Source organism: Camelus ferus, chromosome 14 (genome assembly GCF_009834535.1).
Source record: "Camelus ferus isolate YT-003-E chromosome 14, BCGSAC_Cfer_1.0, whole genome shotgun sequence".
NCBI classification, from domain to species: domain Eukaryota; kingdom Metazoa; phylum Chordata; class Mammalia; order Artiodactyla; family Camelidae; genus Camelus; species Camelus ferus.
The window spans coordinates 62,683,859-62,828,037 of NC_045709.1; the positions used below are offsets into that span (position 1 = coordinate 62,683,859).

Sequence of the window (144,179 nt, forward strand, 5' to 3'; positions counted from 1 at the left end):
GAGGGTGGGTGGAAACCCACCTTCCTGGCAGGAACATAGCACCTGATGATGGTGCTGGGAGGGGGCATGATCTGCCCACTGCTTCACCTGAGTGCAGTATCTGACTGTGGCATTGGTAGGGAGAGTGGCCCTCCCGTCCACTACTGCCAGAGAGATATGAGCAATATGAAGAAGCAGAGGAACCACTCCCATTTAAAAGATCAAGAGAAATCCCCTGAAAGCACAATCAGGGAAATAGACATTGATGGCCTACTAGATTAAGATTTCAAAAAAGGAGTGATCCAAGTACTGAAGGAACTAAAAGAAATAGTGTTTAGAGATATAAAATATGTCAAAAATGAAATAGAAGCTATAAAGAACCAAGTAGAATTAGCAAACTCATTTGCTGAGCTGAGAGCTGACATAAAGGCTGTACAAAGCAGGCTAGATGATGCAGAGGAACGAATAAGTGATCTAGAAGACAGGACAACAGAAAGTACACAATCAGAACAGCTGAGAGAAAAACAAATAAAAACCAATGAAAACAATATAAGGGACCTATGGGATAATATAAAGCATGCCAATCTACACATAATAGGGGTTCCAGAAGGGGAAGAAAGAACAAAGAGGACTGAAAAGGTATTTGAAGGAGTTATGACTAAAAACTTCCCAAACCTAAAGAAGGAATCAGATATCTAAGTACAGGAGGCTCAAAGGGACCCAAACAGGAAGAAACCAAACAGACCCACACAAAGACATATCATAATCAAGATGGCCAGAGTCAAGGATAAAGAAATGATCCTAAAGTCAGCAAAAGAAAAACAAAGAGTGAGTTACAAGGGAACTCCCATAAACCTTTTAGCTGATTTCTCTACACAAACACTACAGGCCAGAAGGGAGTGGCAAGATACATTAAAAGTCCTGAATGAAAAAGGAAAAAAAAAGATGCAGCTTAGGATACTCTATCCAGCAAGGCCATCCTTTAGCATAGAAGGAGAGATAAAGAACTTCACAGACAAGCAAAAACTACAGGAGTTTAGCAACACTAAACCCATGCTAAAAGAATTATTGACAGGTCTACTCTAAATAGAAAAGAAGCAGGATGCTACAAAAGTGAGAAACTCATAACTGGAAAGGAGATAACTACCATGAATTACAAATACAACAAACACAAAATTGTAAAAGAAGACATCTAAATCATTAAGGAGAGGGAAGCAAGAAAAGCCACTGTGGAAAACAGTATGGAGATCCCTCCCTCAAAAGACTTGGAATAGATTTACCATATGACTCAGGAATCCCACTCCTGGGCATGTATCCAGAAGGAACACTACTTCAAAATGACACCTGCACCCCAATGTTCATAGCAGCACTATTTACAATAGCCAAGACATGGTAAAAGCTTAAAAGTCCATCAACAGAAGAAGTGGTATATTTATATAGTGGAATATTATTCAATCACAGAAACCAACATCATAACGCCATTTGCAGCAACAAGGATGTTCCTGAAAATGTCATTCTAAGTGAAGTAAGCCAGAAAGAGAAAGAAAAATACCATGTGAGATCACTCATATGTGGAATCTAAAAAAAAAAAAAAAGAAAAAAGAAAAAAGAAACAGATTCATAGACATAGAATACAAACTTGTGGTTGCCAAGAGAGTAGGGGTTGGGAAGGGACAGACTGGGATTTTAAAATGTAGAATAGATAAACAAGATTATACTGCATAGCACAGGGAAATATATACAAGATCTTATGGTAGCTCACAGAGAAAAAAATATGACAATGAATATATGTATGTTCATGTATAACTGAAAAATTGTGCTCTACACTGGAATTTGACACAACATTGTAAAATGACAATTTCTCAATGAAAATGTTAAAAAAAGTTTTCTTCTGTACAGCACAGAGGACTCTAGTTGATACCTTGTAGTAACCTATAGTGAAAAAGAATGTGAAGACAAACATAGGTATATACATGTGTGACTGAAACATTATGCTGTACACCAGAAACTGACACATTATAGCTGACTACACTTCAATAAAAAAATAAATAAATAAAACAAGTGTCATAAATGTAAGGCACTACTTTCTGTATTAGTGGAAGGGGTCACACACAAGATAGGTTCAGTTAGCAGTGTAATTAATGTTTATAATTCTGTTTCCTTTATTACATATTTGCATAGACAGATGAATGACACAAAGAAATGTTTAGAGGAGACCATTAGGCAAAATAAGATGCTCTCTGATGAAGAACTGAAGTTTAAGGCAGAAACCTCTTCTTTTCCTAGATTACATTCTGAAAACAGAAATGAAAGTAATGGGTAATTGTTACTGATGCAATATGTTTTGTTGAAGGAGAACTTGAAAACCATTGAGTGGGATAATGAATATTTGAATGACGTCATTCAGATTGCTGGAGCTAAGCTTCAGTCATCAAGGGTTCAGGATGTCAAGAGTCCATGCTCGGTAAGAGTTTTCCTGCTACGTTGACCACAACTGGGCTTCTGAGGCTTTTTGTGCACTTAGTGAGCTGAGTGCTCCAGCTCCTCCTACTTTTGGCCACAGTAGAGTGTAGGACCCTGGGAGAAGAACCTCCCTGTGAACAGTGACCCAGAATTTCACGGACTAAAGCCTCCGTGACTTTTTAACTTCAGAGACTGGAAATATGTCTTATTTTCACAACCTAGGGAGTTTTCTCTCCACTCACACTGCCCTCCAAGATACATAGAAAATGCCAGGAAATACCTGAGAGGTGAAAGAAGTTACTAGCTGAGGTGTACAGCTCCTTGCCCTGTTTATGTTAAACAGAGAATTTTCCATATGAATTTGGGAAAACTTTATATCCCACTAGGAACACTCATTTGTGAGATCTTTGACATGAGCAGTTTCCCACCCTTGGTTTCCCCTTGTCATCCAGTCATGTCGTCCATTGTCCAGCAAGGAAGAAGTTTGTGGAATCTAGGAAATATTTGTGCCTGAAGGTCTCTCTTTGTTCTGCATTTCTTTATGGGCTTGACATTTGTCCTGGGCCCAGCCTGGGTCAGCTGCCACCACAGGAAACTTAGGGGTGGCTGTGGATATTGGCTGAGAAGGGACAGGATTCCAACTGGGTTAAAGAGAAGCAACTGCCCGTCAGAACAAACCAAGACTTGCTGGAAGAGATTGACAGGTTGGCAGTGGAAGAGGACCAGCTGAAGAAGAAAATGCAAGACGTAAAGGGTCAGAACAAGCTGTTAGGATGCCCAGTGCTAGAACCTGAAGGAAGAGACCCTGTCTGCTATAAACTCTCAAATGGAACAGACACTGTCTTTGACCCCAAACTGAAATACATGCAAAGTCCCAGATGCTTTCAAGCATGTGTAAGGGGACATATGACACTTGTTTTCTTTTCTTTTTAAAATTTGTATGTTCAGAATTATTTCACAACCTTAATATCTTCTACAGAGAATGCTCACCAAAGTCTTGGACATGTACTGGAGTTAATATATTTATTTTCTCTGGTTTGTTTTGCACTTAACAAAATAACTTGTTTTTTGAAAAAAATAAGTTACACTTTTTAAGTATATCACCCTGAGTTTTCATTGAAATCTTAGTACATGCTTTGTTTCTGTCCTGTGTGAAGATACTGGAAAAAAAGACATCTCCAGAGAACTTGAAAGATGCTGTTTCAATGAACACTTCAGGAATTTCAGAGGAAATGCCTCCATTAGTGGCAGGATTTCCACTGTACACATTAGCTTTCACAAGGAACAAAAATTTCATGTCTTAGAAGGTTAAATGTTGATATATATTCAAATCATTTTTCTTGGGAATTTAGTCATCAATGGGAATATTTTATTTTAGGATGAAATTTCTCTTAATAAAGCTCGTGTCCACAAAGCCAAAGTGAAATCTGAAGAAATGCATGTGCAGGAGGACGTTCAGTTCAGCAAGAAGAGAGTAAGAAATGTTACTTACCCCTAGAGATACTTAAATCAGAGAACTGAACATCACTTTGTCAATGTTTAATTGTGCTGTAATGCACATAAATCAGATGACCCAACTAAGCTGACTCCAAGTGGATCCTCTCGTATTAAGTACTTTTACATTGCTGTGGATCAGTACTTCTTGAACGCCTTTTCTTATGTCTGTCTTTCAGCCAGGTATTTTGAAGACGAGATCTGAGTATTTGATGCAGAGAGCCATTATGACTGAGGAATGCAACCTGGAAGATATGTTGCTTGTTGGGAAGAAAACCTCATAAGCAGGCTTCCTGGAAGATGTTGTGGCTTCAGTTCTATGCCCCTAGAATAAAGTAAGTAAATATAATAGAGTCAAATGATTTTTTTTTTTTTTTTGGTTTTCCAGTGCATATAACAGTTACATTTACACTGCACTGTAGTCTATTAAGTGAGGAATACCACTGTCTAAAAACTCCAATATTCATAACTTAATGAAAATATTCTTTATTACTAAAAAATACTAGCCATCATCAGAGCCTTCAGTGAGGTGTAATATTTTCATTAGTGGATGGTCTTCAGTTGATGTCGATGGCTGCTGACTGATCATTGTGGTGGTTGCTGAAAATTGGTGTGGCTTTTGCAATTTCTTAACATAAGACCACAGTGAGGTTTGTCACGAGGTAACTCTTCCTTTCAGGAATAAGTCCTCTGTAGCAGGCAGTGCTATTTGATACATTTTATACACAGTAGAACTTCTTTCCAAATTGGAGTCAATCCTCTGAATTCCTGCGGTAGTTTATCAGCTAAGTTCAAACACTCTTCTAAGTCCTTTGTTATTTCAACATTCTTCACAGCATCTTCACCAGTAGATTCCATCTCAAGAAAACAATTTCTTTGCTTGTCCATAAGAAGTAGCTCCTCATTCATGCACATTTATCATGAGGTTGCCGCCATTCAGTCACATCTTCAGGCTCCACTTCTAACTCTAGTTCTCTTGCTATTTTCAGTACATCTGCAGTTCCTTCCTGCACTGAAGTCTTTAGCCCCTCAAAGTCACACATCAAGATTGGAATCAATTCCTTCAAAACCCTGGTTCATGTTGATAATTTGACTTCTTCCCAAGAATCATGAATGTTCTTAATGGCCTCTAAAATGGTGAATCCTTTCCAGAAAATTTTCCATTCATTTGCCTAGACCCATCAGTGGTGTCACTATCTGTGGCAGCCAAAGCTTTCCAAAATGTATTTCTTACATAACGAGACTTAAAAGTCATAATTACTTCTGATCCATGAGCTGTGGGATGGATGTCATGTTAAGCATGGAAACAGCATTCGTCTCATACATCTCCACCAGATCTCCTGGGTGACCGGTGCATTGTCCAAGAGCAGTAATATTTTGAAAGAAATGGGTTTTTTTATTTTTTATTTATTTATTTATTTATTCTGAGCAGTAGGTCTCAACAGTGGGCTAAAATGTTCATGTTGTAAACAGATGTGTTGTCATCCAGGCTTTGTTCCATTTATAGAGCACAGAGTAGATTTCCCATGATTCTCATGGGACATAGGATTTTCAGAAGTTTAAATGAACATCGACTTCAACTTATAGTCACCAGCTGCGTTAGCCCCTAACAAGAAAATCAGCCTGCTCATTGAAGTTTTGATGCCAGATACTGACTTCTCCTCTCTAGCTGTGAAAGTGCTGGGTTGCCTCCCCTTGCAGTTCTCTGCATTGAATATCTCTTGTAGTCACCTCCATTAGCTGCATTAGCTTCATCTCCTGGAAAACTTGCAGCAGCTTCTGGGTCAGCTCTTCTTGCCTTACCTTGCACATGTATACAGTGGAGATGGAATCTTGCCTTAAACTTCATAGGCCAACCCCTGCTGGCTTCACACTTCTCTTTTGAAGCCTCTTCATCTCTCTCAGCGTTTGTAGAATTGCCGAGAATTAAGGACTTTCGCTGGGCGAGGCTTTGCCTTAAAAGAATGTCATGTCCATCTTAATTAAAATGATAAAGAATGAAATATTTCAAGAATTACCAAAGTGTGACACAGAGGTAAGAAATGAGCAAAGGCTGTCACCAAAAAAAGTCACAAATAGAATTGCTGGACTCAGGGTTGCTACAAATCTTCAATTCGCTTAAAAAAAAAAAAAAAGCATTAACATGAAGGGCAATAAAATGAGACACATCTGTAGTAAGAATGAGTTTGCACTGGGAAGGTAAAAAATGGGTTCCTGCCTTCAGGATTCTCTCCTATCTCCAATCCCCACCACAACCAAGACCTCGAGTGCACATGTGCACACACAAAGACAATTGTTTTATGTTTACAGAATGTAAAAAAAAAAAAAAAGTGCAAGACCACCATGCTGCATCTGGATCTGTGGAAGTGGGAGAGGAAGCCAACTTCCAAAGGCTGAAGCAGAGAATACGCTTCCCTAAAGATATTTCTGGACAGATAAATAAGCGTGTTGAAGAGAAAGATGTTCCCGTGTTAATTATGACAAATAATGTCGTGTGAATGAATGTGTGAAATCAAGTTGATATTTTAATATGTTTCAGAATACTTACCACCATATTTTCTTTACCATATTCAATCAGTCCAGATTTGCATTTATTTTTTGACCTTGATTCCTGTAATCTGCTGCTTCTGTTCATTCTAACTGGTTACCAGAGTTCTTGTTTGTATTTAGTTTGAGATTTTAGCTGGTTCTTGGGCCAGATTTAGTCACTTCATTATCTGGATTCCCCTAGGTCCATTTTTATTGTCCTTAGGTTTCAACCACATCAAAATGTCATGACCTGCCATGTGTCTACCATTTTTATTAAACTGTAGACATTGGGTAGAAAATAGGGAAAATTTGAGGCCTAGTGTTAACTTGCTGCAGAGAAGATGAGCATTACAGCTGGCAGGTGGTCAGGGCACCAGCAGTGCCGCAACCTGTTAACCAAGTTAGCAGCTGAGATCAGTCAGTGCAGCCAGCCCTCCTGAGGCCAATGTGTCTCCTGTCCACCTTTATTCCTGGCATGTAGCTCTTGTGTATCCCAGCTAAGGCCTGTGGGTCTCTCTAAGGATCACCTTTGCTGATGGACTGTGAGCTCCAGCTATCTGACTGTGGTCCCCGTGTGTGGGGGGCACAAGCTGCTAGGCTGCTCTGCATCTCTGTGGTTTCCTCTGCAGTTACTGGGTGACCCCTGGGGATGGTGGATCCAGTCCTGGGCTTTCTTCTTCTCCATCTTGGCCTCATGTTCCTTCCTGGCTTGTTAGCAATTTGGTACATTCAATCATGGATTTCATAATTTGTCCAGAGTTTCCTGTCATTCTCAGGGGGAGGTCATAGACTTCTCACCTATTAACCCACTTTCAAAAACAAACATTTTCTTTTATTTCCTAAAGAACAGGTTTTGCCCCAGGCTTTGACTGAAATCAGGGCTCTCCGTGGGAGAAATCAAATAAGTCTTCATTCTATGTGTTTGGTTGTGATGACTTGGTTAGGCCCTGATTCCCACATTGAAACACAGTGAGCTCACGCTGTCCCAGTCACAGGAGACTGAGCCGGGGGGGCACAGAGCACACCTCACTTGGGCTTTTCCTCTGTGTTTACTTTATGTACAAATGAATAAGGGTGGAGATGCTGAAGAGAAGCCCAGATACCAAACGCTTGCCAGAGACCTGAGTGTAGTTTTTTTCATATGTATTAGTGGGGGGCCTTTAATTCTTTCCTCTGTATTTGTCAGTCTGAGTATTTATGGGTAAGGACAAAAGGAACATTTAATTCTTCCCTTCCAATTTCTGGGAGGGAAACTGGAGAAATTTCACAGAATTTCTTTCCCGTCTCAGGAAGCTGGACATGAACGGATGTGAGCTGGTGGAAAAGAAGCAGCTGTTAGCATCAGAGGAGAAGGTGAAATTGGCTGAAGAAGAGACACGACAGTACAAGTGAGTTCATCTCCTCAACACCCGCAGCTCCAAAAACCCCTGTTGAATTTTTGAAAACTTTTCTAAAATGTTCAGACACAATATCATACACAGAACAAAACAAATATTCAGAAGACATTTGTATACATACTTAACACAGGAGAAAAAATGTTTAGTTTTACACATAAGTTAAATGTTTAAATTTACAAAGTATTAAGTTACTAAGAATTTCCTGGTCCCCAGTTCTGGCCATACTGTGTGGAAAGACGGTTCACAGAGATGTTTCTGAAGGTGCTGTAAGTTGTTCTCAAACTTAGGAAAGCAGTTTGGTGTAGCATCAGTCGGACAAATAAATATGACTGTGCCACTGGAGAGACTGACGTGTTGTAAGGCTGAGGAATAGGATAAGGATGTAAGGAAAATAAGAATCAAGCTTTATGATGAAAGATACTCAACACAGGATATGTGAGGGAAATGTTGAGAACCGGAAAGGAAACTGTCAGTGCAGAACTGGCAAGCGTTAAATAATAGTGATGGAAGGAGTGACTGCAGCAATAGCTTTGAATCTGCTCTGTTTTTACAGTCATGTGAAATGTATCTTGTACGGTTAGATAATGTCTATAAATGTGCAGTTCAGATAATGTGGAGTTGGACAGGTTAATTAACATTATACCTAGCATTGTGTTTTATCTGATGAAACAATTTGTAACTCATAGGAGAAGAGTTGAAGAATGTCACAGGCAAATGCTGGGAGCAGAGATCACCTGGAGACACCAGGCAACCTGCTTTCCTCCTGACACACTGAGTCCTCAGCACATGATGCAGACAGTTACTGTGGCCCTAAGAACCCCTAACCATGGGGTGTTTCTTGATGTGTTGACTTTTTCAGGTCACTCTTGCTGAGAAGAAGGCCCAAGAAAATTCGGTAAGAATTTGTTTCCTCCCTTCCCTTTGTGCACAGTCGGCCACAAATGAACGTTGATGTGATTTTCTCCCACAGCTCAGGGCTCAGGAGCTGGAGAGGGAAAACACCAAGTTGTGAAGGGAGAATGCCTACCTGAAGCAAAGGTACAAAATTTTGACACATTTTTAAGGGTGTTTTGAGATTCTTAAGGGTTGGCTGTTTTGTGTCTAGTAGAGGAATTGATGATGTAATTCTTATTGAAGCCATTCTTTCTCTGTCTTTTAAGATTGGATGTAACCTGCAGAGAGAGGCAGGCAGAGGAATACATGAGGCAGGAGCCCATCCCAGGAGGACCACCCAGGCTGCATCCTTCCCTGAGAGGTAAGAAGCACACTGTGATGTGCAGTAGCTTCATTTCTGCTGCAAAAGCCACCAAATGGGCTTCTTATCCCCTTGGGTAATTGTTGGGTTTCCTGGACACCACACCACACACTCACTGCAAAGAACACATTCTCAGCTGGGTGACAAGATGCTGTTTTCTTCACATGCCACCAGCCAGCAGGGCTCTGCCCCCTGTGAACAGTGGAGCTCATGCCCCTCCAGGGACTGTGGGCCACCCCCCAGGCTCTTGGTTGGCTGGCGTGGTTGGTTTCTGTGCGCTAGAATACATGAGCGTCAGCACCCTCTTCCCACCTGGACACAGTGGTGAGGGCTGAATTTTCTTTGTGTTGAGAAAAATAACATGCACAAGGTTTTAGAATGAAGACAGTATGTCCTGATGAGAAAAAAAATTTTCTTCATTTGTCTTGGTGGATAAATATTCTATTCAAGTTCTGCTTTAAGACAGCAGGCATTTCTTCACTAATTTTGCAGGTCCCTTTGTTCTTATAAAAAATGTGACACAGTGATCTAGAGTAGCCAGTTAGTAAGTGACATTACTACGTAGAGTAGTGTCACTTCTAGAGTTATAAGTGTAACTCTAAGATCTTCCAACGGCTTCTCCATATAATTCACCATTCTTTTGCCGATTATTACAATATTAGTCTTTCTAAGGCCACTTCTTTCATAAATATTTACATGACACCTGGTCACTTACACAAGACATGTTCTGTCAGAAGGATTTTAACAGTTTACCAATGGACTGAGGAGGAAGAGGTGAAGCTGATGGTCAGGTGTTGTTGATACTCTTCCTATGAAGGACTCTTCTTATTTCAATTTTTAGCCTATGTAGAAACTGTGGTTTCTCCTGAAGTGTATGGTGAGTCCTCTGTGTTAGTGTTGATTTCCAGGGATCTGAGCCCTGAGCTACCATCCAGGGTGATTAGTTATGGAAATACCTGAACCAGGGCTCTGGTCTCTTCTTCAAGTATTACAAGACCTGTCTCCCCCTCATTCTGGTGTGGGAAAGAGTGAAGGGGGGATTGGAAGTTTTGTTTTCCTTCAGCAAAGTCTGTGCAGGAAAGCATAATCCGCCATCCTTTCTCTGGTTTTTATCAGATTCAGGCAGGACCTGGTGTGGCTCCAGGGCAGAACAGCAGTGCCTGCCCTCCTGAGGTGGCCACGGAGGCCCAGGTAGATGTGGTTGTCATTCTCTGTTGGAACTCTTTCTGGCAACCTTGATTTTTTTCCCCAGTGGTCTTTCCTGGCCTTGTGTCCAGATTATGTGTTCTGTGACAGGTCTAGTGTGTCTTTCCTTTCCAAATTCAAACTCTTGCCCAGGAGCCAGTGGGCTTCTCCCCTCAACCTGTCACCTTGGGTGGTGCCTACAGAAGTCATCATGGAGTGAGTCCTTAGGGGCTGAGGACCACAGACATTGACTGGGTGTTTCTTGAAATAGTATGAGGAGGGGGACCCCTCACTCCAAACTTCCTTGTCCTGACCTTCATTTGGGATTGCTCCTGGGTCACTGAGACAGATTACTGTCGTCATTATTTTGCTCCTTTCCTGTCTCAGGCCAGGTGATTTACCTGTTTAGAATGTCCATTCAGATCCTTGTAACTGAAAAATGAGCAAAGCCCTCCCTCCAGCTTTATACCGTGTGCTTTGTGCAACTTTGAGTCTTCTTGGGTGTAGTAAATGTCACAAACCATCACTGTCTTTTCTGGGGAGGTAAATGTGTCTTCCACACTCCCTCCAGTTGTACTCTGAGTAGAAAAGCCTGACTGTAAGAGATGTTGCATTTGTAGTAGGAAATAGAGGCTGGAAGTTAAAAAGCCCACAGTGAAAATGTCTATTTCCCTGCAGGGGGATTCTGATTGGCACCAAAGTCCTTACCTTGTGTTCTCCATCCTGAGCTGGGTCTGTCCTGCCCTGGAAGCTGTCAGAGCTGCTCCTCTATCTCATCACACATTGTAGGATTTTACGCATGAGCTAAAATCCCTTTTGTGTCAGTTGTGGAATTGAGACTTCACACTTTATTTTTCCATAGGACAAATGTAGTGTGTGTTTCATAGTGAACTTAAAATCCAGACTTCCGTGAGAATAAGGATAATTGATTACCTTCTGAGGACAGCATTGTCCCCCCAGAAGCACTTTGCCAGCTCCCCCGCAGGACTCCAGGATGCCCACCTCCCCAGATCTCTGCGCCCAGCGGCAGCCGCTGCAGGGACAAGGGCCCTTTGTCAGGAGGGAGCAGAGAGGGGCTGGCAGGGTCCTGCAGGCAGAGCGAACACCCAGGTGCAGCTCTGATTCCACGTGTGGAGAATGAGCTCTTCACGGCCTTTCTTTCTCCATGTTCCTAGTCCACAAAGAGCAAGCTTCTGTGGAGCCAGGGAAGGTGGTGGGGAGGGTTGTCCTGCACAGAGAGGCTGCCTGTTGGGAAGGCATTATTTTGTCAGTTTGCCAGAACCTCTGTTCATCGTATAGGACAGGCCCCTTGGCTTCCCCTACTTACAGACACAAGCGGTGATGTGTGGTGACAGTGTTTTATCCCCGAGGCCTCCTGTGCAGCCCAGGCTGCAGACAGGCCCCAGAGGGGAGGGTGGAGTGTGTGGCTCTGTGCTGCTGTCTGGGCACCCGGTGGAGGCGAGGGTTCCCGGGGCTGACTGCTGCTGCATTGGGTTCCAGCATTTCAGTGTTGGTGCTTTTGTCTGTCATCCAACTCATGTCTTCCTTCTGTTCTGCAGGCTACTTTTGATGCAAGAGGGCCCCATCCTTTCCCAGGGCCAGCCCACATGGTCTGCCCCATGAGTGGCCTGTCATCACCCTATGGGCCACCTCCACCTGGGCCACCCTGTGTCCTGTGCATCCTTGCCCACCACCACCAGCTGCTCCACTTGGTAAGATGAGAGCATATTCCTCTATTTCTTTCTTGAGTCACTGCAGAAGAAGGGGAGATTTCTCTCCAGGGCTTTGCAAAGCATGGGAAAACCTGATTGGGGACATTGTCATGTTCCTTTAGTCTATTTGCACACAATTTGATGGACTGTGTCTTCCCCAACCTGACCTGGGAAGGAGGTGTCTCCTGTAGAGTGAAAAAAAGTCCTCTGGCAGAAGGCAGAAATGTCAGTTTTGCACATGTGCCTTCAACATAAACCGCATTCTGGGTTTTGAGATAATAGCATGCCCTTATTATTTTCTCTGGTGAGTAGAGCCTTGACCTTCCACAGTTGATCATTAGTTATGAAAACACCAGAACCAGTGGCCTGTGGAATTTTTCTCAAGTGTTAGTAGACCTGTCTCCCCCTTGTTCTGATGTGGGAAATAGTGGAAGATGGTGAAAGAAGGCTCAATAGTTTTGTTCTGCTTCACATTTTCAGTAAGATAGTAAACAGGGAAGTAGTTTTTTAATTTTAGTTTTCTCTATGCTTAGAAAGTAGTTTGCATCAAGGAAGGGTGCAGCTCATTGGTAGATAGAATGCATGCTTATCATGCAGGAGTTCCTAGGTTCAATCTCCAGTACCTCCATTTAAAAAAAAAATTCAAATATGAAGAATACAAATTGTGCAGCTCCAAACATGATATTAATTAGTTTTACGTGTTTTTCTTTTGCCACCTATCTTCAAAAATATCCCAACCATAATTAAGCTTTTCTTTTGGAAAATGCTTTAACTCTCAAATTCTTTCCTGCCACTTTTTTTTTAATTGAAATATCCATGAATGGAAATAGATGGACATGGTTGTTTAAAATTTACAGTGGTAATATTCTTATTAATATATTTGTAACTACATTTTACAGATGAAACATCAATCTACCAATTTGGAGAAGAGAAAGATAAAGAATCTTCTGATGAGAAGGTACTGTATCCTTTTGTTAATATTCTTCTTATTTTAACATATAAGCATCAGGGAATGATAAAAGATAAACAGATGGTTGTTTTCACTTTACATTTTCACGTTAGCATTTGATGATGAAATTTTTGACTTATATTTTTAATCTATAATTCAAAATCTATTCTGTGCTTAATGCCATAGGACTGCAAAATAAACATCTGTTCATTTTTCAGACTCACCTAATGAAATGAGTGTCTGTACCTAAATTCTTTTTTTTCAAGTTCTTTTCCATTATAGTTTATTATAGGATATTGAATATAGAGAGTTTACTGTGAAAGTGAGGTTGTTTCATTTTTTTAGCAATCCTCATTTGAAATTAATCAAGTGATGTCTCATGTTGAATCTAGGATACTGGGTCTTTCCTTTTCATTCCCAGGAACAGTGTTCTAGTTTTCCATATACCTTGTGATGTTGTTTCACACCTCATCCTTTTGCTCAGTTTGCCTTTCCTCAAATCCGCTTCACATCCCCCTTTCTGTACTGGGGCTGTCTTTTGAGACACAGCCCAGTCTTCCCAGCATTCCCTGAGCTATGCACATGCAACAGCAACTTCTGTCCTTTGTGCCCTTACATTGTCCATTCACTTCAGTTGTAGAGCTGTTCAGACTTTTCTGTGGTGATTGGTTTTCATGGATCTGTGCTTCTGGCAGAATAGAGAGCCAATTCTGTCTTTTATTTGTATTGCCAGTTTCTCTCAGGATAGGTGTTTATGATCTGATAGATACAGTAAATAACTGTTGTCTTACTGACTGATTGAATGACCAAGTGTATGAATATGATGGTTTCTGAAGTTTGGTTCTTGTTTTATTTTGTTTTCCTAGGAAAGAGCGACTGAGCCTGGAATTGAAAACAAGAGAATGTTCCTGAAAATATTGTAATTGATCCAGAGGAACTAACAGATCATAACACATGACCTCTGTTGATAGAGCTCACAAAACTAACACATTGGGTAAATTAGTGAAAATGTATTGCCTTTTTCCTCTATGCTTAGAAGCTAGTTTCCTCTGTGGGAAGGGTATAGCTCAGTGGTAGGTAGAATGAATACTTAGCATGCAGGAGTTCCTGTGTTCAATCCCCAGTACCTCCATTAAAAAAAATAAGTCATAGAATACTCTAAGTTTTCTAGATTTAAATTTTATATCTGTTACTTTTTAAGTATTTACTCTTGCCACCTGTCTTCATAAATATCCCAACCACACCTTAGCTTTTCTTCCAGAAAATGCTCCAACTTTCTGAAATTCTTTTCTGCTACTTTATTTTATAGAGATATCTGTGAATGGTGCTAGATGTACATGTGTATTTAAAATTTAATTGGTAAATATTCTCATTCATGTCTCTTTAACTTCATTTTACAGATGACATATCAGCTTTCAATTTAGGAGTAGAGGAAGATGCAGAATCCTCTTCTTATTTGGAGGTGCTGTTCTATCATTATTATTATTATTATTATTATTATTATTATTATTATTATTATTATTATTATTATTATTATTATTATTATTATTTTGCAGTATAAACTGTGAGTTATATTAATACATAAATGAAGGGATGCCCTGAGATTAGTTACTCACCTTTGTACTTGCCCATCCAAACTCTCTCTTAAGTTTTTCAGTCTACCATTAAGAACTTCATTGTGTGCTACATGTCATACTAGTGCCTAGTACACTCTGTTAAGTTTCCAGGCTCACCTAATGAAACCAGTGTATATAGCACAAAAAGCAATGTTTAGAAGTCCTATGGAGTTGATTTGGCTTCTTGAATTGTTTTCTTTAAAAAGTAAAGAACTATTATTTTCCAGCCTGTGACCAATTGTGTATTTCTTTTGTATAAATGGATGTGTCATACTCTCAGGCAGGTTCAGAGAAAAATAGGTTGGATTAAAAAGAAGAGTGTTTTTGTGTTGTGTTTTGTTTTATGTTTTTGCCACATTGACCTTGAAAATCAAATGCCTGTGAAATGGAAATATTATAGTTTCCTTGTCATAGATCTGCAGGAATTATTTCACGAGAATCAGAAGCATGGTGAAGAGTGATAAATATGTGGGGTTAGTATACCAACAAGATTGGGTTAGTGATGTTTTAATGAGGAGAACCCCTTTTGTATAGTTAGTGTGGCCTGTGTGTTGTACTTTTGATCATGACCGTATTTGATGTAACATAAGTGACAGTGATGATGTGTTCGAAGCTGACAGCTGTGGGGAGGGGTAAGGAGGCCCTGAGCTCTTGGATCTGGACAGCTGCTTCCTAGTGGCCCAGCACTGTGTTTGAATCAACAGATATGTTGCCATCTTGGTTCTGTCATGCACTAGCTGTGGGGATCTTGGAAAAACTTGTTGGAGCTGTTTGAATGTCAGTGACCTTGTTGGTAAAATGGTACTGACACTTACCTCTGAGGTATGTGCAATGAACAAAAGCGGTAACAAATGTGAAAACACGTTGTCATCTGGAAGTAGTGTTATAGAGTGTAAGACAGAATGATCATTGGCAATGAATGGCTAAGTGTTGAGGACACTTTTTCAACACCTGAAGGACAATAAATGGCAGTGGAGTTAAGAATGGGAAAGTTAGAGTGGGCATGTGGATTTCTTATTTGGGTTATGTCGTGTTTCAGTAGACTGTTAGTAGAGATTTCTGATAGGTATATTGTGTTTTGGTACTTGAGGCCATCTTGAGATTTTAGATGTTTTGACCTTAAAGAAATTCCTGCTGCTGAACACCAACTGCATGCTGGACAGTTAGACACTTAATGTACCGGTTGAGGGGTGAGGCTGTAGTGATAAGAACAGAAGAACCAGTAAACAGGAATCCTCTGTCAGTCACAGTAAGTCCTTCCGGTAAAGAAAATGAAGAACATCAGTTTTTTTTTATGAAAGTGAGTGTTTGTAGCTAGGATGGGGGTGGAATAAGAGTGGGATTTATGTAGTCAGCACACATCAGAGTGTAACCACAGCTGCCAAGGGAAGGACACGAAGGAGCAAGTCACATGACAGCTCAGGGGAGTGATGTTCTGGACAGAGAATGGGGGATCACATCTGTTTATCATTGTACCCCAGCATCTTAGAGTGACCAGGAAGCAGCAAATGGGTAACAGTCCTTATAACCATTTTTATTATTGTTGTTGTGTGTAGAAAAGAAGATGTGCACAGTGAGGGCCTAGCACGTGTGGAGGGTTAAGAAATGAATGTCCTTATCCTTCCCTTATGACAGTCCCTGTGGTTTTTTGAGGAGTTGCATAATTACATTTAAAGATTTTTGCTGTTATTACATCAATGTTTTTCTTAGTACTTTGTTACTTTAATCAACTAGTTTTCCTAACTATAAAAGTTTTAGCAAATAATAGATTGTGCTAAGCCATTGCTTACTGAAATGAAGCAGCTTCTACAGTGTTCTGTCAGTACTCAGTGTGACAGACTCCAAGGTTTGTTTTCATGCCAAGAATCTTAATACTAAATCCATATCTGTACTTAGAAATATTTTGAATTTATAGCAAATATACTTACTAAGATATTTGTTCAAAAATAAATGTATTTTAAATTTTACTTTTTTATTGAAGTATAGTCAATTTACAATGTTAGTTTTGTGTGTACAGCAAAGCAATTCAGCTTTACCTACAAAAATAGATATTTTTTAAAATGTGTTCCTTTTTGTGGGGTAATTCAAAATAGAGTTAGGTGTTCTGAAGTTAATTCTTTGTTGAAATGTGAATATAAGTCAATACTTTCCATGTGAAAATACTTGCTCTGGCTTTCCATGTTCAGTTTACTGTATCAAAAGCTAAACGAAGATAAAAGATAGACTTGATGTAGAGAATACATATGAAGTTTTCTATTTAAATGTTTGATTTCCCAAGATATTCTTCTCTTATTTTAAGTCTAATTGCTTTTAAAATAGGAAAGTTTTTTTTAAAAGTTAGGAAATGTAGGGATTTTCTTAGAAAGGGATTAGGAAATCTTTATGGAACTCATTATTAATATTGATTTTCATAGAGCATCTCTGGGAGTCTACCACAGAAGTATGTGGATATCTCATTTGGAGCTGCAGGTCAAACAGGGAAAAATACATTAAGTGAACAAATAGAAGGTAAGAACTGTATTTTATTAAAAAGTCTATTGACAGAATGTTGATTTCAGACATGAATTCTGATATATTCTAAAAGCCAAATAAAATCACCTGGTGAAGGTATAGTGAGGCAAAAGATGAGAAAGGGAGGCCAGTTACATAACTTAGGCATCCACAGCAGATTAGAGAGTGCCTTTTAAGGAGCTAAGTTGTTAGTTTGACTTCAAGATGCTCTTTGACCTAAGGACAGTCAGGAAATAAGGAGGAGGGAAAGAAGGGATGAAGAATGAGTGAGGGAGAGAGGACAGGCAGTAAATGAAGGAAAAGAAGTTAGAGGCCTGTGGGGAGGGTGGGAAGGTAGAACAGTTCTTTAGAAAGAGGAAGAGTCTCTGAAATGTGAGATGGATCTGAAATGAGCTTCCAGCTCCAAAGCTTGTCTGACAAGCACAAATATTCCTTTTGTCCCCATCCTCCTCATTGTTAGGAAGGCAGTGAGGGCTGAGGTACCTGATCACACAGAGGTAGGTTCTACCTGCTGTGGGTGAACACAGGCAGATGTGGGCAGCTGTAAATGTCTGGACCTTCATGTCATGTAGTGTGTTGCTGCCTTATAGGATGGAGTCACCTAGGCCAAAAGAAGAGAATAAGGAGGAGGAAGAGAGCAGGGTGTGTTATTGGTGGGGGGGGGCAGGGATGCTGTTGCCTGATAAAGAGTCCATTAGAAAGTTTGCAACTTCTAATACAGTTTCAGGTTGGAGAAGTGTTATAGTGGGCACTTGAGGCTAGATTTCAGAAGGATCAATTAAGTCGTGTAGACTCGGTGTAGACGAGAGTTTCTCAAATTGTAATTAGTCACCCTGGGGACCCGGTGAAAAGTGCACATTCTGACCAGCAAGCTTGTGATTTTGCATTTCTAACAAGTTCTAAGGTGACACCATTGTTGGTCTTGAGACCACGCTCAGAGTAGCAAGAGGGTAGATGTATGTTTGGAGAAATCTGGAAAAGCCACTGGAGAGTTCAAGACATAACAACATCAAGGAAAAGCATGGTTTCATTTTTCTTTCTGAGCAGTTTATAGCCAGAGGGAGGCAAAAAGTTGAAGTAGAAATTACCCATGTAAGGCACTGTGATTTAGCAGAAAGGAAAAAGAAGTGGTGGGGATAATCCACCCAAAGAATACAAAATGAGAAGAATTACGACCACAGATCTAGGGATACCTTTGAAGAGGGAAGGGTGCAGTGAAATGAAGGAAGGAGGAGAAAATGTGGTAGGTAGGTGATGTGGGAATTGATGAGGAAACTTGAGAGAACTTTTAGAATAGCATCATATATTTGCACTGAAGCAAGATTAGATCATTGCCACTGCAGAGAATTCCAGAAGCAGGAAGAGGCTAGAACTGGGGTAAATCACAGCCACTCCTCACAACTATCAGGCATCAAGGATATATGTTGTATTGGTATTTGTTATTCAAATGAGATTAGTTTAAATATGAAAGCATTAGCTTTTTTTTTTAAGATAGATAATTTTTTGATAAGTTGGTTGTTTCACAAAAAGCCTTTTAAACATTAGCATGAGATACTAAACCAAACTAATTTTGGGAACAAAAGAAATTAATAGAGTTATTTCCCTAATGCTAAAATTGTTGTTTTCAGTAAATACTACAGTGATTTTGAAATATAAAAGGCTTTTAATATCTAGTAATGTGGCATTAAATTTATTTTTTCCTTTTTGATAATCATATTTCAATATTGAAAACTTAATATACATTATTTCTTAGTTGTGTCTTATATACCTTCTTGCATGAGTGGATCAAGAAACTTTGAGATGACAGCCAAGACCACGTCTACCCCGACAGCATGGGCCCATCGCCACTCCATCTTCAGGGCGAAGCTGCACCACCACCAGTTCGCCATGGGTAAAAATATTGCTGCGCTCATGGTCGACAATGGCTCTGGCATGTGCAAGGCTGGCTTCGCAGGTGACGATGCCCCCCGGGCCATCTTCTCCTCCATTGTGGGATGCCCCTGGTACCAGGGCATCATGGTGGGCATGGGCCAGAAGGACTCCTATGTGGGTGATGAGGCCTAGAGCATAAGAGGCATCCTGACACTCAAGTATCCCATCGAGCATGATATTGTCACCAACTGGAATGAGATGGAGATTTGGCACCACACCGTGGCCCCCAAGGAGCAGCCTATGCTGCTGACTAAGGCCCCCCTGAATCCCAAAGCCAATTGTGAGAAGATGACCCAGATCATGTTCGAGACCTTCAATACCCCAGCCATGTACGTGGCCATCCAGGCCGTGCTGTCCCTGTACACCTCTGGCCTCACCACTGGCATCATGGTGGTCTCTGGTAATGGGGTCACTCAAATTGTGCCCACCTATGAAGGATATGCCCTCCCCCATGCCATCCTGCGTCTGGACCTGGTTGGCCGGGAACAGATGAACTACCTCATGAAGGCCCTCACAGAGCATGGCTACAGATTCACCACAACAGCCAAGTGGGAAATCGTGTGTGACATCAAGGAGAAGCTATGCTACATTGCCCTGGACTTGGAGAAGGAGATGGCCGCTGCCACCTCCAGTTCTTCCCTGGAGAAGAGCTAAGAGCTGCCCGATGGTCAGGTCATCACCATCAGCAGAGAGCACTTCTGCTGCCCCAAGGCTCTCATCCATCCCTCCTTCCTGGGCCTGGAAGCCTGTGGCATCCATGAGACTACCTTCAACTCCATCATAAAGTGTGACTCGACATCTGCAAGGACCTCCATGCCAACACGGTGCTGTCGGTGCTGTCCAGCGGGACCACCATGTACCCCTGCATCACTGGCAGGATGCAGAAGATCACCGCCCTGGCCCCCAGCACGGTGGAGGTGAAGATCATTGTGGCCCTCGAGCACAGGTACTCTGTGTGGATGGGTGGCTCCATCCTGGCCTTGCTGTCCACCTTCCAGCAGATGTGGATCAGTAAGCAGGAGTAAAATGAGTTCAGCCCCTCCATCGTCCACCACAAGTGCTTCTACGTGGACTGAGTTACCTTCCACCCTTTTCTGGACAAAACCTAACTTGGGTGGAAAAGGAGATGAGATTGGCATAGCTTTATTTAGTTTTTATTTTTTCTTTTCTTTTCTTTGTTGATACTTGACTCAGTATTTAAAAACAGTGAAGGTGACAGCAGTCAGTTGGATCAAACATCCCCAAAGTTCTACTTTGTGACTAATGACTGCATATTTTTTAAAATAGTCACCACAAATATCATGAGATGCATTGTTACAGGAAGTCCCCTGCCTTCCCAAAAGCTGCCCCACTTCTCTAAGGAGAAAGGCCAGTCCTCGCCCAAGTCCACACAGGGGAGGGTGATAGCATTGTTTTTGTGTAAGTGATGTTCTCCAAATTAAAAAAAAAAATTTACCCTAATACTTGTTTTTTTATTATTATTATTTTGAATTGTTAGCCCCTGTTTTTTGTCCCCAAACTTAAGATGCATGAAGGATTTTGGTCCCGGTGAGAGTAGGCTGAGGCATGGAGGCAGCCAGGGCTTACCTGTACACAGACCAGTTCAACAAAGTGCACACCTTAAAAAACAAACAAACAAAGAAACAAACAAAAAAACTCTCTAAGGTGGCTAAGCTAGAGGATCCAAGAAATGTAGGCATACCAGTAAGCCACATGGGTATGGAAAAAAATGAATATTTTTATGAACTATTATTCTCCAAGTGTGTATCCAAGCTGATCAACTCATAGCACTTTCCCTGATGTGAAGTGAATTACACATTCAAATAAAGAGTCATCACAACTGTGGTCTTCCTAAATTACAGGGCAAATTGAAGGACATGATACATCCTTGTAGTCAGATGGTGTCAACTGCATTAAAGATGTGCTGTTGTGTGAGTCTTCTTGGAGTCATGATTTGTTCTTCTGATTAAATCTCACTTATCTCATCAGTCAGCATGTTCACACTGGTATATGTGCACTTTTCTATTTTATAAAGTCATTTGAAATATAATCATACTTTTGAAAGCTTAACTGAATGTTCTGTTAAACCTATATTCCTGTTTAAATTTATTATCTGTAATGGATTCATATTTCTGTCTTGTTGCTGTCTTAACTGCCCCTCAAAAACAACACAACAAAACCTAATGTATTCTTTTCCAAAGCAAGCGTGAGGATTACACTCAGTACTAACTCTGCATGACTGTATAGTTGGCTTTCATGTTTACATACCATTGATTATGTGTCCCTTTTGTCTTTTAGATTCTACTGAAGAATATCCTCACTGGAAGGTGAAAACTTTTATAATTTTATCTTGAATTATTTTAGTGGGGGTACTGGGAATTGAACCCAGGACCTCGTGCATGCTAAGCAGGCACTCTACCACTGAGGTGTACCCTCCCCTCTTGAATCATTACTATAGATTATATCAAATGCACATTATTACTTTTTTTGTTTCAAAACTCATTCAGCCTACAGTTGGAGTGAGATTCTGTTCCTAATAAAACAGGAGGAATGAAGGATTTACAAACATCCAGAGCAGGTAAATTTTGCAATACAAATTTAATTCTGAAAAGAAGTACACTAAAATATTTTAAATGTACACAGTCTTCTTATATCTAATTCCTTTTTTTTTTTTTTCAAATTTAATTGAAAGATTTGACATAAATAAGACATGCTGCTGTTACTATCCATTGTTGGGAAAAGATATTCATAAGCATAAGAAAAAGATTTTTAAAATATAAGCTTTAAGTCAGATGTTTCCATTTATGTTGGGATACACTAAAGTTCTCAGTTTGCAGTCCCTATACTTCTTAGGGATTCTGACAGATCATTAGTCGCTAAGATTTTTTTCCAGTGTTTTAAAATGCTTAATTGAATTCTGAGCTTTATGTAGAGTAAAGCTTCACTTGCTAACAGGTCAATTGTATTTCAACTTTAATTATTTCATTTCAGTGTTGTTACATTGATGATATTTGTTTTTTTTATTTAATGGAGGTACTAGGGATTGAGTCCAGGACCTTGTGCATGCTAAGCACGTGCTCTACCACTGAGCTATACCCTCCCCTCTCAAGGAGATTTTTCTGAAATAAAAGTTTTAGTCATATACAGAGAGCAAAATGCATTTGTTTAATTTTTGCCAGTAGAATTTTCACAAGACATTACAACAGAACCACTTTCTTCATTTTATGTATTTAAGATTCTGTGCTAAAAAATATTATTAGCATAGAATAGATCTTAACATTTTAGTTTTATAAAAGTGCAAGAATAGAAAGTTCATTTAAAGGAAAAATCTATTAGAGTAAAATAAGCTGATTAAACTTTTAAAACGGGCAGTTTTTCTAAGAGTTGCAAAGTAATGCATTTAGAGTAAAATATGATTTGAATTGTTTAAACAATAAAATCTGAAATTATGTGTATTCAGTAGGCCAGTGTTTATTGTATTTTTCATCAGATGAATCTAAATAGCATTACATATATATGTTATCTATTATCTAAAATCAAAATAAGTAGGAATTTATTTTATTTTAGCCATGTGATTTTTTTTCTATTTAAGCAATCCCCAAGTTGCTAAAAGTATTATTTAAAGGTCATATTTTATAAGCTAGCTCTCATTCCCATGATAATGTCTCTCATTTAATTTAAACATTATAAATAATATTTGACTTATTTCAGATGAAGCAGGAGTTGGAAAAAACATAACTAGAGAACTAGAAGAATGTATGTTGCCAAAATTTATGAATTACATTTAGACATTGATTTATGAAATAAACTGTAAATAGTAAATAAAATCTCTTTCCATTGTGAATAACAGACACTATGTTACATTTTTTTCTTATCCATATCTAATGAAAAATGTGAAAACACAACCATTCATGATGAAAAATATACTTACTCCTCATTTATTCGTAATGATTCATAGCTTTAAAAAAATCGCAAGAAGACTATGTTCTCTGTTTATTTCTGGCTGTATCCTCCCTTTCCTCCTGCTAGCCCTGTGGGACTGTCACCCTGCACACTGACACTCTTCTCAGAAAACCTGGAGGTCTTCAGCTTCTCGAGTTTCTGGTAGTGACTAAGGCCAAAATCCCAGACTCCAGCAATCACTGTCCATGTAACTGCCACTGGTGTGTGACAATTAAATTCCTTGTCATTAACTTTGTCATTGGTTAATCTTTTGCCCTCAGGAAAAATTCCAAATTCCTTAGCTTGGAATAAAAACACATCGATTTGGTTCTTGCCAAAGTATTCAGCCGTATCTCTTTACTCCCCTTCTCTGCCCCTCTGCTCCAGTGTCTGGCTCAGCTAGACAGCTTCCAGTTCCACATGTGCCCTTCCCTGCCTCTTTTCTTTATGTTTGTGTCTTCCCTCTCCCTTCCACACTTCGTCCTCCTCCTTCAGGTATCTGCTTACATATCACCAGAACCAAAAGTGGGCAATATTGGCACAAAGCTGGATGTCCTTTCTAAGTGTTCCAGTTGTGCCCCCTTTTATACCTGTCATAGTGTTTATGACTCTGTATGGAAATTGCCTATTTTTCCAGTTTATGATACATGATTCTACAGGGTGGACCATGTCATATTCATCTTGTGGTTCCAGTGCTTCTCAAAGTATTTTAGCACATGGTTATTTAGTCAATGAATAAAGAATGAGAAAACCAGAAGCTCTGATAGTTAGCCACATGAGCAGGTAGTTCAACGTGCAGCCATGGGCAGATTCTAGAATCGTCATCTTGTATTTTGTATTGTAGTAGTATATAGATATTTTTATTCTTCTTAACCCTTGGAAAGATCTCAGCTTTTAAAAAAAAACTAACTTATACTTAGTTACCTATAAAGTATTTTAGATAAAGAATCTTAATTCTTATTTTTTCCAGCTGCTGCTGGACTTGAATCTGAATCCTGTCGACCTTCCCCTCTAGGATCCACAGCAGCACATGGAGAAGCCACTCTGGACGACTTTGTGTGAGGCCTGGAGGCTCCTTCTCTCAGCTCTAGGTGCCTCTGTTGCAAACTCTTCCTAGCTCTATGGCCACTGGAAACCCACTCTGCATGTTTTGCCCTGAAGATGGGTTCTGTTTGCAGTTCATTTCTACTTCTTGGAAAACAATTCAATGAAAACTCAATTGGTTTTCCCCAAACTGTGGGCAGGGATGAAGGATAGCATATTTTTTTTTATAAAAGATATAAATAATAAAAGAAGTCATAAAACAGCCCTGGGCACAGCAGAGTCAATAATCCCTCCCGGTTTAAAGCAGAAGTGACAGCTCAGTTTTCCACAGCTGTGGGGCTTGCTGAGCTGGTTACTCCTTTTCTCCATTACACTTTTTTTCCTTTTTTACTGAAAAAGAAATATGTGCATATGGTAAAAAAAAAAAAAAAAATTCAAACAGAGCACGAAAATACACAAAGGAAAGATTTCCCTCATTCTCTGTTGTCTCAGACCTCCCTGGAAGCGTCACTGTTTACAATCCTTTGTGTGTTTTTCCAAATAGGCTTTGCACATTCCAACCTATACATGTAAGTTCTTTTAATATTTTACTTATTTTTAACCTAAAGGAATTTAAATCCTTAAGTGGCTTCTGCCCTGGTAATAGAAAAGAACAAATCTGATTCTGTATTAGATCTGTTTCTTTGACTTTAACCCTGTGCTCTGTGTCCTAGGCTTAGTCTTGCTTGTTCTGCACCTTTTGCAAAACAATGTTGCCAATAGGCTGAAATATACAGGAGAGCCTGTTCTCAAGGCTCTGACCTTTAAAGATGTTATTAGCACTTTTACATTCATGAAGATAACAAGTTGTAAAAGAGAAAATAACTTTTATTTTGTTGGTTTTACAGGGGCAGCATGATGTGACCCTTATGGACAGCTAAAAGAAGGAAGGATTCCAAGAACAGAGAATTCCTGCACCAAGAAGTTTGCAACAAGTGACCACACACCCTCCTCATTTTCAGTATAAAAAAAGCTTGAATTCTGACTTGGGGAAGATGGTTCTCCAGGACATCAGTCTGCCATCTTCTCAGTCTGTTATGGAAATGACAGGCCAGTCAAGAAACAAGCACCACTCGGAGGGTTGGAGTACTCAGATGTATTATGCCGGCAGGCTCAGAGGGGCTTCTGCTCCAAAGCTCTGAGCACCTTCAAGATGTGCACATGAGATTTTGTAGGGTAAAGTACAAGTATGGGGTATTCGGCCAATAGGCATGGAACAACTTTAGCAGCATTATCATCACAAAAGTGGAGGCGGGGAGGCAGCAAACAAAAATTCCAAAGCCAGATATGTATCTTTGAAAATCCAGCTGGCTAGCAAAAACACATAAACAGCAAACCAACACTAATTAACCTAGATTTACAAGTTAGTCTAGCAGAACTCAGATCAGTATTCCAATACTTAGATTTGTGAGTTATCTTGTTAGCCCAGCCCAGCCTCTCCTTCACATTCCTAGACCTGTGAGTTATCTTGTCAGACCAGCCCAGTTTTTCCTTCAAAGTCTGCTGGCTTCTGAATAAAGTATCTATTCCTTTTTGATTAATTCATTGTAGTTTTGTTTGTCTTTCTCCAGTGATCCTTTCCTTTGTAATAAGGAGGAAGATTCTTTTGAAAAGTCAGCATTATTTACATCAATTCCATTAGATTGTCATTGGTTGTGCTTGTGTATTAGAACAGATAATAAAGAATAAAATTATTTCTATTTTACTTTAACAAAGGAAAATTGAAAGGAAAATCCCTTGGGGTGCAAATAAATTTAGTGTCATAATTTTGATTTAATACTGATTCTTTACAGCAAAAATAAAGAAAGGAAAAAAATAGTTGTTTTCCTTATCTTAAGCAAATTTTGCCTAAATGTTGAAAGTGATAATGATTATTGATTCACGTTTTTTCCTCATGTTGAGACAGTGCTAGGCCCTTTATGCTTTGTTCTCTCAATCTGCACAATGTACAAGGAAGTGGATATTATTCATACCATTTTGAATATGAGGAAACTGAGAATCAGGAAGATAAGATAACTTGCTCAGCATCACCAGGCCTGGAAGTGGAGGAGCTGGGGTAAATCAAGGTCTGTTTGATGTCAGAGTTCATACATCATATGCATTTGCTATTTTGTGGGGGCCCATGATTGGGTTAACAAATTGTGATAGACCCCATCATTTATCTCCTTCAAAAAGAGCAAATGTGCTTAGTAACTGCCTCCCTTGCATAGTTGAGGACTTAGCAAACACTCAGGCCCTCCTATAAATGCTGGGCATGTCTGCTGTTAGTCTTCTATCCCCAAAACAGCCTTGGGCTGGAATGGTAAAGAAGCTACAGGCTCAGAGGTGAGAAGGCTGGTTAGCCAATGATGGGTAAGATCCCCTGAGGGGGTCAACCTAAAACAGGCACAGCTGCCTAAGTCCAAGTTGTTAAGAAGCAGTTTCTCATTATGTTCCACCCTGATAAGCTGAAAGGCTCAACACAAACATAATTCACCAGACAGGGTCTTCTGACCTTGAGCCAAACACCAACAATAAACAAAGCCTTTGTAGTCATTGTGATCCCACCCAGTCCTTCCCTAATTTCCTGCATTCCTCCTTTAATTGTACACAATAAATATGGGAGCATTTGAGAGGCTCATGGAGTTGGCTCCTGACTCCCTCTCACTCTCCTGACTTTTTACACAGAGTCTTGAGTAATTCATTCCATCTCGGTGGGACTTCTGCTGGCCAGAACCCACAAATGACGATGAACCCACACTATTTGATACAGATTTTTGTGTGTAGATTCTGTTTTGTATGATCTAAGATAAAATTTTTTGGTGGTTGTGTAGAGTCCTCAGGCTGCCCAGAAGGAGGGTCAAATTAAAGTACTTGAAAATCAGCTTTAACAAACTGAAATAACCAGTGCTACACAAAACTAGCTCTTATTCCACATGCTGAAGGAGAAAGCAGAATTAAATCCTGAGCTAGATGCTCTACTTGGCCATGCTTTACAAGGTAATTTGCATTAAATTTTAGCTAAATAAATCACATGTTAACTTTGCTCTTTGAGTTTGCTATACTGTTCCCTTGTCCCCTATAGCTTGACTGAATAGCCGCTGTATTTACTTATGCTTTTAATAATCATTCCTTCTTTAATTTGCATGTATAAATTTGGGAGGAATGTAATTATTGAAATTGTGAGAAATGAGTAGCAATTTAAAAGGGCTTACTTAACATTATTAAGCAATTAGATTTTATGAATAAAAAGATCAACCATGTTTCTGAATTAGTTATTTAAATTGTTTAAAGTATTAACCAATTTCATTACTTTACTCTGCATATCTAACTGCCTTAAAAATAAATTTATAACCGTTTGCTGTGGAATCTGTTCCACATATCTTACAAATGGTACATAATCTTATCTTATGTGGGGGGTTTTAACATTTCATCTATTTTGGTTGGAGTATTGCTTTTTGTTTCCCTTTTGCTGTTATTTACACAGATCTAGATAGCGTACTGTTAGGTAAAAATATTTAGTTTTCTGTGAACCCTACAGCTGTATGAATTACCAATGGTTCACATACACTAATTGTGGTCCATCTCATTTTAAACATTTTTATTGGCAGCCAGCTGGTTTCTGCATGATCTTTTTTGTAATGTACCTATGGCTACAAACATGTTAAGTCTTTTGTCTTTCTTACACGTTTCCTGATTTTTAAATTCTTAGATATTTAAATAAGTATGTTTAGTTAATGAACTCCAGTTTCAGCTCCAGTTTCATAAGCCCTTCTTTCTTTTCTTATAGGAAAAAAAGGGAACATATACTCCTTTTTAATTTTTAAATATATCTGTAAACTTGTATCTGTTATTTTACCCTCATAAACAATTTTGTTATATTTGGCATATATTTGTCTTTGACAAATATTTGCTAGATTTTTAGCTGTTCTTAAGTTTTATAAAATTAAGCACATATAAATTGAATAAAACTATGCAAAGGAATTTATAGGAATAGATTAAAACAATATTTATAATCATAACATTGTATTTTCAGCTTGGGAAGAGCTTTAGATTTCATTGAATATTGAGATTTTCAGTTTTTCTCTTGTCACTGCAATATTCATGTGAACCGCACCTCCTGGTGATTTATATACACGGTATGCCAAGATTATCAGGGTAATTTTATTACTTGTGATTTTTCTGAATGATTATTTTGGAGCAGTTCTTATTTAATTAAAATTATTTCAAAATCTGATCTTAACTTTTGTTTATTTGTTTTTCCTAATCACACAACTCTCAAAAGTTTTCTAAATATTTATACTTGAAGGAGAGGAATGTAACTGAAAGATTAAATGTAATTACCTTTCTAGGTCATTAAACATAATCTATGAATCTGAATTGATTTAAAATAAATTTATTTTAAGGTGTTACACAAATAAAATATATGAACTATTTGATTTTTTTACATGTTTACACTGTGTTAATCTCAAAATCGTATTTCCTTGAGATCAGCTCTGTAATATAGATAGGGACAGGCTACTCCTTTGAAGCCACTCAAGCTATAACAAGGTCAGGTGGAAAGCAGAACCATGGTTGTATTAAGAAACCATGTTAGACTGCCCACGTTCCTGGATCATAACTGTAATTTTTACCATTCCACATGTTATTAAGCACTTTTCTGCTCCTCTTCCTCCTTGTTCTTGTTCTGCTCCCACCTTCCTCCTCCACCTTCTCTTTATTCTTCTTTGTCTTAGTGGCTCCATTATCTCTTTTAACTTAGAAGAAAAAATGCAATGCCCTCTGTGATGACCTTTTGTGCAGAAAAATATTAAACTGGTATTTGATGACTGTTGTTACTTTTCACAACTTTCAAACATCTGTAGCTTAAAGAAGGGTCAGAAGCAGAGAGTGAAAACACACTTAGCTAATATGACCTGTGACTCATGACAAATTTTCCCTGAGGACTGGGGCCACGATCTAGCCCAGCGGTTCCTGAAAGAGCGAGCTGGAAGGAGAAAAGCGTGGATGTTAAGTCCGTGGAAGCTACATAGTCACATATACATTGCTTTGAAAAAATACTTTAGTTCCAGTTTGTCTCAATTATTGGACTGGTTGCTGAAACTGGAGGATAAATAAGACACAGAATCTTGCGCTCATGGACTTGATGTCTTGCTGAGGGTGACGGACCATGAACAGATTGTGATACATTGCAGTGAGGGCAGAGACTGAAATTTGTACAGGTAGTTATGGGGGTACAAAGTGGGGTTACCCAGCAAGAATGGAGGAGCTGGTGAAGGCTTTCTGGAGGGGGTAAAATTTGAGCTGAAACATAAAGGAAGAAAAAAATTAATGAGACAACAGACAAGGTAGAAGGGGGTGCAGAAAAGAGTCACTCTGTGCAGTGAGTAAGTTAAAGGATGGACATTTAGCTACAGTATTATAGGCACAAGCCTTTCAAGCAGGTTGGTGCCCTGGAGCAACAAGGTTGTGGTATAGGGTGATGGAACATAAGGCTGGAGGGGGAGCCAGGCCCGTCCCTCCTGCCTAGTAGGCTTGTGTTGTAGCCTTAGAAGAACATTCTTACTTTCCCCTTCTTTTTTCCCTACTTATGTTAATGCTCCTAGGATCTTTCCCAGTCTTTGGAGATTTGCTAGAAGACTCATGGGGTTCAGCACATAGTTGTCTTCATGGCAAAGATTCATGAGAGTAATGCAGGAAGGATCTACAACAGAATTATAAAGGAAAAGATGCAGATAGAGTTGGGGGAAATCCATGTCCAGGCTTCCTTATGCTCTCTCCCTCCCATGAGAGGTCACACAGACTGCACACTTCCCCTGGAACAAAATGCATCAATGTGGGTGCATTGTTTATTCCCAGGGAAGTCTGTTAGGCACTCAGCACCTGAGGTTTTTACTGGGGACTGGTCACACAGGTATCCTCTGTTTAGAACATACCAGAATTCTAGAACTTAGGTAGAAAGCTGGAGTTCAGCATAGAACATGCTGTTGCACAAACATTCTAGGGAGAATGAGCAGCCCTCATTAGTTAACTGGTGACTAGGGACACTCAGAGCCAAGTTTCCTGAAGCCAGATGAAGTCTGATCTTACAAGCAGGCCATTCTAAGGATAGTCATCTCTGGACTTTTTTGTTAACTCTTTTCCATATATATATATATACTTTTAATAACTTAAAAAAGTCTTTAAAGAAATAACTGGTTAACATCTAGTGAAGTGAGCTCATGCAGCTTTATATTGTTATGGATGAGCTTTAAGGCATTTGGGAGTTTTAAGTCTCTGCCTTTAGCTTTAATGCTGCAGTGATGAGAAAAGAAACTGGGGTTGGGCTGGAATAATGTTCTTAGAGTTGAGAGTAGAGCAGGGAGGTGATGGCATGTCCTGCTGCCCAGATGACCATAGTGCTACAGACCAAGCTCAGTCCCAAAGAGGGATCTGATGTGAATATCTGGGTGAAAGTTTCCATCCTCTGGCTAGTTGATTATTTCAGACCATAATTATCTCTACATAAGGCATATATGCATATGCAGGAGTTAAGTAGTTTTTACTAAGCACTCACATGATGTTTAACTTACTGACCGGTTTCATCCCTCCCTACAAGAACATTGCTGATCAGTCTTAGCCTGCTTTTATGTGGGAAAATCAAGGCTGTGTTTGTCATCTTGACATTTCCTATGTTATTGACTAATTCAGCCACCTTAGCGCTCAATTTTCCTGTCTGTGGAGCACGTCCAAAACTTCCAAGTGTGGGCTTTGAGGTATATATGGCCTTCAAGACCATTTTCCTCATTTCAAAAAGTAAACTCCCTTTGTGTGGGTCCTAGAAAGGCTCCATTTTAGAGAGCGCTATCAGGTAGTACTGACTTTCCATCCAAGTGTCTGCTGAACAGTGAAGAAAAAAGGAATTAGTTGACTTATGAGCACAATCCAAAAGTAAAAGTTAAAGGGGGAATGAATCCTATATATTTCACATTAACATATATATTATTGATAATATTGTCTAGTTTTGTGGAATGACTTTATAATAAAATGCATAAGTTTTGAAAACTTGTACCTGTGTTGGGGGCTTTTTGACATTTTAAATAGTTTACTTTCAGTGGCTGTTTTATTTACTGACTTCCTACTAGTTTCATATGTTTGCTTTTTCCTCTCTTTTTTATTAGTGTGCTGCTGGTGTTCTGAAATAGCAGTGGTTTGTTTATATTTATTTACAAAACTGTTGCATGCAAACCTATGTTTTTTGTCTTTTATGTACGTGTGAATGAGCCGCATGCTGATGTGTGCTTCTCAATATCTTCATACACACACATACTCTCTCTCTACTTGAAAACAAAAATAAAAATAAAAAATATTTAAGTAAATTGGAATACTGATAAAGAATACATACCAAGTATGTTTACACTTACATAGTTTTAAAGTTGATTCAGTACATTAAAGGGAGTTCATGTAGCATTTTCTTTAATCTTGTGTTTTACTCCGGTTTTTCAAATGTGGGTGAATGGATGACATGGACTAAATACATACTCTGAAAAACATATATAATTATACATGCTCTGATAAATACATGATCTATTACATCTCAAATTCATACTCTAATAAATACATGATCACATTATATCTGATACATGACCCCATGAACTGTTTCCTATGTCTTATCATTCAAACTCATGGCTTTCCTGTTTTGAACTTTCTTTTTTCTCATCATAGGATACATAATCAATGGAGTTTCTTAGAAATTTTTTTTTTACATTTCTATTTTGGTTCCTATATTCTAAACCCAAAGTGCCCATTTTGAGACCTCAGGCTGATGTTCATTACAGTGTAGTGATCACAGTTATCATTCCAATTGTGACACATGGATAATACACACATTCTGGACTTTTTTATAGAAAATGTGGAGAACAGCACTGGTGGGGATGTACCTTTACACAGGTAAATCCCAGGATCAGAAGGAAGGTAAGAGAGTCTTCAGAAACTTAAAAGATTTGACTTATTTCTGTAATATTTTAATACATTTATCTTGTTGCATCAAACAATTACCATAAGATAAATAATTTTGGAGTTTATGACTAAGTGAAGAGCACTAGAAACAGTAATATGGAAACCAAACTGAGTAATGCTTAAACTTCAAAACCTTTAAAAATAATGGGATATTTAAGGAAGGAAAATGAATTATTTTAATTCATTTGTTTTGATTTTGAATATTGTCATTCTGTGTTTTCCACAGGCATAAAAATTTTTTTCCCGTATTTATACTGAGAGAGGACATATAGTTTTCTATAATAACTTCCCTTTTAATCTTGTGGTTAATTATTTGCTCATAGCTCACTGTCTTCAGGCCTTATGAAGCTTTGTGGTGAAGTGAAACCTAAAAACAAGGTAAGGAGAATTGAAAATACCAGGTAAACATTTTTACTACTGTTCTTTATTATTCCTATTGAACATAGAGGGCTCAGGCTTGACTCTTCATAGGCTAGCAAGTAGACATGCTTTCACTAAAGGTTTCATGTGTAGGAAAGTTAGTGCTTTATTGTATTCCCCTTTGAAAAAAATTATATTGAACAGTTTCTCCTTTATGGGACTTGTGATCTCCTCTATTCTTGTACTTTTCCCACCATATAAGGTATGATTATGGACAGCAATTCTTCAAAATAGGTTAGATTGGTAGATTTTTGAAATTTTAGTGTTCTAATATGTTTTTATGTGTTCCTTATTTATTTTGTTTAATTGTATCCGGAGGTGACTTGAATAGGCCAACGCTTAATCATCATTTTGTTTTAAAAACTGAGGTTATAATGGATATTTGTGAAGTTTAAAAAATATGAGTAATATATACTGTTATATACTGTTAAATGTGTAAGACACACGTGATATATCTCAGATTGAGTGTTGGTAGTTACTAGATGGATTATAACCACCGTAAGATGTTTTTTTTTTGGATTTTTGCAGTGCTTAGTAAATATTTGTTGAATGAATGGGTGGAATCAGGACCTGAAAGAACAGTACTCTGCTACTGGGCAGGATGGATTTGAGGCCCACAGTGGTCAGCCAAGTGATGCAAAAGAATATTTTGGTTGGATGTAAGATAATTAGCAAGGGCCAAGATTACCTGAAGAGGACATGCCCCATCTAAAACAAGTGCCATCACTCCACTATTGCTCATTTTACCATGATGGAATATGGGCCTAAGGCTAACAGATTCTCAGTGTTTTCAAGAGAAGATTTAAATATGGATTTCAATGGAGAATTTCTTTATCTTTAAAATAATGGGCTTGCCAATCAAAAAACATCTACAGGCTTCATGTATGGTCCTTGAGTTACTGGCTTGGTAATGTGTGGTTTGCACTTTATTATTCTAAGTGAATAAGCAGAAGTTACCCAGACTCAAAGAAAACATTCTAGTGTAGTTTGGATCCAGTCTTAAGTGGAGGAGAGAGTCTCTTAAGGTGACTTTGTGTCTCAGGCCCTGTGAAGGCCTCGCTATTCATACCCTTGTAGGATGCCAGGGAGAGATGTGAAGGGGTGGCCTAAAGGCCATCTCCTGAAAAAAACACTGGGATTAGGAAGCCCCAGGAAAATGATTCTGTTGACAGCGGAGAGAATTGACAGGATAAAAGGCTGGCCTGCAGGGCTTTTTCTGTTTTCTTTTTCTTTTTTGACAGTGAAGGGTAATTGTCTTTATTTGTAATGGACACACTATTTAAAATGTGAGTGTTGCCAGTTCTGAGAAAAGAGATGTCCCCAAAACCTATATACCCATCCCTCTCATTTCCAAACACAAAAGAGACCACAGCATTTCTTCAGAGGATGCTCAGTTAAAAATCAGCATTGAAGGCAGCCACAGCCAGTGCCAGTGTGACAATAATGAGAACCAGGAGGCCCACAATACCTTCTTCCTGGAGTTCTGGGCTTCGTGAGGTCTTAGTCAAGTGCTGCTTTCTAGTAAGCCTCGATCCTCCAGCCAGTCGCTCAACTGGCCGCTCTCACTGATCCAGAGCTGCCACTCATCCTCGGGCTGAGGCTTGCGCTCAGGGAAGCCCAGCTGTCCTGGGCCTGGCCGGTTGTCAAGGGCGTGTGGCCGCGGGGAGGAGGCAGGACCGCGGGGCCCGGGGGAGCTGCGGCGCTCGCTGCCCGCGGCCATCTCCTTGGCACGGGGCAGGGGACCTTGGAGGCTAAGACGAGTGCGGTGGGGACTCGAGTCAGAAGTGGGAGGGGCCGCGGCTGGGAGCCAGCGGAGGGATGGGCCGAGGGAGGGTGAACGGCCGGAGTATAGGTGTGCCAGCTGTGGGGGCCAGGGGTGGGGGGTGCACGTCTGCAGGGCTTTTACTTTCCAAAAGTTTTCTCATGCTCTTTACCACTCCTTTTGATCTGCAAAGATGCCTAAGAGGACCTCAAATCATTTATTTTTCACTCATTGAATAAAGAAAGTTGACTGTATATTTTAGGTAGGTATGTACTAGCACTATGTTAAATGCAGGGGATGTAAAGTTGAATACAGCAGGGTCTCTGCACTCTAAAGGCTTATAATCTGGTAAACACCTTGATTATCTGCTACTACATTAGCGATAACAACCAACTCTAAGCATTAACAACAATGTAGTCCCTTGGTATTCCAGGAGTATGGAAGGGAATGCTTAGAATGAATTATAGATTCTAGGGAAAATTAACTTTCCCCTGCCTCACCATGCTGCCAAAAGCCAGGATGGGCTGGTGTTGGATATCCAACAAGCAGATTAAACATCCAGTTAAGACATCAGGGGGCAGGGTCATGAAAATGGAGACACAAAAATAAAAATTGATATTAAAATAATATTTATATTAAATAGATCATCTAAGCATGGGAAAAATAAAAATTTTGTTGAAAGCCTCTGCAATTGTCTTTTGGTTTTCTTTCTTTCTTTCCTTCTTTCTTCCTTTCTATCTTTTTCTTTTTCATGAGACATTGAGGGAGCTGGCCACGAGTGTCAGGATAGTGCAGTAATGTTGGAGGCAGATTGCCTGGGTTTGAATCTGACTTTGTCACTTACTAACTGTGTGACTTTGGACTTTTACTTCTGTGTGCCTCCATTTTCTCATTTGTGAACTGAGATAATGATAGTATATGCTAATATAATAAAGTGTTTAGAACAATTTCTGGCATCCAATGAGCATAATACAAATGTTGGCTATTATTATGACTCTTAAAAGTCTTATCTGGCTGTAACTCTGGCTTGTCACTATCTTACATGTTATGTTTGGCACACTTGCTAGGAAAAGCCACGCTAAATGTTTTTATCTTCAGACACTAGTGCAGGAGATGCCTCCTTGCCTGGCCCTCCTACACCTGTTGCAGAAGGGCAAGAGATTGGAATGAATACTGAGACCAGTACTTCTGCTAGGGGAAAAGAGCTCCCTCACATGTCTGACCTCCCTTCTAAGTTAGGTAGCATGTAAGTCTGACCCAGCTACACCAACTTCCTTTCTTTTGACTTTTATTTTTTAATATGAATGTTGCTAATTTCTTACTTCTATTTTTTTTTAAATTATGTAAATAAGATTTTTAGTTTTCAAAGTAATTTCTGCTAGGTGTCATGTCCCTTAATTTTTTGAATATTCAAAATAATTAAATGAGATATTCTTTGCTGAAATTGCTTTGTCCTATTTCTAAGTTTTAGGATCTTTCTTAAAGATTATTATTTTTATAAAGGCTGAGACATGAATTACAGACAAAATTTATTTAGAAACAAATTTAGGTTAAAGTGACATCTATAGAATCATCATGTCAAACAGAACCTTAAAGATTCTTCAGTTTGCTCTAAATTATGATATATCCTAATTCTAAGAGCCTGGTGACGTTAGTAGACTTTTGCTGACACTGTTAAAGAAAAATGCAGATGTCAATTACCAATTTAATACATTTTGAACTTTCCTAACTCTTTGCCTTGAAGACATTGCATGTCTGGGATGAGTGTATACACAAAGTATTGTTACTGTATTATTAAAGATTTGAAGGGGGGAACATTTCCCATCTGTGATAATCTGAACAAGAAACATTCTATTCAAAACAGATTTTATTTAGAAATTGTTCATAATTATCTTGAGAAGAATAATTATCCTACACAGGCCAGTGTGTGTGTGTGTATTTTTTGTTAGTTGTATTAAAACTACATCAGTCATTCACTGGTAAGGATTTTTAATGACTTTTTTCAAACGAACCCTCACATATGATCTAGCAAATGATTTATTGGATAACACATGACTGCATTGAGAAATAGTGCCAAAAATGTGGCACACACTAAATGACTATGCAAATATAAAATATAACAAACTCCCTGCCCCCAACTTGAATATATTTCACATAACTTTCTTCATCTGATGAAGGTATATTCATTGTCTTCCATTTAGTAAGCTTTAGGTCCAAAATTAATCTTAACTATGGAAGAACTTTCTTGCTTGTGCTTGAGGTGGCCTATGTGATTAATTATTGAGTTTGCTGATAAAGGTTGCTAACCAGTATGGCTTATGCCTTCAGTGTTTTTTGATAAGATAACAGTAGAAGAAATGCTTTTGGTGAAGGTAGTGATACAGAACTGAGAACAGATTTTAGAAACTCCCTTGTGTTCAGCATTTCATCGGTCAGATGAATAAAGGCTTTTGGAACTTCAAGACCAAATCTATGACCTGGAATCCAGAATTCAGGTAATGTATTCTTTTTGCCTTTTTCATTTTAAAAATGTTATCATTCATGACAGGTTGTGGAAAACATCTTTTACATACTGTCTATTCACATGACTTATTTTCAAGTTTTCATCAATTAAGATGCTTGTGTAATTCTGTACAAATTTAAGAGATGGTCATGTGCTGGTGGAATGACTCTTATAACCCATTACTTCAGGACTTTTATTGCATAAAATAAAATAATTTACCTAAGTAGGCCTTATGATTTAAATGATGCAGAGCTTCTAAAGTGTGACTTCCCCTTGTTAGAAAAATCAGGCACATGAAGTTTAGTTACATTCAGTTTTCACTTTCAAGTAGGAATCATTGTAAGCCCATTCTGAGGATCCTGCTTCCTAATTCTTTAGTGTTTTTTTCCTTATTAGTATAACTAGCCAAGGATAGCAAAATTTCATTTCTTTCCAATTAAAATTTATTACCACTATACACAAAAATCAGTCTTAAATTGTTAGCTTTACAGCCATCATTCAACATTTAAAATTTATAATAAAACAAGAATATTTTTAACCAAAATTTATATAGCTAACTAATGCTTAAATACTAGTTAAGTAAAATATTTTTGTGCTCACCTGTAGTATTCTTTTGTGACTCTGTAATAATAATTCATTAAATTTCATTGTTTCTCATATTCCAATATTCTAATATTTTTGTTCTTGCAAAATAGTAAAGGCTACTTTTCTTCAACTAAAGCAGTTTTAATCAAACTTAAATACATTTAAAATTTAAAAATTCATTTTAGCCATTTGGCAGTATAGCATTGATGTTTATGTTGAAAGATAATAGGCTTATATATTTTTGACAAGATTTCCAATTTAAAAATTAAATATGCAGTTGTCAAGCTCCCATTAATTAAAAATAACTTGTGTAAGATTTTCCTATCCTAGTTCTATCTTTTATTCCCAAGTAACCTTTTTCAAGTTCTAGTTAGTAATCTATTAAAAATTTAGGTTGAATTGCCAAAGTTATGTGTATATATTTAAAATTAGATGATTACAAAATCTTTTTATCTCTTAGTTCCAGACAGTCATCTCTATCAGAAAAACCACCAGAGCCATCCCTTATAGCAAGGAGAATGGTGTGTGAGAAAGCAGAAAACCCAAAGACCAAGGAACAAAAACAGTAAATTGCTAATGCTTTTTTATCTGATAGATTGTATAAAAATTATCAGCTGCACTTAGATGCTAAAGGACAATAGTGAAATAATTTTCCATATTTAGGCTGGCTGGAATTGCGACTGATTTGACTTAATACAATCAAATCAGCTGTTGGCTTGTGGACTTGCTGTTCTTTCATATTTAAATTGGTATTATTCTTAATTTTTTGTTGTTGACATCTTTGAAAAGCTATGTGTGTGTTTTGTGAGTTAGTTTGTTTTGTGAGGGTTAGTTTGCCTAACAATATATAATATAATCTGATGGTCCACTTACCTGGGCATTTATAAATTGCAACACCACAACACACAGAAAGTTATGGATTGGTAAGAGCTACTGTACCCTTCTACACTGTGGCACACTCAGATTTCCCTCGGGTCACCTGACGAGCTGCATATGGCAGGTAGATCACTGACATGGTCTTGAGTGAGCGTATCAATGGCAATCTCCATTCAAATATTGGCAAAGCCTATTTCTTCAACATAAAATAAATATAAAAAGAAGTTTTTGGGTATTTTCTGTACTGAAGTGAATGATCTTATACCAACCCCCTCCCATCATTCACACTCTCTACTTTGACCACTGATTTAGCTGCCTTGAATGTCATGGAAATTATTCTTATCATCTTTGCTTCCTGTATTTAAAGATGCAATTTACCTGTTTCTACTGAATCAAATATCTCAAGAATAACTAGGATATAGGGGATGGAGCAAATAGTAATTTAAAAATAAATGAATTAATCAGTTGAATAAGAAATCCCTCTTAATCTCTCAGGGTCTGTTTCCTCATCTACAAAGTGAGCTTCTTGGTCTTAACTGTAAAATTGTATAATTTTAAATTTGCCTTGCTTTATTCATACCGAGTTTGGATTTTAGCAGACAGAACTTTTTCTTTAGTGCCATCTTGTGGCCAATATAACACAATCCAGTGGGAAATCATTTTTCTTTACATTTTTTTATTCAGATGTGTCAATTTCCAGTGTAGAGCACAATTTTTCAGTTATACATGAACATACATATATTCATTGTCACATTCTTTTTCACTCTGAGCTACCACAAGATCTTGTATATATTTCCCTGTGCTATACAGTATAATCTTGTTTATCTATTCTACATATGCCTGTCAGTATCTACAAATTTGAAAAAAATTAATTAAATTGTTCAGAGTACATTTTATCTTATGAAAAAGCAAAAGAGGAAGAAAAAAAGGAAGGAAGGAATTCTTTAATGAGAACCTTTTTTCTTTTATTTTTTAAGCATGTTTCTTTTAACATTTCTAACAAACAAAAGCCAATTAAAGCCAGCTATTTAACTGTTTTTTTCCTTGTTGCTCAGATTCTGGAACCTCAGAGGCTACTCTTTCACCTCCTTCTTCCCCACCAAGCCAGCCCCGTAATGAACTGAATGTTTTTAATTGTCTTACTGTTTCTCAGGAAAACACACCACTTCAGCAGGATAAGTAAGTCATTATGTAAAAGAGTCCCAACTATGGATTATAATATTCCTGAACATTTCAATACAATTTAGAAAAATTTAGCTTTCTCTCTGTGTGGGAGATGGAGTCTGACTTGTGAACTCTTGCTGTGTTTTACGTGTTTTTCCAATGGAAATGAACCATATACACAAAATTAGGTGAATTTATTTTCCTGCTGAACATTATTCCCTGCTGTTGATTTGCATTGCTCCACTTCAGCACTTGCCTTGTCTTTTCCTTTTGCAAGTCAGTTAGAATTGAAATATCTTTGCAATCACTTGAAGTTGAAATTTATTGGGATTCTTCACCTTCACTGAGCCCATAAAAGCCTCTAATCCTGATAGACTGCATTGAAAAGAGGCAAACTGTTTTACCTTTGGTGGAAATAACAGCTTACAGAGACCGGGTCACAAATGTGTAACTTGTTGTTACCATTTGGTTGTTCCACAAGTCCATCACAAAACTTGAATCAGTGTGTGCTTGGAAAAAAAGAGTACCATTATGGGCAGAGGGGGTAAAACTCAGGGTGGGCTGTTGGGGAAGAAAAGTTGGAGGGGTATGTAAAATATAATTTTCATCAAATTTGAAGTGAAAAAATATTCCTACATTGAGCCAGAATCTCTTTTGTAAGAATTTCATAGTAACGGTGTTGCCATAAGGTATTTATTAACTCTAACTTGTCTGCTTTGATTTTGAATTATAACATTGTGGAGGTATGTACTTGATATCCAGTCTCCCATACCAATTTGTTTTCTAAGTTATGATCTTCCTATATATATAAACGATTTTGAAATTTACAGGTACTGTTTAAGATCTGTCTGGCATGTTTAGATCATGCTAAATGGCTCTGTAGACTTAGAGAGATATAACATTATTTTGAAATAATCTTTAATCTACTTAATTTATGTATAAAATTCTTGACTAGATTTTAATATAGTTTAATCAGTAGATGATATGTCCTTTAAAATGGTCTAGTTAGGTGATTTTTTTTAATTTAAAAACAAATATTAAAAGACTCTTGAACATTGTTAAATCATACCTCTCATTTAATTGAGAAAAGAGTAGAGCATTAGGAATATCTTTAGGAAGTCCATTTTCACTAGTGATATGAAGAATTACTAAATTTTGTCTACCTTGTATTTACAGTCATAAAATTTTCTGTCAGTGTTTTGATAATCGTGACGGTCTAATCATAGTTCCATTTTTTTTTTTTACTGAAATAGTTTATAAGCTACCAATCATTTTACTGCATTGCCATCTCTATAAATTAAAACTTAGAATAATTGACTACCCCAAACCCTCACCTACCTTTTGAATCACTTTCTTTGGGCTCCTTTTTGAGACTAGCATATCTCACCTGCTAGAAGTTAGGTCTCACACATTGTTTCTGATGATATGACATGCCAGCACTCACTCTGTCCTCATTCTTTCCAAGCCTATTATATGATACTGCACAGTAAATATTTAGTATCATAATAAACAGACTTACTGTCAGTCCTGGAGGATTCAGGGTCAGTCTGACAGGAATGGCTCAACTATTTTTAAAATACCACCAAATCCTCCCAGCTGTTACTGAGGGACTGACTATGCAGAAGACCTCCATGTTTTTGAGATGAGTTAAATCAAAGGTTATTAAATTTTGACTGATTCGCTCCCCATGCAGACATGTATTTGTGTAACTTTCATATGAGACTCTAAAGTAATTATCAAGAGGAATGAAATTCATTAATGGTTATTGAAATGAAAAGTTTTCTAGTACTAGTCAGATTAAAAAGCACCCTGAATTGATGGATTTCATTTACCTGATGGTGTTCCTCTTCAGGTCCTACATGTTAGAAAGCGAGGACAGATGGGTTCCATGTATCAGTAATAGAAAGTTTTTGCCCCCAAATCTTGGTAGAAAATATAAGAACAAAATATTTTACCTAATTTAGGTGTATATTGAATTTGCTGATATCCATCGCAAATGGGAAAGCAGGGCCCATTAAAGGAAGTGTTTGCTGTGTTTCTATTATTCATACTATTGAATCAGTTCAGCCTCAGAGTCTGCCTTTTAACACCTGCATTATTTCTCCTCATAATTCTGACTCTTTCCCTGTAGGTCTGATGAAAGTAACTCTTATCTGGCGGAAGTACACAGGGACTTTCTGTCTTTCCTACTTTCTGGCCTTTCAGTGATGTTCTAAAATGCCTTACTAGAAAATTTAAGCAAGCCTCATTTTTGTTGCATTCATAACTGGTAACTGGTAAATGTCAACGCACTAATATTTTTAACCATAAATTTTTATATAAAATAAATTTTTGTGATCATAACTTTCAGACAAAATAGTGGCAGACTTTTTTGTATAACAAAAAAAGTGTGCTGCTTGTTTTCTGTCTATAATCTAAAAGTTTTCTTTGAAAGAAATTTAGTTCTATGAAAATTAATTTCCTCAATGAATATTGCCTCCTCAAAGTGTGGGAGGTGAATAAGGTATTTTTTCATGTTGGTTTATTGATTTCAAATAAGAAGTTTATGTCAGGGTTTGTGATGAAAAATGGTATGCTAGGGAAAAAAGAATACTATGGTACCTAAAGTATAGAAATAGAAAGAAAAAGAGTTTTTAAAGATATTTTTAACTAGTAAATGCTATTTTAGAAATAACAGTGTTACATTTTTTGCATGTTATGGATTTTTTTGGACCCTTAATTTCTTTTTCTTTCTATCATTTCCTCTTTCTACTAGTCATTTTGTCTCCTTTCTCATTCTACATTTCCCCATGTTTTATGGCCATTTTCCTGATCATCAGTATATCCTCCAGAAGGTAGTCAGGGGAAAGGAGAGGAAATTAATCTCATTCACACATTCACAGCATTGCAAGACTTTACTGGTTTTGCATGGAACAAAAATAAGCATTTTTTTTTTCCCTTCAGATCAGATCTGTTGTGTAAGTTTGCAATATTTAACCATAACTTAAACAATTTTAAAGTTGATTTATGTATTTCAGAATGTGAATAGATTAACTTTAATAGAAAAGAAATACCATGGATGTATGTTTCCCATTTCTATATTTTTCTATTATCTTTGATATAAGGTAATCTCTATAAAACATTAATCCTAATATTCTGAATATATGAGAGTATTTTCCAGTATCTAATGAATAAAATGCTTTATTTAGTGTTGAAATTCTTTTTATTCAAAGGTCTGAGGAAATAAAACATGTAAGAATGAAAAAGGGACATCCTGGTCTCTAGGCTATGCCATAAATTAAGTCACTGTAGGCAAATATTTACTTTTGTAATATTACAACCTTTGAAATGACAGAATTATGTTGGATGTTATGTCATGAAGGGAACACTTAATAGATTCTTAGGATAAAGAATAATCTGAATGAAGGAAATTTTTTGGACTTAATATTATATAACTGAGGGTGCTCTTTAGTTTTTTTTCCCCTTAGGATGATTTGTGTCATTAAATGCAGATCATAAAACTCTTAGGCTGTTAACCTTTTTTTTTCTTTATAATCACCTTCTTAGAATATACATACATACATACATACATACATACATACATACATACATACATATTCTGTTTTTGAAGTAACAGTAGTAGTTGACTGTATATTAGATCATAACTTTTCAACGTGAAAAAAAATAGTTATAATTTGATGGTTTCAGTTCATAGCTTTTAAACCCCACATCAGTTAAGATCTTGAAATGGCAGATTCAGACTTTTGAGGTTTTGCTCACATTTCAGTTCTGGTTAAATTCTTAGATTACCAACAAGTTACTGAGCATTTGTTTCAAAAATCTCAAATTGATGAATGTATGCAAATAATACTTTGGATTTTGTCATTATACATCCGTGTGATAACAGTTCCTGGCATTATTTCTAGAAATGAGGAACTCCCTTCATTTTTTGAAATCATTATAACTAAACCCTAAAAATAAAGGATTTTTTAAAATCCTGAGTCTAAACTTACATCCTTTAAATTTCTATTCATTGGTCTTTCATCAGCCCTCTTGAGCTATAGTAGAATTAATCCAGTCTATCTTTTTGTGGGTATGTGACAGATCTTTTAAATATTCAGCCATTTAACTGTGGTTTTGTAGGCTCTCTCTAATTAAGGTTCTCATCATCTCAATAGTTTTAGATTTATCTATTCCTAATATGAGATAGTCTAGGATCCTTCCTGCTTCCACAGGTTCGGAAAATCTCCCATTTTTCACAGTCCTTCTTAGAATGTGGCATCCAGAGCTCAACCTCATTCCAGATGTGGCCTCAGCAGAATGTAGTAACTCTCTTGCTTTCTTCTGAAATATTTACTTCTATTGCACAAGTCATTGAAAATATTGGTAGAGGAATCAAAAATTGTTAAACCATTGATCTGATATCAATAAACAAATTTCTTTAGCTTGTAAAATTGAGTTAAGCCCCTTTCCTACTTGGAGCATTCTCTTCTATCTTCAACTTACATTTTATGCTTAATTTTTTTCATTGAATATTTTAGTGCTAGGTATGTACTTAAATGAATTTTGTTATAATTTTTTCTAGGCAGTGTATCTCATATGTCAATTTAATAAACATGCCATGTCTGTCTTTGTTTCTGAGGAAAGATTGCTTGAGATTGAAGACCTCTTTCCAGACTGACAGGAACATGGACCCTTTAGGTGTGATTCTTCAGCCACTGATGGAACTACCTTACTTACAATAGTGTTTTACTTACCTTATCTAAAAGGATGTCATTTGAAAAGCTTTTTGTATGGACAATTCTGGAGTCAACATATGTTGTGAATATGACATTCCCCTAATATGCTGCCTATTAATTCTACAAAGAACTTCCCCATGAGGTTAGTGAACTCATGTTATCTCTTATATATGAGCATTTATATAAGCATTTAAGTGTTTGTAATTATTTAATGTTTTCCTCTGTGAGGATCAACAAGAGTTACCCATCTGTAATCTCTGAAATCCACTATTTTTCTCCTTTATAGAAAATTGAGTCTATGTGTTTTATACCCTTTATTGATCCGGTGTACCAAAAATGATTTTGCCTCTACAATGGTACGTACTTTCAAAACCCCGTGACATAATGTTTCAGAAACAGAAGTACTTAAACTCATTGAATAGGTCTTCATTATCAGTTCTAACTTATCTTAGGCTTACATTTCTTCTTAATTATTCCTGTCCCTTGCATCATGAAGGTTGTTCTCATTCATCAAAAAGATGGAAACAGATAGCTTTGTTTTATGCCTGTATCTGCTCTAATATTATGCCATCTGTCTTATATAATGGGCATATTTCAACATTTTTCTTCCTGCTCTGAAGCACAGTTACATTCAACTTACATATTTATTATGTCTTATTTCACACTCATCTTTAGTTTTCCTCATACATTTATTTCAACTCAGATCCCGTCTTAAATTCCTTTAGGACAGGGACAGTGTTTTGATAAACTTTCTATTTCCATAGTTCATAGTCCAATGGTATAAAGCAGAAACTTCAGAAATCTTAAATTTATCAGAAAGTTCCCTAAAAAGACTCACTGTTCTCTTAAAATTTTACTCTTAAATTTTTTTCTCTTTGACACTGTTAAGAGTTTTAGAAAGTTTTTGTTATTTTTGAGCCATTCTCGCTTTAGAATTTCTGTCTATGCAAATATTCTTATATTTCTTCAAATTGGTTTCAAATTTGCTTTCTTAGTATCTTAGGTTATATGTGTTATACTTCCTCCAGAATGTCTTTTTTGACATGGAATTATACTCCAGCCTGACAGAGTCACATCTTCCAGTTAACCATCATTTATACTTTCTTACCTGTCAGAATTCACTATACTTGAATAGCTCCAATATTACTTCATTAAACTTGAAAGAGATGAAATTACTAATAAGAAAATCCAGATGCAGCACTGGCTTCGCTCCTTGCAGAATGCACCTGCTAGCTGACACCTGATTAGTTGGTGCACACCATCACTGCTTTTACTGTTTCACTCTGTGTCCCTTTGCTTAAAAAATGAGACAAGGGAGCAGTATGGATTTCATTACTAATTACTTGGAAAGAATTCTTAAAGTCAGAGAAAAAAATTAAAAGTAGTTTCATGATACATCTACTGAAATTAAGCTCTGTTTAGTTTTCTGCCAGCTCAGGGGCACAATCAACCCATTTCCAGGTTCAAAATGAATCAGAACACCCCCATTTCAGTGTGTGCACAAAGTTGAAGGGCACAAAACAGCTATGCTCTCTGTAGATGCTACTGATGATCTTCTCTTCACTGGATCAAAAAGTGCTAGTTGTTATGTCATGTGGATACATAAGAGATCTTTTAAAAAATGATTACGTTGAACAGGTTTTGAAAAAATGTCAAACTGCTTAAGACTCATAAGAATCTGAGAGATAATCTGGTTCAACCCCTAAATTATATAAAATATAAAAATCACTGGATAGTTTGTAAGAAAGTAAAACCTCTGCTGATGTGATGTGAGTAGAATGGTGAGGGGATAAATCTCTCTTCGGTAGTTGAGCATCTAATGTATGCAAAGCCTTGAGCTCAGTAATGCAGGCTGCTTAAAAATCTATGAAAGGCCATTTCAGTGTACAGTGTGACACAGAGAGTAAGGTGGGTAGTGGCCACCATTTCTTGAGCTGTTCTTGTATGTCAGAGGCTGTGCTGGACAGTATACAAATTACATCTCACTTAATTCTCACAACCACCCCAATAACATATATATTGCATCCTTATTTTACAGATGAAGAAACTGAAGATTCAAGAAATTAAATAATTTCCCCAGATAAACTTAGCTAGATAGTGGAAGAGCCAGGATTAGAAACCTAGGTCTATTCATCTCCAAACCTGCGCTCTTAACCCCTTTGGTAAAATGGCAGGCCACTAAAAAAATCAACTCTTAATGATTTGAAAACTTATAGACTAAGAGTTTGGGGGGTTTCAGAAAAGGGAGAGATTATGACAAGCTGTAAAAATTAAGGAAAGCTTTGATAAGGAGGTATTTAGGATGAACCTTACAGGATTGTTGCTGTTGACAGGTAAGGACTGGCAACCAAGATCAGAGAAGAGCATAAGCAGAGATGTGGAGGCAGAAGTGAATTTGGTGGGTGAGTGGGAGGCAGTGTAGCTCAAGTGGTACAGCACACAGTTAACATACATGAGATCCTAAGTTCAATCCCCAGCACCTCTTCCAATCAGAAATAAATGAATAAACCTAATCCTTAAAAAAAAAAAAAGTGAGCTTGGAAACTAAATCCAATTGAATTGAAAGGTAGAATATACATGACAATGCTCAATGAGACTAGGAAGATGAGAAAAAAGCATGTATAGGAATTTGGGGAGTTAGTTAAAGTATTTTTTAACATTTAGGGATGTTCCAAGACTCAGTTTAATCAGCAAAAATTTTTGCTCATTGTCTATGAGGGACATGTAAGAGTCTAGCTAGAACTTATCATTGTGAATAATGGCAAGCAGTTCCCCCATTAAAACAACTTTGTTCTGTACAAATATAAATTTCTAATGATTCAAGTTAAATTGAATTCTTAAGTATAGTTACACATTCAGCATGTAAGAAAAACAAAATACAATAGTTTTATGATTATATTTTTGAGTTGAAGATAAAATCCATCAATCAGTGACTACTGGGAAAAAAAAAGTGTGTATTTATGAGTATGGAGTGTTGTCAGGAGATAAGAGCAGATTTTGAAGCAGCTGAATAAGGATGGCTGTTTAAAATTCAGGTGAAATTTGGAGCAAGACTCTTTTCATATGTCTGTTTCAAAATTTTGTATATTTTTTTAATACCACATAATGCATCCCTAGCTTTCATCTAATCCATTACACCTACTTTGCCCTTGAACCCACTGCAAAGTGTCAAGGATGGAGTTAGGATGCCTGTTTTACATTAATTGAATGATTACTGTTTCCTTATCTCATTTTATCCCATAGAAGATTGTTAATGTTAAATGAGTCTAATTTAGTTCATATTGACAATATTTCCTCTTTCTTCTTTGTTTTTAGATTGTCCTTTTAAAGTGTGAATGAAAATACTGCAATGTAAAGGAATATAGCAACCACATCAGTAAACAAAGAATGCTAAAACCAAGCCATCAGCAGCTGCTGCCACCCCTCAGTGAGGACAGGCCTGCAGCCCAGCCTCTGCAGCCACTCACAATGGTGCCCTCTGAGCAGACATAGAATAATAAAGGACAGGATACTGGCCCTAGATAGCTAGATGCTTGTCAAAGGAATGAATTCAGTGAGCCTAAATGTTTGCTTCCTCCCATACATAGAAAAACATTAATTCTTTATATTGATATTGACTGAAAAAACTGAGCAGCCTAAAAGTTAAGAGTTGTGTTTTATTTGGTGGAAGGACTTGAGCCAGGATAATGGCCTCTCAGATTACTCAGAGGGAAGAGATAGGGGAGGAGCTAGGGTATATAGGAGCTTTACAACAAAGACCACATAAGTGGAAAAATAAAGCATTACTTATTATCTAAAGAAAGCCAGGCATCTCAAGTTAAAGAATTAAGTGCTTTTCTATGTATGGGAGGAAGCAAACATTTGGACTCACTGAATTCATTCCTTTGACAAGCACCTACCTATCTAGGGCCAGCATCCTATCCTTTCTTATTCTGAGTCTGCTCAAAGGGTACCATTGTGAGTGGCTGCAGAGGCTGGGCTGCAGGCCTGTTCTCACTGGGGGTTGGCAGCAGCTGCTGCTGACTTGGTTTCAGCATTCTTTGTTTACTGACATGGTTGCAGTATTTTCACTCACATTGCAGTATTTTCCTTCACAGTGCTCCCCCTTGGTCCTAAATTCGACCAATATTTTGGAAGACATTTCATGCCCAATTTTGTCCCACGGTGCTAGGAAGTCTCATTCCTACTTAAGGTGAAGAATCTGTTGACATGCCACTCAACGTGTTAGGTTTTTCATCAGGCCCTGTTAATACTAAAAGTTCTCTGGATCACCTGTCTTACTAATCTATTACGATCCAGGAAATGTTTATCTGTTGCTCATTCCCATACCTAGAATCACACTATTACAAATATTTTATGTGGAGTTATAAATTTTATCTACTTCTTTAAGATGTTTAGCCACCATCAATCTTGTTGGGGGCCTAGTTACACACTGGGATGGAAGAGACAACAATCTTATAATATAGACAGGATATCAGTAATACAGCTAGTAACGTCAATAAAGTCATGAGTAAGGATTAAATAGTTGAGAAGTTACATTTTTGGGTTAAAATTTTGCTTGTGTTTCTGATTGAGCTTGAGTGTTCTTATAAGAAAATTCATATTTATGGTCAGGCTCAGAGCAGGTATTATTAATTGGCCATGTTAGGTCTCCCACCTTGTAATATCAATAGTGGCCTAAACAGAACTATTTCTTTTTAGAATAAACTTTTCTGTGGGCTATCTAGTTAGAGCCTTGGAGTAGGGAAACCCACCAAGGTAACACAGAAGTACTAGACATAGGTTATTTACCAGAAACTTAAAAATTGGATTAGTTCATAATCAAAGGTGTGAGCAATTATCAAGGTAATTGGTATACAGGCCTAGTCCAGTGTCTTGGGTCAGCTGTCTGCCTCAGCTGTCGTCTTCTTCTCATCCTGGCCTGGTAGATTCTTCTCCATTTGAGCATTGTTTAAAGGTGAGAAGTACTCTAATGGCCAGTCCACTATCGGAGCTCTTTTGGACTGGAAAAGAAACCAAAAATCAGTTTCCTTCAGCTTTCACTGCACATGGTCTAGATAAGAGTACCTGATAAAGGGTCCTCCCATTCAGGTTTGAGACAGTTTTTTAAGTCATGCCTGTTTCAGTATGTACAATCCCCTGGTTGCAGGTCATGGGGCATCAGATCTTTACCCAAGGATAGATTACTGAGCTTCAGAAAGAAACCTAGAGTGTCCTTTTAACAATTCAATTAAACTTTGCAGCAATGTAACATAACAGCAAGAAATGATTTGGGAAGTGTCTTAGTAAACATAGACCTCAATTAACAAAACTAGAATTTGATGTCCACTAAAATATAAACTTCTTTTCTCTAAAGTTACCTTCATTTTTATCAAATATAGCCAAATCAAGATTAATTTGTTTACAAGTTAAGTCTGATTATCTGATCATATAGGCTCTTAAATTGACTGTGTTGGAACTTTTAATAAGGAGTCTCAGGCTAGAATGTTAATAAGGTTTCCCAAGGCCAGGAAAGCCACCGCAAGGTTTAGTCACAGGTTTTTGCCTTACAGGTTTAAAAAAATTCTTTTCTCTTTAAGGTCCTTAAAATACCTTGAGATTCCTATATCTGTTAGGAGATGATCTTCCTAATTTATCTAGTAGATCCACTGGGGACCTAAGAGTTTCCAGTCTCTGGAGGGATCAGATAGAGAGAAAAGATAACTGTTCCAAGTCTGCTTACATAGGTATAATTCATCAACTTGCTGTGAATCATAGCTAGCCTAAGGAGAAGAATTTCTTTATGTCTGGGAAGCAGATTAAAAGCAAGTAATATTTCAGACAAAATCAAATATTCTAAACATACTCATCAGTTTACTCAGTCCCATGTAACTAGTCCTTTTGTTAACAGTTTTCTTAAATCAGAATTTTCTTTAGACCTTTAAAATTTCTTACCCAGTTTAGTTCAGTCCTATAGTTTGAAATTTGTTAGAAACCAGTAAATTTCCTTGGAGAGAAAGTATTTTGCAAAGTCATCAGAATAAAACAATTAACTGTCTATAAATGACAAAAGATTTAAAAGCATGGATAAACACCATTACAGTGTAATCGATAAAGAAACCTGGTCACAATAACCAGAATTATGACTGGTAACAATTTAGATATACCAGAAATTTAGGGAGTCCATATCATTTCTAAAATATCTATATTAATAATATTTTCTCATACAATATAACCTAGAAAAATTTATTATTCATTTGACAATACTTCCCATTTTATTTAACATATCAAATGAAACTTAATAGTTTAAAATCTCTCTTTGGGATGTTTCAGGGGCCCTCTGTAGCATCCCAAAGTTAACGGGAGATCAAAAGAACTCTAATCAGAAATTGATACTTGGGAAGCTTTGTAAAAGGTTTCAAAACACTTGGGCAGATTAAAGTATAAATCACTGTGAAATAGTACTTATTCATTAACAAGAAAAATATTTCAAAAGTAAAGGCAGAACAGGTTACTTGGGTATAAGTAGCTTTACAGTCTGATACTGAAGGCAGATTAACATTTTGAGAAAACTTTGTCTTCTTAACAGAGAGAAAATGAAATCTAGTCTTGTACCAGCTCACTTCTAAGATTCATTTACTTTGACCAAATTTATTCTAAACTTAGTCAATCACGACCATATACAAAACTCTTTCCTCAGTGTTCCTCTGCCAAAAGCCTTCCACAACCTTCCTTACTCATATTATTTTGTCCCTTTTTTTTTTTTTTTTTTTTTTTCATTTAGAAGTAACCAGGTTCAGGACAAAGCCATTGTTTTCCATTAACAAAATATAATTCCATTCCTTATATCTTCCTTTAGACATTCATCTTACTTTCCTAGGATACTGAGATGTTTCCCTTAATAGTATAGAATATTTCAGGGTGGCATCAACCATTTATTAATATTTCTAAACACCTTTAGTTTCTCTGCAAGAGGAAGTCAAATTTTAAGTAATTAATCTTTCAATCTTATTTTATCAGAACATAGCATAACTATTTTATAAACTCCCATCATTTAACTTAAATTAGCAGAACTCTATAATTTTAAGATACCAAATATTTAGAGATTATTTTAAGCATACATTTTAAAAAATATATTTTAAATAATTTACCCAAAAGCTCTAGTCATTTGCATTTAATTTACTTAGAATTTTATCACACCACATTACTTTTTTTAGCAGTAGAAATATCTAATATCTATAATGTGTACACAGACTTATAAACAGACAAAAGCTAGAGATTTCATAGCTTTACTTTAAAACTTATTTATGAGTTAGGTATTACAATATACATTTACTGCTTATAAATAACAGTTGAAGTAAGCTGAATTTGCTTGCTCAAATCACTAAGGCTTAATATTGTGAACGAAAATAATGCAATGTGAGTGAAAATACTGCAACCATATCAGTAAACGAATAATGCTGAAACCAAGTCATCTCTGGCTGCCACCACCCCCCAGTGGGGAGTGGCCTGCAGCCCAGCCTCTGCAGCCACTCACAATGGTGCCTTCTGAGCAGATTCAGAATAAGAAAGGACAGGATACTGGCCCTAGATAGGTAGGTGCTTGTCAAAGGAATGAATTCAGTGAGCCCAAATGTTTGCTTCCTCCCATACATAGAAAAGCACTAAATTCTTTAACTTGAGATGCCTGGTTTTCTTTAGATAACAAGTAATCTTTTATTGTTCCACCTACCTGGTCTCTATTGTAAAGCTCCCATAAATCCTAGCTCCTACCCTATCTTTTTGGAGCAGTCCCTCCAAGTAATCTTGAGAGGAGTCCTTCTGCCAATTAAATCATAGCTCTTAACTTTTAGGCTGTGCATTTATTTCAGTCAGCAGTGTTGGTGACCACGAAGGGACCCAGAGCAGACTTCTCTCCTGAGCCTGAACTCTATGAGGAACCGGAGCCTTGGTACAAGCAGAGGCCCTTTGTGCCCATCTGCCTCCTCACGGAGTCCAGACAAATGTGGGTGAGTCTTTCCTAGTTCTTGGATCTCCCATATTGTCTGATCCTGAGTTTTATTTGGCGGTGTATCCAGGTACCTGTCCCTCCAGTTGAAAGATACTGCGGGAAATACCCACCCAGTGGAGACATGCTGGGTGGGGCCTGGTTGAAAGATACCGGGAAATACCCACTCAGTGCGGACATCCATGTTGGGGCTGGTTGAAAGATACCAGGGAAATAACGACCCAGTGGAGACATCCCAGGTGGGGCCCAGCTGAAAGATACTGGAGTCTGGACAGAGTGGTTAGGTAGGAGGCTGGTCTAACACTTTCTGCAATTTGGCTGCCTCCTTTGAATTTGTTGCGATAAAAGTAAAAATCTTATGAGGAACCTTACAGCTCAAAAAATGGGACCCTCCACCAGGCTGGCAAGAGCTTTCTCAGGTGACTGAGAAATTTGCAGGAGTGGTAGAGGCAAAGACCTCATGCCGTGCAGTTGTCCCTGTGGGAAATCTTACTAGCGATTTTATTCTGACAACCAGAGCTTCGAATGGGAAATAGAAATTTCAAAACAAAAGAACAAGAAGTGACAGATTGCCAGCCTCCAAGTAATAACCTATCCAGGTTTATGTATGTATAAAACTTACAACTTTAATTGGGAATTTAAAAAAATCTCACTCTGAAAATAATTAGCCAGGCCTGATAAAAACTTTTTTTTTTTTTTTTTTTTTGTAATTCTGACCTTATGAAAACAAAAGCCCTTTTAGGGGCAACTTGGATTTCTCTTCCTATGTCCTTGAAATGTAAACGTTTTATCCTTCTCTGGGTGTTTTATGTGTGTGTATGTATGTATATATGTGTTTACTTTTTTTTTTTAAGGAAAATTTGGACTCTGCCATCCAAAAGCTACAAGTATTATGTACATATGGCAGCCAAGCAAAAAATTGGGATTCTCAACAATTCTTTGATTATACCAATTCTCAGGCATTTTGCCATCTTAACCTTTGTTGCATCAGCCTGGACTACAAAGGCCTTTAACTTTTGGGGAGTACACTTTCAAATTTTATTTATATATATATATTAATTGATGGCTATATGATGGATCCTTTAACTTGGAAAACTTCTAAATTGGTGAAAGTTAAGAGAGCTCTCATTATAAACAGCTGTTTTATTGGTACCTATTAAAATCAATCAAGTTTAAAGGTGGAAAAATATATCTAATGGTCAACCTAAGAACTTAGTTAAAAAAAAAAAACAACAGTTTGGAAAGCTACATTTGTGTTTTCCCTTTCCCTTCAATGGGTTTTAGAGATATTAGTAAAAACATTAGAATAGTTAGTGTTAATTAGGTTGAATAACTGAAAAAAGGAATATAAAAATGTCAAAAGATTTTTTTTCTTAACGAAAGAAAAAATAATAATAAGGGACTCATTCCAAATGGATAAATATTTTTACATGGTTATAGTGAATGGGATAAATAAAATGGACATTTTTGGATTAAGATACAAGGTTTTGACACTACACTGTGTAAAGTAAAAAAAAAAAAAAAAAAGACAAAGGGATCACCTACTTTTCCCCAACATTAAAGTTCAAACAAGTCCTCTTTACTTACCCCAGTTTAAAATGAATATATTTATAGGGCTAGAAAAAAAGTATATATATATATATAGAGAGAGAGAGAGAGAGACTGAGATACTTGATCAATGATTGGTGAACAAATCAATTAAGCAAACTAAAAATTGACAAGGCCCTAAGTCCTTTGACTCAAAGTTGGGGATCCCAGAGACTTTTATATAAAATTAGATAAAGTGGACAATAAATAAGAGGAAAAGGCTTCTGGCTCTCCTAGAATTAAGAATTATTGATTAAACCTAATGAATATTAAAATTAAAGTTTAAGAGTTAATAAAATTGAGATAAAATTTTGTAAAATATGTATATTTAAATGGGCTTTATATAAACCTCTTTTGCTTAATTATATTGTGAGATAGATATGTTTCAATGGAAAAACACTTCCCCTTCTTGGTATTATAAGGCTGGGCACATATCTGTCCCTCAAATAATACTAATTAAACAAACTAAAGGAAACCAAGAGAGTTACCTGAGCCATCCAATATAAAGTACATCTAAAAACTAATATTCAGGGGCTAATAAAACAATAAGAGGTTTACCCTGGGTTTAACTTATAAGTTAAGGAAGAGAAACCTTGCTAAATGCCTTATGTAAGCTTTTGAAGACATGATAAAATAATTCTTAAAGTTTTAAAACATGGAATTATTTGTTTACAGCTCTTCTCATTGACACAGAAAATCAAATTAAGGAGATACAATTAGGCCTAGGTGACAGACCAGTTATTTGGGGGAACTGGAAGCAACTGTCTTTGTCTTGCATATCAAAAATGTAAATACAACAAACAATGACCTAGGACTGAGCCGAATAAACTTAATGAGCTAAAACTTAAGGCCAAAGAAATATTTGACATTTTAAAACTCAGAACTCTGACGGGTCTTTCAGACTTTGTCAAGAAATCTTAAATGTCTTTTTCATAAATAGTAAGCCTCAGTGATTTTAGCAAGCAAATTCAGCTGACTCCAACACTTATTTATAAACAGTAAATTTATATTGTAATACCTAACTCATAAGTAAGTTTTAAAGTAAAGCTATGAGATTTCTTGCTTTTGTCTGTAAAGAAGTCTGTGTACACATTATAGATATGAGATATTTCTACTGCTAAAAAAATAATAATTGTAATATGGTGTGATAAATTTCTAAGTAAATTAAATACAAATAAAATCAGAGTTTTTGGGTAAATTCTTTAAAATATATTTTTTAAAATGTATCCTTCAAATAATCTCTAAATATTTGGTAACTTTATAAAGTTCTACTAAATAAAGTTAAATGATGGTAGTTTATTAAATAGCAATGCCATTTTCAGATAAAATAAGATTAAAATATTAATTACTTAAAATTTGACTTCCTCTTACAGAGAAACTAAAGGTGTTTAAAAATATTAATTAATGGTTTGTGCCACCCTGAAATATTCTCTATTATTAAGGAAAACATCTCAGTATCTTAGGAAAGTAAGATGAATATGTAAAGGAAGATATAAGGAATGAAATTATATTTTGTTAATGGAAAATAGTGACTTTGTCCTGAACCTGGTTACTTCTATATGGAAAAAAAAAAAATAAGTGACAAAATAATATGAGTATAGAAATTTGTGTAAGGCTTGTGGAAGAAGAATCCTGAGAAAAGGGTTTTGTACATGATCAGGACTGGCTAAGTTTAGAATAATTTTGGTCAAAGTAAATGTATCTTAATAGTAAGCCTGTACAAGTCTAGATTTGGTTTTCTCTCTGTTAAATGGACAAAGTTTTCTTGAAATGTTAATCTGCCTTCAGTAACAGATTGTAAACCTACTTAAACTCCTTAAGTGATCTGTTCTGCCTTACATTTGAAATATTTTCTTGTTAATGAATAAGGACTACTTTACAGTAATCTATAATTTTATCTGACCAAGTGTTTTAAAACCTTTTAACAAGCTTCCCAAATATCAATTTCTGATTAGAGTTCTTTTGATCTCCCGTTAACTTTGGGATGCTACAGAGGGCCCCTGAAACATCCCAAAGAGAGATTTTAAACTATTAAGTTTCATTTGATATGTTAACTAACATGGGAAGTATTTTCAACTGAATAATAAATGCTCCTAGGTTATATTGTATGAGAAAATATCATTATAGAAATTCCAGAAATTATATGGACTTCCTAGAATTCTGGTGTATCTGAAATGTTACCAGTCATAATTCTGGTTATTGTGACCAGGTTTCTTTATCGATTACAGTGTAATGGTATTTAACCATGCTTTTAAATCTTTTGTCATTTATAGACAGTTATTGTTTTATTCTGATGATTTTAAAAAATGCTTTCCCTTCAAGGAGATTTACTGGCTTCTAATAAATTCAAACTATAGCACTGAACTAAACTGAGTAAGTCATTTTAAATGTCTAATGAAAACTGATTTAATAAAACTGTTACCAAAAGGATTAGTTACATGGGACTGAGTAAACTGATGAATATGGTTATAATTTTTGATTTTGCCTGAAATATTACTGGCTTTTAACCTGTTTCCCAGACATAAAGAAATTCTTCTCCTTAGGCTAGTTATGATTCACAGCAAGTTGATGAATTATACCTATGTAAGCAGACTTGGAACAGTTATCATTTCTCTCTATCTGATCCCTCCAGAGACTGGAAACTCTTAGGTCCCCAGTGGCTCTTTCATATAAATTAGGAAGATCTTCTCCTAACAAATATAGGAATCTCTAGGTATTTTAAGGACCTTAAAGAGAAAACAACTTTCCTAAATTTGTAAGGCAAAAATTTATGGCAAGCCCTTGACGTGGCTTTCCTGGCTTTGGGAAACCTTATTAAAATTCTAGCCTGAGACTCCTTATTAGAAGTTCCAACACAGTGAATTTAAAATAGCCTATATGATCAAATAACTTATAAACATGTTAATCTTGATTTGAGTATATTTGATAAAATTGAGGGTAACTTTAGAGGGAAAAATTTATATTTTATTGGATATTAAATTCCAGTTTTGTTAATTGAGGTCTATATTTACTAAGACACTTGCCAAATCATTTCTTGCTGTTATGTTACATGGCTGCAATGTTTAATTGAATTGTTAAAAGGACACTCTAGGTTTCTTTCTGAAGCTCAGTAATCTATCCTTGGGTAAAGATCTGATGCCCCATGACCTGCAACCAGGGGATTGTACATATGAAACAGGCATGACTTAAAAAACTGTCTCAAACCTGAATGGAAGGATCCTTTATCAGGTACTCTTATCTAGACCATGCACAGCGAAAGCTAAAGGAAATTGACTTTTGGGTTAATTTCCAGTGCAAAAGAGCCCCTGCAGTTGATTGGACTTTAGAGTACAGCTCACCTTCAAACAATGCCCAGATGAAGTAAAAGCTACCAAGCCAGGATGAGAAGAAGACGACACCTGAGGTAGACAGCCGACCCAAGAAACTTGACCAGGCCTGTATAACAATTATTTTGATATTTGCTCTTACCTTTAATTATGAACTAATCCAATTGTTAGGTTTCTGGTAAATTACCTATGTCTAGTACTTCTGTGTTACCTTGGTGGGTTTCCCTTCTCTAAGGCTTTAACTAGATAGCCCTCAGAAAAATTATTCTAAAAAGAAATGATAGTTCTGTTTAGGCCACTATTGACATTACAAGGTGGGAGCCCTCACCTGGCCAATTAATAATACCTGCCTTGTGCCTGATCATAAATATGACTTTTGTTATAAGATCACTCAAGCTCAATCAGAAACACAAGCAAAATTTTAACCCAAAAATGTAACTTCTCAACTATTAAATCCTTACTCATGACTTTTTTTAACATTACTAGCTGTATTACTTATATCCTGTCCCTTTTATAAGATTGTTGTCTCTTCCATTTCCCAATGTGTAACTTGGCCTCCAACAAGATTGATGATGGCTAAACATCTTAAAATAATAGATAAAATTTATAACCTTGTATAAAATAATTATAATAGTGTGATTCTAGTTATGGAAATGAGCAATAAAGGATAAACTTTTCCTGGATCATAATAGATTAGTAAGACAGGTGATCCAGAGAACTTTTAGTATTAACAGGGCCTGATGAAAAACCTAACACGTTGAGTGGCATGTCAACAGATTCTTCACCTTAAGTAGGAATGAGACTTCCTAGTACCGTGGGACAAAATTGGGCATGAAATGTCTTCCAAAATATTGGTCGAATTTAGGACCAAGGGGGAGCACTGTGAAGGAAAATACTGCAATGTGAGTGAAAATACTGCAACCATGTCAGTAAACAAAGAATGCTGAAACCAAGTCAGCAGCAGCTGCTGCCAACCCCCAGTGAGAACAGGCCTGCAGCCCAGCCTCTGCAGCCACTCACAATGGTACCCTTTGAGCAGACTCAGAATAAGAAAGGACAGGATACTGGCCCTAGATAGGTAGGTGCTTGTCAAAGGAATGAATTCAGTGAGTCCAAATGTTTGCTTCCTCTCATACATAGAAAAGCACTTAATTCTTTAACTTGAGATGCCTGGCTTTCTTTAGATAACAAGTAATCTTTTATTATTCCACCTACGTGGTCTTTGTTGTAAAGCTCCTTTATATCCTAGCTCCTCCTCTACCTCTTTGAAGCGGTCCTCAGAGTGATCTGAGAGGCCGTCATCCTGGCTCGATTCCTCCCACCAAACAAAACATAACTCTTAACTTTTAGGCTGCACATTTATTTCATTTGACAGTTTTGATGACCCTGAAGGAAACCAGAGCAAACTTCTGTCCTTCGCCTGAACTCAATGAGGAAGCGGATCCTTGGTACCAGCAGTGGCCTTTTGTGCCCATCCTCCTGGTGGAGTCCAGACGAATTTGGGTGAGTTTCTTGGTTCTTGGGTTGTGAAGGAAAAGCCAGGCTGGGCTAACACACTAACTCTTAAATCTAAGTGTAACAAGTGTAGGATTACTGATCTGAGTTCTGCTGGGCTAACTAGTTAATCTAAGCTAATAAGTGCCCCTTTGCTGATTCCCTGCTCTCTCTTTTTTTTTTTTTTTTTTTTTTGCTAGCCAACTGGATTTTCAAAGAGACATATCTGGACTTGAAATATTGGTTTTCTTCCTCCCTGCCTCTACTTTTGTGATAATGATGCTGCTAAAGCTCTTACACACCTATTGGCCAAGTATCCCAAGCTTGTAATTAACCCTATAAAACCTCATGCCCACGTCTTGGAGGTGCTCAGAGCTTCGGAGCAGGAGCCCCTCTGAGCCTGCCAACATGATAAATCTGACTACTCCAACCCTCCGAGTGGTGCTTGTTTCTTGCTAGCCTGTCATTTCCGTAACAATATCTCTCATATTGGTTCATAATCCTGAGTTTTATTTGAGGGTGTATCCAGGTACCTGTCCCTCCAGTTGAAAGATACTGGAGGGAAATACCCACCCAGTGGAGACATGCTGGGTAATGCCTGGTTGATACATACAGGGAAATACCCACCCAGTAGAGATGTCCCGGGTGGGTCTGGTTGAAAGATACCAGGGAAATACTCACCCAGTGGAGATGTCCCGGGTGGAGCTGGTTGAAAGATACCAGGGAAATACCGAGTCAGTTGAGACGTCCTAGGTGGGGCACGGTTGAAAGATACTGGGGTCTGGACTGAGTGGTTAGATAAGAGGCTGGTCTAATGTTTCCCTCAGTTTGGCTACCTCCACTGAATTTGTTGGGATAAAAGTAAAAATCTTATGAGGAACCTTACAGCTCCAAAAATGGGACCCTCCTCCTGGCTGGCAACAGCTTTCTCAGGTGACTGAGCAACTTGCAGGAGTGGTAGAGGCAAAGACCTCATGCCGTGCAGTTGTCCCTCCGGGAAAACCTACTAGCAATTTTATTCTGACAACCAGAGCTTCAAATGGGAAATAGAACTTTCAAAACAAAAGAAAAAGAAATGACAGATTGCCAGCCTCCAACTAATACTCCAGCCAGATTTATGTATATATAAAACTTACAACTTTAATTGGGAATTTAAAAAAAAACTAACCCTGAAAATAACTAGTCAGGCCTGATAAGAACACTTTTTGGAATTCTGACCTTATAAAAATAAAAGCCCCTTTAAGGGGAACTTGGATTTCTCTTCCTGTGTCCTTGAAATATAAATGTTTTATCTTTCTCTGGGTGTTTGTGTGCATGTGTTTGTTTGTTTGTGTGTGTGTGTGTGTGTGTGTGTGTGTGTGTGTATGTGTTTCTTTTTTTTTAAAGGAAAACGGACTCTTCTATGCAAAAGGTACAAGTATTGCGTACATATGGTGGCCAAGCAAATAAATTGGGATTCTCAACTATCCTTTGATTGTACCAATCCTCAGGCATTTTGCCATTTTAACCTTTGTTGCATCAGCCTGGATCACAAAGGCCTTTACCTTTTGGGGAGTAAATTTTGAATTTTATTTAGGCAACACCCCCACTCATGTGGAAAAACCTCTTCATCTTATTGGTTTAAAATCACTGTATATATATATATATATATATATATATATATATATATATATATATATATATATATATATACACATTAATTGATGGCCATTTAATGGATCCTTTCATTTGGAGAAATTTCTAAATTGGTGAAAGTTGAAAGAACTCTCATTATAAATAGCTCTTATATCAGTGTTATGGAAAAGACAGGCCAGCAAAGAACAAGCACCACTCAGAGGGTTGGAGTACTGAAATTTATTATGCCGGCGGGCTCAGAGGGGCTCCTGCTCCAAAGCTCTGAGCACCTCCAAGACATGTGCATGAGGTTTTATAGGGTTAATTACAAGATTGGGTTATTCGGCCAATAGGCATGGAACAGCTTTAGTAGCATCATTATCACAAAAGTAGAGGCAGGAAGGCAGCAAACCAATATTTCAAGTCCAGATATGTCTGTTTGAAAATCCAGCTGGCTAGCAAAAACAAAACAAAACAAAACAAAACAAAACAAAACAAAACAAAAAAATACATGAGCAGGGAATCAGCAAACCAACACTTGTTACACTTAGCTTTATGAGTTATCTTGTTAGCCCAGCCTGGCTTTTTCTTCTCATCCCCCTCTCTTGATGCTTTCACAACCCTTGTTGGAGTAAGCATCATCACATATCTGTTGTAAGGGCTCATAATTGGAGGCTAACATCTGAAGTTTTATAGCCTCTATCTGCTCACTGGCAAAGCGGTTCAGGAAGTTTAGGATACAGGGCCCAAACAGCAGAACTGCAAAAATCAGGAGCAAGGATTTTATGAAGGATGCCAGCCAGGAGGTCTAGCCCCAGGGGCCTGTCCACAGGCTTTTGTGTAAAATATGGTTTTTTGTGTGTTTTTTTTGTTTGTTTTTTGTGTTTTCTTTTTTTTTTTCCCACTCAGTCTTGTAACTCTTGAACCATCCCTCTGACAATTTCTGATTGATTGGCATAAAAACAGCACTCTTCATTTAGGAAGAGGCATAGTCCCCTCTCTCTGGCCATGAGCAGGTCCAGACCCCTCCTGTTTTGTAAGATCATCTCGGCCAGTGAGTCAATCTGATTTTGCAGTGCTCCCAGGGTTTTTGTCATTTATTGGAGATCCTGGCTGAACTCACCTGCAATCTGATAATAGTAATAAGAGGATGAGGCTATGCTATCAATTTCTGTGCCCACCCCTGCTGTCATTTTGAACCCCACTAGCAAGGGGAGTGAAGGTATTAGCGTCAGTAACATCAGCCTTATGAATATCTTAGACATGATGCTGCGGTGATGGCACTAGTTATAACAAGGTGTAAAATAGCTATCAGGATCCTATGGCCTATATTCCAGTCAGGTGGGGTGGCACTAGCCAGCCCCACTGCTAATATACAGACTAGTATAGCAAACAAGGAAAGAGGCAAGGGAGCACAAGAGGAGTACATTTAACAGTTTTGTTGAGCTTTTCTCAAGCTTTGGCCATGCTTTGACTAGCCAGCTTCTGGGTGTGGCTAGAGCAGAGCTCGTTGATCTTTTTCTGGTCCTTTTGATCTTGATCTTGAGTGGGTCTCCTGGGACGCTTTCAATTTTTAGGGACCCTTTATCTGAGGTGAAGTCGCTCTCTTAACCCTGGACTGATGGATCCAAGGGATGATTACTGCAACTTTAACAGCTTCCCTGAGCTTTGAGGCCTGTATGCTGTGTGTAGGTTCCAGTGGATGCTCAGTGTCTTTGCCACTTGCTGTACAATTTCTGCCATGAAGGCGGCTCCATTGTTAGACCCAATGGAGATAGGCATTTTAAACCGAGGGATGACATCCCTGAGAAGGGTCTTTATTACTTCTTTTGTTTTCTCTGTCCTGGTGGGGTAGGCTTTATCCACCCTGTGAAGGTGCAGACGAAAACCACCAGGTACTTGTATCCCTTACTGGTCCCAAACTTAGTAAAGTACACTTTTAAATCTTCGAAGGGAGCCAGTTTGTATCGTTGTATTCCCATTGGCCCAGTGGGCCCTTGTTTTGGATTGTCTTGAGCATAGAGCAAGCTGTGTTGGGAGACTGATGCACACAGAGTAGGGAGAGGAGACATCAGGAAATATTACTTTAGGAGGGCCTCCAAAGCCATTTTCCCCATAAGTGTGTCTTCGTGTTGTTGTTGAACTATGCGATAAGCTAGTCGTTCCGGGATGAAAACCCTTCCATCTGTTATGATTCACTGTCTGTCCTTTTTTTCCTTCCCTTGTTCAGCCTGTGCCCACTTGTTTTCATCGTGGCTATATTCTGAGGCAGTGGGTAGCTCTGGTTCTTCCATAATTTTAATTACTGGGTGTTCCCAGGTAGCTGCCTCTCTTGCCTTTTGATCAGCCAGCCTGTTTCCCTGGCTCATAGGGTCTTTTATTTAGTGTCCCTTACAGTGAATAACGGCCACTTTCTTTGGATTCCATACTGTCTCCAGTAACTGTAAAACTTCTTCTTTGTTTTTCATTTTTTTTTTCACCAGTCAAAAGGCCTCTCTCCTTATAGATGGCTCCATGTACATGCAAGGTTGCAAATGCATGTTTGGAATCAGTGTACATATTGACTCATTTTCTTTTTTTCCCTTAGTGCCTGGACCAGTGCCCAAATCTCTGCTCACTGAGCAGACCATCCTGGGGGAAGGGACTCTGCCTTTATTATCACTTGGGTTGTTGTTACAGCATAACCTACTTGCCATTGTCCATCCTGCATGTAAATGCTGCTGTCTGTGAAAAGTTCCAGGTCTGGGTTCTGCAGGGTCTTGTCAGTTAGATCAGGCCTACTCGTATTAAAGTTTTTTTGTTTTTGTTTTTTACAGTCAAGGTCAGACTGCCCTTCCCCCTCAGGCAAATATGTGTCTGGGTTTAAGTTTCGCACAGTCTCTAGACGGACTCTTGGATTTTTACATAGAAGCCCCTGGTAGTGGGTCATCCTTGTGTTAGTTATCCATTTGTAATCTGGGTCGTTTATCAGGGCCAGCACAGAAAGGGGCGCTTTTACATTTAAAGTCTGTCCTAGTGTGAGTTTGTCTGCCTTATTGACCAGGAGGGCTGTGGCAGCGAGGGCCCGTAGACAGGATGGCCATCCTGATGCCACAGGGTCCAGTCTTTTAGACAAATAGGCCACAGGGCGCTGCCATGGCCCCACATTCTGAGTCAGGACTATGAAAGTCCCAATCTGGTTTGGTGTAGGGGCCCGTGTCATGGCCCATCCCTCAATATCCAGTGTGTCCTTGGGGGCTCGGCCTTGCAGCCATTTTCGTACTTCAGTGAGAATGTGTTTCTTCTCCTCTGTATTGAAAAGAGTCAGAAGCAGCTGGCAAACATCTCCTGAGTGGGCCTGTGAAAATGAAAGATAGACTATAAGGTCAATCAGAGCCTGTGGCTTGACAGCCTGATTACAGTAGTCACATAGCACCAAGTAGAAATCATCATGGGTTGAACAGAGACCAAATATTTGCATCTGTTTGTGACAGAGCCCTATGACTGTCCCAGCATCGCTTCAGGACTAGGCAGTGGCCAGCACTCCCCGACAGTTGCCATGGATGCGGTGGCGGCGGCGGCCAATGTGGAGGCTGTGCGGGGGCTGCTGCTGCTGCTGTTGCTGGGTGGCTGTGGCCGCTGCTGCTGTTGCTGGGTGGCTTTGGCCACTGCTCCGCCCACCTCCGCTTGGCGTGGGTCCCCTTGACATCTTCTGCAGCCTGCTCCGACACATTTTGCTCTTTTTCTTTGGAGGGCAGGCCCAAAATTCTGACCGGTTTACCTGTGGCTCTTTATCTGCTATTATTGTGGAAGCTCTTGTTTTTAATTTTACTTAGACCATGGTGTGATAGAAATGCCTGCAGTTTTCCAGAGTAGGAAGGAGTATGATGATGCCAATTGAGAAGGGCTGTAGTGCTAAAGGGTTGGTCGCAGAGAATGGGGTGCCCGGGCCGAACAGTCCCATCTTTCCCAACTTGCTGTGGCCCTTGTGTCTCCTGCAGTGGCATTTGGAGGGCCGGCGGTGCTGGTCTCCTGGCTTGTACAAAGCAGAGTCTCCTTCCTACCGGCTCAGGCTGGGGGCTGGGCTTTGCCTCTGGGTCCTCAGGTTGGGGAGGTGATGACACAAAGGGTGGCAGTGTCTCCAGTGGAACCAGAGGTGTTGGTGCACCGGGGGCATACGGAGGGTGCAGGCACATCTCGTCCTCTGTTTCTCACTGGAAAATAAGCTTTTCTCTCTTTTTGGCCTGGACCAGCTTAGCTGCTAATATCTTACATTGTCCGGGTCCATTTGAGCAGAACCAAATACATGGGGGTAGATTCTGGGGAATATTTAGCCAGGAGTCAATGTAAGGTAGTTGATCTGGGTGGCCTGGGGTTCTGGTGATTATTCGATAGATTGCTCGCACTGTTGCTAGGTCCAAAGTTTCTCCTGAGGGCCACCTGACTCCAAAGGTCAGCCATTTAAGTTTACACAAAGTATGAAGCCTGCCAGGGCTCATTTAAACTCCATAGTTACCTGAGAATTCCGTTTTGGAATTTTTAATCATGCAGTCCAGAACTGTCAGCTTTGATTTAGAGGTTCTCGTTATTAGTTGACAGACTTTATGGCCTATTGCTGTGGGTCTGCTCCTGGCACAGAGGACTGTGATCCCAGTATCTCTGTTTTATTTTTTTAAACCTTGCTGCCTTGCTGGGCCTAATATCTACCTGCTTGGCTGCAAGTGCTCCCAATGAGTTAGGGTTTCATGATAGGTACTTGTCCTTGAGGCTCTCCTGGGCCTGGATGAATTCTAGAGGGTCCGTGCATAAAGCTTTCTCTATTGTCTAAGTTGACAACATATGAGGCTGGGATGGCCGGCCAGTGGCAGAATAAATGGACCAAAAGGGGACCTCAAAAGAGGATTCCAGCCAGTCCTGGGGTAGCTCCCTCTGGCTCAGGTCTTGCCAGCTTTATTTTAGACAGAGGGGCATTACTAAGCCTGGTTTATGAATCGCGACAGGATATTCCGGGGGACTGGTGACAAAGTCACGTCTGAAACTTTTAAAGTAGTCTCGTTTTAGTCCCCAAGTCAAAGGGGTTGTTTACTTATATGCTGTTTTATGTCCTTTTCCCTCCCAGTGTAGCCACCCTGTGTTGGTGTCGCAGACAAGACAAGGGAGTGTTTTCGCTGTGTCCGCCTGGCCATTCCTCTAGTGGGGACGAAGATGCCTCTTAGCTTTGGCGGGTCAGTATAAGCTGCTGGCTCTGATTGGGACCCTACGGGACTGGTACCGCCCTGAGCCATATGAGGTCACCACGGAACCGCAGGTTGGGACTCACTCGAACTCGAACTCCATAGCAGAATGCCGTGGAGCAAAAAAACTCAAGCCTGATCGCATGCTTCACAGGCCACTCATTTACTCACACACACACACACACACAGAGGTTAACAACAGTCCTCCCACCAATTCCCAATATCCTGTTTCCTGTCGTAGGGGATCAGCCTACTCGTCTGTCCACTGGGACAGGACCTGATTCCTGACTGATTTCCCCCATCTGAAATACCGTCAGATGGAGAGCCTGTAGGAGGGGATCAGCCTCCTCTTCTGTCCAATGGGACAGGACCTGATTCCTCCTGGGAGTTCCTACATTGTCCAGACGGACACCTGGTGAGTGTGTCCATCCCTCCATTGAGTCTGGCTCTGGTTGTAGCCCAGCCACTTGGGAAGCCAAGTCGCCATCACGAAAGAGAACCCAGAATACCGTCGGGCGGCGCCACCTCGTTCGCTGCCAGAGTCCGGTCCCCTGGTTGCCCAGAGCCACCAGTCAAGCAGCTCAAGGGGCCAGTGTGGTTGTTTCTCACTGAGGCCTCCAACAATGTTACAGAAATGACAGGCCAGCCAAGGAAGAAGCACCACTCGGAGGGTTGGAGTACTCAGATTTATTATGCCAGCGGGCTCAGAGGGGCTTCTGCTCCAAAGCTCTGAGCACCTCCAAGACGTGCACATGAGGTTTTATAGGGTAAAGTACAAGCTTGGGGTATTCGGCTAATAGGCATGGAACAGCTTTAGCGGCATCATTATCACAAAAGTAGAGGCAGGAAGGCAGCAAACCAATATTTCAAGGCCAGATATGTCTCTTTGAAAATCCAGCTGGCTAGCAAAAAATATGAGCAGGGAATCAGCAAATGGACACTTATTAACTTAGATTTACCAGTTAGCCCAGCAGAACTTAGATCAGTAAACCGACACTTGTTACACTTTGATTTATGAGTTATCTTGTTAGCCCAGCCCGTCTTTTAATTCTCATTGGTACCTATTAAAATCAATCAAGTTTAAACTTGGAAAAATATATCTAATGCTCAACCTAAGAACTTAGTTAAAAAAAAAACAAACCGGTTTGAAAAGCTACATTTGTGTTTTCCATTTCCCCCAAATGGGTTTTAGAGATGCTAATAAAAACATTAGAATAATTAATGATAATTAGGTTGAGTAACTGGAAAAACGAATGTAAAACTGTTGAAAAATTTTTTTCTTAACGAGAAAAAAAAAAGGGGGGGGACTTATCCCAAATGGATAAATATTTTTAGGATATTTTGAATGGGATAAATAAAGTGGACATTTCTGGATTAAGATACAAGGTTTTGATACTACACTACGTAAAGTTTAAAAAAAAAAAAAAAAAAGGCCAAAGAGATGACCTACTGCTCCCGTGTTATGGAAACGACAGGCCAGCCAAGAAACAAGCACCACTCAGAGGGTTGGAGTACTCAGATGTATTATGCCAGCAGGCTCAGAGGGGCTTCTGCTCTGAAGCTCTGAGCACCTCCAAGACGTGCACATTAGGTTTTATAGGGTAAAGTACAGGTTTGGGGTATTCGGCCAATAGGCATGGGACAACTTTAGCAGCATTATCATCACAAAAGTGGAGGCAGGGAGGCAGCAAACATTCCAAAGCTAGCTATGTCTCTTTGAAAATCCAGCTGGCTAGCAAAAAAAAAAAAAAAAAAAAAAAAAAAAAAAGAATAGCAAACCAACACTAATTAACTTAGATTCACAAGTTAGTCCAGCAGAATCAGTATTCTGATACTTAGATTTGTGAGTTATCTTGTTAGACCAGCCTGGCTTTTCCTTCACACCCCAAAATTAAAGTTCAAGCAAGTCCGCTTTATTTACCCCAGTTTAAAATGTATGTATTTATAGGGCTAGAAAAATACATAGAGACTGAGATAATTGATCAATGATTGGGGCAACAGAGCAATTAATCAAATTTAAAAAAGACAAGGGCCTAAGACCTTTGGCTCAAACTTGGGGATCCCAGTGACTTTTATATAAAATTAGATAAAGAGGACAAGAAATAAAAGAAAAAGGCATCTGGCACTCCTTCTAGAAATAAGAATTATTGATTAAACCTAATAAATATTAAAATTAAAGGTAAAAGAGTTAATAAAATTGAGATAAAAGTTGTAAAATTGGTATATTTAAATGGACTTTATATAAACTTCTTGCTTAATTATGTTGTGGGATAGATATGTTTCAATGGAAAAACTCTTCCCTTTCTTGATATTATAAGGCTGGACACATATCTGTCCCTCAGAAAATATTAATTAAACAAACTAAAGGAAACCAGTAGAGTTGCCTCAGCTGTCCAATATAAAGTAAAACTAAAAACTAATATTCAGGGGCTAATAAAAACTAATAAGAGTCTTACCCTGGGTTTAACTTACAATTCAAGGAAAATAGACCTTACTAAATGACTTAGGCAAGCTTCTTAAGACATGGTAAAGTAAATCTTAAAGTTTTAGACATGGAAATTGTTTTTTAGAGCTCTTCTCACTAATACTGAAAAGCAAATTAAGGAGATACAATTGGACCTATGTAACAGAGCAATTATTTGGGGAACTGGAAGCAACTGTCTTTGTCTTGCAGATCAGAAATATATATACAACAAACAGTGACCTAGGACTGAGCCTAATTAGCTCAATGAGATAAAACTTAAGGCCAAAGAAATTTTTGGCATTTTAGAACTCAAAACTCTGACGGGTCCTTCAGATTTTGTCAAGAAATCTTAAACGTCTTTTTCATAAATAGTAATCCTTAGTGATGTGAGCAAGCAAATTCAGCTTACTCCACCTGTTATTTATAAGCAGTAAGTTTATATTGTAATACCTAACTCATAAGTAAGTTTTAAAGTGAAGCTATGAGATCTCTAGCTTTTGTCTGTATATAAGTCTGTGTACACATTATAGATATGAGATACTTCTACTGGTAAAAAAAAAAAAATCAAAATCAAAGACCTCTGCTTAATTGACTAAAAAATAAGAGCTTACAAATTAAATATTTCTAAAATAAAAACTGACTTTCAGGTTCACGTGAACTGGAAAATATTCAATGTTTAATTAATGCTTGGTATTAAGGTTAGTTTAAGTTTGTTCTAATTAATATAGACATATTTAGAGTCATCAATATTAGGTATAATACCCTTACTGTACCTAGGTTTAATGAAAGTCAAATAAGATCCTGTTATATCTGTTGCACATTTGTCACTAATAATAATCTGTTGCACATGTGTCACTAATAATAATTATTATTATAATTATATATAATAATTATTATATATTATATACTAATAATTATTATTAATATTATTATAATGTGGTGTGATAAAATTTTAAGTAAATTAAATCCAAATGAGATGAGACCTTTTGAGTATATTCTTGAAAAATATATTTTTAAAAATGTATGCTTAAAATAATCTCTAAATACTTGGTACCTTTAAATTATAGAGTTATGCTAAATTAAGTTAAATGATGGGAGTTTATTAAATAGCTATGCCATTTTCAGATAAAATAAGATTGAAATACTAATTACTTAACATTTGTATTCCTCTTACAGAGAAATTAAAGGTGTTTAGAAATATTAAATGGTTTGTGCCACCCTGAAATATTCTCTACTATTAAGGAAAACATCTCAGTATCCTAGGAAAGTAAGATAAATGTGTAAAGGAAGGTATAAGGAATGGAATTATATTTTGTTAATGGAAAATAGTGACTTTGTCCTGAAGCTGGTTACTTCTGAATGCAAGAGAAAATAAGGGACAAAGTAATACGCATATAGAAAGTTGTGCAGGACTTGTGGAATAGGAACCCTGAGGAAAGGTTTTTGTAAATGGTCATGATTGGATAAGTTTAGTATAAATTCGGTCAAAGTAAATGAATCTTAGATGTAAGCTGGTACGAGACTAGATTTCATTTTCTCTCTATTAAGAGGACAAAATTATCTTAAAATGTTAATCTGCCTTAAGTAACAGATTATAAATCTACTTATACTCCTTAAGTGATCGGTTCTGCCTTAACCTTTGAAATATTTTCTTATTAATGAGTAAGTACAACTTTACAGTGATCTGTACTTTTATCTGACCAAGTGTTTTGAAACCTTTTAACAAGCTTCCCAAATATCAATTTCTGATTAAAGTTCTGTTGATCTCCCATTAATTTTGAAATGCTACAGAGGGCCCCTGAAACATCCTAAAGAGAGATTTTAAAGTAGTAAGTTTCATGTGGTATGTTAAATAACATGGGAAGTATTGTCAAATGAATAATAAATTTTTCTAGGTTATATTGTATGAGAAAATATTATTAATATAGATATTTTAGAAATGATATGGACTCCCTAGAATTCTGGTGTATCTGAAATGTTACCAGTCATAATTCTGGTTATTGTGACCAGGTTTCTTTATCGATTACAGGGTAATGGCATTTATCCATGCTTTTAAATCTTTTGTCATTTATAGACAGTTAATTGTTTTATTCTGATGATTTTGCAAAATGCTTTCTCTTCAAGGTGATTTACTGGTTTCTAACAAATTTCAAACTATAGCACTGAACTAAACTGGGTAAGACATTTTAAAGTTCTAAAGAAAAGTCTGATTTAATAAAACTGTTAACAAAAGGAATAGTTACATGGGACTGAGTAAACTGATGAATATGGTTATAATTTTTGATTTTGCCTGAAATACTACTGGCTTTTAACCTGTTTCCCAGACATAAAGAAATTCTTCTCCTTAAGCTAGTTATGATTCACAGCAAGTTGATGAATTATACCTATGTAAGCAGACTTGGAACAGTTATCTTTTCTCTCTATCTGATCCCTCCAGAGACTGGAAATTCTTAGGTCCCCAGTGGATCTATCAGATAAATTAGGAAGATCATCTCCTAATAGATATAGAAATCTCAAGGTATTTTAAGGACCTTAAAGAGAAAACAACTTACCTAAATCTGTAAGTCTAATCTATGACAAGCCCTTGACATGGCTTTCCTGGCCTTGGGAAACCTAATTAACATTCTAGCCTGAGACTCCTTATTGAAAGTTCTAACACAGCCAATTTAAAAGAGCCTATATGATCAAATAATCAGACTTGTAAACAAATTAATCTTTATTTGAATATATTTGATAAAAATGAAGGTAACTTTAGAGAAAAGAAGATTATATGTTAGTGGACATCAAATTCTAGTTTTGTTAACTGAGGTCTATATTTACTAAGACACTTTCCAGATCATTCCCTGCTGTTATGATACATTGCTGCAAAGTTTAATTGAATTGTTAAAAGGATACTCCAGGTTTCTTTCTGAAGCTCAGTAATCTATCCTTGGGTAAATATCAGATGTCCCATGACCTGCAACCAGGGGATTATACATACTGAAACAGGCATGACTTAGAAAACTGTCTCAAACCTGAATGGAAGGACCCTTTATCAGGTACTCTTAACTAGACCATGCACAGTGAAAGCTAAAGGAAATTGAGTTTTGGGTTAATTTCCAGTCCAAAAGAGCCCCTGCAGTGGACTGGCCTGTAAAGTACTGGTCACCTTCAAACAATACTCAAGTGGAAAAAAAGCTACTAGTCTAGGATGAGAGGAAGACATCTGAGGTAGACAGCTGACCCAAGACACCGGGCCAGGCCGGTATACCAATTACCTTGATAATTGCTCACATCTTTGATTATGAACTAATCCAATTGTTAGGTTTATGGTAAATTACCTACGTCTAGTACTTCTGTATTACCTTGATGTGTTTCCCTACTCCAAGGCTCTAACTAGATAGCCCTCAGAAAAGTTTATTCTAAAAAGAAATGATAGTTCTGTTTAGGCCACTATTGATATTACAAGCTGGGAGACCTCATGTGGCCAATTAATACCTGCTCTGAGCCTGATGGTAAATATGAATTTTCTTATAAGATCACTCAAGCTCAATCAGAAACACAAGCAAAATTTTAACCCCAAAATATAACTTTTCAACTATTAAATCTTTACTCGTGACTTTATTAACGTTACTAGCTGTATTACTGATATCCTGTCTATTTTATAAGATTGTTGTCTCTTACATTTCCCAATATGTAACTAGGCCTACAACAAGATTGATGATGGCTAAACATATTGAAGAAATGTATAAAATTATAACCCTGCATAAAATAATTGTAATAGTGTGATTCTAGCTATGGGAATGAGCAAAGAGGGGTAAACATTTCCTGGATCATAATAGATTAGTAAGACAGGTGATTCAGAGAAATTTTAGTATTAACGGGGCCTGATGAAAAACCTAACACCTTGAGTGGCATGTCAACAGATTCTTCACCTTAACTAGGAATGAGACTTCCTAGCACCGTGGGACAAAATTGGGCATGAAATGTCTTCCAACATATTGGTCAAATTTAGGACTAAGGGGGAGCACTGTGAGGGAAAATACTGCAATGTAAATTAAAATATTGTAACCATATCAGTAAGCAAAGAATGCTGAAACCAAGTCATGAGCAGCTGCCACCACCCCCCAGCAAGGACAGGCCTACAGCCCAGCCTCTGCAACCACTCACAATGGTGCCCTCTCAGTGGACTTAGAATAAGAAAGGACAGGATACTGGCCCTAGTTAGCTAGATGCTTGTCAAAGAATGAATTCAGTGAGCCCAAATGTTTGCTTCCTCCCATACATAGAAAAGAACTAAATTCTTTAACTTGAGATTCCTGGCTTTATTTAGATAACAAGCAACTTTTTATTGTTCCAACTACCTTGCCTTTGTTGTAAAGCTCCTTTATGTCTTAGCTCCTCCCCTACAGCTTTGGAGCAGTCACTCAGAGTAATCAGAGATGCCGTCATCCTGGCTCAAGTTCTCCCACCAAATAAAATATAACTCTTAACTTTCAGGCTGCGCATTTATTTCAGTTGACTAAAATACAGAATCTGGTGACTGGCAGGAAATAATGTCACTGGTGGGGGTGTTCCCAACAATGTTGTATCTGTAAAACTCTGTAATTATACAAACTTGTTCTTCACATTGTCAACATCTTATATTAAGTTGGAGGATATCAGAGATTCAGCAAAGTGCATTCAGACACTAACGTAAGCAACTTAAAGACAAATAGCATAAGGGGCAAATAGTTCTTGTTTATAAATATGAGAAAAGGTAAGTCTGTGAATGCATTTTTTTTATCTATACCTGTCTACTTGAAGGAACATTAAAGTGTTTACAGTAAGGATGCCAATAAAGTAAGGTGAAAAACTATTGAGAAAATAATATATAAGAGCTCAATATTAAATAGGAAGGGAGAAGTCATATTTGATCTCTGACTAAGTACACATTTCATATTTCCTCCCTCCCAAATAACTAATGAATTAAATTTTCATAATATTTATTACTTATATAGTTAAATGATTTACATTACTTGCTTCAAATGAATACCACTCCTTGGAAAATGGCTGAAATCAGCATTGTAGATGGTGAAGAAGTACTTGCAACATTTAATTAGCATATATTGAATAACTGAGACAGCTTTTTTGTTGTTTCTGTTTTTTAAGGACTTAACGTTATCTTGGTGTTAGCCCATATTTTATAACTTCATGTTGTGTTGGATAATTGGAGGATCAGTTTGTTTTCTGTTTCTCATCATATACGTCTTTAAACTGTAGAGCAGATTATTCTTTTTGCCGTAAGATTGATGAACTGTTTTACATAATTAAAATTAAGGTGAACTCTGTCGGTTTAAATAAGAGTAGGGAGCATAGAAATGGTTAGTTTTTACTAATTTGTAGAGTAGGGGTTACTATCATTGCATTCTATTTTGCATTTTGAGAACTACTAATTATTTACTGTACTGAATACAAGTCTTTTGAGAGAAATTTTGTAGAAAAAGAACACTGTTATCTTATATTAGAAATTTAGTCATCCAGTTGACTCACTATAATCTAATTTGAAAAGATTAGATTAGAAGTTAACTCAGTAAATGTTTCCAAATTTAAAAATACATTTGTCATTGAGAATTTAGCTGAGGAAATAGAAGTAAGTTATGTTTAAGCAATAGTAAATAATCCACATATGATTGGGTTAAAGTAAACAAAAACTAAAAATAATTTAAAAAGTCCTCAGTGTCTTTAACTCAAGAGGGCAAATCTCATGTATGAAAGGAATATTGGTAGGCTTGCCCCTTGGGGGACTTCTGGAAACTGCAGGAAAATGAATTACCTTTGTGGCACTGCATCATTTGTTGAGTTTTTGAATCATTGTCATCTAATCTTTTCTGAATCATATTGAAGTCATCCTTAACTCAGGACCCAGAATTCCTAGTGTTTAAGAGACTTGTGAATTAAGAGTTTAAAGCCGTGTCATCTTGTTTTCTTCATTCATTTATTCATTTATCTGTCAAAATGTTTATTTATAATTTATAGTGGAAAATGTCATTCTAAGTGAAGTAGCCAGAAAGCTAAAGAAGAATACCATATGAGATCTCTTATACATGCAATCTAAGGAAAAAAAAAAAAAAGAAAGAAAAAGGAAAAGACAAATGAACATAAAAACAAAACAGAAACAGACTCATAGACATAGAATGCAAACTTGTGGTTGCCAAGGGTGGGGGTGGAAAGGGATAGACTGGGAGTTCAAAATTTGTAGATACTGACAGGCATATGCATAATAGATAAACAAGATTATACTGTATAGCACAGGGAAATATATACAAGATCTTGTGGTAGCTCACAGCAAAAAAAAAAAAAAAAAACGTGACAATGAATATATATATGTTCATGTATAACTGAAAATTTGTGCTCTACACTGGAATTTGACACAACATTGTAAAATTATTATAACTCAATAAAAAATGTTTAAAAAAAAGTGCCAGTCATGTGTGTGTGAAGTGCTGTGCTAGGTAAGGTGCTTACAGTGACCAAAGAACACAGATCTTGTTGCCTGCAGCACTTCCTAGGAATTTAAGAAATTCTAAGCCTAACTTATCCTGAAATGTGACTTATCTTGCTGTTTCATCTCTGTTAAGGTCTTCAGGTCAAGTTACTCTTGGAGACACTTGTTCTGTAAGTACCAGCTGGATAGTTGCTATTCCTTCTGGGGAATACCAGCTCAATCAGATTGCACTAAACCCAACTGGCACCTTCCTCTATGCAGCTTCTGTAAATGCGGTCAGAATGTGGGATCTTAAAAGGTAGAATTTTAAAGGAAAATGTATTTCTTGTCTACGACAATTGTATTTTTTCATTCATCATTAGTTCATGTGAAATCTAATTTTTGTAACCCCAGATGTTAATATAAACTCTTAGGCTTTTCTGTTGAATACAACACTCCTAAATATCTCTACTGCCCTCATTAGCAAACTCACAATTTTCCTTTCTTTAATCTCCATTGCTGGGGAAAATGTATATGAAGGAAAATAGCCTTTCTTAATATATGTCTAAAAGTTGTATTATTTACTAGGAAGAGACAAAGATTCTCATCCTAACTGCATCAGTACCTTTGAAATAATTATTTTTTGTAACATCAATCATGCATCTTATATCTCAGATTTTTCAGTTTATAAACTTTACAACTTTGCACATAAATCCTCATAGGATTTTGGTCAATATGAAATAATATATGTAAAAGATGAAGTATTAAGAAAATGAAGTGAGTAAAGAGAGAAAAATGATAAATTGAAGTATGAGCTTTTATTCTTCATTTGAGTGTTTGTTTTAGTTCTTTAAATTTTGGCAGCAAGAGAATATTTATTAGTTAACAAATATTTAGTCAAGATCAATTACGGCAGACACTGTACCAAAACTGTGGTAGGTACTGGGGATAAAGACTAAGCCAGACAAACGTGGGGTCCGCCTTCTTAGAACTCATCTCGTAATGGAGGATAAAGGCCACTGAACAAGCAATTACAGGATAGTGAGTTCAGCCTGCAATTCAGGAAATTCAGATAATAATCCAACCTAGAAGGAATTTGTTATTGGTAAATAAAAGGGAAACTTATTTTAGAAATTTTGAGAATAACTAGTTATAACTTGTAATATTTTAATGCATGACTGAGAAAGTATAATAAACCTAATTTATATATAAACAAATGAGAGAGAAAGAGAAAGAAGAAACACAGTCCTGAGTACTGTTTTAAAAATAAAAAGTAGAAAAATAAAAGAGTGCTTGTATAAGAAAATTAGGAAAGAGATGAAGACTTGGTTTATTCTTGAAGATATTAAACTTGTAGTCAGAGCACTGTGGAGGAAGAAACTTAGTTATAACATGAGGCAGAAAAGATCAGCTTTTGAAAATCTTTACACTTTCTTTTCTACTGAAAAGTTAGATCCTTTGAAACCTGCCTGATTTCAGCAACATGATTAAAAGCAGATTCATCTTAACAAAGTAACTAAGAAAAGAGTTGTCAAGAAATGATAATATTCTGAAAGCCAAATAAATCTCTGCATTCCAGCAGCTTGACCTGAGGCAGGACTATGAGACAAAAGTTCACTGTCATCCCCTGATAATTGACATCATGTGTCAATTTCTACCAGTCAGATATGTTTGTGGTCATCTTCATATCTTTAAAATAACTAATGAAATGGACTACCTATTTCCAGGTGTACATGTATACACACGTAGTGCCCATAAGTGTACGTGTATATGTGTATACATGTGTATATAAGATGGGTGTACATATATGTGTATGTGTATGTGTGAAAATATATGTGTGTAATAAAATAATCTTACTTTCTTCATATTGTTATTTTCTAGTTTTATCAGTGACATAGTTGTTTTAATTGAATTTCACATTGGGCCTGATAACATCAGTCATATGTCTATAACATGTGCAGGCATTTAACAGGCTAAAGTGTACCTAGACTTAGGTGGAGCTAAAATTAACATGTAGCAAGCTTTTGGACTTTTGATGCCTTTTTGTTTACTACCTGAATGACATTAGTCACTTTGGAATAACTTGTTTAGGACTTCTGACACTTCCATCATAGTTTGGCCATTTTTTGAATGTTAATTTGAACAGAATTGTATAGAGGTAGAGTTCAATCAGAAGAAAATGAATGAACAGTTTTATCAAAGAATATAGATTATTTTTGTTGAGGCTTAGCCTTAGCATGCTAGGAACTATTTCCAAAGAAAATTATTTTTCTTTTTTTTTTAAAGGTTTCAATCAGGTAAGTTAGTGGGACACCTAGGCCCTTTTATGTGTCTTACTGTAGATCAGATTTCCAATGGATAAGATTGAATCATCATCGGCTCCAAGTATTATTACATCAAAGTGTGTAAAATAGAGTTGTTGAATTATAGCCTTCTATTAAATGATAGGTTTAAAGTATTTGGATACACCTAGGACTCTTTTCTCTTAATCAGTTCTCTTTTTTCTCACTTCTAGCCTTTGCTTTTTTTTCCTGATCTTCCTCACTCATAGTTCCTGATTTTGTTGTCTTATTATTTATACATATATGATCACTTTTCATAGAAGATAGGTTGGGAGGGATTTTAAAGATTTCTTGGCTCAGTCATCCAACTGCTCCTTAAGTCCCATCATCACCATCTTTTATACTGAACATATTATGGTCTTCAGGTTTTATGCAAGTAGCAGGTAAGATGAGGAGAGATGCACAGTTTGATTCTGGAGATGTTAAGTATGAGGATTTCCTTGTGAAGCCCAGTAGGCCATCTGAAAGGCAAGTCCAGGGCTCAAGATAAGTTATAAATGTGTGTTTCAGAGTCAGTGAAATAGAAGCAGGTATTCAAGGAGTTAGAGTAGTTGACATGGCCAAAGGAGCAAGAAGTTGACATGACTCAGCCTTGGGGAATCCTACAAGAACCAACAGAAATAAAAGAGGATACAGTGATAAAGAGAGCTAGGAAGCATGTAAGTGCTCCTTTTTAAGGAACTTTGATTAAGAGATGAGAAATGGGATAGTGACTTGAGAAGAGAATGGTTAAGGGGAGAGGGTCTTGTATTCTATAGACTTGAGCATGCTTAAATGCTTAAGAGGTGGGCTCAGTGGAGAGGGAAAGTGTGAACAGAGAAGGGGTGGCAACTGATGCATCAGACCAAAAAAGAGTCAGATCAAAGGTGTGAGCCTTGGAAAGAAGTAAGTACACTTTAGCAGCTGAAAAGAAGGGATGGGTAAGAGAATGTCTGAGGATAAAAGCAAACTTTTGTAACTGGAAGGAGGGTCCAGAAAGTATTTTTGATCACACTAGCCTTTGCAGGACATCACCAGGTCAACAGCTGAGAGAGATGAGGGCAACTGAGGGGAGTGAAAATTTCTGAATAGCAGCTCTGGGTTATTTGAGATGACCACCAGGATCACAGAGCTACCTAACAGTGTTGAATTAACCATCATATCACTTATTTGAATTGCAACTGGATTGACATACAGTATTTTTATTATTGAACATACCATTTGTGTACTCATACATGAAAAAAGTTGTTGCCTTTAAAAGCCTAATATGTAAGCAAAAGTAATGTGAAAATAAGGCTCAGGTTCATTCTGAGTCATTCATAGCAGGGTTTTTTAGTTAACTTAGTAAAATATCACAACAAAACAAATCATGTCTGGTTTATATACATCTCATATTTTTCTATGAATGAACACATATAGGTACTTATTTGTAATTTAAATAGGATGACTGCTTTCTTTCTGCTTTTATTTAGATGTTTGATGTAACTGAAGGGATTCTTGGAACTGTGAGTCCCATCCACAATTTCGAGCCCCCTCATTATGATAGCATTGAAGTGCTAACCATACAAGGGGATAAACTATTTAGTGGGTCCAGAGACAATAGAATCAAGAAATGGGATCTGGCTCAAAAAGACCTTCTACGGGTAATACATGGGATATATTGGGTTCTTCAAAGCTACCAGTATTCTCTATAAGAACCTGAAGAGCCTCTAAGTAGAATTTCATCATTTAAGGATGATTATCAGCCAGGGCTTCCTCTTCAAGAGTGTTTCATTGTCATGCACCAGAGTTATTAATTATGAAAAGGGTGACATTCAGCATTTAATGATAACCTCTTAGATAAGAGGTGAATAGTCCTTGATAAGAATTGGAAAATCTGGGATTGCCCTATGCATTTGCTTACTATTTAAAATCAGTCTCAGAGTAAAGCAGTTACAGTTTCTCATTTTGTTTTGTTTTTGCTTTATATATGCACATTCCAAAGAATACTAAGCGCAGCTGAAGTCAGAGCAGTGTAAATGATGCCTCCTCTGCAGGAGCATGTTCATAACTCCAAGAGTGGTGCTTCTCTCATTTCCTGTAGAATAATGGTTGGGTTGAAGTGCTTTGTCAGTACAATCAAATATTGGTGGCTTTCCCTAATTCCCAGAGGAAGAAATTAATTGACAGATGAAATTGTTCTTGAGTTCAAGCATTTCCTTCTATCTGTCTGGGTGCATTTGTTCTGCTGTTGCTGTCACTTTCCTGCTGACAACCAGATGAAAAGCAAATAAACAAGTAGCATGAGTGTCAATAGAAAAAACCTGGCAACAGATACATACATTGCATTCTAACACTTTTCTTTTATAGATATACATTCTTGGATGCAACGTTTATATTATGCATAGAAATATATTTATGCATAAAATGTGGTCATAATGTCTGAGCTTATAATTGTCTACTCATTTTGAAATGTACAGGTTAGCTCCAGCCTTCAACAGAAAGCTTTAGGCTTCTATGTTCTTGTTCAAAATTTAAGGCAGTGATTTTGAGATAATCCTTAGAGACTACATACCAGGTTATAGTTTTCAAACTTGCATGAAATACACATTAGGGAAAGGTGAGATATTAACTCCTCTGTAGAGGAAGTGGTATTTGAAAAATCCTGTGTACTTTCCAGGTCTTTTAGATTCTATATATTTTTAATATTCTAGCCCTTTAATACTGATAACACTGATGCTAACTAGTGATGCAAATTGAAGAACAAATTATAGATTTATTTCTTTAAGTCACTAAGAGTGATTGCATACAAAATTATTTTTATAGTTTCCAGGCCAATTCAGTGTTTCAAATATTGAATTTTGTCAGTAAAAATTTTGTAACTTGTTTTCATATGAAACCAGTTCAGAAGGCTCCTCTTATGCTGATAATTTTTCTTTTTTTCTCTCAGCAAGTTCCAAACATACACAAGGATTGGGTCTGTGCCCTGGGAATGGTGCCAGGCCACCCAGTTTTGCTCAGTGGCTGCAGAGGGGGCAGTTTGAAACTCTGGAACATGGATAACTTTGTGCCAGTCAGAGAGATGAAAGGTCATGATAGCCCCATCAAAGCCATAGGTGTTAATTCTACCCACATTTTTACTGCAGCTGAGTAAGTTTTTCCTGTGTGGTCATTCTCTACATTGGTTGCTTGTGTTCAGATTTAATAAATGCTCTAAGTTGTCAGTATCTGGGAATGTAGGACATGTGAAATCCTTCTTTTATTACATTTACTCTAATGGCTGTTCATACTGTCTTATTTCTATTTTCTGAAGTCCACTGTGGGCACAGAGTTCGGGCTCCCCAGTTTACATGATAATAGTGTTAGTCCTGTGTCAGTTCTCTGCCTATACTGGGAAGTCTCCTGCCAGATGCTCCCCTGGTGATTTCAATTTTTTTAATCATTCATAGGTGACTAATTTTTAAGTTTTTTTTTTTTCCCAGAAAGGTAACAAACTTACCATTCTTCATATTTAGAATAAATTATTAAAAAAAAAAAAAAACCTCTTTTTACCTCTCCCACTTTTAAAACACATGGTGTTAAAATTTGCTTCCTCACTCTTAGGATGGCTGGATTGATTAGTTTATTTGCTCATTCCTGATGACTTTCCTGTGTGCCAGGCACTGTCCTAGAATTTTGGGAATAGTGAAGTGAACAAAATATAAACAAACCCCAGTTTTATTCTAAGGAGATGAAAAGAAAATAAGTAAAATGTGTCAGATGGTGATAGGTGCTATGGAGAAAAATAAAGCAAGGAGGAGAGTATTTGGGGGGGCGGGGGGAATTACACAGTAAGAGTGGTCAGTGAAGGCCTCACTGAGAAAGTGACACAAGAATGTGCTTGAAGGAGGTGTAGAGATGTGACCATAAAAATGACATCATATGTACATAAGTACTTTGGAAAGGAAAGCATATGTACTATAATGTGAGGTGTTTATCTCCTTCAAATAAAATGTCATTTCTCCTGAATATCAATCTTGAAAATCTCCCTGTCATTTGTGAACCAATTATGTTACTTAATTAACTTGAGAACCTTCTTGATTCTTTTATCCTAAGTGCATGATAACCCTAATTTTATTTTGAAGCCTCTGTCATATTTTTGTGGTGTCTCTTATTTGTGATGTTTTCAACAAGTCCCTCTTTTCATTTAGATTTGCTTTCTCTCATCTTTAAAGAACATCAGAGCAAATTTATTTTGTGTTTTTCTAAGGTGCTTACTTTTGGTGCTTCATTGATGCAATTTCCAAGATACATTACTTTCTTAAGAGTCACCACTTTTTTTATCTTGTTGTGTCCTTGACAATTTACTGGAAATAACTTAATATCCCTCAAAGTTGTAGGACACTCAAGATAAGACTATAAAAGAATTGTGCATCACTGAAGTCTGTCCAGTGGGGTGTGAGGATGCTGTAGTACCTCTCTTCTATGATCCAGTTTTATTTTTGAAGAACTGAAATTTCCCTCAGTTTACTCCTGGTGCATCAGATGCAGACACACTTACCACATAACTTCAAATCAGGAAAATAGACAACAAAATCAGAAGAGCTATTTTCAAATTAGTTCTACATATTTGTTATTTAACAAACATGTGTTTAGGGCTTAGTATCTGCCAGGCATTATTTTAAGTACTTTCAGGCATTAACTCATTTTGTCTTCATAAGAACTCTAGAAGGTGAGCATTATTATCATCCCTATTTTACAGGAGGGAAAACTGAAGCACTATATAATTCAAAGTCTTTGTGTAAGTAATCCCATCATATCTGATTTCTGGATCTCTTGTCATTGATTTTTCTTATGATTATGGGTCTCATTTTTCCTCCTTTTTTCTGTCAAGTAATATTTTATTGAATGTTGAACATTACAGTGTTGTGTTTGAGTATCTGGATTTTATTATATTTCTTTAAAGAGTGTTGGGCTTTTTTTGTTGTTAAGTTGCTTGCGGCTCAGCTTCATCTTTCTGAGACTTGTATCGAGCTCTTCTTGGATTTCTACTGACTGTCTTGGATGTTTGATGATACTCTCTACTTTACTGCTCAGAACCTGAGCATCTCACAGCCCTCAGTCAACCCCGGGAGTTGTTTGACTTATACTTACTAGTAATTGGTTTTTGGTCTGGCCTTATAGTCTTCACTCATGTGCAGCTTTGCCTTCTGTCAAAGACATTAGAGGCCCTCTGTGTGTATTTACAAAATTTTTTTTCCTGTAGCTCCATAGTTGTTTCTGCATGCTCTCTCCTCTTCTCTATTTGGTCTTACAAATCCCAATGACTTCATACTTCCCAGATGTTTCTCACTATCTCTTCAACTCCCATTCTGTGATTTTTCTGTTTGGTTCCCCCCCCACCTCCACTGTAGTCTGGAAAGGACTTCCAGGACAAGAACCAAGCCCATCGCAGAGCTTACCTTCTCTGTTTCCCTTTTCTCAGGGATCCCAAGCTTGAACTACCCATTGCCCAGTGTCTGAAAATAGTTGTTTCATAGATTTTGTCAAGTTTTCACCTTGTTTACAACAGGAGAGAGAAACTAGCACAAGTTTTTCTGTTACGACTAGTAGTGGTGATCATCTTACATTTCATACGCCAAAAATTGAACTCCCAACCTTCCTGAGGCTCACTCTGTAGCCTTCTCCATCTCAGTCAATGGCTTCTCTGTCTTCTCTGTTGCTCAGATCAGAAACTTTCATTCCTCCTTTTCTTTCACACTCCGTATCCAAACCATCAGCAAATTCTGTTGGTGTTGTACCTGTAAATTACATATAGAATCTGACCAGTTCTCACCATGTCTTTTGCTGCCTCACTGAACCTAGTCACCATCAGCTCCTGGATGACTACAGCAGCCTCCAAAACAAGGTCCCTTGTCCATGTGTGGTCTATTCTCAGCACAGAGGCCAGAGTAATTTTTTTTAAAACACAAGTCAGATCAGGTTTCTTCTCTGCTGAAAAGCTTGCAGTCATTGCCCACTTCCTGTAGAGACAAGCCCATACTGGACCTGACCCTCTGAGCATATGTTCTCTCTCATGTCACCTTCTAGTGCCTTCTGCTGGGATCCTTCTCTGACAACACCAATCTCCTCTCTGTTGGTCTTTGAACAGAGCAGGGTCACTCCAGCCTTAGGGCATTTGCCTTGGCTGATCTCTTTGACTGGAATGCTTTGCTTTCAGATCTTCTTCTAAGTTCTTTCTTCCTCAAAAAGAATAATCTTGCCACTTTATTTAAAATTGTGATCTCTTCTATGACCTGATACTCCTGCTCCCCTTTGCCATGCTCTTTTATTTTTCAATAATATTTATTACTTTCTAATAAACTTTATAATCTAATTATTTATTGTGGTTTATTGTCCATCTCCTTTTGCTAGAATGTATGATCTATAAAGGCAGAAAATTCTTTTTTAAATTTATTTGTTTATTTTATGTTTATCCCAGGCACCTAAAATAGTGCCTAGAGCACAGCAACTTCTCAATGAAAATGTGTTGAGTAGATGGTTGAATGGGATAAATGAAATGGACAAATGGGTGGATGAATGAGCATAGCCCCTTACTGTTTTCAACATACATGTGCTGTGTGGGTTGTTGAGATTATTATTTTCCCGAGTTTTACTGAGATATAATTAACATATAGCACTGTATAAGTTTAAGGTGTACAACATAATGATTTGACTTACATGTATAATGAAATTATTACCATAATAAATTTAGTTAACATCCATCATCTCATGTAGATACAAATAAAGGTAAAAAAAAGTGTGTTTTTTATTCCTGTGATGAGAACTCTTACAGGAGAGAAGATTATTGATTAAGAACTAGAAACCTTAGATTCTAGGCTCGGATCTGTGCTCCACTGTGCTACATTGGACAAGTCACTAAACTTCTTTTATCCTTGAAATGGACCGCATATCATTTGAAATGCTTTTTAACATAAAATTACATGGCAACTCTTTCTTTTTGGCTTTGGATTTATTAGGAAATTAGAGAAAAGCAACACTGCCTTTTTAGAGCCACAAGAGACATGGTAGAAAAATGTGACTGTCTAATGACTGGTCCCCAGTACCCACATGTTGGGTGAACAAAAATAAGTAAGCCTTTGATAATAGGAGCTATTTTAAATTTAATTATTATGGGTAACTGTTTGATATACTTCTAGGACAATGTATATTTTTACTTACATATATTAAAGACCTTTTCAGAAAATGTTTCCATGATAAGTAATTCTGAGAATTTATTTCTTTATCTTTCCATTTTTTTACATGTTCATTTTTAATTTATTATTTTGTAGTGATCAAACTGTGAGAATTTTGAAGGCTTGAAATTTGCAAGATGGTCAAATGTCTGACACAGAAGACCTGGGGGAAGATATTGCCAGTAATTAAACATGAATGAAGATAGTCATAAACTGAATACTGTGATAATACTCTGTGTTCTTTATGGAAAATGTTGTCCAGCATTTACTATGCAAATTTGTGAATGGGATTAACTGGGAAATATATCTGAGTCCAAATGTTGAATATAAATATTATTCTAATAAAATTGTGTACTATCCTGTGTGCTTAATTTTAATATCTATCAAAGTGTGTGTATCTTATAATTGATATAATGCTTGATTTACACTTTTTTTAATCATGGCTGGATTTTTGTGCTTAGCTATTAAAAAATACCTTCAAGTTATTTGAAATACAAGATGTCTGCTTTTGTGACAGTCAGAAAATACACCTGGAATACAATGTAAGTCACTGTTAACTTATTCATATAGTCTGTTCAGCTGATCTGCATATTTAAACATGTCGAGAATGGTAGTCAAACTGTGATCTTCTTGTCTGGTGTTTATATCAGTCTACAGAGGGTTCCCAAATTTGAAAGGTCTTTTAATGAAATGGAATAGATGTGAGAATATTATTGATGATTTTTCATAAAATAGAGTTGACCTTAATCTACTAATAAAGAATGTTAAACAGTTTGTGTTAAATGTTCATGTTTACTTGTATTGACCAAAGTTTTGCAGCTGAGCTCTACTCCATGCTCAGGACTAAAATGCTGTTAAATTGTTTTATTAGTGCTATGCATATACTCTGTGATGGGAAACTTTTTTGATGTCCTAACAGAAATATATTTTGATCTATTTTCCTATGGTGTTGTTCCTATTATCACCTTTTAATTTCACTTTTATTTAGTAGGAGTGTTTCTTTCCCTTTTTATCTAATTTTTATATGCTGCTAAATATATTTTAAGTATACTGTATTTGCAAACCTTGGTAGCCATGATGAGAACTTTATCATCTGTAGTAGGAAAAGCTATTTAAATAGGTAGATTGTAAAGAGAGAATATCATGTTATAACTATGCATTTTTAAATTCTGTAGATTGAATTTTGGAAAAGAATGTATAATTTAACTGCCTGCTCAGAATTAATTTGTAAATTCTGCTAGTTTAATTTTTATGTGGATTGTATGACACTTCAAAATATTGTCTTGTGATTTTTTTTCCCTGAAAATACCTGGATGTAGTTAGTGAAGCGGCAAGAGCGGCAGCACGGGCACCAGAGGCGGGGAAGGGAGGAGAAGGAGGAGAAGGACCCTGAGCGGCAGCAGTGAGAAGAAGGGAGGCGGCGGCGGCCAAGCGGGATGAGGAGAAGACCGGGAGGCAGTCACGCTCCACCGGGCTGAGCCAGACACGTCTTCTTACACACTTTTGCCACTGCCTGGGCTTGAGAGTGAGCGTGGTGTCAGTGGAGAGAGATGACCTGGGAGTGTATTATTTCAGAATCTTTTGTTAGTTGTGTGTATCCAGAGTGGAGATACAAAATTCATAATTTAGTACAGATTGTGGATGAAAATATTTGAAAAAAAACCTGAGCTAAAGGGTCACACTCAGAGAATGTCATCAATATATCACTGTCTACCTGAGGTGGGGTTCCACGGGAGAGTCCACTGTGGTCAGCTCTGGGTGCAGGGGTATTTTAGCATCTTGTCTATGTCCCAGATAATGGAAAGTAGAACACTGATGATATCCAGTAGGGAGATAGTAAAGTACCAGAACCTTCAAATAGAGAACTGAGGTTTCATATTGCCTTTGAACCCTAATAAACTGATCCAAATACAGTGTTTTTTCTCAAGTTTTGGCTACATATTCAGAGAGATATGAGCCGTATACTTTATGATTATCTAAAAATAAGGCAGGATTTCATAGGATTTGCAACTGGGTTAAGACAAATCTTTTAGGGATTTTTAAAATGGTGTCTAGCTTACTTATGCATTCATGAAAAAATGATAAGCAAATGTATACAGACTTTTACATTATATTTTTTCTAGAACATGTACTTGGAATAATAAGCAATTATATTCTTTTCTCAATACCATGTACTATTTATAGGTAGAGCTCTGAGAATTTATAAAATCCCAACAGATAATCGTTTTGTATGACATTTGGAGTTGTAGCATGTGGATGATTTCATAGAAGAAAAAAACCTTCCAGAAACCTTTCCTGAAATTGTGTGAGTGATGGAATAGAGAAAATAAGCATAAGTATAGGGAAAAAAGTTAAAATATAGCTCTTAAAATATATTTAGGAAAAATGAAGTTTAATCATATAAAAGCTTCTGGAAGTGTGTGTGTGTAATATATAATGGTGTTAAGGAAGCACATATGTGAGTGGTAGGATTACATGTACTTTTATAAAATGTGGTTTAGTAGTGGTTAAGAGCATAGATTCTAAAATAAGACTGATCTGGGTCCAAGTGTTGTCCTCTGGAAACCTGGTTAACTTTTGTGACTCTGAGCTAAGTTATACAACTCCTGGAGGTACTGTTTTCACTGTATTTAATATGAGTGGCTCTTGATAGAATAGTGTGATATGACAGTCATGATATAAGTCATGATGTACCTAACACATAAGAATGTTATGACGATTATATAAGAAATGAGTATAAAGTACCAGGCTTGATGCTCAGTAATTACTCATAAATGATTGTATTATTTATTTTTGCCTATTTTTCTTGCAGATCTTATAAAAAATCTCAAACATTATTTTTGTAACAAGAATAAAAACAAAATAGACCTATAAAAATATTGGGCATGGAAGAGTTTACTTTTATAATATATACTGTAGGGTAGGGAGACATTTCTATTAGGAACAGTAAAAATTTTCCCATTTTTCCTACACTGATTTTTCCATTATTTCATCAGAAAATGCAAGTGAGAGTAAGGTTGATTGGGCCTATAAGCACTATCTGTATGAAGTTTATGTTGAAGGTAAAAAGCAGTACATTGCTTATTTGTAATCATATAGTATGGAGTAGATCTATGTAAATTAAAGATTAAATTGTGAAATATTTATTCCAGTCATATCTTCTCTGTTATACTGAGATCATAATTAATTATAGCCATAATTATTGCATCACATTTGAAAAACTTAATTCCAGCCATAACTAACCCTTTGTATTTGAAAAGAAATGACATTTTAGAAGATGGTGAATTAAGGAGAGCTATATATTCTTTGATGCCCCTCCCACTGAGAAGTGAAGGTTTCTTCCCTACCTTGAAACTGGGCTAAATTTTGTGGCTTGCTTGACCAAGAGAATGTAGGAGAAATAAATTTCTGGGACTTCCAAGGCTATGGCATAAAGGGCCCTGCAGTTTCTGCCCAAGCCTGTTAGAATACTCACTTTGGGGAAATTGGCTGCTGCGTAAGAAATCTGACTACCTTGGCACCACTGTACCTTGATGAAACCCGTGGTAACCATATGGAAAGGCTGTTTGTAGAAAGAAGGGAAGATGTCTAGGTAGCCCAGCTATGTCAGCCATCCTTAGGTGTCAGACATAGCAAATAAGCCACCTTAATAGACATATTAGCTCCAGGAGATATGACATGGAGAGGAATTGAATAATCTACAGACAGAACGAAATCTAGGTGTATAGCTCCAGTAGAAGAATTCCAGCTATCTCCAGCCAGTCAAGCCATCCAAGGTGAGGCCCTATACATCTTAAGGAAATGCACCCCCCATTGTATTCTGCCCAATTACTGACCCACGAATGATGATTACAATGAAAGGTATTGGTTTATGCCTGTAAGTTTTAGGGAGGTTTGATATGCAGAAATAGATAACCAGAATAGAGCCCCTATTTATAAATCAGAGGCACTTCAGGTAGATTTACTACTAATCTATGTAACTGTCATTTTTTTCCCATTAATCACACACTCCTAAACCAATCATTTACTAAAACTGAGCTGAGTGTATAGTCACAAGAACTTGCTACATGAATGATCACAACATAAGAAGCAAACTAATGAAAAGATCCAACATATTTTTTTCCAAATTGTCAATCCTTGCCATGTATTCTTACCCAGAGCAAACTCTTGAGATATCCTTCCATCTGGAGGCAGTTTTGCATCAAAACCCCAAGCTGGGAACATTCTATCACTGTCATAATCTTGAATGATTTCTCCCACTGCTGTCAGTGTCATACCATAAGCACTCAGTTGATAAGGATTCATGTAGTGGAGGGAAGTGGACTGGGCAGGTTGCCTGATGACAGAAAAAAATATTTCAAATATAAGTGATCAGGCTAAACACATATTTTTTGGACATTTTCTTGATATCTATTTCAGATTGAAATACTAAAAATTATGTTTTCTGCCTACATTCATAGTATGTTGAATAGTATCTTTTGGATAGAGATTGACATAGTGATATTTTACATTAGACCAGACATGTAGAAATTTTCTCAAATATATGCTAAGCATATGCAGATTTTTTTTCAAGAATAATTTCTCATTGTCAATGCCATAGGCTATTCTTGAGTTTCAGTCTCAGAAGATGGATAAGAGTACTTTTGTTAATCTTATTTTATTGTAACCTTTACTTTTTAAAAGTTGGGTGATTTTAGCTTTAATCTTTATGCCTATAGTCAGGGGCCCCAACTGATTTAATGGGCTTCAATAATTCTGAAGCCTTCTTAAAGTTGTATCACAAATAGAAATTGATTATTTCATCAATATCCTAATTTAATCACTTTAAAAGAGGAGAGCATAATGATTTTGAAATCCATACTAATTAATTACCAAGATCTGAAAAAAATTATTCAGTTTCTTACTAGACCTTAAGCTAGAAGCCCACCTCTAAGTCTTGCCATTTCCAGGACAACAAATATAAAAGCCTGTAATAAATCCTACCACAGTGTTTACTGGGAAGATAAAATAAGATTATCTATGAGGAAATTATTAAAAATTATAAAGCACCATAGAAATATAAGGTTTAACTACTACTGCTATGATTGCCTAGGTCATCCGCAAGGTTCTGAATTTTCAGTATGCTGTGTTGTGGGATATTGCATTTGAATAAAGATAAATTTAAGAGATGAAGTAATACACATGCTAGCACTTAAACACACTGAGATTCACTTGCCCTAATTACCAGCACAAAGGCAGCCTGAAATTGCACTTAGTTTCTTACATGAAAATGGAAATTAAATGGGACTTGTAACAGCTGATAAAACCTCAGTTCTACATTAAAATATTGCCTGAAGAAGGAAAGCCTCAAGGTATAGTTCTTTTTTGATAGGGAAAATAATAATAATAAGGCCTTGAGATCCAAAGAGAAACCAAATGAAGGAAAGATCTCCCTTTGGTTTATAATGCATACAATTGTACCCAGAACAATTTTGGTTTAAAAATAACTCATTGTGTAAATGCAGTTATATTTCCAAATGGTTACCAGCATTCACAGGCTGTTTCCACATGACAAAATTGCTAAAATGACTGTCTCCTGACCAAGATGGGTCTTAATGTTCCCCTTCAGCTGGACTAGTCTTTAGAAAGTTTTCTCCTGACTATAGGCCCCTGACCTCTTATTTCTTAGAGCATATACTTCAGAAAACTTGGAATCACACATTCTTTCTCTGCTCCTCTGAGATGCAAATCTTCTATAATCCTGGAATGTCTTTCTTAGGGCCCTGGGAGCTACCCCTTTGAAATATAATCATCAAGAAAGATAGCAAGTAGTCTCTGTGGGAGAGTAGGAGTCTAACTACAACAACTGGGAATTAGTAAACACAGTGAGCACACAGGGCAGCTCCCCTGCCAGCATCCCTCAGTACTTTCCCAATAGTTCACCACAGCACTTAAAAACCCTCTCATCTTTTGTTTTGGAAGAGCTGAATTCAGTTTCCCTCTTCTATTGCAATAGTGTCAATCTCTATTGCAAAAGTCCTGAGTAAAATCTTCCTTAGCTGTTAAACTTATCTGGTGCAATTTTCCTTTGACACTCTTTCTAAGGTAGGGATATTGCTTCTTGGTCAAAAGCCCATTGGAGACAGAGCTAAACAATTCCACTACTTGGCTAAATGGTTATTTGACCTAACTCTCAAATATAAGAATTGTTACCCAATGGTGGCAATATGCAACTAATCCTATTTCTCTAAGAAAACCACAATTTACAAAGTTAAAATATAAATTCCACTAATACCACAGTGTATGTAAACACCTTAGCCTATCAAGTATAGCAGAGCTCAATACTACCTGTTCAAAGATGTTCTCTTTCCAGCATCTTCATCCAGCCCAAACCCTTCACTATTCCATTAGTAATATCTTCCTTTCCACCCCTACCTCTCAGTTTGCCATTCTATCCTGAAATTCACTTTATCCTCCTCCAGCTTGGCCCTCACATGCATTAGACAATCTTCCTTATATATTCCAGCTCTTGTTAATTGTCTTTCCTCTCCTACTTTTATGTTCTTGTGTTCTGTGCCACAAAATTTGGCAGTCCTTTGAATCTGGGACATGTTTGTACCACATCTGTATCAGGAGCAATGCATATGAAAAGTGAACTTGTAGTAGGTTGATAATATTGGGTTGTCAGCTAATAACAATAATAATTATGAAAGCATGAACTTACTTCATATCTAACTTAATCTCTTTTTAATAAACCTGTGACATGGGTACTTTTATCACACCCATTTTTTTCAGATTAAATAACTTTCAGATTAAATAACTTGCCCAAATCACACAGTAATAATAGGTCAAACTAGAATATGAATCTTGGCAGATTTCATAGGACTTACTCTTAGCTATAACTCTTTTCTTAAGGATTTTGTAATATTTTAAATCTTGAATACTATCAAACATATCTGATTTTGTTTTAGAGGTACACTATGCCTTAATAAAAAAATCACACTTGAATAGGCTCATTTTTTAAAGTTTTATTGATGTATAATTCATATAATTTACAATTAATCTATTTAAAATATATAGTTCAATGATTTTAAGTATATTTACAGATATGTACAATGATCAATACAGTCAATTTTAGAAGATTTTTATCATCTCAAAAAGTGTATCTATTTACTATCATTCCCTATCACTCCATCCAGCCCAGTATTAAACAATGACTAATCTACTTTTTGTCTCTATTAATTTGCCTATTTTGGACATTTCCTGTACATTAGAATCACATAATATGTGATGTACTGTGACTGTCTTTCACTTAGCACAGTGCTCTCAAGATTCATCTGTGTTGTAACATGTCAAACTTCATATTTCATTCCTGTTTATTGCTGTATAGTATTCCTTTGTATGAATATATCACATTTTTAAATACATTTAATAATTGAAGGACATTTGGAGTGTTTCCAAATTTTGGCAATTATGCTGCTATAAACATTCATGTACAAATTTTTGTGTGGACATATGTTTTTATCTCTTTTGCATATGTATCTAGTGGAATTGTTGGGTCGTATGGTAACTCTATGTTTAACAACTTTAAGAACTGCCAAAGAGTTTTCCAAAGTGGCTGCATCATTTTACATTCTCAGCAGCAGTATATGAAGGTTCCAATTTCTCCATAAGCTTGCCAACACTTGTGACCTCACTTTTGGATTATAGTCATCCTAGTAGGTGTGGAATAGTATATTATTATGGTTTTGATTTGTGTTTCCTGATATATAAGTATGCAAAGTACCTTTTCCTGTGCTTATTGGTCATTTGTATATCTTCTTTGAATAAATAGAATATCATTTTAATTGGGTTATTTGTCTTTTTTGAGTTATAATATTTCTTTATACATTCTAGATACAAGTCTCCTATAAAATAATTGGTTTGCTAATATTTTATCCCATTCTGGGGTTTGTCTTTTCATTTTATTAATTGTGTTCTGTGGAGCATAAAAAGTTTGAATTTTGATGGAGTTCAATTTACTTATTATTTGCTTTTGTTGCTTGTATGTTTGGTGTCATATCTAAGAATAAACTGTCAAATCCATGGTTATGAAGGTATAGCCCTATGTTTTCTTCTAATATTTCTATAATTTTAAACCTTACAGTTAGATTTTTTATGTATTTTATATTAATTTTGTATATGATGTTAGCTAAGGATCTAACCTCATTTTTTTTGCATGTGGCTATCCAGTTGTCCCAGTTCCATTTTTGAATAGACTCTCCTCCAACTGAATTGTCTTGGCGTTCTTCTCAAAATCAGTTAAACTTAGATGCATGGGTTTATTTCTGTAATCTCATTTCCATTTCATTGATCTATCTCTCTATCTTTATGCCAGCCCCACACTGTCTTGAATACTAGTAGTAAGTTCAGAGAATGAGGAGTACGAATCTTCCTACTTTGTTCTTTTTTTCAAATCTGCTTTGGTTCTTTTGTGTCCTTTTAAATTCCAGACACATTTTTGGGTCAGTTATTCATTTCTTCAAAAAAAGCCTTTCAGATTTTGATAGAGATTAAAGTGAATATGTCAATCTCTTTGGAAAATATTGCCATCTTAACAATGTTGAATTTTCTCAACATGTTTTCCACTTATTTAAATTTTTAATTTCTTTCAAAATTTTTTTCAGAATATAATTTTAGGGTATATGTTTTTCACTCACTTTGTTAAGTTTATTCCTAAGTACTATATTCCTTTTGATAATATTGTATGGAATTGTTTTCCTAATTTCACTTTCAGATTGTTCATTGGAAGTATATAGAAAAAGAATTAGTTTTTATATTTTAATCTTCTATCTCTCAATCTTGCTGAACTCATTTATTAGTTCTAATTGGTTTTTAGTGGATTCCTTTGGATCTTCTATACATAAGACTATGTCATCTGTAAATAAAAATAACTTACCTCTTCCTTTCCAATCTGAATGTCTTTTATTTATTTTTTCTTGCCTGATTGCCCTAGCCTCCAGTACAATGTAAAATAGGAGTGGCTAGAGCAGTCATCCTTGTTCTAGTCCTCACCTTAAAGGGAAAGCATCCAGCTTTTCATCTTTAAGTATGATGTTGGCTATAGGTTTTCCATATTTTCTCTTCATAAGGTTAGTAAGTCAATTTCTATTCCTAGTTTAAGTGTTTTTATTATAAAAGTATGTTAGACTTTGTCAAATTATTTTTCTATATCAGTTGAGATGGCCATGCGATTTTTACATTTTATTCTATTGATATTGGTGTATTACATTATTTGATTTTTGAATATTAAGCCAAATTTGCATTCCTGTGATAAATTTTAATTGGCCAGAGTGTATTTCTCTTTATATGTTGCTGAATTCAGTTTGCTAGTATTTTGCTGAGGATTCTTATATAAAGAAAACATATTGATTTTCAGTTTTTCTTATGATGTCTTTGTCTGGTTTTGGATCAAGGTAATACCTCTCAGAATGAGTTGGGAAGTATTCCTTCCACTTATATTTTTTTGGAAGATTCTGTGAAGAATTGGTATTAATTCCTCTTTAACTAGAATTCACCAGTTAAGCTATCTGGGTCTGAGTCCACATACAGTTTGTGGATAGTTTTTTAATTACTAATTCAGTCTCTTATTATAGGTCTACTCAGATTGTCTATTTTCTTAAGTCACTTTTGTTCAGTAGTCTGTGTCTTTCCATCAAATAGATTCTTGCTCTTCTAGTTGTTGTGTTAATGCTCATCAGTAAATACAAGCTAGTATTTTAATGCAGTTGGACGTTAGGTGTTTATGTTTCATATTTTAATGAATAAAATACATCTGTAAAATTCATCAACATGAAGCCACAATGTTAGAGAATAAATTTATTGTGTAGTCAAAGGTAAGCTGAATTAAAGTTTGGTCTCCTCATCTCTATTTCTAACTGTAGTACTAAGAAGTCAAAATGTATCTTAGTAACATGATTTTCTGGATCTGAGTTTTCTTATTTGTATAAGAGGATGATAGTTGGGGTAAGTGATCTCTAAGGTGCCTTCTTACCTAAAAATTCTATTATTTTGTGAAATGTGAGTGAATGAGAAAGAAATGTGAAGTGAAAGGAATATAATTTGAGAGTCATAGTACAATAAATAATTTGAAAAAAAACCTGGATACAAATATAAACTTATGATAAAATTTGAATAATAAGATTCATGCTCATAATATATAATAAATAATTGATTTCAAATAATTTTTCTGCTTGAAACCAAATCACTTCAAAATAAAATTAAAAGTCTACTGTCTTTCTTTTCTTAAAATATTTAATATACAAATTATGAATATTCATTTATGGGTTATTATAAGATAATCCCTCTGAATTAGTTAAATAGAAATTTGTTAACATGAGTCATTCTTAAAAATAAAAAATCAAGTAAAAGAAAAGCAAGTTGCAAAAGGTACATGTACTTGAAATACATTTATATAAATTAATACACAGAGAAGTACTATAAAATGAGGATTATAATTAGACACACTTCAGAATTATAGTTATACATGGAGAAGAAGAGAAGGTAGAAGAAATAGGGCAGGTAGGCAATAAGCTTAATATATCTTAAATTTTTTTTAAATATGTAAAACAAAAATGTCAATATTTCAGTATCAGTAAATTTGAATGGAACTATTTATGCACTTTTGTTGTATTTCTTATAGTCTCGTATATCTGAACTACTTCATAATATTAAAAAAAGAACAATTATGTGAATTTTATATCTAAAACTTCTAAAGTATGTATATTTAGAAACATATCTAAACTCATGAAAATAAATATTTACTTTCTCATGCAACTGCTGATAATTTTTATTATGGGATAGTCATACTACTCACCATTTGATGTTATAAAATCAATAGCCACTGTGAAATTGATTTGCATTCTAAAATATAAGTAAATAAGAATCATTAATAATTGAATAACCTCAAAAAAAGGAGTTTGATTTCCATTTGTGTTCTATTTTTAACATCACTAATTTTTTTTTTTTTGAAAAGGTAAACTTTAAATAACTGCTTTTATAACCAGGTTAAGTCATACAGTTACAAAGTAGTTAGAAATTTTTGAAAGGCTATTGTTAAAAAAAAAAAAAAAAAAAAGCTCATTCTTACATGAATAAAATCTGTTACTTCACTGGGACACTACTGTTCAAAAGGCCCTGGCCAAACAACTCCCAAACAAAACACAACCCCAGATGTGAATGAAGCCATGTGCAGAATATGAGACCTCTAAGAGGACACAAAGTCATGGGCCATTGGCAATGTTCAGAGCAGCCAGCCAGACTCCAAAGAGGGAGCCCAAGTGATTTTTTTCTGGGACACTACTTGAATTATTGTTCAATTAGTCAACAAAATAGATCTTCAAGAGAGAAGAACAATTAATTAACATGAGAAGGAGGTTACTGCATTCTTTGAACTATATGTCATAATTGTTTAGTAAATTCCAACAGTCTTAACAAAAAATAGCCTCCATCATTTGCATGTATCAAGATAACAATCCTCCACCAGGCATTTTATTTTTGCTGGATGACAATATGCTATTGGTAAGCTACAAATGATACTGTTTTATGTTATAATTTTTTTTTCATTCATTATGTTTACAGGCATTCACTGCTCAAGTCAAGGTTAGACTTGTTAAGTGATTAAAGGCAATTTTATTATAGCAGTATGTACTTATTTTATTCTAAAAGAATAAAATCCATAAAGAGAAACAGCTTTTATTTCTGTTTGCAACCTGTAAAATTGAGTTATTTTGCTGATGTAAAATATCAATAACTCACTTTAGGGCCATGCCACTTTCTGAAAATGCCATATAAATGTGTCAAAGCCCTTTATAGATGTCCAGAGCTGAAGCGGCAAGCAACTGACTGCTCATGGACAACAGGTGCTTTCTCCGGGCCAGAGCTGACTGTTGGGGAGTGGTCCTGGAGCAAGACAGCACAGCCAGATGAAAGAGACTTGTTATTTAAAGGCAGAATGCCCAAATGACTCTCAGGCATTGCTGATTTTTACTGTCACATTTATCAGGCTTGCACATGACCCCCTAACCTTAGTTTTCTTCTTCTAAAGGATTGACTTGTTGAGTATAGGGTCCATTATCTACTAAGTCTTAAGAGAGAGAGATTCCTGTGGCAGGTCTGCAGATGAAGAGGTGAAGAGAGCAGTGAAGAAGTCAGCCACCGTCCATCTATGTGATGGTCACACCAGTATCATTGTACACCCTGCAGGCTTTCTCAACAGTGTTGATGTAGGCATCCATCATCAGGTCCAATCTCAGGTTATGCTTCATGGCCGTGCACATGATTTGCCTGGCAGGTGGCTCCATAGTGTAAGCTAAGCCAGAGTACACAATGTCTTCCTCAGAGGCACCTGATATCCTGTCTTGGAACTCCACTGTGGGTACAATGGGAATGGTTCCACCATGCTTTCTGAATTTTCTTTCCAAACTCTCTTGAACAGACATGAGCAAGTTGTAGTTAGAATCCCTTTCATATCTGAAAGTCAAACGGCCATAGCTGACATGATTCAGATTCTTCAGCCACTCAAAGTATAACACTGTCACTCCTCCAGCATTCAAGTAGAGATCTGGAATAAACATAATGTTCCTTTCCAGGAAAATTTTATCAGTTTCTGGAGTTGTTGGTCCATTGGCACCTTCAGCAATGACCTTGGCTTTGACTCTGGGTGCATTGGACTTGGTCAGCTCCTTCTCACCGGCAGCGAGGATCAAGATGTCACAGTCAGCCTCCAAGATACCCCCTTCATAGATCCTTGCCTTGAGGAAGCCCAGGATTGTTCCATGTTGCAATTTGAAGTTTTCTAGTTCTTTTGGGTCAATACCACGTGGATTATATATGCTCCCATCAGATTCACCAACACCAACACATTTTCCACTGAAACGATGTAAATATCTCATAGTGTGCAGGCCCTCGTCACCAAATTCCTGAACAACAAATGTCTTATTTCAACCCTGGGGTCATTCCTAAAATACTCATGTAAGAAGCTTCATTGATGAAGTTTTCTATCCCATAGAAAACTCCCTGACCAGTGGCAGAGATCCGTCCGTGGATTCCACCCTGACAGATGGGCTTACCAGTAACACAGGCGTGGGCATTAATGTCATAGTGCCCTATGGTGCTGGCACAGGTGTCAGCAATCCAGGACATCTCCCATTCGCCTGTGCTCATGTCTGGGGCAGGCACATCAATGCCAGGACCAATCAAGCCATGGTGAACCTCCTAGCAATTTTTTCCAATTCATTATTGGTATAGTTCTTGGGGTTGACCTTAACACCAGCTTTGGCACCCCCAAATGGCACATCAACCATTACATACTTATATGTCATCAGAGAAGCCAAAGCTTTTACTTCATCTACACTCACATCAGCGCTGTAACGGATACCTCCGTTGCAGGGCATGCAGTGCTGGCTGTGCTAAGCCGCGTAGCCCTCTATGACCTCCCAGGAGCCGTCGTCGCGCTGGACGGGGAAGGACAGGCTCAGCACTTGGTTGCAGGGCTTGATGATCCGCAGGATGCCACGCACCCGGTCACGCTTCTCCTCCTCGCTCTCCTGGGTCTTGAGATCCTCCACGATGCTGGCGCCACGACTGAAGAAGCCCTCCACATTCTGAAGAAGTTGGGGTCGTCCTCGCGGTCTGCCGCCGCGTCGCTGCAGTGTCACCGGGTGGGCGGCGCGAACTCGGGCTGCAGAGAGGCGGCGGCGGCGGCGGCGGGCTGCCCGCGGCCCGGCCCAACAGCGCGGCTGAGCCCAGGGCGGCGGCCGGCGCGGGACAGCAGCAGTGCGCCACCAGGCAGCGGCACACGGCGGCGGGGCGGAGGCCACGGAGGAGGGGCGCCCTCGCAGACTCGGGGACAGACCGAGGGAGGAACGGCCCGGCGCGGGCTGCCCATTTAAGCAGCGGCGTCCTGCCTTCCTGGCTGTCCCCTCCCCTCGGCGCTCGCTGCCTAACCGGGAGGGCGGACTTTGGGGGCCGCGGGCCAGCGTCGCCTGTGAATGGCAGGGCGGGGGATGCCCGCGGCCCCGGGAGTCGGGCCTCCGCCTCCGGCGAGGCTTCCAATCTTATCACTAGCAGCTATGTTACTGCACACACTGGGTAGTATCAATACGCAGTTTTACAAGCTAAGAACTTGGCAAAATACTTTTACAATCATACAACTGTAAAATACAAAATAAAGCATCAAGTATAAAAACAGCTCCTAGTTGAGAGCACAATAACTAAGACAGGGACTCGTAATGAAGAAGTCAAACTGCAAATAATTATCTGCCAGTGTTCAGTGTGAACATTTATTTTTCATTTGCTTTCAAAACTATTCTGTACTCAATGTGAAAATTGTATGCCCTTAAAATTAAGGCATAGCTAAGATCATGTCTAATAATATCGTTCCTTAAACTAATTATTTCCAACAATCCTGAAAACATGGGATTTTCTTTTGCTTTCTTCAGAACTATTTTAGAAGTATTTTAGATACTGATTTATCTGTCAGTGCTCATAGCATTACTGTGTATATGTGTGTATTTATAGATGAAATTGGTTATATATACATAAAATTTTCAGCACAATGTAGTTACCCCAAATTATTTTACCGGGTTAGCTTTTTTTCCCTTTTCTTTCTGATAGAAACCAAAGAAGTGGCATTCAAATTATAAATTCACTTTTTTGGATACACCTTTGACTCTTTCTGTATGTAAGTCCACTTCTTTCTCACCAAAGGCATAAAAACAAATAAGTGACAAGAATATGATTACTGGGATAACCTGCTATCATGATTAATTTCCAAAATAATTTTAACTGAAAAAGTAGATCTTTTGAAAACATGCGTACTTAGATTATTTTTAATAGCAAATTACTTTTGACCCACTGTATAACTGACTTAACACTTCAAAGTTTGAGCTGTTGTTTAAATGGTGGTGGTGATGGTGGTGATGATGGTTATGATGATGCTAATGGTGATGATGGTGATGATGGTGATGGGTACTATAGTACTGGTTTCCTTGTAGTTCTCTTAGTATAAAGTATAGTAGCATTTCCATCTTTCTCTAAAAATTCAGCCTGAAAAATCCTTAATATTATTCAAGTGTTGAAACACATTCACTTTTTTCCCCAAGGAATAAACAACCTTTTGTGCTTTAAATTAATAAAAAGTAATATAGATTCTCTTTATAGCTATATGGTAAATTTTTTCCTCAGAGCAAAAATTAGTTTTATGGGCTAAGAATATAGGTTAATTTGGAACATAACACATTTAATACATAAAACTTTTAGAAAAAGAAATCAGTGAAACATTTGGGAGAATATTTTGAGATAATAAATCCCTCTGAGGGATTGAAAAGAACAGTCACCATCAGCACAGTGCTTTGTCGTTCTGCTGCTAGAGAGAAAGTGACTGTAATACAGGGTATAATATGGTGCATTAGAAGAGGCTTAGCTTTTGAGTCTGAAAGAATTGGGTTTGAATTTTGAGCAACCCAGTTGCTGACATTAACCAAGTTTCAAAACTCTCAGAGGGCAGGTGCCTGGCACACAACAATAAAACAAGGACTGATAGAAAAACTACATGAAATGTTATATCTATTTCTCTCTATATGTATATAACAACACTATATATATATATTATATATATATTATAATATATATAGCATAGCTTATATCAATTAGCCTCATAATAATTTTTGAAGGAAGATACTAGTATTCTCCTTCTATAGACAAGGATATCTAGGCTCATAAAACTTAACTTTTCACATAAATAATAAATGCCTGAATTGGAATTTGAATTCACATGTAACCTCCAAGATCATATTAGTAAACTCTATGCTACTCTCTTTCTACAATTAATACTTGTGAACTGCCTGGCTATAATAAAAACTCAATGAAGAATAGTTATCATTATGTTACATACCAAAAAAAAAAAAAGGTGCTACACAGATACCCTTAATGATAAAGATACCAGGACATATTCTCGTGCTTGGGCAAATTTGTCCTTCCCTCAAGTATGTTACACACATGAATCACAAAATCATCTGTATAAATGCTTTTTTATGTTATTTTATTCAATGACACTTCCTTAGGAAAGAAAAATAACTCTGAGCTTCAAGAACACGTGATTTAGCACATTCTAAAGGTAAATATAAGAGTTGAGTCTTTGGTTCAACCTTCCTTAGGTTGCAGGGATATACACCTTGTTTTGACTGAACTCTCTCATAACAGTATCTGCTTTCTACATGTGGGAACCTCCCTGTATTTACTGGGTGAATGAATGCACTCATTTTATGATTGTTTCAAAGTATTCTCCACAGTAGCCCAGGACGTGTAGTATAACCACCAACTTCTTAGAAGCTTTAGTTGGAGATTAAAAACAAACAAACAAACAAACTCAATAACCAGAGATACAAAGTTCATTTGAATGCCAAAGTTGTACCTAACAAAGCTACAAAGAAAATATATGGCTACTAACTAAAGAACTATACTGTACATAAGAATAAAAACAGAGGGAAGTATTCACTTACTGAAACTAGCTAAACCAACTAAATTAGAAAACCAAATAGATTAGGTACAACAAAAAAATGTAAAAAAAAAAAAAAGAACATTTAAAAAGAAATGAAAGATATCGAAAGGAAAGAAGGAAAGGAAGAGAAGAAAGAAAAAGAACAAAAAAATAAGGAAAGAATGAAAGGAGGGAAGAAGGGGAAGGGGGAGGGAGGAAGGGAGACAGGAAGAAAGGACGGGGAGAAGGGAGAAGTGAGAGCCAGGCCATACCAAGAGTACCTATGAAGCTTTGAAGCTTAGGATACTCCAAGACAGTAAAAAAGATAGGTGCATTTAGCACTAAGTGAATAACTAAGACCAGTTGGTAATTATGCACAACAGAGAATATCAATCCTGGATGCATATTTGGGAGTTAATTGATTTCAAGATTTGATTACTTCCTTGTCTCATTCTGCATTCAGAAAGACTCTAACTCCTTCACTGTTTTGAATCAGCAGTATTCAAATCAGAGTGGAAACATGATGGCTCATCACATAAATCATTTCATGGTTGTGATGGCCCCTTAACCTATTATCACACTGTTTGGATTTTCCATTAAAAAAACTACAATTCAACAATTATTTACTGAGCATCTTCTGGTTGCCAAGCACTGTGTTAAGTGATAAAGAGAAAATGGGGGCAAACCAAACACTATCTTTAAACTCATAGAGCTTACAATTCCAGTTTTCTACTGTTAAAAACAATGACACAACAGCACAGTTTATCATGGAATTTATAATCAGTAGCCTAACCTGAAACACAACTGTGCATTACTGTGGATAACAACTTGTTCATTCCCACTACTCCTAAAAGTTCCCATTCATGTTATAGTGTATATTTATTATACCAAGTGCCACACTTTACATATTTTGAAAATATTAACTGATCAAAGTTTTAAAGAAAGTTGCTAGCAATACTATACCTTTAGGCTAAGGCAGATTTCCTGAAGACTTTGATAAATGATCTGTCATAAAAGCCAAACAAACAAACCATCAGTAATTATGTTACCTTTTTAGTTTTGTTTTAATTTACTTTACCTTTAATATTGTCTGGAGCCTAATATTACAGAAAAAAATAACAATTTTGTCAAAATAAAAACAAAAACAAAAAACTAAATTCACATGAGATGTCTCTTGCCAGAGTATTTATAAGATTATCACACATATGTCTTTGAAAGATTTTGCTGAGGAAGCATTGTTTTAGCTGTCTTTTTATGTTTTGAAAGCAGACAAGAGCAGGAGGATTTCAAGAAGCCCAGATAGGAATACTACAGAGTATAAAAAGGCATGTCTGCCAAATTTCACACGTTAGTAGTAACATCTCATGACACTTCCCAATGTGTGTGTCCTAGTACTGCTAAAGTATATTCTTGGAAAATGTCTTCATTTCACTCTACCACCTTTCCAAAAGATGACAGATAAAACAGATGTCAAGGTGGAAAATTTAACTAGCACAGCAAAGATTCATAGAAAAGATGTATATATATGCAGGTCAAAGAAAACTACACATAGACAAATGCATGCACACGTATAGAGTAATATCATCTTAGATAACTTTTCTACAGCTGTTATTAATAATTAATAATTAATAATCAAGAACACACAAATGTGATGGGGATGTGCAGAAGGTTGTTTTACTTTCTTCCCAATTTCAAATTCTCTTCAGTTGAATAAACTGAATGTTATCAACATGAAAAATGAAACATCACCCCCTTCTTCAAACTAATCTTGGCAAAGGCAGGTTCAGATCCACCAGCTGTTGGAGTCCAGAACCCATAAAAGAAGCTGAGATGTCCCATCAACCCTAACATTCTTCCCATTGTGGCCACACTCATATCTACTCTAATATCCTCCTCAAGGTACTTAATTTACTGATATGCACTCTAGTTCACACTTGGATTCTGGAAACTGCCCTAAACCCATGTCTCACTTCCTCAGGCACTATCACCCAGCCTAATCCTTCCTGACCCTAGCTCACCATGGGCTAACCTTTGAATTTTTCAGTCTTACCTTTTCCCTCTTCCTTAAAAGCAATTCAACTACCTGAATGGTAACACAAACAGATGCTTGACTCTAAATTGTGCTGCATCTTCTAAATTCCTGCTTCCTGACAGGATTATTTGCCCTTGACAAGTGAGATCTGCTAGAATGAGGGCAGGATTTGAGACAAGCAAGTGCAATTTCAAATATAAATACTTTCACCTGTCTGCGATACAATCTTGGAAAGGCTATTTAACCTCTCTGCACCTCATTTGTAATAAGTGAAGGATTACAAAATCTTCCTTGGATTGTTGCTGTGAGGACAAGGAAAGCACCTGTCCTTTATAGTAGGCACCCCCAGGAACTGCTTGCTATACAGATGGATCTTGCAAGGGCAGCCCACCCACTTGGGTTGCAGTAGCACTGCACCCTGCCACTGAAGCTGTCTGGTATGAGATAGGAGAAGGCCAGTCCAGCCAATGGGCCAAGTTACAGGCAGTATGGATGGTGTTGATGAATGAACCTAGCCCCTTGCAGATTTGCATGCATAGTTGGGCTGTGTATAGAGGCCTCACATTGTGGATACCCCAGTGGGCCCTGCAAGACTAGAAAAAAATTGAGGTTTTTTTCTAGACAAGTTATTTTCTTAGAGACAAGGATCTACATTTTCAAAAAAAGAAAAAAAAAAAACAACTATAAACGTAGCATATTGGAATTAATAAGAAATTAGACATAACAAGGCTTGAGTAGAGTTTTCTGGCAAAACTACATTTTCCAATCTCTCCTTTCTTAATGGCTTTCCTCAAATAAATACCTGAAAATAATCCTTACCCATTCTATATATAAACCAGTGCCTCATCTGTTGACCAAAAAACTTTATTTTTTTGATGTTTAGTCAATGAGAGCAAAGTTAGAGAATGCATTTGACGTTTATTTTAAAGTTCTGTATGCCTTTAGATTTATCAACTAGAAATCTTCAATAGGAATCTTTTTATTTATCTTCATAATTTTTTATATATTTTTATTAAAGTATAGTCAGTTTACAATGCTGTGTCAATTTCTGGTGCACAGCACAATGCTTCAGTCATACATGAACATACATATACTCATTTTCATATTCTTTTTCACCCTAAGTTACTACAAGATATTGAATATAGTTCCCTGTGCTATATAGTATATACTTGTTGTTTATCTATTTTATGGCTATTAGTTAGGGAGTTTAAGATATTTATACATTTTAAATGTCTATCTTTCTTAGAAGATTTCAAAAATTCATTTAGCAGACATTTACTGACTACATATACATGTACTCCTACGCACTTGCAATATGAACATGTATAAGACATTGATATGACCCCAGAAAATAACATGTATATATGTGTGCAGTGTTTAAGACAAAATTGGAACCCATTAATAAGCTTCTGCTTCCATCTGAGAGATCAGGGAAATACAAACTTAGCAAACTTTGAATAGTAAGTAGGAATTTTTTCCTTATAGAGTGTTATATTAAGCCAGGGAAAGCATTAGAAATGAAAGAAAGTTTCTATGTATAACTGGTAAAGATGTACTATAGTTTTGGTAACTTTCCAGTTTTATAATTTGAGTATTAATTATGAGCAAGCTGGCAAACTAAGTTTATTGAACAATTGCTGTATGCTAGTTCGTTCAAGACATTTCCAAATAAATAAATGAACAAATGGCATCCTTTTATTTAATTTATGAGATAAATATTATCAGCTCCAAGTCCAGCTCTCTTTCCATTAAATCAGAGTGATTCACATAGGGCTGAAGAAAGACATATTCAATCAAGAGCAATGAATAAGTCTGTTTTCACGAAGCAGTGTCTAGACTGTTTAGAGGAATAGGGTGGGGATAGAGGCAATATAATCAGGTTTCCTGTAAGTAAATTCTGACTTCTCTTGTGTAATTATTTTTTGATGCTGTGTAACAAGTTACTACACACATAGTGGCTTAAAACAATACACATCAGTTAGGTCAGAATCAGAAGACCTAGCACAACATGACTGGGTTCTCAATTCAGCTTCTTTTCAGCCTGGAATCAAGGTGTTAGCTATACTTAGTTTTTTTTTGCCTGAAGGCTTTTAGGATAAATTCACTTTCAAGTTATCTCAGGTTTTTGGCAAAATCCAGTTCCTTGTGGTTGTAGGGTTGAGGTCCCCATTCATTTGCTGGCTGTCTGCTGTGGGCTACTCCCAGTTCACTGAGGCCACCTGTAGAAACTTGCCATGTGATGCTTATCTTCAAAGACAAAAAAAAAAAAAAAAAAAGAATTTTCTCTCCTGTCAAATTTCCATTACGCTTTCACTCACTCTGATTTTGAATTGTTGGCTTCAGTGAGGCACCAATCCTTTGTCAAGGAACACCTGATTAGGTCAGCCTCACTGAAGATAATCTCCCTTTATTAAAATGAACTGTGCCAAATAACAATCTAATCCCAGTAGTGAAATCCATGACGTTCACAGATCCAGGGATTATACCATGCACATACTCCATGGCAAGGGGATCTTGGAGGTCATATTAAAATTCTGCTGACCACATCCTGTGACTTTTTGCAAATCATTTAAGCACATAAAACTAATTTCCCTGTAAATATAATGGGAACACTTACTTCATGTGATCATTGGGAGGGCTCCCAGTAGTAATATATGAAAGTACTTAGCATGTTATCTGGAAAGCATTCAGTAAATGTTAAAAATTATATTAGTTTGAGTGTTCTTTTAATTAGCAAATTAATAATGGACTGTTTTATTATGTATTGTTATTACATAAAAATGTTATTATATAGCAATGAGAGTTAATCTAAATATGTTCACACACATACTTTGTAACTCAAAGAGAAAAAAAGTTGATGCAACAGGCAGCTTCAATTTAAAAATACTATGCATGATTTAATAGTTCTTGCATTTTTCTAAAAGTGAAGCATTTTGATTGAAATGCAAAATAAATTTTTAAAAAATTTCCACACCTACTTTATCACTCTTTCAATGCTCATGAGATTCCAGTCTAAATCTAATCACATTCATTTTAATTCCTCATTAAACTAAATAGTGCTCTATCTGTGGCATAATTGGACATATTCTTAATGGGAAAGTAGTAATCACTGAACTCCCCATTTATACAAAGAATTGGATATTATTCTTCATTTTGCCTGAAGCTACTACTGTTGGGTAGGCTACTATTGAGAAATTTTGTAGTTGACTTCAAACAAGTGAAAAAATAAAATTAAAATGTTCATATGCTTGTTAGAATAAACTTGGACAGAAAATCTTATGTATAGTCTGAATCTTGATAGTAGTTGAACGTAGCTCACCTTGTAAAGAACATGCTTGACTTCATTGTTCATTTTTTAAATTTTGCTTTCATCATTTGAAATCATGCAGTTTAGTTAGAAGAGTTGGCTGTTCCTTTGAGAAAACTGTTCACCACTTTTAGGGGTTTTCTACTTAGACTTCACTCTTTGGAGCTCTATTAACCTTTAAACATTGGCTACACAGATTTATTTTGTAGTCATGATGGACAATTTCCAAAGCCCTTAATCCCTTACATTTATCTGCATAGCATCTTTCAGTTTCAGCATGCTTTCTAATTCACTGTTTCATGTTGTCCTCACAGTAATCTGTGTTGTAAGCAGAGGATTTACGGTAATCCCCATTCTATCGATGAGGAAACAGAGGTTCCATGAGGTCAATTAGCTGGTTATTGTCAAAGGAGGTTTTGAACCAAAACAGTTTCACTTCTTGTCTATCCCTCATACCCTTTGTCTTCCATGCACTGTTATAGAATAAATTCCTGTTACTTTAAGGTGCAAACATTCCAGTAATTTGATATGCAATCCTTATAAATTAACACAGTGGACAAAAATGTTAGGGACAAGTTCTTCCTTCTGGTTCCTGGCTTTATGTGGGGAACTCAGGTCTAGACCACTATGATACATGGGATTCCCATGCCTTGTCTGGCCATTAAAAGTCCAAACATAGATGTATCTGGTTATGCATTTCCCATGAATGTTTTGATTTCAACTCACTCTCACTAATTTAGGCTTCAGTTCCTCCTTATTTTTGGCATTTCTGCCAGTTTCATTTGTTTGATTTGAGACTAGCAATAATTTTCTCTTTTTCTTGGTCATATTCTATCCATGATTTCTTTATGTTCATATGCTGGGCTGTGAGGTACAGGCAAAACTTCTGTCCACCCTCTGCCTTGAACTTGTCTTCCAATATCAAGTATCCTGGCTAGATAGCTCTAAGGTTAAAGAAAAAAAAAAAAAAAAAAGAAAGAAAAAAGATCCCACCTTGGGCAAGGGGCTAGACAGAATAAAGTTAATATAGGAATGTGACTTAATCTTTCCTTGGATGACAATAAAAAGATACTCTCTTGAAAGTCTCTTGGTGACCTAAAATGGCTTTCTTTTGCAATAAAATTTCTTAATTTTTACAATGTCTTAAAAGAAATCTGAAGCAAAGGTACAGCTCATAGTCTCTTTAAAAAGCCTTTATGTGAGAGCCTTGAAACACTCAAAAGGACTGTAGCATGTGTTTGGGTGGCACCATCCCAGTGATGATGTTAATATTTATGCTATTTGTGTCTTTAGGGTCTATTCTCTATGCTTGTTTGTTTGGTTTTTCTAGAGCACAAATCTTAGTTCTTCTACTTTTGATTTTGTGAATTAAAGGAGGGATTTTTTGGATTTACTATTCCATTCCTTTTTTTTCCCCTAGTCACTTGTCTGTGGGAAGCCAATAAAGAATTATTTGGACTAAATATTATAGAGCAGCTGTGTTAATGAAAGCATTTGTTTTCATTTATTTTATGTGCACATACCTAATAAGTTATGCAACAGCTATACATTTATAAATCCAATGAATGGATATTATAAATAAACACAGGAATAGACCAGTTAGAAACCAGAATTTGCAGTTAAATAAATTATATAAACTACACAAATAGGAAATTCCAGCTCTGTAAAATTTACTGGGGCAACTGTATATGATCACCTACTTTTAGTTTGACATGATTTTCTATTAACATCTTATACCTGAAATTTTCTGCAATTTGGACTAGCACAATATTGAGTTTATTGATGCTGGGGTAGAGTTAAAATTTGCTCCACTGAACTATATTAATTAGAGTAGAAAATGCCAATTTAAAAATGTTATGATATGGTCACATTTATTTAACTTGCACAAAGAAGTTAGTAAAATGCAAACAATCCTTCATAATATTCCTTGGGAATAGTGAAAATACACAGATAGTAGAACCAGTGCTAATAATTTTGAATAGAACATACTCCAAAATTTCATCTCCCAAAATAACTTTTATTTTGATATTTTACAAAATTCAAAATGTTAACCATGAGCTTCCAGTTTTGGCTCTGACATGTAAAGAGCTTTGAAATCATAACTACCATATTTACAATAAGACAAAATTAATTAACTGAAGAACCTCTATAAAATTCACTTTACAAACAGCACAGGATTTTATGCATTGATAGATGCAGATGTAGATATTTAGTTAAGTTGAGACTATTGGTGAAAAACAGTTAACAACCAATGTTTTTTGGTTTTTAATATAACTCACTAACCAATTAGACTCCATAAAGAAAACTCAAGATTCATCTATTTAAACATAGCCTTTTACCTCTCAAAAGCAACAATATTATCATCAAAAAGAAAGTTTATAAATGGAAAAAACAAAGCCATTGAAATTGTTTCAGACGTCAATATTGAGGTTCTATTGTAAACCTATAATCAAAAAAGGCTTTGTGAAATTAAAAGAAGACCATTTAAAGATTTTTCTTAGCAAAAGATTCAGTTTGTTAGCAGTCTGTTATAATTATTGTATGAATGTTCAGAGACAAATTAGCTATAATAAACAGAAACTATATTTCTGTTATTTCCAAAAAAACTATTAGACTCATTCATAACTGAATAAATACTTTTTGCTCAAAATTACTTAGGTAAAAAACCCTATATTAAATAATTAAGGTAGAAACATGAAAGATAAATGGAGATATGATAGATATATACATGCAACCAAAGAAATATAAAGATGCAAGTTCACAAATTACATTAAATTCAACAAAAAAAAAGTCATTTTATTCATTTCTCTAACACTTACCCAGCATTTTTAACAGAAAATAACCTAATCAGTAACAACTAATAAGTGACTTCATGGTTTGGAAGTTAATGTACACAAGTAGTTTTGATGGTGGAGTATGAAACTCTTACTTTAGAAAGTGACAGCTCACCAAGGAGAAAAAAAGAGAAAGAAAAGAGAAAGGGATGACAACAGTAAGAAAATGATTTAGATTGAAGGTCATAGCAGCTGTGCAAATAAAGGGCATGATGCAATCAACAGTTCACATCCTTTTGATGGATCTTTGGAAAAGCTCTACGTAAATAGTTTTGATGTTCAAGCTCATGTAGAAAGTAATAGAGTAAAAAAAAAAAAAAATGCAAGCAGGAAGCTATAAAGCATAAAGGATCTTGCAATCACTTTTCCTCCAGCAGATACAGGTCACTGATCAGCTGATTTATATATTAAAAAATAACTCTCAGGAGTAAAAATGACAAAGAACTGCAACCTTTGGTGGAAAACTTAGCAAAGGTAGTTAAGAGCAATATGCTCCGTTGGCTCATGGGTCCTTGGCAAATGACAACACGATGGCCCAGACCAGCTTCAGTGTTACTCAGAACTCCAAATGGAGAAATTCCTCTCACCTTCAGATTTTTTAATAAAATAAAGTAACAAAAGTTAATGGCCTGCCAGATGTTCACCCCAGGGAGATTGCTTCGTTGAAATTGAAGGAATAACTTAATTTTGAATTTATGGGAAAATTTCCCTTCCATTTTTCTTTGTTTGTCCCAAGTTGCTTTTTTTTTTTTTTATTGAGTTATAGTCATTTTAAAAGGTTGTGTCAAATTCCAGTGTAGAGCACAATTTTTCATTTATACATGAACATACATATATTCATTGTCACATTTTTTTTCACTGTGAGCTACCACAAAATCTTGTATATATTTCCCTGTGCTAGACAGTATACTCTTGTTTGTCTATTCTGCATATGCCTACGTTGCTTTTTAGCTTTGTTGACCAATGTCAAATGTGCCACATTGGGACTCTCCCAGTGCTTACTCATCTTTGCATTAGAACAAGATGTGCTTAACTTGCCCTTTATTTTTCTTTCTCACCAGAGTACAGCTGGAGTTAGCAATAAAATTATTCTGAAACTAACAATTGCTCTGACAATTTTTGATCAGCTCAACAGAAAATTAATCAAATGAATCAATGAAAATATCTTAAAGCATAGTTAGATATTGAAGCTGTAGCATTCTTGAAACAAAGCACTTTATTTTTCAGCTTTCATATTTAGGACCTGTGGGTGTGTTTTGTTAAGCACCTTTGAAAATGAAATCAAAACACTGCACTTGGATGGTCTCCAAGGTTATAAAAAGATATAATAGTGGAGGAGTCAGCCTTTTCAAAGTAGTTTGGGGTTAAAGAGTAGGGAATACATGTGTGTTTGTCTTGGGAAGGGTTCACTGAAGCAAGAAGGAGAAAGGGGAAGCAAAGGAGGGGAGCTAAGAATGCAAAAAGAATAAAAGCAATTCGCTATTCCTAAAATTATAGAGCCATATTTATTGATAGTTTTAGGAGTAAGTTTAAAATCCATCCTCATGTGGAAGGAAGTCTGCACAAATGCTAGGTAAATCTCAGTTTCTACTCTCTTCTTGAGTGGCTCCCAATCTTTGAAGTACAAACAGAAATCACCTAAAAACTTACTCAGTGTGTGGACTACCAGACCTCATCCCGAGAGAATGTACACTTTGGAAGGCATTTCAGTAAATTTTCCTTCAGGAGGTTCAGGATCAACATCTTGAAAAACACTGATTTAGAGTCTTACAATAAAAAAAAAAAAAAAAAACTAAGATAATTTTACCTAACAATTATGAATGGCTTTCTTTCCCTTGAGATCAACAAAAATCAAGTTAGGTTTTTAAATGAATATTATAAGAGTTTTACAGTTAACTGAAAGAGAAGATTGATACCTAATAAATATTTGTTGAGTACAATTGAAAGAATAAATTTGTAAACAGATTTCCCAACATGTGCACTCTGGATACTCAAAATTTCTAATCTGGAATAAGAACCCTACATAACACTGACTTAACTGTCTTCACAATTAGCTATTTAAAACCAATTCTTGTGTTACTTTAAACCAAAGTAAGCAAAAGAAATATATTAATAGGCAGTATATATAAAGTTTTCTCAATTGGAAGATACTAATCTAATGTCCTAGCTCTTGTTCATTGGTGGTGAAAGCAACAAAATGCTCAGTACTCACCAGTGAAATAAGACAAGCAAGCAAAAAATATATTATTCACCTAAATTTTCCCTTTAAAAGCAGTGTTTCCTAAAGTTCAGTTATCCATATAACATCTTCATAATTTGGGCCATATCTTTTTAAGACACATGCCATGGAAATGATGTATCATGGAAAAGAAAGCAGGCATTGCTATAGACACTACCTATTTTATTTCACACTAATTCCAGTTATTTCCTGAAATCTCTGGTTTATTTTGTTAGCTCTATTCCCTTACCCCACATTTAAATAAAATATCTCAGCTATTAAAGTTAAAAAGTGTTTGTTCTTCTACCACCTTATATTAACTCATATTCTAACAGTGGTTTATTCATAGCATTTTAAGAAACCACACTCAGGGCCCAATCCCAGGAGCCCTCAGATACTCTCACACTCACCTATGAATGAAGGATTGCTCCAACCTTTCCATGTATAGGAAAGTCTTTAAATGTTTAAAATAATTTAACCTTAAAGAACCAAGCATCTCATCCCAATGACCTTTGACAAAGAAATATGGAATTGGTGACTTTAAATGTCTTTGTTCACCTCCTCCACACTTCCAAAATTAAAGCTAAATTGAAGCAGAAGGCCCCAGACCACCTCCAGGATCACTTTCTATGTTATATAGGGGAAAATCCTTAAATCTACATGATTCATTTTGCCAATAGAACTCAGACTAAAATAAGGTAGATACTATTTCTAAATTACTGACATAAACATCTCTATCCATAGATTTACCTAAGGAGAAGAAGCCTTAGTACTATGGATGACATTATTTTCTAATTTGTTTAAAAGTCTGCCTTGTATGTGGTTTGTTTTATTGTGTTACATTTTACCCAAGTTATTTCTACTTCATGTCTGATTTGGGGTTTAGAAGAAAACAGATAATTGGCCTAAGTACCATGAAGTATATAATAAGGATGTGTATGTTATTATTATATATCATCAAGACACAGGAGTAAGGGTAAAAGTGTTGCCCTCAACCTTCAAAATGCTTCTGAAATTCATCTTTACATTGAAAATAATACCTGTATCAGTAGGCATTTGAGGAGCAAAGCTTAACAGAGCAACATTTGTATTTCAAACTAATATGTATTTGGTCTCAAAATAAGTCAAGTCCACTGAGGAAATTGAATACTATTTGGATATTATTGGGACTTTGCACATGAAATAACATGGATGTTAAATTGGGAAATGTTTAACTGGTCCATGATCTATTTTAAACTTTTGCATTTTTTAATTTATTTAAAATGGTAATTTTTAATCTCTTAAGTGATCAAGCCTTTCTATTTGTCTTTTCAGAATTACCAACTGTTCTTCTCTATCCACAGTATACTGTGAAATGAAGGTATGCAAGTAATGTAGCTTTATAGTCTCACTAAAACTTACCACTTTAATGTGATTAAACCTCAGTATAAATAAGTTTATCAAGTTAATAAGGTATTTCAGTTTTCTACCAAGATGAAATATACAAATAAACCATGTGACTAACTATTTTACTTTCAGGTTCTGCTATGATTATACATAAAACTACCCCCACTGAGTGTATACTAAGGGATCCATGCATATTCTGAGAAAAAGTGTTCAGGAAGCCCACAGTCTCCTTGGAGTGAAAAAAGGAATCAAATTATTAAGTCACAATAATATATAAATGTATGTGGTAATAATGGAAAGGGCACAAGTTTGTGACAGTAGTGAGGAGAAAGACAATTGTCCAATTTGTGAGATGTCTTAAGAAGGTAATTTCAAATTTATATTATTAAATAGGTATCTTCTCTTATGACTACCATATAATGCTAATAGCAGTTATGAATTAATACAGGTGACCATATATAAAACACTAATCCTACAACAGGTACTTAGTAAGTATTTTACATACAATATATTATTTCATGTTTCTAACAACCCTATGAAATAAATATTATGATTCCCTCCACTTACAGACAGTGAAGCTAAGGTTTAGAAAAATTAGTTACCAGAGCCTCCTAGCTAGTTAATAATGGATTGAGAACTCAAACTAGATTTGCCTACTTCCAACACCTGAAGACTTGACCACTAAGCTGTAGATCACATTGTGAGCAAGTCCTTTGGGGATTGTGGGGAAAGTGTAAAGCTACCTGCATCAAACCTGACATCTCTTTAAAATTTTGAGTTTTATCATCTAAATTCCTATGAATGCTGTCTTTACTCAAAAACAACAGTAAATGTTTATTTTAATGCTCAAGCTTTGGAAACTCTCCAAAAAACACTGTGGTTACATTTTCACACTTTCCATGAAGATAGTGGCATTTATCTTCCTGCTTTATGTGCCTCTATGACATGTCTGTGGTTTGAGAATGTCAGTTAAATGATATATGGGAATTACAAAAAGAGATACTATAAAAGAAAATAAAGTTTTCAATAAAGGTGAGGCATTCAAAACAGAGGAAAATAAAAAGTGGAAACTATTTGACATCATAAATGAACAAAGTTAGTACAGTAATGCCTTATCATCTGTGATTTTGGCAATTATGTTTTTGTTTTTCTATAGAATAATTATAACTGCATAAAATTTTAAACTATATGCATATATTTCTACATAGAATAGTTCCAAACCCTGTAAGCAAAATAGTCTACCAGAATTATTACTTCTGCACTTTTTTGGACCACTTAAATGAGTCTAGGGGATACTGTAGGTATAAGGCATCATTTAAACCCCACACTCTCAATATGTGGATAGAAATGTAGAAATACATGTTCTTCAGGATCTTCATAATTTGTGGATGTGCCAAGTAGTATGTTTGGCTGAGACTTACTAAAAATGCAAAAAAGAATTTAAGCATAAGAAATCAAATTTCAAGTCAGTAAGGGTTGGCTTGAAAACTGAAAAAGAATATCACTTTGCATAACATAAAACTTCTAGGAGAATCTGCCTCAGCAGATTACAGATTACACCACTTCAGCAATATTTCCTGAAGAACTAAAAGTGATTCCAGAGAAAAGTTACCTACCTGTGTGTGTGTGTGTGTGCACTTAACTAGTGCTTTGGTTTCAATGTGATGAATCAATTTAAGGCAGATTTCTAACTCAGATTGATCTAGTTTATTATGGACATGAATTTTTACTACAATTTTTCTTTATAAGGTTTAACTTTAAAAAATACATTAAATGCAGTTTTTTTTTTTTTTGCATCACCTTGGTCTAGTCAACTATAGTGTTGCCAAATACTGTTCTTTTCAGTAATACAATACCTATGGTTGGCAATGGATCACTGTGCAAAAAATAGATGCCAGGATAACATAGTCTGCTGAAGCTGTGGGACATGGATTTGGACCCAAGACTTTTTCAATGCAATTGATTACACAATTCAGGGCATTCTTTCTCCCCAGACTTGATTTCTCATCTCAGGCTCAAAGTGTTTGGAGTGTTCTCTGATATCTCCCTACTTCAGGTCCCATATTTAATAATCAAGTCCTGTAGTTCCACTGTCATGGATCTTTCAAATCAATTTCTTCCTTTCTATTCCCATTGCCACCACCATATTTCAGACTTGCGTTATCACAATCTGTTCTCTCACAATACAGGCTTCATGCTAATCAATTCTGGAAATGCCATCAGTTTAATGTTCATAAAATGCAATTCTGGACATGTCACTCACCTGCTCAAAAATTTTCAACAGCTCCCCAATGCCTAGAGAATAAAGTCTATACTTCTTAGCTTAAAATTCAAAGCGTTCTATGTATTATAATTATTGGTGAATGTTTGGTTTCTTCCTAGATGGTGGGACAGAGCTTTTCCTTTATGCATACAAAGTAATTGGCACAGAAATTTATGCATAGAAGCATGTATTAATTCTTATAGATTCTATCATGACTCATGTATCTACTTTTCTCAATTCCAACTAACATTCAATTATCATAGGGTTATGCTCTCTTACTTTTAATTTTCTCTGGATGATAATATTGGTTACTTCAGAAATTTTTTTATTGTATTTTTTTCAGACTTAAATATCAGAGATTAGTTTATCAAAAGTAGACCACTTTTTTAAATATTATTGATAAGAGTAAAGAAGAAAAGACATTCTATTACTTATTGGTGGAGCATAAAATCCTTGAGATCAGAGATTTACTCTAATCTTAAATCCTCCTCAATCTACCTTTACATCCTTCTTCAGTTTCTCAGAAACCTTATATGAGTCCAACAAATGTGTTCACTAACTTCTGAATGTCCAGCCTTGGAGGAATCAGATAAGAGAAGAAAGTGTCAAATGGTATTTTCAAAGGCCATATTTGTCAAAACTGATCACTTTATTTTGCTGTGAGTTAGATTATACTGCTGTTTATCAGTCTGCCTCTCCCTGCACAGAGAATGATCACAGGTGAATTTCCACATGGATAATTTGGAAGGGAGATCACTTATCAGATCTGTGTTCAGTTCAGAACTAAAAATACTATTGGGGCCCCATGAATGTTAAGTAGCACTAAGAATAATAATAACCAATGTCTTATTAGTACCTGTGCTCCTGAGTACACATACTTGAAATTTTTTCCAATTACAATTCAAGAACATTTCAGTTCCCTTTATTCAAGACCACTATTCAGGCTCTTCTGGAAATGTTTTATTTAGGTTGCATATCTCTTCTCCATGATCTCTGATTTAGAATTCAGCTCTCTAATAATGAGTAGAAATTGGAGTCTGAAAGAGAAAAAAAAAATTTCTTAAATGATGAATGCTACAGGCACACATTGTCTTAATCTGAAAAGAAATAAAAAAGAAACCCTAAAATATTTTCCTAAACTGCTAAAATGCTTGGGCTTTGAAAACAAAGAAAAAAGGCAAATTACAATACAATTTAACTACATTTTTAAAATATCCATGATCACATCTTTGACATTACAGCATAATGACATGAGTAATATCAAAAACTGGTTTGAAAGGATTTGAGTGGTGTTCTCTAGGCAAATGCAGGCCCTAAGGAGACGTGCGTTGTGGGCATAAGTAAAAAGAAAAAAAATACATTTTTCTTTTTGTGGTAGTGGTTGCAGTCATTGCTGTTGCCACTGATAATAAAGAAAAAGGCCTGATCTCTCTAGGAAAGCTATGTTCAACCCTTTCCCTGAGCTACAGTTTACTCTCCTATTCACACCTGAGGGCACTGGGGTGGCCAAGTAAGCACTGTAACGAGATCTGAAAGAAAGAAAAAAAACTTTCAAAATAAAGCATCACTGTTTATCCCCAGCTCAGAGAATTGGGGAAATTCAATGTGAGACTTCCCTATTTTTAACTGTGGAGCAGGCTGTTTTCCTTTGACTCTTTTGTAAACCCATATCTATTTGACCACTCCTGGAAGAAACAGAAATAAAAACATCCAGTCCTGGAGCATCTCAGTACTTTAAGTTCGGAGTGCTTTTAGGGTCCAGCTGAGGCAACAGGGCACACATAGCCAAATGACTGCTTGCTAAGGGAGGACTGAAAGGACATGATGGACACAGAAGCAATGTGGACAAGTGTCTTTGTGAGGAAATCTGCCAACTTGACAATGTCTTGTCCTGGAAATAAGGATGCATTTAGAACCACCTTATTTTTAAATGACCACCATGAAAATAGCTGTTAAGTATTAAACAGGTGTGTGCTATCCGTGATTGTATTTGGATCTCCCAGCTTAGTGGTGTCATAGAACTTATGAATGAGACAGATAAAGTGGCATACTTCCTGCATGGATTAAAATTCTGTATGAAAGTCAAAATAAAGTGCTGCACACCTGCCACATTTGAGGAAACATAGTCATGATTCCTAAGATGCTTATCTAAACTTTTCTGGACTTAAACTCTCAAATGGATCAGCTGAAAAAAATTCAGATATTTGTAAGTTACAGAAAATCACAAAAGCTTCTGGGGAGCATATATCAGTTCCAAATCTCTTACTCAGGCTAGCTTCAAAATTACATTTACTCTGACTCCTGAATGTGTGATCTAAGATCACTGATATTTGTTAATTACTGCAAAATTTAAAACAGTGACTTAGAACAAATAAAAGCATAGTTTAAAAAATCTCCAGTTTCAATGTTCTACACTTGAATTAGTTAAATTTTAAAATAGATACATAAACTCTATTTGGCAGGTGAAATAAAAACTTGCAAAATATTTTGAAATTTTCCCTCAGAATTTTGCTATTTTATAAATATTATTTTTTCTTCCTTTTTTCTTCGGTATAAGTTAAGACTAATTGAGCTTTTTCTGAAAATATCTCAGCTCAGTAATTCAGAAAATTCTTCTCTATTCTCAATGTTTTGCTATGCATTATACAATGTAAAATAACTAAGACATTAGTCTATATCATCAAAAAATGTATTCTATGAGTGGAAATTACATGTTAAAAAAACACAAATATAATATATGATGAATTAATTGCCTTAAGTGAGATACAAAATAATTGACAAAATAAAAAATTTTAATTAAAACTTATGTTTTCAAAATTAAAGACAATATTAAGACACATCTCAGACAAATGGAAGAATTTCAACAGAGGTAAAAGATTAGGCCTTCTTGGAAAAAGAGAATATTTTAATCAATATTAAAATAGGTATAATAAAATTATCTTTGTAGATCAGTTAGGGTCTCAGAGAGCCTGGAACAATGCGTACATAAAGAGAATGTAGTTCATTAAAATGCAAAGGACAAGACAACAAAGGAGGTAAGCTCCATGACATCACTCTTGGACATATTTTTTTGGATCTGACTCCAAAGACAATGTAACAACAAAAGCAAAACTAAACATGGAACTACATCAAACTAAAAAGCTTCTGCACAGGAAAGGAAACCATCAACAAAATAAAAAGGCAACCTATTGAATGGGAGAAGATACTTGCAAATCATGTCTGTTAAGGGGCTAATATACCAAATATGTAAAGAATTCATACAATTCATTATCAAAAAAAAAAAAACAACTATATTAAAATATGGGTAGAGAGTTGGAATAGACATTTTCCAAAGAAGGCATACAGATGGCCAACAGGCACATGAAAAGATGCCCAACATCACTCATCATCAGGGAAATGCAAATCAAAACCATAATGAGATATTACCTCATACCTGTCAGAATGCTATTATCAAAAGGACAGGAAACAATACATGTTGGCAAGGTTGTGGAGAAGGGCAATCTTCATGCGCTGTTGGTAGTAACGTAAAATGGCACAGCCACTATGAAAAATAGTACAGAGGTTCCTCAAAAATTTAAAAATAACTACCATATGATCCAAGAATTCCTCTCCTGGGTATTTATTGGAAGAAAATGTAAACACTTATTTGAAAAGATATAGGCATCCTTATATTTATTGCAGCATTATTCACAATAGCCAAGATATGGAAGCAACCTAAGTGTCCTTCAACAGATAGATAAATGAATAAATATGATGTAATATTTATATATATCATACTATTGTGGAACATTATTGGAATATTATGGTCATAAAAAGAATGAAATCATGCCACTTACAGTAACATGGATGGACCTAGAAGGTATTATGCTAAGTGAAATAAGTCAGATATAGAAAAATACTGTATGATTTCACTTTGATTTGGAATCTTAAAAAAAGAGAACAGAAGAACAAACATAGCAAACAGAAATAGATTCCTAGACACAGAGAACAAACAGGTGGTTACCAGAGGGCAGGGGTGGAGGAGGCAGTGAAATAGATGAAGGAAATTAAGTGATACAAAATTCCAGTAACAAAATAAGTGAGTCACAGGGATAAAATATACATTCATGGTGATCATTTTGTAATATATAGAAATATCAAATCATTATGTTGTACATCTAGAGCTTAACATGATGTTGTAGATCAATTATAATTCAATTAAAAATATATGGGGGGCACCTGCACACAGGCAGCTTCGCGGAATTGCTGCTCAGAGGGCCAGCACCTGGGGTGGGGGAGGGGGCCATGGGGCAGGGGGCGGCCGCAGCACCGGGAGCTGGCTAGAGACGGCGAGTGGCAGTGGGAGGGGGGGCAACCATGGGCTTGGCTCAGCATGGGGATGGTCCCACAGGTGCCTGCGGCAGCTAACAGCATCCAGACTTTTCCGGAGGAAGTCCTCCTTCATCAGCCACAGAAATGAAACTAGAAAAAAATCAATGAGAGTAAGGAGCTGAATACAGACACGGCCTCCTACTGCTGCTCCGCGTGCCACAGGGACGAGGACTTGGGGCTTGGCCAGCCTGTCCGGAGGCGGGCCAAATCCTGCAGCCTGTCGGCCTTGCCTGCCCTGGCGAGCACCAGGGAGTTCAGGAGGACCTGCTCTCTGCATGAGCCCTGCCCGGTGACCACTTTTGGACCAAAGGCCTGCGTGCTGCAGAACCCCCAGACCATCATGCATATCCAGGACCCTGCCAGCCAGTGGTTGAACAAGCCCCCAAAGTGCATCCTGGTCATCAAGAAGATCCGGAACACCAGCCTGCTCCAGCCCTTGAAGGAGCTCTGCGTGCACCTGATGGAGGAGAACAACATGGTCGTGTATGTGGAGAAGGGCCTGGAGGACCCAGCCATAGTGAGCGATGGCTGCTTCGGGCCAGTGAAGAGGAGGTTCTGCACCTTCAGGGAAGATTATGATGACATTTCTAATCGTATCGACTTCATCATCTGCCTGGGAGGAGATGGGACCCTGCTTTACACCTCCTCACTCTTCCAGGGCAGCGTGCCTCAGGTCATGGTGTTCTACCTGGGCTCCCTGGGCTTCCTGACCCCCTTCAGCTTTAAGAACTTTCAGTCCCAAGTTCCTCAGGTGATACAGGGGAACACAGCTGTCCTTCTTTGGAGCTGGCTGAAGGTCAGGGTCGTGAAGGAGCTGAGGGGGAAGAAGGTGGCTGTCCCGAACAGGATGAGCAAGAACAGGGTGCTGGCCGCTGCCCTGGACACAGAGGTCAGGAAGCAGTTCATGCAGGACCAGATCCTGAGCAAGGTCATGATTGACAGTGGCCCCTCTTCCCAGCTGTCCAACGTGGACATCTGTCTGGATGGGCACCTAATCACCACAGTGCACAGTGACGCCTGTCCTTCAGGTGTGATCATCTCCACCCTGATGGGCAGCACGGCATGCATGGCCATGGCTGGCGCATCCATGATCCACCCCAACGTGCCAGCCATCATGATCACCCCCATCTGCCCTCACTCGCTGTCCTTCCAGCCCATTGTGGTCCCCGTGGGTGTCGAGCTCAAGATCATGCTGTCACCAGAAGCAAGGAACACTGCGTGGGTGTCCTTTGATGGATGCAAGAGATGAGATCCACCATGGAGACAGCATCAGCATCAGCACCTCTTGCTACCCGCTCCCCTCCATGTGTGTCTGGGACCCCATGAGCAACTGGTTTGAGAGGCTGGTGCAGTGTCTGCACTAGAATGTGCAGAAGAAACAGTCCCACTTTACGGAGGATGAGGATGGGGAGGAGATTGGGGAGAAGGGGACAGGAAGCTAGGACTGTGCTCTGTGTCCCGCTCTGGTTGGGCCAGCCTGCATGTGCACACTGTGAGCAGGCACCTGCCCAGTGCCGGAGCAGGCGTCGCATCACCTCTGCCTGTGGCCAGAGGAAGGGCCTAGAATCTGCCTTCTGTCGACCAGATCAGCTGTTTTTCACGTTTTAAATCTGACTTCTTTTCTTCATTTCTAAGCAAGCAAGTGAGCAGCGGCTGGGGCTCTGAGGTCAACCTGTGCTCACCCACCATGCATTCTATCAGAGCCCGGACCTAGGCAGGGATGGCTGAGCCAGGTGGGCTCTTTGTAATTCCTTGTCAGGAAACTTCCATAAATCAGTCTATTGAAACTCAGAGGGGATCAGAATGGATGGTCTGTCCTTTGCTACTGAAAATAAATGTCTCTTAGCCACCCCCCCCAAAAAAAAAATGAAAAAGAAAAAATAGATACTGGAAGAAAATGTATCAAAATGCTAATGCTGTTCATCTCTGCAGGGTGGGGATTATGGATGATTATTAATTTTTACCTTAAGATTTTATGTATTTCTACTTGACTACAACGAACAAGTGTCATTTGTAAAATTAGAAAACAATAAATCTCATTACAAATGAAAAGAATAAGAGAAATGAATAATTGTTTATAATGAGATCTGAAATCACATCCTTGTATGTTCAATAAAATCAAGTATTTATTTTTTAAGTTTAGTCTCCCCATTTCTGTTATATGTATTTGGGGGGGAATATAATAACATCAAGCATCTAAATAGTACAATTTAATCATTCCACAATGTATAGGTATATCAATCATGTTGTAAACCTTAAATATATACAATTTTATTTGTCTATTATAACTGAATAAAGGTTGAAAAATAAATACTGCAAAAATTGAAAAGATAAGATATAGTCACTTCTTCTGTTTATTACAGTGTTATTTACAATAGCCAAGATATGGAAACAACCTAAGTGTCAATCCATGGATCACTGTGTATAAAGAAGATGATCCACACACACACACACACACAATCACACATAGTAGAATATTACTCAGCCATAAAAAGAATGAAATCTTGCCATATGTGACAATATGGATGGACCTTGTGGGTATTATGCTAATATGTCAGACAGAGAAAAACAAATACCATATGATTTCACTTATATGTGGCATCCAAGAAAAACAGAACAAATGAAAAACAAAACACACAAATACAAAGAACAGAGTGGTGGTTGCCAGAGAGGAGAGGGGCTGAGGAGTGGATGAAATGGGTGAAAGGGATCAAGAGGTATAACTTCTAGTTATAAAATAAATAAGTCATGAGGATGCAATGCAGAACATGTGATTATAGTCGATAATATCGTATTGCAAATTTGAAAGTTGCTAAGAAAGTAAATCTTAAAAGTCCTCTTCATAAAAAGAAATGTGTAACTTTGTATGGTGACAGACAGTAATCAGGCTTTTTGCGGTGATAATTTCACAACATATGCAAATGTCATGTCAAATAATTATGTTGTATACATGATACTAATGTATATTAATTATACTTCAATTTAAAAAATGCAGATGACAATGGGAATAGGAGCATAGAGCCTTTAGCCTTTAGCCATGAGGATGAGTATAAAATATGTTCTGTAAGCTGTGGAAAATTATTAACATTAATGTTTTTACTAATTCACTTTATCATTTGACAAGTAATACACTATAATACATTAGAAAATATAATAAATATTACATGATATATCACCATGGTTAACAATTTAGTGCATGTCATTTAAAAAGAAATATTTACAAAATGAGAGCATACTAAGCATCATGTTACCTGCATTTAAATTATATATGTATATCTGTTTAAAATATAATGAAAGTCCTTACATAATACACTTCAAACCTTTAAATAACTGAATAATACATTATGAAATGTACTCTAATTTATCTGTGACAATTTCTATGTTGTTACCTACTTATATTGCTTTTTATTATTATTATAAAGAGATAGAAAAAACAAATATTTATTAAGTACCTACCAGGATAAATAAGAAGTGATATATTTATACAATGGAATACTATTCAGCCATAAAAATCAACAATGTAATGCCATCTGCAGCAACATGGATGTTCCTGGAGAATGTCATTCTAAGTGAAATAAGCCAGAAACAGAAAGAAAAATACCACATGAGATAACTCATATGTGGAATCTAACAACAACAACAAAAAAACATAAATACAAAACAGAAACAGACTCATAGACATAGAATATAATCTTGTGGTTGCCAAGGGGGTGGGGGGTGGGAAGGGACAGATTGGGATTTCAAAATGTAGAATAGATAAACAAGATTGTACTGTATAGCACAGAGAAATATATACAAGATCTTATGGTAGCTCACAGAGAAAAAAATGTGACAATGAATATATGTATGTTCATGTATAACTGAAAAATTGTGCTGTACACTGGAAATTGACACAACATTGTAAACTGGCTATAACTCAATTAAAAAAAAGAAAAAAAATTGAAAATTTTTCCATTTTTATTTTTTAAAGCCTTTATTTATTTTCAGCCACACAAGTGATACATTTCTTCATTCAAAATGTAATGTTCCTTGGTTCCTCAAAAAGTTACACATGAAATCACCACGAGCTGCACAATTCCACCCCTAGACATATACCCCAAAGAGCTGAGCACAGGTGTGCAAACGGAAAGCCTGGACACCACATTCACAGAAGCACTAATGACAACAGCCAGAAGGCCAAAGCGACCCTGAAAATGACATTTTAAATATAGGTCAAAGATACAGAGAATTCACAGAAAAGGAAATACAAAGGTAACCTAAACATCTGAAAAGATGTGCTCAACCTTACTAATAAAAAGAAAGAGGTGAAGGAAGACTCCAAACTGAGATACTGCTTTATACCTTTCAGATCAGCAAAAATCAAGCGTTTTGGCGAGGATGTGGGGAAATCAGGAGGCTCCACACATCCTCTCTGAGTGTGTAGAATAGTACAACCCCTGGTGAGAATGATAGTGCATTTCTGAAACCACACTTCTTTGTATCTCTCCTGCAGATTCACAGCGGTCCCCCTCACCCACACAGGGATACATCCCAGGACCCCCAGGGGGTCCCTGAAACACGGACAGCACTGAACTATGTTTTCTGTTCCTGACTTTCACCCACAGATGTAATGCCTTTTCCCCACACTATAGGCATAACTTTTATAATCTGAGGTTCCACAGCAAAGTGAGCACAGATTTTTCCTTCCTCACTTTTTCATGGATAGAAGTTTCATTCTCACTGCAGACCTTAGCAGCTGCAGCGTACAGTTTTCTTCTTTCCTTATTATGTTGAGAACTTACACCTTTCACTTAAAGGAAGCACTTGACGGCTTCTCTTTGGCACACTGGAATTGCCAGCATCACAACTTTGTACTCTGGGGCCAAGATGAAGGGTCAGTTGAACACAAGCACTGGGATACTTGTGCCAGTGGCTCTGATAGCCCTGACGACTACTGAGTGAGTAACGTGCAGGTGGCACACCCAACATGGACACGCTGGGTAAAGGAATGTTCACGTCCTGGGTGGGGCAGAAGGGGATGGCATGAGACTCCATCACACTACTCAGAACGGTGCATGAATTAAAACTTAGGAGTCATTTATTTCTGGAATTTTCCACTGAATATTTTTGGATGGTGTTTGACAGCAGGTAACTAAAATTGTGAAGAGTGAAACCTCGAGTAAGGTAATACACACATGCAAAGTAACCTTGTTAAAAGCTTACTCACTGTAGCGTCATTTGTGATGGCAATTATTGTAGGAGACTCATCAGAGTCACAGTATATCCATATAATGGAATACAAGGCAGTCATTAAGTACAAAACAGAGGAAGCCCTCCATATAGTAATAAGAAAAAATTCCCAAATTACAGACTGAAAATAAAACAGGTGGGAGAAACTCTGTACCTTACACTAACAACTGTACTTAAAAGTGAGGGAGCCTATATATTGGTTTTTGCTTATGTATGTATTAAACTCATCTGGATAGAGGAGAATGAGAGTTTGCTGGAGGGGGAGAGAAGTGGGGAAGAGAGTTACTTTATATACTTGTTGATTTCTGAACCACTTGAATGTAGCAACTATTCCAAAATTAAATTATTATTATAAGATCTTGTAACAGGATTTAATGTTACATTGGGTTATTTGGGTATTTCTTTAAAATAAGGAAAGGGGCCCAGGTTTTGAAGTGCAAGGAAGAGGTGCATACTCAGCTGCATGTGTCCCCTCCACCTCGCTAACCCACACGTCCACCACCACGCGCGGTGAGCTGCCCCCTACATTTGCTGCCCTCGGCTCCTGCAGGACTTCTGTTTCCAAGTCATCGGGCTCTGCAGAACAAAACCAAAACAGAAAGCTTGTCTCAGAGCAAAACCCATGCAGAGAAAACTGAAGAAATCTTCTATAAATCATCATACACAGTTTTAGGCTGATACAGCCATTTAACAAAAAACATAGTATTTTATCCAGAGATCTTTAATCTTATTGTCCTGAAATGTTTCTGAAATGATCCTTTTCCTTTTGCATTTTCACTGCCCTAAAAATACTCAAAAGAAATATAGTTCATTCTATGTTTTTCATTATTACAAAAAAAATCTTCATTCAATTTTTAGTAACATGTAAATTGCTTTCTGGAAGGTATGAAAACTAGTTTAAAGAGTAATGATATCTGTGGTTAGAAATATGGGAGGAAAACAGACTGTAAGGTCACTGATTAGTAACTGATGGGAGAGTTCAGTCATCAAAATCTTTCAACAACCAAAAAGTGTGAACAGCCAACAGTGAGTCCTGCTACCTGGACCTTGACAGTGACACTGAGAACACAGCTGCAGTGCCCTAAATCTGTTTTCCTAGACCCTCAGATGACTACAAGCAGGGAACCACCTCTGCTTGCTGGCAGTGGCTAACTTTTCACCTGGGTGGTGTTTCCTGCAAGTAAGCAGCAGTAAGAAGAGTTTCCTTCCTGTTTTGGTAACTTCTCCCTGTCTGTTCAGATCAACACTATCTTGTTTCAGCTGCCATGACTCCCGCCTTTTCTCCGGAAATCCAGATACTCTTTCCTTCTCTATTTTAAAAGTTTCCAATTAGCTGTCCCATTTAGAAAGATGATTGATACTGCACCAATCCTTCAAGTGTTTACTTTTTATTCAAATGATTTTTTGGTCACACATAAAAGGTATGCACTTGGGGCTGGGGGAATCTTCAAATTTTTAATGAGTAATTGTTTTCTGGCATCTTAAACACATCAGTATGACTCATTCTACAAACTAGATTTGTGACTGTGCTGCCCACAAAGTCAAAAATATTTTACTAAGTGGCTCTTTGTAGAAGGAGCCTACCCCTACTGCACCTGCTGTACAGCCTCCAGGATATGCCCAACAGGGTTCTGTTTTTTCAAAGAAGAGGTGTCAGACAGCTCCTGGCAGTGATTCTGATGAGGAAGACTGTTTCAATTACAGGTGGATTAAAGACAGTCGCACACAGTGAATTCTCTGGTGTGCCTCTCACCCAGACGGGCTCCATGTCCCTTCCCCATGCACCTGGGGGCAGTGTGAGGCCTGGACCATCAGGGCACAGCTGCAGTGCTGGCCGCCACTCCAGCCCAGCCTTTACAGGAAGTGGCAGCTCCACCTGGGCATCTGGAAGCCTAAGTCATCACGGAAGAACTCACCTGTCCTGGAAAGATGGTGTGGCAAGGCCGGGGGCCAAAATGAAGGAGAGAGGCCCAGCCGAGCCCTGCAAGGGCACTATGCATAGGGGTGATGCCATCTGAGCCCCCAAGTAAGAGCAGCCGACAGCTGAAAACCACTGAGGGCCACCTACAATGCCACATGGAGGAGGGCACCTTCCCAAGTCCTAATCCACGAAAGTGTGGGGTAAGATAAAACAGTTATTTTAAGCTACTGTGTCTGGGGAGCAGTTTGTTTTATAGCAACAGATAATTGAGACAGAGTTTCATATCTGAAAATGAGGCTCTGAGCAGTAAGTGTACTGTGCATGTGAGGAGGACAGGGGTAATTCTGGTCAGATGGCAGACTGGCATTCAAGATGGCTACAACCTTCAACTCCTTTAACTTTGAGAGCTGGGGCCTGTTTCCCTCCCTCTAGTCCAGGCTGGCCATCAGAGTTGGGGCTTGGCCAGGTCTGGGACCAGCCTTTATGAGCACAAGAGGCCTTCCCCAGGGGCCTGGGAGCCAGGTGGGGTGTCCCTGCTGGGGACAGTGCAGGGACAGGCCTGCAAGCAGCAGCAGGAGGCGGGCCCAGCCTCGCCCAGCCTCTGAGCTGGACCCGGCAAGACACCAGTCAGGCCGTCTTGGCCCAAGAGGCCAGCCCAATGGCCCGCTGAGCCCCACCATGCCCTCCCCCAGACAAGGGCACATGGGTCAGAAGAGCACATGGTGAGCCCTGCCTTGACTCCATTCCTGACACAAAAAGTAGGAGACAGATAAGTTGGCTGTTGTTTTAACACTACATTTTGGGGTGATTTGCTATGTGGCAATAATTTTTAAAAAGACCAATTACTAGAAAAATAGCAAACCTAATTTGAGATGACTCACACAAAACAATATACACGTATTCTGATGATTTCTTTATAAAGAAGATATTAAGTATTATTAAATCAAATAAAGCTCACTTTGACCATCAAAACCTATCATTCCCATTTCCTTCTGGTTTCGATGCCATCTGTGGAGACGCCTCACTAAAGTTTGGACTGTTAGTCTCAGCAGATCAATCAACAGTAGCTGAGGGGTCCGTTTCAGGTGAAATACATTTTATTTCTTCCTCTCCTGTAATTAAGAGTTTGCACTTCTCCCTTTCAGGAGAAATCCCTGAAACAACAAAAAAATGAAAAATCATGCAATGTTCTCCAAGTGACTTGAATTTTATCTGTAACAGCATTTAGAATAAAGTTGAATCTTACAACAGGTAATTACTGGGTAAGTTCTGTTGTGTATTAGAAATTAATAAACAGCTAAGGCGTGTGATAGCCAAACTTTAATTAGATTTCTCAGGTGGCTAAACCTTTTCCTTTAGGTGAAATTTGTGTGTATGTATATATATATATGAATGGTATTTTTAAGATCAGGAATGGACTGTTTTTGGTGTTTCTGATAAATCACTTAGAAACTTCCACCAGGAGAGGACACATCCACCTCAGAACTCCAGGCAGTCATCAGGAAGACGCCTCAGGCACCCTGTCCCTTCCTGCGAGCCCTCAGGACCCTGGCTCTAGTCCACATGCACAGCCCTCCCTGCTCCCTTCCCAACCTCACACTCAGCCCACCCAGTCACTCCAAGGCCCGCCCCCCAGGGACCTGTCATTAGGCACAGCTCCTCACAATGCTCAGTGTTACGTTTTCCACCTTCTCATTTCTAACACCCAGTTTTTGCCCTTGTCCCTTCTACACCCCAACTCTAAAGAGAACTTCCTGCCATGCACTGACCCTCCCAGATTTTCTCTCCCCACCACCCCCATGAAAGTCGATCTAAAGCTCATCATCAGAAACATTCTCTTGCATGTCCTCAACTCACTGTACTCATGGCACAATCCCAGAGAGCATCACTTTGATTTTTCTCCCTATGATGCATGCACTGGCAAAGAACCCTGCCTGATGGTCTCAGCTTCAGTTCACCACCACTGAAGTCAGGGGGGCCCTGTGTGGCCGCAGCCCCACTGTGACACTGGGGCAGCAGGAACTGCCGACCTGGTGCAGCTGACACCCTCAGGGGAAGCTGTGTGCAGGCACCTGTTGGCTGTTCTAGCCACTCCTTCTTCCCAGTGTGCCCCACACCCTACAGCATCTCTGCTTCACCACCCCCTCAACAGGCTGATGGGGGCAAAGGTCACAGCCATGTCTCTGTTAGCCTCCCTGTCCTGCTCTAAACCTACATCTGTTAAAACCAGGAGCAAGCAGGCCAGACAGCACTGAGATTATTGAAGATTGCTTGGGAGGGCCTGACAAATGCAGCGAGAAGAGAAATAATCAGAAGCCCAACAAAAACTTTCTTATTAGTGATAAAGGCTGAACATTAAGAACATTTAAGATTCATAGCAATACAGAGGAAAGGGAGCCCTTATACACTGATGGTGGGAATGTAAACTGGTGCAGCCACACAAAAGGGTAACTGTGTGTGGTGATGAGCATGTTAATTGGCTTGTTTGTGGTGATCATTACAAAACACTATGTTGTTTGTAGTAACTTATGGTGAAAAAGAATATGAAAATGAGTATATGTATGTTCCTGTATGACTGAAGTATTGTGCTGTACACCAGAAATTGGCACATATGTCAATAAAATATATACATAAAATTAAAAAAAAATAACAAACCCAAAACTCCATGTTATACACCTTAAATATATACAACTTTTTATTTGCCAATAACAACTCAATAAAGCTGGGAAAAGAATTAAAAGCCACATGAATGGCTATTATACTCTGGATACAACCTACTCCCATGGCCACATCCAGCTGCAAAAGGAAGCTGGGAAATGTGGTCTCTGCCCAAGTGGCCACGTGACAACCCAGACCCAGGGCAGGCATGGGGAGCCCAGCACTAAGAAGGAGGGAGGAAGAACTAGACACCATGGGACAGCAGTGATTTCTACCCAACATGCACAGACACACACACACACACACCATGTCCCAGAGACGCGAGTAAAATGGGGGAATACATCAAGAAAAAGAAGGCCACGGACTCCAGGCAGTAAGAGATCTAACTGACATGAGAACAGGTAAAGACAGAGGCCAGGATGACAGCTTTCCAGCAGGTCAAAGGAAAACCTCGTCTAGTTTGGAGCAGGTCAGAGGGGAGGCCAAAGAAATGGTTCCAAGAAGACCAAACCCACATAATATCTAGTGTATCTGGATGATCTGAGAAGAGATAAACATACCTAGGGGAAAGTTTGGCAAGAAACTAGAAATAAGCATGTGGAAAACAAAGCAAAAATAAAAATTATTCACAAAGGGAAAACAAAATATTGTGCCAGAAAGAAAAGTAGTCATGGTACAATTAGCTTTGACTAGAATATACATGGTCAAAATAATTCCAGCACTGCATCCTGGTTTCACCACGATCGTAAGTATGCGTGGAGGAGGTGGGGGCGGGACGTACAGTCATATCTGGAGAGGCCAGGGGAGGAGAACTGATGGGGAAAGGCAGCTACTACACCTTATCCTCCAAAGTATGAAGTCCACAGACAAGGCCTTAGACTAAAAACCTAAAAATAATAAAAGTTTGTGATTTATAATTGCTGATATAAGAAAACAGTAAAGGAGTTGAAAGTGGTTGACTCTGGGAAGCAGAAAATAAGGTGATGAGTGAGGTCTAGGAAATGTTGTTTTTGGTAACAGACTTCCAGAGTGACTTGGCCTTTTTATAATAATAGAACTAGACTTTATAACTTTCATAACAATAGAACTAGATTTTAAAATAAAAACAAAATTTATGAGATTAATAAGAACATAATCTCTTGGTAGCAAAGTTATAGGTAATTTCAATTTTCTACAGCATAGTTTTTCATATTTTCTAAATGTTTTACAGTGAAAATATACTATTATAGTCAAGGGGAAGAAAATTAGTTTAAAAAAATGTGGGTGCTTTGTTACTGGCCATGAAAATGTAATTCATATTGGATTAACCACCTACTGAAAGTAAGAATAAATGATGGGCAAAAAATACATTTAAAAGCTATTGGGAAGCCCTGGGGTAGGTGACGCAGTGAGGCCAAAGGGGAGAAGGCAGATACTGAGATAAATTCCACCTCCCCTCACCCCGCATCCTGAAGGCATTTCCTAAACACCAGCACAGGGGGACAGAATGCAAGCAGGGGCAAGTCTTACTGGGTTGAAAGCCTGAGGCCACCAAAGTGACCCAGACTCCAAGGAAGGAATCACCAAAAAGAAACTCAAATCTATGTAAAAGTTCCACTAAGGACAACAAAAAAATCCCCTCAATTTTCATCTAGCTCCTAAATCACACAAGCAACAGGCCAAGAAAACCAGCATAAATGGCAGCCAGGAAGATGAGCAGCCGGGCAAAGAGCTGAGCAGCTGGTGGTGTCTGGGAGAGACCCAGGAGAGCAGTAAATAGACATCAACAACTCTGAGCTGAAAGATCAAGGCACAGGAATGAGGGCTACAGCCCGGAGTCAAGCTGGCAATCCAGACCACAAACAGGCCATGACTAACTTCAACGGTATCAAGGTAATCTGCTGGTATTATTTAGTTTTAAGAAGAAAACTTAATCTTCTTTGAAGAGAGATAACATTATCCAGAGGCTATTAAATTTTTCAGCCACAATATCTGGCATCCATACAAAAATTCTAATGTATGCCTTGGTTTTGTACAGCCTGCAAGTTATGAAAAGCATTTACATTTTTAAAGGGCTGTAGAAAAATTTTAAAGGAATAATATGCTCACAAAGGCTAGAATATTTACAATCTTACAATTATACACAAAAAATCATTAATCTGCTATAAAGCATGGTCTATAAAAAACAAACAGGAAAAAAATGACTGAAAACCAAGAAAAGAGACAACAGAAACAGAACAGACCTAGATAACCCAGAAACAGATCTAAATAATCCAGCTCTGAGATTTATCAAGGAGAAACTTTAAAATAACTTTGATTAACATGTTCAAGGAAACAAAGCAAGATGGGTGGCAAATGGACAAATCCATATTCTTTATAAAAGAACATGAAATGGATATTCTAGAATTGAAAACCAGTATCTGATATTAGGAACTCATTGGATTCATGTAACACATGTAAGAGAAAGCAGGAGAGGACTAGGGAAATGCTAGAGGGTCAACAAAAGTAAAATGGAAAAAGGTAAAAAAGTAGAATAGAGCACAAAAGATACATGTGACAAATTCGAAGGGTCTAATGTATGTGTCACTAGAGCCCAAAAAGAGAGAACAGGCAGATGCAATACAGGAGGACCTAAATGACACAATTTCCCCCAAACTGATAAAAGATATCAACCTCCAGGTTTAAGAAGCTGAAAAAACCCAAAGCAGATTAAAAACAAACGAAACTCTCTAGGCATATCCTGGTAAAATTGCTGAAAAACCGAGAGAAACTATTAGATGAGTTTAAAGAGAAACACCTATCCCTATCATTTTCAAACAAACAAAAATAAGACATAAAACTGACATAATTTGGATACCAGAAGAAAATGTAGAGATACCTTTAAAGTAAAAAAAGAAAACAAAGAAATAAAGCAAAAACAAACCAACTAACCCCTCCCACATCTACCTAGAATTTAATACATAGTGAAAATCCCTTACCAATTAAAAAATGGGCAGAAGATCTGAACAGACACCTCACCAAAGAAGACACAGAAGGCAGTTAAGCATATGTAAAGATGCTCCATGTCACATACTATTAGGAAATTGCAAATTAGAAAAATGTATCATCACTACACACAAAATATGATGGCTAAAACCCCGACAATGACAACACCAAATGCTGCTGAGGACGTGGAGCAACAGGAACTCCCATTGCTGCTGACGGGAACGCAGAATGGCACAGTCACTTTCAGAGACAGTTTGCTAGTTTCTTACAAAACTAAACATATTCTTGCCATGTGATCAGCAATCATGCTCCTTGACATATACTTTGGTAAGTTGAAATCTTATGTCCACACAAACACCTGCAAATAGATGTTACAACAGTTTTATTCATAATCACCAAAAGTTGGAAGCAACTAAGCTGCCCTTCAGTTAAGTGAATAAACTATTAAATAACCTATATTGACAAACTGGGGTGCCCACACAGTGGAATATTATTCAGTGATAAAAAGAAGTGAGCTGTCAAGCCATGAAGAGACACGGAGGAACCTTAAATGCATGTTACTAAGTGAAAGAAGTCAGTGTGATAAGGCTACACACTGTGATTCCAACCACATGACTTTCTGAAAAAGGCAGAACCACGGAGACAGCACAGCAATCAATGGCTGTTAGGAGTTTGGGGAGCAGGAGGGATGATATGTAGAGCACATGGGTTTTTCAGGGCAGGAAACTCCTGTGGATGTTACTGTCATGGTGGATACAGGCCAATATACATTTGTCAAAATCCACAGAAAATACAACAGCAAGAGTGAAGCCCTGAGGTAAACTACAGATTTGGGGTAATAATAATGTGTCAGTGTTGATTTGTTGATTGTAACACATGCATCACTCTTGGGGGAATTGTTGGTTAGGGAGAAGGTTGTATATGGGAACTCTCTGTACTTTCTGCTCAATTTTTCTGTGAACCCAAAACTACTTTAAAACAGAAGTCTATGAAAACAAACAAACAAATCATGTACTAGAAAAATAAACCCCATAACAAAACATATTCTAAGAAAATTAGATTTTAAGGAGAAAAGTACCCTTTGAGTATCTAAGCAAAAGGACCAAGTCACTTATAGGAAAAGAAAAGACTGTCACCAGACTTTCTGACTGCTATGCTTTATGCTACAATAAAACAGAGTTATACATTAAAGACATTCAAGGAGAGGAAATGTAAGTCAAGGATTTAATTTAGCCCAGCCTACTCCAAGAATAACGTCTTCAGACAAAGTGCTAGGAACATGCAAAATCTCTGGTGGACCTGTTCAGATGAGCTCTTCCTAAGGAATTATTACAAAAGAGCTTCCACAATCAAAAAGATGAAAGAGACACTGACTAAGGACTGGAAGACTAAAGACACAGCAAGTCCATTGCATCTGTCATTTAATCCACAAAACTATTCTTGATGCCAGTGTTTCCATTCTACACACAGAGAAATGGGATGTCAAAGGCAGAGGAATCCGTCCATGGTTGCTGGAAAGTGATGGAACCAGAACTTTCTTTCTATGAGATGCAGATACATATTAACTAAACCTCTGCATCCTTACAAACTGCCTAGAGATTCATTCTCTCCCTTATCTACCCAACTAGCTCTTTTCCCCTTTGGCTCAGCTCAAAATCCCCCTGTCTCTCTGTGACTTTCCCTGATCCCGAAAGGTCTCTCATCACAATAGCACTGTACAGCACTGACAACACAAAGCCTCCTCAGCTGTGGTCCCACAGCACAGGTGACACCACCAACACAGACCACAGACCACACGCAATTTCTGTGCTGGTAACAACCATGACCTCTTTGTCTTAAAATCCCAGCACAGAGCATATTCTAAGTACATGCAGTTAGAAGAAAAATTTTAAGGGGGGCAGATGACAACTCTGGGAAGCCTTCAACTATCAAAGATAAGGTCAATTACTTACACATCTCTGAACTACCTCTTAACTTTGTGCATACTTTGATTTTTGACCTTTTCATGCAAAATTATGCTTCACTGGTTTTCACTTGTGTCCATCCTTCGAGAGCAAGAATGATCTTTTACTCTTTGTAGCTTTACCACCTCACACATAATAGTACGCACAGCCAGTAAGTGTTCACTAAATAGCTGGTAAACTGGATTTTTAAAAAGTGAGACAAACCATAAAAAAGACTTTCCAGTCCCAATTCTACACAGATGGACTACTTGTATGGAGAAGGAGAGCCCTGCTCTCACACTGCCTGAGTCTCATCACAGATCAAATTACATATGTTTGAGCAATAAAAATTTTAAATAAGTGGAATCAGAATCTGATGTTTTAAAAGTAATGGTTCTAATGAATGTATTTAGGACTTCTGATCACAAAATAATCTGAAATTTTTATCATCATTTTTGAAAGTGTTTCAGCCTGGAGGCTTTTTTTTCTTTCTGAACAAAGCCTGGGGCATTTTGAGAACAGGCTCAGACTGAGACGGAAAAATGCTGTTCCCAGTATTTTTGATTTAGATTAGTATTTGGCATAAACTGCACAACTTTCAGACTCAAGAGTGTGAACAAATTCATTACAAATACACACACTTTGTGTATCTGCCCTTTTATCAAACAAATATATATACTTTATTCAAAGCATCTTTCCCTTTAATATTAAAGAAAATGCTATAATGGTTACAGGCTGGGAGGTCCACTCTTAATAAATAATGAACAACCTACTTCTGCTACTTTAGTAACAAGCGTGTAGGTTCATTTCAGTAGCTAACTCTCAGCATCTGGTTAATCCCTTTTTACACAACGTGAACAGCTACACCTCCCGGGTTATTTCTCTGTCAGTTTTGGGTGAGTTTTACTCTAAGCATTAAGGAGAGGCAAGTAAAAAGGAAGAGAGAGCAGGAGCAAGCGTGAACACACAGAAACGTGAAGTACACACATTCAAGCCTTCAAACAACTTCCAAGAAATAAAAACTTCCTCTTTGGAAAAGCTGTTAAACCTTAAAACACCCATCTTATAACAAAAACATTCTGTGTTTGTGCAGGTGTGACACTGACACCCACCATGCACATGGACCGTTCGGTGTTTTCCTCTTGCCTCGCAGGAGCTCATCCTCCCCAGTCTTGGGGTAATGCCTGCTGTCCTCACTTCAGAAACCTGTCGTCTTCTAGTAAACATGATTGCTGAGTCCACAGGGAAAACACCACTCATCTCAGCGCACTGCTCCCCCACCTTTCTCCACCGGAAACATCATTCAGACTGCCCTGTATTTCTGGCGCCCCCTCCACCATAGACATTTTCTTCTCCTTTATTTTTAGAGCCCATTTAGCTTAAATCAGATCAAAACTCCAAACAACCATTCAAGACAACTCCCCAGAAAATGCAATCATTCTCCATCTAACTAGAAAATCATCATAATAAAAAGATAATCTATTGCAAATAATTCATTTAAAATAGACACATCTTTGATTTTTAGTATTACTTCTAGTCTCTGCTCACCAATCCTAAGCGTTGTGTTCTCCAACGGCGCCGTCAGCAGCTGTAGTTCAGCTACTCCAAGTATCTTAAGAACACAGGGCTTCTGCCCTAGACTTTTCTTGAAGATCCACCAGGATCTAATTTAATAACCTCTCCCACTCTATGTTCTAGAAAAAAAAGACAGAAAAAATTTTCAGTAGTAGAACATAACAACACCACCACATTATCAAGCAGATTTTTAATGCCTTCTACCCAACTGAGCGCTTTACAGGAGAAAAGGTCATATCACAAACATGACTTGATGACAATGCTTAAAAAAGACTTTCAGGGAATGAATAGTAAATGATAGAATGGACATAAGCTACTACTACTACTAATAAAAAAATACATTGAAGTTGCCTGGTAAAATACTTATGAATTAAACTTTAGGGAATATAAAAATGAAAAAAAAAACAAATTATATTTCTATAACTTTTTATTTGAGAAAAAAATTTAAACCTAAGATACTTAAGAATAACTTGGAGTAGCACAAAAATAGATAAAATGTAAATTAATATTTTGTTTCTATAAGTCTAATTGAAGAGAACAAAAAACAAATCCTGAGATAAATGCACATATGAATAAAAGTGGAGAAAAGTATTTCTAAGAAAATGTATTTCATCTTATATATCATAAGTAGGCACCTGATACTCCCTTTTGACAATAATATTTTGGGGTAAGCCTTTTTCAATAAAATTTGGCAAAGCAAAAAATAGAAAATTATCTACTGATGTTTGAGCCTTTAGAACACTGATAATAGTATATGAAGCATACAGGTGCCTATCAGGAAGGGACAGGTTATAATCTCAAATATACATGTTGATGCAAATTTTTATGTATTAGTCCATGAAATTTAGGATCTGCAAATTAGCAGGTACTATTCAGTTTTGTTCAGCCAACATGATTGCCAATAGGGAATCCATTTTTTAAAAGGATAGTTAAAAAGAGAGAGAGCCCAGAAACAGACCCATAACTTATGGTCACATGGCGTTTGATAAAGGGGCCAAAGCGATCTAAATGGGGTCAGGGGGTAGTCTTAGTGTGGGGAGGCAGAGTGGCTGGTGCTCTTGCACAGAGCTACCTGGGGAGAGAACTTGGGGTAACTGAAAAGTGGCCCTTGGAGCCTTAAGCTGAATGCTGATCAGCAAGTGTGTGAGACAATCACTGCAGTCTAGGGAAGAGATCACCCAAAAAAAGTAGAAGGAATAATACTCTGAGTTCAGGGTCAGAAATAGTCCCCATTCCCACCAGCCAGAAAAGGAAGCCTTAACAATTCACAAGGCTGCAGGCAGGTCACTCAGAAAGGTTTCTGACCAGCAATGGGGAAAGGTGAGCCACAGACTAAACATGGCACTGGCTCCCCTGACTAAGTCCAACATCAGACCTAAAGGGTCAGCCATTTACAAGTAACTGAACTGTGTCCCAGAACGGGTCAGGAACGTTTACAGGAATACAGAAGTATACAGCACCCATCAAGGTAAAATTCACTGTTCAGCCTTCTAACAAAAATGGCCACACAAGCACAGGAGCAGGAAAAGTCAATGTATAATAAAGAGAGGAAAAACTAACCAACCAAAACCAACCCCAAAATGACAGAGATCATGCAACTAGGAGACAGAGACACTTATAACTGTCATTATAACTAAATTCTACATGTTCAACAAGCTATAGACAAGACCGATGATAAAAACTAGGGACAAGGAAACATTAACAAGATACACACTGAACTTCTAGCAAGGAAGACAGAAAAAGCTGGAAAAAATAATGATGGCAAAAAATAAATTCCAAATTTGATGAAAACTATATCCTCACAAATCCAGGAAGCTCAATGAAAGTCAAGCAAAAGAAACATAAGGAAAATGACACTGAGGAACAGCATAATCAAATTTGCTAAAACCAAGGCTTTGGGGGAAAACTCTAAAATGCAACCAGAGAAAATAAGACACATCATAAACAGAGAGATAAAGAATGAGGCTGTCAGAAAACCCTGAGAAGTGCAAACTAGAAACACTGGAGCGACACTACTGAAGCACTAAAGGAATAAAACATCAACTAGGAATTCTCTACCCATAAAAAAATATCTTTCCAAAAGGAAGAAAAAGTCAACACTTTCATAGACATACAAAGGCTGAAAGAACTCATCTCCAGAGCATCGTCTTCGACCGTACCCGGCGCTGAGCTGGCCTGCACACGTGCGCCCGGCCTGGCCGCTCCCCGCCAGCCCGCGTGCAGCTCAGGCTCAGCCCCTGGCACAGCTCTTGAGGCTGGCCAGGCTCAGCCCCTGGCACCTCTCTTGAGGCTGGCCAGGCTCACTCCTCAGCACAGCTCGCCCTCGGGAGTCACCCCGGGCCTCCCGAGACTGGCCGATGCCCACACGTGCGCTCGCGGCAGCGCGGTTACCCCCGGGGGACCCAGCCTGGCCCCCAGGGCCCTCAGTGCGCAGAAGGCACGGTGAGACCCTCCACACCCGGCCCGGCGCCTTCCCAGACCCCGCCGAGTGCACTGCGGGCCCCCCGAACCGGACCTCCTTCTGGTCATGGGGGTGCTAACGTGGCGGGGAGGGATCCGGGGACATGACGGAGATCTGGGAGCAGTGCCCGCTTGCCCCGCAGCTGTAGTAACAGCCTGCCATCCAGGCGTCACGCTCTCCTTTCTCACTCGTAGCAAAACACCTCTGGCCCCCAGGTGCGCCCCCTCCTCCGCGCCCCACCGCTCGGACTGGCCCCTCTGCAAGCACTTCCCAAGGCCGAGAAGGACGCGTCCAGGGTCAGCCCCACCGCGGGCATCACCAGCCGGCCTCCCGTCTACCCCTTCCTGCGATCTCCGGAGCCGGCCTTTCCCTCTCCTATCCCGGAGCATCTTCATGGGCAGCGATCAGCCCGGGTCAGAGGGGCCCTGCTTCTCTTTCCCCTCTTCTTGAGCTTTAAGATTTTGATTTAACGGACATAGTATTTCTCGCTTATTCTGAAAGTTAAAATGTTGTATTTTAGTAGGTATAGGACTAAGTAAAATGATGACAAGGGAAAATCTGGAAACTGTACCTGCTGAAGTAGCACTGTTGGTCTTCTGCGTTTCTTCCAAGGTTTCCTGAGTGTCAGTTAACCTTCTGTCCTTTAAACACAGACAGTTACAAAGTAAGAGATAATGTTTTCTTTAAAGTCTACCTTAAAATTTTTTGATATTTTTTACTACTTGTTTTTCATTAACATTTCAAGCTCCTTGTGAATTTTTTAATTCCTGCAAAATGTTAACATAGCTTCCTTCACTATCAGCAAGGAGAAACAGTTAAATATCATCTCATAGACTAATATACAGTAGAAGGGCCAATTCTCAATTATTTATCATTGTTTTGGATTACCTCATCACATGTTTAACTATAGTCTCTTTTTCTTGGGCACCTGATTATTGGTAATTTTAAATTTATGGTAGAAATTTTAAAAATTAATTCATATACTTAATGAGAGCTAAGGAAGTTTTGATGAGTGAGTAATTCAAGTTAGGTTGCATTGTTCTGAAGCTGTCTTTATGTTTCAGGTACATGTATTCCTGTTAGCTGTGCTACTTAATAAGCATAATTGAGAATTGGCTTTTCCCCCTAAGGAAAGAGTATCAATAAAGAATTCTGACTCCTTTGTACTAATGATAATATAAATTGCCTTTTGATTAGTACAACCAGAGCAATCTAGACCACCTAGAATTTTTAGATATATGAAAAGAAGAAATTAGTGTTAAGAAAACTATGAAAGCAAAGTTATCTGAAAGACTCAGGGTGAGGAAAAGTAATTCTCAAGGTTTTAAATAAGTGATATTTATTTGCCAAGAAAACACATAGAGAAAAACCACTTAGTTACTTGAATTACCTCAAATTTTATTAAATAGTGGTCAGCTTTAAAGTAACACATGCCAATCAGACAAAGAGCACTTTTACCCAGTAAAGCAGTCAGGAATTAGCAGCCACTACAACCAGAGAGGTGACAGCTACTTGAGATGGGAGCCTGGGGAGGAGGACGGGACCCATGCAGTGGCCCCTGAGGCTGAGGAGGACAGCGAGGCACCAGAGAGAGACCACACCCACGTGAAGTCAGTGTTTCCTACATGAAGATCCTGAGTGTGACCAAGACTTGTATTTACTATGCAGTCTAACTTTCAAGATAAACACAAAGGCTGTAAAAAACTGGTGTGCCAGTAACAGCAGTGCTGTCTGCAAAGATGTAATGAAATTCAACAGATGAAAGGCACAGACTTCAACTCAGGAAAGGAGAAAAGTAGGCTAATGTGAGACATGACTCCGTAGACTTCTTCCTCAGCCTGCTGAACTCCAGGAGGGAATTCCATATCATGAACCCACTCCCCTCGACCTCAGAACAGAGCTCTGACATTTCAGATGACACCCAGCACTTACTCCCAAGTTTAACTTCCTACTTGCCCATGTTTCTTTGTTTTACTACCCACATGGCACAACAGAGATTCAACAGCAGAAGGTTAGAGAAACAGCTGATGAGTTAACTGTGACTCTGCTTACACTTAATTCAGTCCTATAGCATTTGCTATGCCAAACATTTTAAAATACATGTAAACATGTCTTGCACAGTATTCACAGAGTTAATTAAGTATCAAAAAGACATTATTTTTTAAAAGGTGAAACTAATTGTGAGCTAGGATTTAAAAATGTTTATTGCATTAGTTTTCATACATTTCTATATTTTTTGTTCAATGTTCTTTTAAAGCAAAAAAAAAGTCATTTTAATATATTTTTATCTACCAGGTGGTCTTAGATATAAAACCTAAAAGCAGTGAGGCTCCAATATCCAGAGTAAAAAATATGCAAAAAATCTTAAGTAATTCTTTTTCTTAGAAAAACCTATTGGAACATTAGGAATTAATGTAATTTCATAAAATTTAAGCCTTTTAATAATTTTTTGACTTTGAGGAATTCTAAATTTTAGGAAACTTACCAAACCCACTCCTTTCAAAGTTGAAGTCACAGAAATAACAGGTCTCATCTGCTGCTTTGAGGGAGAGCCACCTGCCCCATGCTGCCCCGAGGGCAGAAACATATCTGAGTTCTTTATTCCTTTAGCCACCAGCTGTCATAGAGAATGCAAGCACAGTGGGAAACTTACATTTGCATGAGGAGATAAAGTGGTATCTACAAGATCACTGTCTATCCACTCTTTCAAGGAGTTCTTTTTTCTTTTCAGTTGAAGTACAGTCATTACAATGTGTCAATTTCTGGTGTCCAGCACAGTGTCCCAGTCACGCACATACATACATATATTCGTTTCCATATTCTTTTTTGTTTAAGTTTTATTTTGTGGGGGGAGGTAATTAGGTTTGTTTATTTATTTATCTATTTATCTATTTTTAGAGGTGGTACAGGTGATTGAACCCAGGAACCCGTGCATGCTAATCATGTGCTCAACCACTTGAGCTATGCCCTCCCCCTGATATTCTTTTTCATTGAAGGTTATTACAAGAGATTGAACATAGTTCCCTGTGCTATACAGCAGAATTTATTTTTTTTATCAAAAACTTCTTTTCATTCCTCAATTTTTGCTGCTCTAGGCAATCACCTGGTGCTGGGGAAAGACTGGTGAACAGAAAGACCTCTAGCCTCAAAGTAAACATAACTGTGTGTCGCACAGCACTAAATAACTCCTTTCCATTGCATTAACAGTGTTTCACAAACTGCCTTCTATAAGATTACAAGATTAAACATTAGCCCTCTTCCTTTAATTTTAATCCATTACAAAACCTGGCAGAAAGAAAAACTATTTTATTTATTAATCTTATACTTCAAAAACAAATGCTTTTACAATTCAAGTTTTCTATGCCAAACATTTTTCAAGTTTGGCACAATCTTCTTAAAGTTTGAATATCAATCATCCAACATGAGAGCCCTGATGATAAAAATGTCAACATAAGTAAGAAAGGAAAAAGCAAAAGGGCCAGGTAATGAGATTTATATCACTAAAAATATCATTTGTTATATTCATATATGTGCTGCTTTTATCTTGCACATTTTTTTGTGAAAATAAGATTCTGAACTTTCAATAAATATAAGGAAACAGCATTGAACAATAAGCACAGAGCAACATGGCAGCAAGCCCACTCCCTACTTCCATCTCTTCTTCAAACCAGTAAACAAGAATTTCAAACACACTATTTACTGAGCATCTTCTAAGCATGAGATAGTAATACAATTCTAATACTTAGCTTTGTGGACTTTCATTTTATGCAAGTATCTGTTTTGTTCAAAAGAAGATGGAAATAGCCAATACAATGTTGAAGGGACAAAGTTAAAAGAATGACACTACTTGACTTCCAGACTTACTAAAAGCTACAGTAATCAAGACAGTAATCAATATGTTAATGAAAGAATAGCAAATGGATCAATGGAATAGAACAGAGAGCCCAGAAACAGACCCAGACAAATAGAGTAAACTAATCTTTAACAAAGGGGCAAAGGCCATTCCATGGAGAAAGGACAGTCTTAGCAACAGAATGTGCTGGAAGAGCTGGACACCCACAGGCAAACAAACAAACAAAAACCTTATACTCATCACAAAAATTAATTCACCATTTATTACAGAACTAAATGTAAAACCCAAAACTGCAAAACTCCTAGAAGAGAAAATCCACATGACCTTGGGTTTGGCAATGACTTCTGAGATACAACACCAAAAGCACAATCCATGAAAGAGAGTTAATAAGCCAGATTTCATTAAATTTAAGAACTTCTGCTCTGTGAAAGACACTGTCAAGAGAATGAAAAGACAAGCCACAGAATGGGAGAAAAGATGTACAAATGAAATACAGACAGAAAGGGCTGTTAATCAAAATACACAAAGAACTATTAAAAGTCAAAAATAAGAAAGAAAACAACCCAGTTAAAAAATGGGCAAAAGATCTGAACAGACACCTCACCAAAGAAGACACACTGAAGGCAGTTAAGCATATGTAAAGATGCTCCACGTCACATGCTATTAAGAAATTGCAAAATAGAACAATGTAGCACTGCTACACACCAACTGTGACAGCTAAAACCCCAACACTGACAACACCAAATGCTGCTGAGGACATGGAGCAACAGGAACTCCCATCGCTGTTGATGGGAACGCAGAATGGCACAGTCACTTTCAGAGACAGTTTCATGGTTTCTTACAAAACTAAAACATACTCTTCATATGATCCAGCAATCACGCTCCCTGGTATTTACCCAAAGGAGCTGAGAACTTATTTCCACACAAAAATGTACACACACACATTCACAGCAATTTTATTCATAAACACCAAAACCTGAAAGCAACCAAGATGCCTTTCAGTAGGTAAATGTTAAAAAACTGTTACATACATGGAATAAAAAGAAGTGAGCTATCAAGTCAGGCAAATCAAGGAGGAACCTGACATGAGTATTACTAACAGCAATCAACCTGAAGAGGCCACATGACATTCTGGGAAAGGCAGAACTACAGAGACAGTAGCAAGGTCAGTGGCTGCCAGGGGCTGGTGAGGGATGAACAGGCAGAGCACAGAGGATTTTAGGGCCTGAAGATATCATGTATGATATTGCAATGATGGATATGTATCATTACCCAAGTGTCTAGAACCACAGAATGTGCAAAAGCAAGAGGGAATCATGATGTGAACTAGAAACTTCCAGGGATGACATGTCAGCGCAGGTTCATCAGTCATAACAAATGTACCATCTGGTGGGGCACGCTGGCAATGAGGGAGGCCACATACCTGGGGGGGCGGGGTACATGGAAAAATCTCTGTAATATCCTCTCAATTTTGCTGTGAGTCTAAAAATGCTCTTAAAAAAATAAGTGTGTATTAAAAAAGAAGAGGAGGATGAAAAAATTGCTTTAATCCCATAGTTCAGCACTGTTGAGAAAGTATTCTGATATTTAAGATGTTATTATAAATAACTTTTCAAATGAATCTAGAGCTCACAAAACTCAGTATTATCCCCTTAAAAGATTATACAGAAGTGTTTTGAAACTTTATAATCGTCTTATTACCATAAATTATATTCCAAAATGGAACATAAATCCTGAGGATGTATAACATGCTCCAACTGGTTCTGAACAGCAGCATTTTTAAAACAAAGTATGCCACTTCCCTATGTGATTATTCTGAAGGAAACAAATAAATTTGGATGTACAAACTATGCCATTTTATTTAACTCAATAATTACTGATTTGAGAATTTGAGAGTTATTTGAGAATTCTAGCTCAGTAAACCTAGAAAACTAACTGCAATTAATAATTTTCAAACAAAAAAAAAAAAGGAGGAAGAATCAAAATGATAGCAAAATGCTTCCCCTGAAAGGATTACAGCCTAGAAGAGAGGGGAGCATAAACCAGCCAGCAGTCACAGTGAGATCAGAGCAGACAGCTTGTACGCCTAGTGATCTGGGGGGCACAGACCCGGGGACGCGCCCGCGGAGAGAAGCCAGGACAGCGCGGGGGCACAGCCAGGGCACGGGTGGGGCTCACACACACACCCCCGTGCCCACGTTCCAGCTCCTCGACTCTGCGCTGCTTCTCACCCTCTGGACTTCAAACTTTTTCTGAGATGAGAATGCTGTACAAAGTGTCCCGTTGTTACAGGGATTAAATATGATACTTTATATAAAGTGCACAGCTGTGTGCCTAATGAGCAGCCATAATTATTATAGTTCAGTAAATACTTCGTTTCCGTTAAACAGGGCTATTTGGTTTAAACACCAAAAATCTGGTTTTCTCCCCTGATGAGATAAAGAAACTTACACAAAGCGTTTCTGACCTCTAGATTACAGAATAGAACAAAACCCTCCCGTGTGTGCATAATGAGAATTTAAAGCTTTAACACTGCATGTAAAGGTCTATGACACAGAAGTCAACAAGAAGCAGAAACCTGGAAGACAAGTACTTTACATTATGAGCTTGAAAAAATCTTAAGATAAAAATGTGATCAGAAAAGTAACTTAATTGTATGAATAAACAACAGTGATAATATGAATTTCACCAATTTCACTCAAATAAGAACAGCACCAACCTACCTTCTCAACCTGATACAATTTTCACATATGCTTTTAGAGGTGATCTCAAAAGTCAGTTCCAAAATCACTGGGAAGATTCTGTAATAGGAACATTAAAGCAACTCTTAGTAAAAGAAAAAAAAAAAATCACCCATCTACTCGTGCTCTGGCTAATTACAGTCTGCTTACCTACACTCTCTTTGACGCTCATCCATGCACACACAGAATTCTTACGTGATGTACACAAGGCACAGCACAACCCTCTGGA

At 37.3% G+C, this 144,179-nt stretch overlaps 1 protein-coding gene and 3 pseudogenes across 1 annotated transcript; 3 read left to right on the forward strand and 1 right to left on the reverse strand.

Annotated features, from left to right (window-relative positions):
* The first annotated feature begins 18,977 nt into the window (after positions 1 to 18,977).
* LOC102510130 lies at positions 18,978 to 20,047 on the forward strand (annotated as a pseudogene).
* A 15,170-nt stretch (positions 20,048 to 35,217) lies between these two features.
* Positions 35,218 to 84,022, forward strand: LOC102520565 (annotated as a pseudogene).
* Positions 84,023 to 95,339: 11,317 nt separating this feature from the next.
* On the reverse strand, positions 95,340 to 97,178 carry LOC102520324 (glutamate dehydrogenase 1, mitochondrial-like). The gene is given in 3 exon segments (XM_014565368.2): positions 95,340 to 96,656; positions 96,658 to 96,919; positions 96,922 to 97,178. Coding segments are annotated over 3 exon segments (1,227 nt in total). The 5' UTR covers positions 97,109 to 97,178; the 3' UTR covers positions 95,340 to 95,878.
* A 21,552-nt stretch (positions 97,179 to 118,730) lies between these two features.
* On the forward strand, positions 118,731 to 120,047 carry LOC102520077 (annotated as a pseudogene).
* Positions 120,048 to 144,179: the final 24,132 nt, after the last annotated feature.